This window comes from Mus caroli, unplaced genomic scaffold (assembly GCF_978045245.1).
Source record: "Mus caroli unplaced genomic scaffold, Mus_caroli_1 scaffold_10, whole genome shotgun sequence".
Taxonomy (NCBI): Eukaryota; Metazoa; Chordata; class Mammalia; order Rodentia; family Muridae; genus Mus; species Mus caroli.
Window position 1 is genome coordinate 42,034,466 of NW_028227265.1, and position 144,179 is coordinate 42,178,644.

Genomic DNA, 144,179 nt, shown 5'->3' on the forward strand with positions numbered 1-144,179 from the left:
GGAGCCTTTTTTCACTATCAGAGGAAAGGTAGAAAAGAAGTAAGCATTGTTTATAGAAGTACAGATATAGCAGTTAAGCTGTCAGGCTGTTCTCATAACTTGAGGTCAGGGACACACTGGATAGAAATTTATGCTTGGCCTATATTGACCAGTTATACAAGATAATTTTAGCACATAAAGTTTTTTTCTTAACAATACTTTCATTAGGTGGTGTATCTGTAGTCCAATATAGTCTGAAGTCTATTTTATTAGATATTAAGAGCAGTGCCAGGCTGATGAGATGGCTCAGAAGTTAAGAGCACTGACTGATCTTCCAGAGGTCCTGAGTTCAATTCCCAGCAACCACATGGTTGCTCACAACCATCTGTTTTGGGATCCGATGCCCTCTTCTGGTATGTCTGAAGAAAGCAACAGTGGACTCAGATACATTAAATATATATATATATATATATATATATATATATTTATATATATATATTAAAAAGAGCAGTGCTTTTTTGCTTTCTGGTTCCATTTAATGGGAATACTTTTGTTTATCCTTTTACTCTAAGTGGTGCCTATCTTAAAGCTAAGGTGTTTTTCTTGTAGACAATAGACAGATGGATTTTGTTTCAGTCGACCTGTGTCTTTTGATTGGAGAATTGACATCATTGATATTTAAGGTTATTAATGAAATGTTTGTGTTTATTGTGGTCACTGTTTTGTTGATTTTTGGTATTATTTGTGTTCTTAGTCATACTTTGTGTTTAATAACTATGGCTTTTATGTTCTTTCCACAGCCTCTCAGCTATGCTCATTTTCTTTCTCCAGCTCAATATATTGTATTTTGTTATTTTTCTTTAGGTTTGGTTTATTATAACACTTGTAGACTGTTTTATCATAGAGATTTTTTCCCCTTCAGTTATAGTGGATAGTTTTGCTGGGTATATTAGCATATTAGTCCTTTAATACTTGAAATGCCTTGTTTCAGGCTTTCAAAGTTTCCATTGAGAAACCAGCTGCTATTCTTATGGGTTTTCCTTTGTGTGTGACTTGTGCTTTTCCTCTTGCAGCTTCCAACACATTTTCTTTTTTATGTATACTTAGTGTTTGAAAGATGATAAATATAACATGGGGATTCTTATCTGTCCTTGTCCATTTGGTGCTCCACGTGCTTCTTGTATATGTATGACTGTGTCTTCCCTTAGTTTCTGGAAGTTTTCTTTCTTGTGAAAGATCTGGTCTATGCCCTTGGCTTGGGACGCTTCTCACTCACATGTGCCCACAATTCAAAGGTTTCATCATTTCAGGGTGTCTCAGAATTTCCTGTATGTTCCTTTTCTTGTGTGTTTCAAAACACTTTACATATCTCTTGTTTATTTGGTCTATATGCTCTACTTTATACCTGAGTCCTGACATTTTATTTTATCTTTTGCTTAACTCATTCTTCTTATAACACTTTACTTTGAAAATTATAGTTGAATTATTGGGTTTTCCTACTCCATCTTCTTTCCAGCTTGATTCCTCTTCAATATTTCTAACTCCTTATTGAATTCTGTGTGGTGAAGTGTCTGCCTCTAAGTCAACTCTCCTTCCATTTTTGCATCAAGAATGGGTTGACAACCAGAACATCCCTGGATCCACTGCATTGATGGTTTCTTCTCTTCTTGATGTTACTAAAGCTTGGACACACTCTGCTTTCCCACTGGGAGGAGTGAAGACATGCCAAGGGTAGAATGTAGGTCTTACAATTCTTCATGCATTTTCTTGCTAAATAGGAGTGGGGAGTCCTTTGCATGGAGGGGTTCTTTGGAGAGGCCAATGAGACACTTAGCAAGCTCATAATGGCTGTCCTCTCTCTCTCTCTCTCTCTCTCTCTCTCTCTCTCTCTCTCTCTCTCTCTTGTCTTCCTGCTCCATGAACACAGGAAGGCTAGGTTTCATAGATCTGTTTTCTCATTTGGAAAATGACACTTGTGTTAGTCTTATGTCAATTGTGGTGGTGTTGGGAGGGCTTACAAAGTTGTAGAAGTTCAGGGTCCAGGATTGTGCTGTGACATAGAGTGCTGGTTCTGGATGGGAGAGCTATATCCCAGCATGGATCCTTTGTACCAGTTTCTTTAACATCCTGAGTGTGTTTTCTGTAAACAATAGTTCTAATTGTGAGCACTCCATAAGATATTTGGATAATGAGCTCAGAACTGGTCTAGGTACACAGCAGCTGCTTCATGAGTGGCAGGTGTGAATATAACATAGACAACAGAGGCCTGTGGTGGCTGACAGTGTGTGTGTGTGTGTGTGTGTGTGTGTGTGTGGTTGTGGAGTACAAAGAAAAAATATCAGGCAAGTTCAGGCATATGCCTCCTCCATCTTCTGTTCCAGCCAGTCCTCAGTATCCAAGCTAGAGCTGGGAGAGCCACCAGGATCAACTTTGGAGCAAGAGCTTATTCTTATGTCCATTCACAGCTCCTAGAGGTGAATGGGGGAGACAGTGGAAGGTTCTGGGCTTCTTGATCAAATGAGGGTATTTAGGGTTGGCCATGATGAGCAGTGCTGTTCTGGTTGGGGCAGGTTGCTTGGGAAATCCCGTTATATTTATTGTGACTATAATTCAAATAGAAAAAGACTGGGCACACACAGGTCAGGGCATGCTGCATGCATGGGGTGTGCACTGTGCACCAGCCGCTTCCTGTCGGTGGCCTAGCCTGTCAGGATTTAGCTTGGGGTCTGGTCTTAAGGAGAGCCCTGGTGTGGAGCTTTCATACCAGGTGAGGAGGGAGGGTGGGTGACACACATCCACAGGTGTCATAGCTCTCTGTCAGGGACCTGGTGATAGGGTGTTCGGGAGAGGAGATTAAAGTAGGATTCAGGTCAGGGGAATGGCTTGGGTGTGGCCTGAGGATCTTTGATGTTTTCTGAGCCCTGTCACTCCTACACCAGATACTGAACTCATTTCCCACTAGTATATAGGGTGTTATTACCTCTCGTTACAGCTGAAGAAGTTGAAGACTGAAGAGCTTTGGTTACTGACATAAGTCCTGCATTGCTAGCAGTGGTACCTAGCCCCCCCCCCCCCCCCCCGTTCCCCAGGCAAGTGGCCATTGACCTTCTCTTTTACATACAAAACTACTGAGCCTGGAAAGGAGAGGTCCCACAGAAAGCTGCTTGAAGCTCAAGAATGTAAACAAGAGGGTGCTGCAGAGATGGCTCAGTGGTTAAGGAGACCAGCACCAATGTGATGGCTCACAAACATCTGTAGCAGCTAGGGGATTGTTTTAGGGTTCCCATTGCTGTGAAGAGACACCATGACAAAGATAACTCTTATAAAGGACAGCATTTAATTGGGGCTGGCTACAGTTTCAGAGATTCAGTCCATTATCATCATGGTGGGAAGCATGGCAGCATGCAGGCAGACATGGTGCTAGAGGAGCTGAGAGTTCTACATCTTGATTGGAAGGCAGCCAGGAAGAGTCTGTCATCTGCAGGCAGCCAGGAGGAGGCTCTCTTTCCACACTGGGTATAGCATGAGCATTAAGAGACCTCAAAGTCCACCCCCACAGTGTCACACTTCCTCTAACAAGGCCACACCCACTCCAATAAGGCCACGCCTCAGAATAGTGCCACTTCCCATGGGCCAAACATATTTAAACCACCACAGAGATCCAACTCTCTATTCTGACCTCTGTGGGCACTGCATAAATATGGTGCATAGATATACATGCAGGCAAAACACCCATACACATAAAATAAAAATAAAGAAATCTTTTAAAAAATATTTAATTCAACAAAAGTATCTAAACACAGAGAGTATAAACCAGAGGACCTGTGACTGTGTGGAATGAGGGATCTGAGGCTGGGAGAGAAGGAGAAAGGGAGGCCAGAGCTGCCAAATTACCATAAATAGGAGGGACACCTTCTAAGATGTTCCCAACTGTGGTATTATAGTGAATATCTCAAAATAGCTAGGAGTGAGAAATCTGAATGTCCCACCCTGGAGATAAGTATAAGACATGGATATATTAATTACCCAGGTATACATACTATTGTACAATGTATGTTTGTGTCACAACAACACATGAGACCCATAAATATGTATAATTACATCCATTAGGAATAAAATCTATAAAATTAAAAGAAAATGTTAATGAGCTCCAGGCTTGGCTCTAGCTAGCCAAACTCCTCACAGAGAACTGGTAGTGCCTTCCTCCTGAGTTCACTTGCACTAGCCGAAAGATTCTTTGTGTGTGGTTGGTGAAGCAGGGCAACAACAGTTACTGAGTGCCGGAGCATCAGGTACGAGGTCTGGGAGAACACTTTAGTGACCACTGCAATGTTTGTATATCAAAACTGATTTTTTAAAAATCTATTTTTCTTTTTACTTACTCACTTTACATCCTGCTCACTGCCCTCCTGGTCACCCCTCTCCCACAATCCTTTCTCCATTCCCTCTCCCCGCTCTGAGCCAGTGGGGGCCCCCTGGGTATCCCCTCCCACCCTGGCATTTCACATCTCTCTGAGGCTAGGCACTCCTCTCCCACTGAGGCCAGAGAAGGCAGCCCAGCCAGTAGAACATATCCCACATGCAGGCAACAGCTTCTGGGATAGCCCCTGTCCCAGTTGTTCAGGACCTGCATGAAGACCAAGCTGCACATCTGCTATGTATGAGCAGGGAGGCCTAGGTCCAGCCTGTGTATGCTCTTTGGTTGGTGGTTCCCAGTTAGTTGACTCTGCTGGTCTTCATTTGGAATTCCTACCCCCTTTGGGGCCTGTAATCCTTCCCCCTATTATTCCATAAGAGTCTCCAAACTCCATCCACTGTTTGGCTGTGGGTGTCTGTACCTGTTTGAGTCAGCTGCTGGGTGGAGCCTCTCCGAGGATAATATGCTCCTGTCTGCAAGCATAACAGAGTATCATTAACAGTGTTAGGGATTGGCGCTTGCCTATGTGTTAGGTCTCAAGTTAGGCTCGTTACTGGTTGGCCAATCCCTCAGTCTCTGCTCCCTCCTCTGTGCCTGCATTACTTGTAGACAGGATAAATTTTGGGTTGAAAGTCAAAACTGATTTTTTAAAAGGAGGAAGCTGTGCAGGTTCCCAGAAGGACCCTATACACCCCTTCTGGCAGGGGCTAGAAAGGTACAAGTGTGTGGATTCAGGGACCAGCACACAGACTGGTGTCCTGATTCTACCATATGGCACCAAGCAAACTGTAAAGCAGTACCCAGGAGACTATACTTAGCACTGATGCTGGGACTCAGTTTCCAACAGTGACAGACACTTTACACTGCTAAGGTCCATAACTGTGGAAAGCAGCCACGTGGGTGGCAGGAGATCACCTTTTCCTGTGCCCCAAGCATCTCTGTGCTCACCATACACTCAGCCTGGATCCCAAGCCTATGATGTAGGTGGGCCACTGGAGTGTCTTATGGGGTGTGGCTTGGATGCTGAGTGATCCTCAGAGTACACAGCATTGGGAGGGACTGTGGAGCATGAAGTGGTCCTAAGGTGACTAAGTGTGTCTTGGGTATGGGGTTGGGGATGGGATTGAGGCTGGCCTCTTTCCTTCTCCTGGTTCCAGGTGTCAGAACACTGCCTCTATCATGAAAATGGCCACTCGTGTGTCTGCCTACTAGTGGTAATAATGGGGCTGCCTGATCTTAGACTCAGAGCCTCCCAAACCTTGAGCTGAATAGCCTATCTGTCCTGCTAAGTTGCTGTTTCAGGTAAGTTTTGGTGAAGGTGCAGTACGGCCCTCCATTTTGGTGCTCATGTGCTGTGCCTCAAGGTGCTGAACCTGGGCCATGAGTGGCCCATGAGCCGGAAATCCACCTGCCCCTGTCGGCCTTCTGGTCTCCGTTTCAGGATACTACTGTATCCCACTGAAGGCAGACCCAAGGGACCTCTGGCTGTAGTTGGAGGTATTTTGCTGTTGTCACAGTTTTTCTAGCTGAAACTCCAGGGGCATCCAGGGATAAGGAGGCATAGGACAGCCCAGCAGAAAGAATCAAGCCTAAGATGTCAGTAGTACTGAACTAGACTATCCTGTGCTACGGGATAACAGGAACATCTGCCTGAATGGCTAAATACGATAAGGTGATGGTTGAATTAAGGCCAAACCTATTCCAAAGTGAAGAGGTGAGTGGGCAGAGGCGTTATCAGAGGAAAGCAAAGAGAAAATGGCCATATCACCTGCACCTGTGGTCAGCTGACTCATGCCAGGGAGATAAATGCAGCTCTTCTGAGAGTTTAAAATTTAGAAGCTGGTCTGTTAATTTTGCTTTCCCTCCCGGATCCAGCAATGCCTGGAGTCTTTCACGGACTGGCTAGAACTAGGTCCTTTCCTCTTGTATTTGAGTTGAGCTACTTTGAATACACGGGATGACGTCACGAACCACACCCATACTGTGGACTTCACCAGCCTCTCATCCTTCCACATCCGATGACCCTACTCCAGGATGGCTGTCTTTTCTCCTTCCTGCGGCTGGTGGCTCGTGTTAGGGCTGTAGCTGTGGTAGCAGCCATCTCTGTAGCATCACTACATAAAAGCAACATTGCGTGATGGAAGCTCTCTGTCAGCTGGGACTGGGACTGAGATCAGATGTGGTGTGTGGAACAGCTGCCCGTGCAGGGCTGGCGGTTAATTAAAAGCGCCACGCATTTAGTGATTAACTAATCACAGCATGATGGCAGTCTGTGAGGATGGGCGACTTCTCTGCTGGAGTCGGTGGAGATGTTGCACGTGTCTGCCTGAGGCCACCGGAGGCAGCATGAGGTCTGGGAACCCCCAGTGTGACCGTCTCAAACAAGTTGCCAGCAGAATACCAGCTGTCTCTCTGCCAAATGTACACGCGAGGGTCCAGGTGGGAGAGGATTTGTCCAGGTCTGTAAAGTACTCAGTGGGTGGGGCTTAAGGAGCAGGAGGCGGTCCTCCCACATTTGGAGTGACATGTGGCAGAGGAAGAGCTGCCCCTGGGGACAGGCAGAAACCTGGGATGTGGAGGTGGGAGAAAGGACACAGCTCTCTTCTTTTTCTGGCAGCATGAGACCCAGGCTGTGGGTGACTCATGGGTCTGCTTCAAGTTGTCTAAGTTGGTAGGGTTTTTTAACTTCTCTGCCTGTGTCCTTGGACCTGTAAATTTTAGGTTTCACCCGGTCATTGCAAGGAGACAGCCACATAGTGTCTACGAGCTTGGGACACCTGTAGAAAATATTAACTGTCAGGGGCAGCCGACAAGGCTGGTGACTACCTTCCTTTGAGGCCTCGAAGGTGAGCCATGGCTGTGGCTCTCACTCCCTGTATCCCTTGGATGCGGAAAGCTGAGGACTGACTGATCCTGAGGTGGGTATTACCTTCAGCCAGAGCCCACCTCCTAAAGGCTCCATAGCCTTCCACTATGGCATGACCAGCTAGAGACATGTGCTTGAAATGTGAGCTTCTGGGAAAGGGTGTTTTGGATTCAAACTATAACAGCATATGCTATTTTACCATGGAAGGGGACATTTCAAGGCAGTGAGTATATCCACACTTCTGTACAGCCAGCACTGCCATCCAATGCCAAGACGTTATCTTTCTGAAGTGAAACTCTATCTACAAGCCTTCCATCCATGCTGCTCACCTCTTAAAGGGCCTACCACCTTACAACAGCAATACAGGCTGCCCCCTGCATCTTTAATAAATGGGCCTTCATGGTACACACTCGGGATCCAAACTAAGGCCAGTGGGGTCATCCCTGGTTTTTGTCTTTTGTGGCTGGTTTGTTTCACTTAGTGTAGTGTCTTCAAGGTTCATCTGCGCATTAGAATTTCCTTTCCAGGCCTGAACACAGGCCAGACCACACCTCCTTTCTCCATTCATCCTCTGGTGGGCAGTTCTGTTATCATGACTTGGGGTGTGAAAATGGATGTTTAGCCCCGTTTTCATTAATTCAATGTTCTCAAAATAAGAAATAGTGAAAGTTAAGTCTAATGTTACATCCACTCCAGTAGTGACTCGAGTGACAGGCCTAGAAACCTGGACGCAGTCCCGAGGCGAAAAGGTCACGGAAACTTAGTCTCCTGGAACCGTGGCATCCTGTAAAAGGAATGTTCCAAATCTGTCCTTGCTTTAGTTGGTGAAAGGATCTGTGTGCTTTCCCTCAGTATTGTTTTATTATAAGAGCCTCTAAGGATTGATTTTGACATATAGCTAAGTTAGATTAGCCTCCACCAGTGTTCCGATGTCCTAGGCAGTCCTAGAGCCGACCCTGGGTTTGGATAGCAGAGTCACTCCCATACACAGGAATTTACAATGGCCCAGGGGGAAGGTGGACTATACAATAGACTAGAATTGGAACTATGGCAAGGGCATGAAGACCTTGCCCCTTGCTTCTAAGATTAAGCTGACCTTAGGTGGGGCTGCTTTTGGTCCCAGTTGGTTCCTGTTAGCTTTTAGTATGCATTCTTCTGTTTTGTTGTAAAAAGTAATTTTGCATCAGATAACTTCAATGCACCTTAGAAGGTCTTAATGTATCACTTAACTTCTCTGTTTTCTGTAATATATAAGACTGATGCTCACGTTGACAAATTGCATTCAGATATCACACTCCCTTGTGTCCATGTCTGTTTGTCACCCTTTTCTCGCTGACTCCCTGCCCACCTGTAACTGGAACCCTGATTTCTCCCCGGATTGAGGGGGGCCGACTGAGGCAGTCTACGATGAATAAAATCCACATTTCAAACCAAACTGGGATCAGTATGGACACTGTAAGCTTTATAAGAGCCTGTGTGTTCCATTAGAGTCCCTGCATATGCTGTCATCCCAACCACAGCCTGGCTATTGGCCTGGGATCCTCTCAATACCTCGTAAGGCCCAGGCATATGAATTATGGGGGCAGTTATGTGTCTTCCTTCCCTTGGAGTTAGTTTGCTAAGTGACAAAGCACGAGGCACAAGTTCCGATTCAGCGTGCAACAGTCCACGAGGCTGGTCAGTGGAACCAGAAGCTGCTCCTTTTGTTTTTTTCCCCAATTTTTATTAGATATTTTCTTCATTTACATTTCAAATGCTACCCGAAAGTCCCCTAAACCCTCCCCACACCCTGCTCCCCTACCCACCCACTTCCACTTCTTGGCCCTGGTGTTTCCCCATACTGAGGCATATAAAGTTTGCGAGATCAAGGGGCCTCTCTTCCCAATGATGGCCGACTAGGCCTTCTTCTGATACATATGCAGCTAGAGACACGAGCTCTGGGGGTACTGGTTAGTTCATATTGTTGTTCCACCTATAGGGTTGCAGACCCCTTTAGCTCCTTGGGTACTTTCTCTAGCTCCTTCATTGGGGGCCCTGTGATCCATCCAATAGCTAACTGTGAGCATCCACTTCTGTTTGCCAGGCACGGGCATAGTCTCACAAAAAACAGCGATATCAGGGTCCTTTCAGCAAAATCTTGCTGGCATATGCAATAGTGTCTGCATTTGATGGCTGATTATGGGATGGATCCCTGGGTGGGGCAGTCTCTGGATGGTCCATCCTTTCATCCCAGCTCCAAACTTTGTTTCTGTAACTCCTTCCATGGGTATTTTGTTCTCTATTCTAAGGAGGAATGAAGTATCCATGCATTGGTTTTCCTTTTTAAGCTGCTCTTGATCGCCGCCTGCTGGCCCATCAACTGGGTGAACCCGACTAGAAGAGAAGCGTGACCTCCCACCCAAGCAACAAAATGCAGTCTAGCTCTCACTCTGAGCAAGGGGCCACAAGAGCAGATGTCCATCCGCTGTGGCCAGAGTCTAAGACATTCAAATCCTAGGCGAGTATTCAGGTAAAAAACTCATGATCCTCGAAATGAGTAGCTGGGGGGAAAAGGCAAAAAGAAGCAAGTTAAGACTCAACTTGGCCGCGTGCTTGCTTGTTTGTGTCTATGTGGGAATGTATACACATGTGCCTGTGTGTTCACGTTACCTGTGTGCACCTGCGTGTGCGTGCACGTGTGCATGTGGGTCTGTAGGTGCACACTGGTGCATGAGTGTGTGTGCCTGTGCACTCTTGGTGTAGTCCCGGGACTGGCGACTGTCCCGTGTAGATTTGTTGCTATTCTGCCACTAACCAGCAGATGGCGAGAGTGCAGCGGGAAAGTCAAGGCTGCAGGCGCTTTGCTCTGGGCTGGTGAGGACAGGGGAGATCCAGGACCAGAGAGCACTATGTGCTATAGTGGCCCATGCAGTGTGACCCACACTGCAGGCAGCCCCGAGGAGGACGTTCAGAGCCAGAGCTGCAGGCCTGCTGATTTTCCTGGGAGATGGTCAAGGCTGGTTTCTACAACCTCCTTAACTTTTCCGACTTCCCAAAGACCCTCTGTTCAAGTGCACTTCTCTCAGGAGCTGGGGCTTGCATCTAAGAAAGGTAGACACAGCTCAGTCATAGCCCAGATGCAAGGATGCGGGCAGCTGGATTGGGACAGCTGGCCCTGGTGCTGGACTCTGTTGTGACCTTGGGACTCACCGCTCCTCTTATTGCCATTTCCTCACTCCAAAGGGAGTTGTGCTCCACCACTTGGCTGAACCCAGTCACCAAAGTGTCCAGGGCAATGCTCAGGCTATGTCCCCGAAGGCCTCCAACCATGGCTCTAACTTCCCTTTCCAGAGCCTCATGCACAAATTTCACTCCCTTGTGAGTGTTGACTATGAGACCAATGAGAGGTGATTAGATCTTACGTTCTGAAACTCCTGGGATGCATTTTGGTCCATTGTGTATTGTGACAGGGCCCCTCCCACCTCCTGTGTTGGGTGCAGCTGCTCGGAGGTCCTTGCTAAATGTCCATGTCAGGCTCTGGGACTTCTGTCTTCAGCATGCGAGTGGAAGAAACTTCTAGATCCATCCTCCAGGATGTTCAATGTAGTAGCAGTAAGCAGACTACACTCCCCTACAGTGTTCATGCTAAGTGCCTATGAGATGTGGTTTAGCAGTACCAGGCTAGGAGATCTGAGGCCTGGTCAGAGGAGTTAAGTGCCCACACAACAGGAGTCAAATGCAAGACCCAACCTTGTGACACAAGCAGTAGAGCAGAGCTCTCTCAAGACAGAAGACTGGAGACATGGGTGGATGGGTGGGTGGGTGGGTGGGGGACAGGACTACTTGATACAGCCCTCACCAGAATGGTGGTGCCCTTCATGAAGCTAGAAGGAGGGTGGGTTTGATGCATAGCCCTGGCAGGAAACACAGATTCTGGAGCTGAGGCCTGGACATTGACTCAGGCGACCCAGGAATCCCTGCCGCAGAAGCAGTGTCCCAAGTGTGCTGAGATACCGCTTCATCTACGTTTGCTGGCTGGCAGTGAGGCCTGTGCAGAAAGCAGGCTCCACCTCTCTCCCAGCACCACAAGAGGGATGCCTAAATCTAATAAGTTAATCTAGACTCCTAGAAACAAGATTAAATTTTCAAATAAAGGCAGGCTCCAACAGCTAAGGCATAAATCTTTTATTTAAAAAAGAGGCAAAGTCATTCAAATGCAATCAGCAGTGACAGATGCAGACAGAGGCCGACTCTGATAGAATAGGCACTCGAGAATTGGCTCCCCCTCAGTGGCACATCACAGAGGGTGACCTGAAGGACAGTCTGTGAGTGTTAGCAAACAGTGGGGCCTCTGCATCTGTTTCCATGTTGCTTGTTGGCCCAAGGGGAGACCAACAATGTCTTTAGGAGGATGTGGGAAGATGCTGGGGTAGATGGGAAGGAATCAAGGTTCCATGCCACTTAGCTCAGCTGCCACAAGAGGGCTGGGAAGAAGGGCCAGCACCTCCTGGAGGTTTCCTGACCACCAGCAAAGCCCTATGGGATAGGCAGTTGGCTGTGAGGGAGAAGCCAAGAGCAACCTTTGTCTCAGCCACTGGGCGGGCACTTCCACTTCCCAGACACTGCCCACTCCCCACCTCAGCTGGATTCATCCTCTCTCAAGGAGGAGGACAATGCTTAGAAGGAGCAAGCGCCTTGCTCAAGTCTGCACAGCTCCTGAATGGCAGAGCAGAGACTGAGCCCAAGGCATGCAAGCCCCAGTGCCCTTGTGTCTAGCACTTCTCAGTTCCCAGACACCTGAGATGCCACCAGCTTTGTGAAAAACACTGACACCTCATTTGTTCTAATTCAGGCAAAAAGTCTGGTTTCTGCTAAAATCGGCAACCTTACCTCCTCTGGGAACTCTTAAAAAGCCGTTACCTGACCTCTTCACAGCTGCACAAACCCAGTCGCCGTCATTTGCATATATTCCCCAAGGACACAGTTCCCCATGGGACAATTCATAAATCCACATCTTGGGAAAAGTTTCATAGGATGCTACAAACCAAAGAGGGCTTTGTTAAATAAAACTGCCAACCTCAGTCTGCTTCTTCTAGAGAAGTGGTTCACAACCTGTCAGTTGCAACTTTGGGGTGTGTGTGTGTGTGTGTGTGTGTGTGTGTGTGTGTGTGTGTGTGAGAGACCTTTCACCAAGGTTACCTAAGACCATTGGAAAACACATATATTAACAGCAGCAAAATTACAGTTATTAAGTAGCAACAAAAATAATGTTATGGTTAGGGGTCACCACATGCGGAACTATATGAAAGAATCGCAGCATAAAGGAAACTGAGCAGGAGTAGATCTTGGGCAGAGGAAGGTATGTGTGTGGCAGACTGGAAGGAGTAGAGGAAGGGGAAACTGAGGTCAGGATATAGTAAATGAAAGAATAATAAAAAAAAAGGCTCAGCATTAGGAAGGCTGAGACTCACACATCAGAATATTAAAGGATTGAAGTCCTGCAGAAAAAAAATCCTATCTAGTCCAGCTTCTCCCCAACTCACATGGACATCAAATGCTTTAGTTTCTCTCAGGATATAATGTCACATCAGTCTGTATTATGGTTTGATGTGGTATGTCCTGCTAAGGATTCATGTGCTAGAGAACTGGTCCCAAGTATGGTGATCTTAAGAGGTGATGTGTCCTATAAGAGGTGCAACCTAAAAGGAGGTCACTGGGTTACTGATCTCAGAAGGGACTAAGGTGCTCCTGGCAGGACTGAGTTCTTGTTAAAGGAAGTTGTTTTAAGACTGAGTTTAACCGTTCCCAGCCTGACCTTTGGTTTTGCTGTATGCATGCTCTCCCCACAATGTGCTTCTGCCGTGATGCCATCTGGATATGTGATGAAGCCAGTGGTCTTTGCCAGGTCTGGCACTTCACTGGTGGGTCTTCCCGCCTCTGGGACTGTGAACTGAATCTTGTTCTTTGTAGCCTGCCTTGGTATTTATTTCCTTAAAGGAACAAAAACTGACTGCTATGCTCTGGGTAACAAGGAGTCCACTTGGAGAAATGTTGACAAAGCTATCATGTCAGGTTGACCCAAAGCTTCCTGCTTCGCCAGAATGCAAACTGGTGCATGGACTCCTATCATGAAATACTTGAAGCATCTCTCTGGATGTTAGAGAAGCCATACCTGGTGCTGCTGTCCCACTTCAGGATGAGCCTCCTTGGGTAATTTAATGAAGGCTTTCACACTCACATATATGATGGCCATACCTACAGAATGCTGAACTGATTTCCTGGTCCATTTCAGGTCTGGTAGGCTTTAGGAGTAGTTCTCCCCTAAGGTCTCTGAGGTGTTTGGAGGTATGCTCTAACCTTGCAGGATGGGGTAAGGATTTTGAGAGAAAGACTGCTGGTGGAGTCTATGCAAAGGGGCCAAAGACAATCCTTGCCTTCTAACAGGAATCTGGAGAGTTGTGCTGTCACATGACCAGTGAATGGGTGAAGCACTGAGAGGCTGGTGGGGGGGGGGCACCCTTCTGCTTCTACAGCTTTGCAGAAAGCTTTGAGTCTCGCAGGACTGCAGCCTGCTCAAAGCCATCATGAGGAATGCTGATGTGATAGTGTTAGTCGAGGCTTGCTTGGCACCAGTCTTTTCTATCAGAGAACAGCAGTATGGTGGCTCTCCGGGGAGTTGCCTGTGTCTGTTTTAGCTTGTCTGCATTATACAGGATAGGCCTTTCTAAGGCTGCCATGGCCCAGGCCTGGCCAAGGGCACCATCTTTTTGATTACATGGAATATGGGCCCTAATTAGGACACTTAGTACCAACAGGATATACCATGTGACTTTTATGGTGAGAAAAGAAAAACCTCTTAGGATCACTGATAAAAACACATGCTAGGAGCTGTTGTTGTCAGCTATATTGAGTTGTAGCCTGCCTGAGCACCTTCATGGAGGACATGAATGACAGACAGCCCAGATATTCCTGTGAAGATGTTGAAGTCTGGGTCATGCTGTGATCCAGTCTTACACACATGAGCCAGTGACTTATCTTATTTAAGACTGGTGAGCCCTTTTTATTCCTTGCAATAGAAGGAAATCTAATTTACACATCAAAAATATTCCTGAGGAGGCGCTGGACAGAGACATCTCAATGGTCAAGAGCACTTCTCTTCCAGAGTACCTGGGTACGATGTCCAGTACCCACATGGTGACTCACAACTATCTGTAACTGAAATTCCAGGTGATCCGGAAACCCTCTTCTGACCTCTGGAAGCACCAGAGATGCACATGGGTGCACAGACATGCACATAAAAATAATTTTTTAAAAATCCTCAGGCCTTGGCCCAATGGCTGAACTAGAAACACCAGCAATGACAGGCCTGTCTGTCTTCTGTCTATCTATCTATCTATCTATCTATCTATCTATCTATCTATCTATCTATCTATCTATCTATCTATCTTATCTACCTATCTTCCTATCCATCTATTATGTACCTACCTATCTAAATATCTATGTACCCACCTATCCACCCATCTACCCATCTACCTATCTATCTACCTACCTACCTACCTACCTACCTACCTACCTACCTACCTACCTTCTCTATATGTCTATATGCTGAGGACTGAGTTCTGATCAGAGACAACTGAGCAAAGGTGACATGTGCCTTTCCAAGCTTAGCTTGGGAAAATATTTGAGTGTTTGTTCATGAGTGTCCTCCTCTATTTCGATGTGACAAGTACAGCAACTATAGAAGCCAAGTCAGGAGGTGGCCAGCCACAAGGAGAAAGGCAGCACCATCATTCTTAGAAGCAAGGAGTCCTGCTCGAGGCTACACATGAGAGACATCCACCCATCTGCTAAGCAGGAAACTCCGGGGTTTTGCCTACTACTGGTGTTTCCAGGAGTGGGTTTTGATGGGCTTTATATAACGTTTCCTTTTGTCTACTCATGCACATCTTACACAAATGCTGGGTCACCACCATTTTGGGAATGACACTGCATGTCCTCTGGATGGGAGGACAGAAGATATTCTAAATAGCCCAGTGTGATACAGGCAGAATAAGTTATAGATATGTGTCAACCCCTTTTCAGCCCCCTTTCCTCCCCAGAGACACAGCACCCACTGCCGCTTTCTTTGCTTATCTGGCTCACACAGAAGACAGCAGACACCTGCCTCTGTCCATGGTGCTAAGCCAGCTGTAGTATTGCTTTTATTTGGTTCTTTTGGTGAATCTTTTAATCGTTTCAAACAAAAATTTTGTCATAAAAGGGGAAAAATGCCTTTCTTGTTAGACTTTTGAGACAAGCGTTGATGTGGCTGGGCAGTTTTGTAAGCCCTCCTTCTCTCCTCTTCATCTCCCACTTAGCAAGGGTAAAACTGATGTCACACTCAGGTATCATACTGACTTTACAGGCCAGACTCTTCACTCATGGTAGTTTGAGTGAATTAAGAAAAATAATGCAGACTCTAAGAGATATTGCCCCTTATAATTCTAGCTATGTCAGGCAACCAGGGACTACAGAACCTTCTAAATGTTTCAGAGCAGCTTGAGGCTTGAGAAACTATCACTTTGTCCTTTCTTTCTCCTGCCCAGTGGGTGGTGGCTTGGTGGTTCTCAGCTCTATAGGATAAAGTTTAGCCTTATTGCCATCCACTGGTCCTCATCTTTGTAAACATTTTGTTAAGTAAATACACTGTATTTATTAAGGAGTAACAAATTCAGATCCTTCAGTTTAATTAATAAAATAGAAGTGATTGGGCAATTAAGACAGTATTAAGCCGGGCAGTGGTGGAACACGCCTTTAATCCCAGCACTTGGGAGGCAGAGGCAGGCAGATTTCTGAGTTCGAGCCCAGCCTGGTCTACAGAGTGAGTTCCAGGACAGCCAGGGCTACACATATAAACTCTTGTCTTGGAAAACAAAACAAAACAAAACAAACAAACAAACAGTATTAAGCCTATTAATAGGGAAGTTGGTGCTTTTGTTATTCGGTGTGGCCCCATTGCTGACTAATGTGGGCTCCCTTTGTGTGGTTTTTTTTTTTAATCTTTGCCAAAAATTTTTACATACTCTGATGTTATTCCTGTAAACCCTGGGACAGGAGTTGTTTTGGTTTTTGTTGTTTTAAAGATTTATTTTATTTATGAGTACACTGTTGCTGTCTTCAGACAAGCCTGAAGAAGGTGTCAGATCTCATTACAGATGGTTGTGAGCCACCATGTGGTTGTGGGGATTTGAACTCAGGACTTCTGGAAGAGCAGTCAGTGTTCTTAACCACTGAGCCATCTCTCCAGCCTTTGTGTTGCTGTTGTTGTTGAGGGATTTGCTACTGTGTTGCTTAGGCTGGCCTCAAGCTTACAATGCTCCTTTGGCCTTCCAAGACTCCTGCTACCTAGCTCAGGAGTCATTTCTTTGAATGGATCTTGGGAACTTACCCACTCCGACTCAGCTCTAGGCCTTCACTGTGCAAATGGGGTGGAAGCAAAACTATGGAGACTTTGCTCAGGGATTGGCCCAATCCACATTTACCAGCCAGAACTCACAATCTGCAATCCCTTCACCATGGATGGGGACCTGGAGCAGTAAGAGTCCTTGAGAGTGTGTGTGCGCCTGTGTTTATGTGTATATGCCCATGCATGTGAGACTGCAAGTAGGCTTTTTAATGAAAAAGAAAAACAGTACCACAGAAAAGAGCCCATTAGCATCCTTTCTGTTCATATGCTCACCCCCTGTTGCCCATGATGTGATAAGCTAATTGAAATCCAAGAGTGTCTGCTCAGCAGAAAGCTAGAGGTGGGCAGTTAGTGGGCTAGTCTTAATGATACTGACTTCTTACCGAGAATTACAATGTAACCTCCCTGAGGTTTCATTGAGGCCCACAAAAATCAAGACCCCTTTCTTCCCCAGATCAGTGCTGTTGGGTGGTGTTTATCTTGCCCGGGGTTCCTAAGCCAGTGTGCTTCTTCCCTGCTCTGGGGTTTAGTGGCAGTTGAGTCTGTGCCCTTGGTGTGGTTGAGCCTTGAATGGCCATCTACCATTGCCCCAGGAGAGGGCAAGCTCCTTCCACAGGTTTCTTGGCTCCTTATAGAAAAGCCTTGGTTCTGGATGATGACCACAGGTGACAGTTCAACAGCCATAGATGACTATGCTGGTGAGGTACTATGGTAAAGGCCTAGACTCTTCCTGAGGGCATTCACTCCACACATCCCACCTGCCAGACAGAATGTGGCCACCGTGGGGAGGTGAGGCAGGAGACAAGAAGTGAAAGGAATGTCAAGGCTGCACTACCCATGGGTAGCAGAAGACGTCTGCTTCCTACACTCAGAGTCTCTGCCCACGTCCCAGACCAGAAAAGATGAGCTAATGTTGCCTCATTTCACCAAGGATTTGTTGCAATTTACAGAAGAACACACACACAAATCAATAAAAAAGATAGATGAGGAAGTCAGGGCAAAAATACCTTAAGATCAGGAAGATAAAATGAGGTCAGGCTATCACTGACTAATCCCATAGAGAGTAAGGAATTAGGTTAGCATTGAAGTCTTCCCACTGCAAAGCCCTGGCGGTCATCTGTAGTGGAACTGAGCCTCATAGTAGCCAAAGCATAGGTTAAAAAAAAAAAAAAAGTTTGGCTCTGGCCCTCTGAGGCCATGTGGCAAGTCTTCCAATAAGGGACAGCAGAGAGTACTTTTGTAGGCATGTGAAGGAAAGAGTCTCCACTGGATCTGGTGGGCTTCCTGGAGGGGGCAACACTCCAAAGGGTCCAGGGGAAGAGACAGATGTCGATAGCATTTGGTTTTGGAGGCAGGGCTCTACTCTGTAGCCCAGATGTGAAGGTCACTATGTAGCTTAGCTGGCTTAGAACTCACAGCAATTCTCCTGACTGAGCTTCCGAGGAGCTGGAATTCCACATGGGAGCCACACACATATTTGAAGACAAGGTTTCACACAGAACAAGTGGCTTCGGTGGGGCTCTGCAGAAAAGTCCATGCATGGTAGGGGGGAAGAATCTCACGTGTTATCTGAGGAGTGGCCACATCAAGATGAGACCTGCCTGGAATAATTATCTACTGCTGTCTAACAGGTCCGCTGACAGCACTGTCAGGAAAGACAGCATGAGGGACATCCCGTCTTTTGCTGGGTGTAAGTTCAGGGTGGCAGCAGGGGGTAGCTCTGCCTTAAGAGCCTTCAGATGCCATGGTACTTAGGCTGCTGTCATTCGGAGGGTGAGTGGGGCAGGAGGTTCCCCTTCATCATGGTTCACTCACATAACTGAACCTTTAATGCTGGCTGTCTACAGGTGGGTGGCCTGAGGCTGTCAGCATGTGACTTTGTCCTGCGGTGGCTGCCATGTCCTTATGCCGTGCCAGCTGCTTCCCCCAGTGAATTATCTAGACAGTAGTCGCAGGGTCTCTATGACCAAGCTCTGGAAATCACCCCTGACCACCAGTACCCAGTGAGTTCGACTCCATGTGAGGAGGAGGTCCATGGAAGCTCGGTCAGGGGAAAAGCATACTACAAATGAGCCAGCAGGAGCTAGTACATATGGGATCCTAGTGCTGGGTGAAGTGGGCACCAGCTCTCCATCACTGGTGAGGATGCAGCTCTGAGAAGTTGTGTGAGTGGCCCAAGATCACGCAGCCGACCAGATCTGGATTTGAACTGATGTCTTCAAGTGTCTAGGACCAATTCTCTTGACTGCATCTCCAGACATACAACTCCTCTTGCCCTCTCTGTTCAGAAAATGAAGTTGGAGAGTCCAGCTGGCTGGATGGGCCTTGTCCTGTGTGTGCCCCGCTCTATCCAGGTCTGTAGGCCAGGTGTGGAGGCTTGTCCTAATCTCGAGGTTTGAGGACTCTTGCTTCTTGATTTATGAGCTGAGTGAGGTATGGTGGTTTGAACGAAAGTGCCCACCATAGGTCCATAGGGAGTGACACTATTAGGAGGTGTGGTTTTGTTGAAAGAAGTGTGTCACTGGGGATAGGCTTTCAGGTCTCAGATGCTCAAGCCAGGACCAATCTCTCTCTCTGCTCACCTTGGCTGTTTTTGCTTTGAAACCGTTGCACAAAGGTCTTATGTCATGGGCCACACATAAGTGCTCACAGGTGAATATTGATCTTTCCTGGTGGGAGTCTGGGCCCTGCACCTAGTGTCCTGCCTTATGAAGTGTATCCTGTATAGGCTGAATTAAAGGGATGCCTGTCTGCTGGATTGCTTACCGTTCAGAGGACAACCTGTGTGTTTCTGTCTCTCTAATACCTTGAACAGAGGTGCTGAGAGAGCCTCTGACTAGACTAGAATCTTCTAGAAGTACTGTGCAGACCTTAGGTCTTGTCCTTGGGAGCGTGGGGTTGGGTACTGTGGTAGCCGGTGTTGGAGTTGGCATTCTCAGCCAGGGTCTGGATGGTTGAGAGAGCAAAGGCCACCCTCACCCAGCAGACGTGTTGATGGGAACCAGGAGGACCTGTTTCTCATGCCAGGCATCAGAGGAGAGGCACGATATCATTCTGACACTTGAAAATTGCAAATTTGAAAGGTTCCTTCTCACCTGCCAATGCTGTAGGCTTCTCCCGTATAGACAGATTCCAGACTTTGCCCCAATGCTAGGATTTTTCTGGGCCCCGGAATTAGCCAACAGGGGTGGGGGTCTTTCTAACCCCACCACAGGCCAAGCCCTCAAGTTTCCCTGGCCTAGAGTTTGTATGTCCAGGTCCAATCAGGACATTGCCAGTTACAAGTGGCTTTGTTACCTGAAAAAGAAATGCTGGGCTTGTTGCTTCTTGCCCAGCTGCGTCCAGGGTCCTGTCGTGTCTTAGTATATTCTCCCTGGAGACTCTGTGTGGTGCAGGGTGGGTAAGGAGACCCCAGGAAGCTTAGACTCATTCTTCTGATTTAATCATGAACATTCAACTCCCTTCATCCCAGGCACTCAGTTTTCTTCAAATAGCTCAGGCACATCCCTGACCCAGGATGCTGGCACTGGCTCCTGCGAGTGCCTGGAAATTCTGCCCTTCCCCTCTACAGCGATCCCTCCAGCTCCTCCACCTCTCTTGTGGTGGTTTGGCTCACATTTGCCTTCTCTGTTTAAAGCTGCAATTCTCAGTCTTCTTACATTGCCTCCTTCCTTCTAGTGCAGTCGCTGACTAACCCAGTCTAACCAGTATTTATTCATTACTGCTATTTGAGAGCCCACTGGAATACCTGTTTGGTTCACTGGTAAATCCCAGAGTTCTCCTGCCTAGTCACAGCCCAGTGTGTGAGATGAACCAATGGAGCAGACAGGTACATTTATCCAGCATTCTGACATTGTGCATGTAGCAGTGAAGCTAAAGATCTCTTGAGTGTCTGTGTTCCCCTTTTTGGTAGGAAGGACGTGATCCATTCCATAAGGCTAGCAGAAGACATCGTGACACTCACTAGATCACTAAACCAGGCCCACAAACCCAGAAAGGTGTAAGCGAGCTGAATCTGCCATCAGTAAGAGCTGTGGCCTTGAAAAGGGCCACATCTGTTTTACCACACTATTGTGGCTCTCACTGTGCAGCCTAGAAACATATAATACTCTTCAACTCCACTGTTACTGCTAATACAGGTAACACTTGCAAAATTCATACCCAATAAACAATTTAGAAGTAAAAAAACAGATTAGGAAGAGGTTCTATCTGAGATTCAGGTGGCCTACCTGCCGGGTAGGCAAGCAGGGCAGATGCTCAGAGACAGTCCACACCTCTGCTCTGTCTTGGAAGCAGAAGACAAGCAGTTGCTAAGGATGGCAGTGAAGCGTCTCCCAGATACACTTGTAAGTTGTATTCACTTTATCTTCATTCCCTCTCACTGGGATGTGGGGTTAAGTGGGCAGCTCCCCGCCAACCCACCATGCCCTTGATATTTCTCACTCATATGGCTTGAATAAAGGAAAGTGCAGGCTGACCAGGAGCTGCTGGAGTTTGGAAGCCTCTCTTGGAGGCAGCTGGTGTGTGGAGAAGCAGAACCCAGACTAACAGGAGGAACGGACACACTCAGACATTAGTATCTTTTTATTGACAAAAGTATTTGATCGAAATTGGTCTCAGGGGTAGAATGTCCATCTTCATATTGACTTAAAATATAAGATAATGCAGGGTGGGTATCCTGTTTACGTGCTTTGGACCTCTGCATGCGGCTGTGGATAAATAATCAATATTTTATCACCAAATTATGAACTAAGCTTCAATGTTTTGCAAGAAGAATCTGGCGATGCACAGTGAAACACAATAATGCTTTTGATATGCACAGTGTACTTTTTACATTTCAGTAGAGGCAGGCTCCTCTTGGCTTTCCTGAGCAGGCAGTATCCCCTCTGGTCCTAGGAAGGACAAGATGAAGTGACAGCAGGCCTGAAGGCTGCCTTGGCTTTGCTGTCTGTTTGGATGGTATGCTGGCTACTATTTGTCATCTCAACACAGCTAGAATCAGTTGGGAAGAGACCATCAACTGAAAAAAATGTCCCTCCACAGAATTTGTCTGTGGGACATTTTCTTGACTGATAATTGATGTGGGAGGGTCCATCTCACTTTGGGCAGTGGCACCCATGGGTAAGTGGTCCTAGATGGTATAAGGAAACAGGATGGGCAAGCCACGAGGAACAGGCCAGTAGGTAGTGTTTCCTTGGCTTCTGCTCTAGGTTTCTGCCCTGGCTTTCCCACAGTGGTGGACTTAGAAGCTGTAATGTGAAATAACCTCTTTCCTACCCAAGTGGCTTTTGGTCACAGTATTTCATCACAGCAGTAGAAAGCCAGACGGTTGTACTGACAGACACAGGCACCGCACCCAGGTCCTCGTTGCTTCCTGCCATTGCTTCAGCAATGTTTCTGTGTCCCCTGAAGAACCCTGCAGTCTGACGTTGAGGAGTGGAGGTGAGGGGGACAGCCTGGCTCCAGTGCTCTGCCCCCTCACCCACCCTTGTCCTATCTCTATTCCCTTATTTTTGTCCTCTGGAACACTCCCTTCATATGGCTCATGAAGTCTCATTGCCAGGTCTGCTACTGGGGACAACAACACACTACTCATTCCACAAATATGAGCAGTCTACCTACTGCTCGGCAAGCACAGAGGGGAGAGATGGGGGCGCAGCGGGAACAGAAGTAGATCTGACCGATCTGTGTTCAGCTGGGGGCAGTGAGCTAGGAAACCGCTCCAGAGAGCTCCAGAGCTGATGCTCCAGCTTCTCAGAGAAGGGCCCGGAGAAGGGCAGTTGTTTCTCTGTTCACTGATATATGGTGTGGCTTTGCCTGTGGGTTACAATGCTCTAGATATCACTTTTAGAAGAGACAAAACAGAGGAAGGAGAGACCAGTCTTTCTTTTTCTTCCTTCCTTCCTTCCTTCCTTCCTTCCTTCCTTCCTTCCTTCCTTCCTTTTCTTTCTCCCTTCCTTTTTTTTTTTTTTTTAAGACAGGGTTTCTCTGTGTAGCCCTGGCTGTCCTGGAACTCACTCTGTAGACTACTCTGGCCTTGAACTCAGAGATCCTCCTGCCTCTGCCTCCCAAGTGCTGGGATTAAAGGCATGTGCCACCACTGCGCGTCGAGACCAGTCTTTCTTTTCTTTTTCTCTTTCTTTCTCTCTTTCTTTTTCTTTTTTCTTTTTTTTTTTATTTGATACAGGATTTCTCTGTATAGCCCTGGCTGTCCTGGAACTCACTTTGTAGACCAGGCTGGCCTCGAACTCAGAAATCCGCCTGCCTCTGCCTCCCGAGTGCTGGGATTAAAGGCATGTGCCACCACACCTGGAGACCAGCCTTTCTTATGGCTTTCTCTTTAAATCTGGGATACTATCCCTAGAAATGCTCAACTCTCTAGCAGTTTACCTTTGCCTCATTGGCTTGAGAAAGTACCACATTTCCTCTTGAGGCACTGTGGGGGTGGGGTGGGCACTGCAAGGACCCTTAGTTCTGTGAAGCCTGCCTGGGACCCATGGGTAGGGGTATATCTACCATCTTGTAGGTTTAGGGGTAGCCAAGCTGGTGATATCTTAATGCCACTGGTACTCTGCTAGGAAGGGAAATGGTTGTTGTAGCTGATGGGGAGCTCTGTCCCCTGCACCTCTAACCTCTGGCTACATAGCTTGTCTGTGATTTGATGTGGTCAGCTTCCTGTAACCAGAGGGCAGCCTCTTGTCTGTCCCACTCTGTGTTGCTGTGGGGACACTTATGCTCAGTAAAGATCTGGCGAATAAGGAGATGGTGAAGCTGAGTGAAAGCATGCATGGATCTGTGTACTGTGGTACAGATGCAGAGTAGGCTGGGGTGGGCTGGTCATCCTCTTAGTGTTCTGTGAGGATAGCAGAGGTGAGGACCCTGGTGAGGGCAGCAGCTTGGGATAGAAAACCTCAGCCCCTGTTTGGATCTGATCCTAACCCAGCAAGTTCCTTGCTCTCTTACTGTTTACTCTGGACGCAGCCACTGGACAGCGTTGTGAGCAATAATTATATGAAGGCACCGGGGCTGCATGCCATTAAAGGACAGGTATCGGGCAAACACAAGGCTCTAATGCTAGACACAGAGCCTGCACTCTAAGCCATTTTCAGGGGTATATGGGCCTAACCTGTGTAGGAAGGGGATACAGGTGGAGGATGGGCAGGACCGGAAGCCACATAGGGGAGCCAGGCTCACCTGAGGTAAACACAGCTAGCTAGGTTGGCCCTTGAGGGTGGGGAGCATCATATGAGAAGAGAAAAAGAGCAGCTGGGGACCAGTTGAAGGCAAGCTGCAGAGCCCACACACACCTAGGATGCCAGTAAACATGGTGAATGCCCTGCAACTAGATTCTAGGGGTCTGGGTGGAGCACCAGCCTCGGCAAAAGACACTGTGCCACATACGGCCAGACGAGGGCTTCTGCAGTTGAGACAGGAAGGCAGTTTACACTGCAGCATAGCAGGGTATAAGTCTCACCTGAGGAATACCGAATGGCAGAGAAACACCTGAAAAAATGTTCAACATCCTTAATCATCAGGGAAATGCAAATCAAAACAACCCTGAGATTCCACCTCACACCAGTCAGAATGGCTAAGATCAAAAATTCAGGTGACAGCAGATGCTGGCGAGGATGTGGAGAAAGAGGAACACGCCTCCATTGTTGGTGGGATTGCAAGCTTGTACAACCACTCTGGAAATCAGTCTGGCGGTTCCTCAGAAAATTGGACATAGTACTACCGGAGGATCCAGCAATACCTCTCCTGGGCATATATCCAGAAGATGTCCCAACCGGTAAAAAGGACACATGCTCCACTATGTTCATAGCAGCCCTATTTATAATAGCCAGAAGCTGGAAAGAACCCAGATGTCCCTCAACAGAGGAATGGATACAGAAATTATGGTACATTTACACAATGGAGTACTACTCAGCTATTAAAAAGAATGAATTTATGAAATTCCTAGCCAAATGGATGGACCTGGAGGGCATCATCTTGAGTGAAGTAACACAATCACAAAAGAACTCACACAATATGTATTCATTGATAAGTGGATATTAGCCCAAAACTTAGGATACCCAAGATATAAGATACAATTTGATAAACGCATGAAACTCAAGAAGAATGAAGACCAAAGTGTGGACACTGTGCACCTTCTTAGAATTGGGAACAAAACACCCAGGGAAGGAGTTACAGAGACAAAGTTCGTAGCTGTGATGAAAGGATGGACCATTTAGAGACTGCCGTATCCAGGGATCCATCCCATAATCAGCTTCTAAACGCTGACACCATTGCATACACTAGCAAGATTTTGCTGAAAGGACCCAAATATAGCTGTCTCTTATGAGACGATGCCGGGGCCTAGCAAACACAGGAGTGGATGTTCACAGTCAGCTATTGGATGTATCACAGGGCTCCCAATGGAGAAGCTAGAGAAAGTACCCAAGGAGCTAAAGGGATCTGCAACCCTATTGTTGGAACAACATGATGTACTAACCAGAACCCCGGAGCTCTTGTCTCTAGCTGCATATGTATCGAAAGATGGCCTAGTCGGCCATCAATGGAAAGAGAGGCCCATTGGACTTGCAAACTTTATATGCCCCAATATAGGGGAATGCCAGGGCCAAAAGAATGGGAATGGGTGGGTAGGGAAGTGGGGGGCGCTATGGGGGACTTTTGGGATAGCATTGGAAATGTAATTGAGGAAAATATGTAATAAAAAAAAAAAAAGAGTAAAGTGAGCAGGTCTGGGGGACCTGGGGCTGCAGACTCAGGGGTGGAGGGCAGCTAGGCATTCTGCTATGTCTGGGCTTCAAGGACACTTTGTTTCCCCACTGCTTTTACTGAGCAAATAGGCCAGTTATACCCAGCAAGGAGGATGCATCCCAGGTGTAGTAGAGAGAATGCTCAGGGAATGAAGCAGGAGTAATACAGTTAAGAAAGACCACACCACAATCCATCACACTGGCTTAAATTAAGGGTGACGTCTGCAGAATCCCACGGCAGAGGCCAAGGTGGGTTATCAGCACGTCTAGGTTGCTACCCTTTGAAGCTGGAAAAGTGTTCAGGATTTCGGGAGAAATGGACATTGTGTTTGTATGTGTGCACGCGTGTGCTTGTGTGTGTGCACACATGTGTGCGGTCTAGAACTTAAGCATAGTATTTGGGGCTTAAGTTCTAGACAAACATCCTGTAATGTCATGGTAACTATGTGGACTAGAATTGCCTTTGATGCTCACTGGCAGAGTGACCTTGGTGGATCAGTTATCCTCTCTGGCTCCTACTTTCCTGCCTAGCAGAGGGCAGTACCAACAGTTGCTCTGAAGGCTCCTGTGGGTTTAGATCTATGTGTCTTGTCAGCTTCTAAGCACAATACATGCCAAGGGCTAACAGGAAAGCCCCTTTTAAGCAAAACGCACCTACCTGGGTGATACTGCTGAATCAATATTTGCTTGGAGACATTAGGCTGAGAGTATCTTCATCTTCAGGACATGCTTGGTAACTATGTAGGAGTAAAAGACAAAAAAAAATGTTCAAATGGGTTCGAACAAGCAGCACTTCTTAGAGAGAGGCAGGGGCCTTCTGTAGGTTCCTCTCTTAGAGAGAGGTAGTAAGTAGCCTTTTGTCGTTTTTTCTGGACAGCTAGAGTTTATGTCATCTTGACACAAGGTAGGGTCATCTGGGACCTCCATTTAAAAACCACTCCCATCACACTGGTCTGTAGACAGGCCCAGGGAGCATTTCCTTGAGTCATGACTGATGTGGGAAGGCCCAGTCCACCGTGGGCAGGTGGTCCTGGGTTGTATAAAGAAGCAGGCCAAGGAACTGGAGAGTTGGCTCAGCTGCTGTCCCTGAAGACTCAGGTTCAGTTCCCAGAACCCAGTTGGTATCTCACAACCACCTGCAAGTCCTGCAAGTCGGTTACAGGGAAGCGGCTAATGTTTCCTCATGGCCTCTTTGGACACTGCATGTACATGATGTGCACACATCCATGTTGGGCAAACGCATACACAGAAAATAAAAATAAATCACTTTCAAAAAGGCAAGCAATCAGGCTGAGCAAGCCATGAGGACTAGGCGCATTTTTCCATGGCTTCTGTTTCTGTCCCCACCTTTACTCGGGGATGGAGAGTGACCTGAGCTGTGAGCTCAAACAAATCCTTCCCTTTCCAAGTTTCTTTGTGATTCTGTTGTGGGGTTGATCAGAGCAACAGAAACCAAACTAGATCATACCCCATATCTGTCTTCTTCCTCTTTAAAACCTGAACTCAGTCTATAGTCTGAGAAAATGACAGCTACCTCTCTCTCTCTCTCCCCGTGTGTGTGTGTGTGTGTGTGTGTGTGTGTGTGTGTGTGTTCGAGTGAATGTGCAGTATATATGTATGTGTGTCTGTGTCTGATTTAAGGGTATGTGTTCATGTCAGGTTTATTATTCAACTGCTCTCTACTTTATAAACATGATTTCTCTCTGAGCCTGAAACCCACGGATGTTTGAAGACTGTCAGGACAGGAAGCCCCAGAGATCCTCCTGCCTCCGCCTCCGCCTCCGCCTCTGCCTCTGCCTCCTGAGCCCCAGGACTACAGGTACACAGAGCTGCTGCTTCTTTCCTTCCTTCTCTTTCTCCTCCCCTTCCTCCTCTCTTCTTCAGCTGCTGCTTTTCCTGGGTTCTGGGGATTAAACGCAAGCCCTCATGCTTGTGTGGTATTTTACCAAGTGAGCCACTTCCTCAGGTTTGATGATGGCTGGTCTTGTCTAGCTGACTGTATGAAGAGATGCCCAGGGGACTAGTGGAGCATGACTGCATGTATGAGAGGAATTTCCAGAGATGATTAGAACACCATGTGTCCTAACATGATGCTGTTACCGGGAGGTGGTGGCAAGTAGGAAGTGGGGCCTGGATACAGGAAGCAGGTCACTGGGGGATGGATTCAGGACTATATGTCACCCGAGTCCTTCCTGAATGCCCTCTTTCCAGTTTCTGGCCCACCACTATGCAAACTTCCACTATAGCCCCTCACCATAATGTACTGACGCCCCTGAAACCAGGACCTAAGAGAAATCTGTACTCCTTTAAATTGATTCCTTTAGGTCCTTTGTCACAGTGATAAAAAAGTAACCACTACCAAGAGCAAGGGCAAGGATAAGACTGGTAATGCCAGCCTTCACGTGTCTGGAGCTGGCAGCAGGCTAGGGAGAGGGAAAGGACTAGCTGGAGAAGGACCTCCTCTAACAGGGGCTGGCGGACAGAGAACACATCCAGTCCCCCAGCTCCTCTACAGCTAAGTAGGAAGGTGTCACGTCATGGGCAACTCCCTCCTTTGCTGCAAAGTTAAGACAAGTTGGTCTTGGAAACTTTGTTCTTAAAGTAATAGAGATTATGTCCCTGTGACTTTCCAACATGAGCACATAAGGATACGATGTCAGGGCTGCTTCAGTATCAATGGCCTCCACAGTAGACAGAAGGAAAGTCAATGGGCAGGCACAGCCATACAAGAGCACCCTTGAGGCCACCTCCCATTCTGAGGCCCCTAGGCTAGGAGGCTGTCTTTGTCTCTGACCACCACCACCATCTCCCCATGCACAGTTAAGGACAAAGGGGGCCTTCTTGTTTCATTTCCTTCACCATATCTTTCTCTTCCTCACCTTCTAGACTTCCCCTCTGGTGGTAATGACAAGTAAAAACCAGAGGAAACAAGGAAATAACACTGAAGTGGAGGAGGGCCTTGACAGGACAAGCCTCATGGGAGAAGGGTACTGGAAGCCCACAGTGTACTGTGTTCATGGAAATCCAGATGCTAGCTGATGGATTTTGGAGGCATGTTTGACTTTTGGAGCAGACATGGTCTGTCCTAGCAGACCGTGGTGCCCTTGATCTGTTCTGTACTAACTCTCAGCCTGTGTGTGGTGTGTCACTGCCTACAGACAGCTCCTCGGGGCACTGGGCCTGGAGCCCAAGGTTGTGAGAGGCTAACCCACATGGAACACAAACACGTCCCTCTATTCTTCCCTCCCAGCTTGTGGTGGGATTTCTGCTCCATAGCTATAGCTACCCCAGGTCAGGACAAGCCCTGGAGTGTGGTCCTGTAAGACCCCCGAAGCTGGGTCTCCGCTCAAGTCCTGGGATGAGCTGGCCAGCACCTCAGTGACCCGAGAGAAATCCACACCTGATTCAAACTGCAAGAGGTTTTATTATCAGCTAGCTGAGGACAGAGCAGGGGAGTTCACCCCGAGTGATAGTAGGGGGCTTTTAACAGCTAGCTGAGGAATTGGGAGGAGTTGGGAGGAGAGTTGGGAGGAATTGGGAAGAGTTGGGAGGAGTTGGGAAGAGAGTTCTTCTTTTCCAGTTGTCCTTGGTGAAATTTACAGGGCAGGAGTGGGGAGTGAGTTCTTTCTGAATTTTTATCTCTGTGTCCTCGGCACAGGAAGGCAGGCATCTCTGGTTGTAAAGTATAGAAACAAAAAGGCTTTTTGTTGGCTATAGAGAATAAAGAGCTTCTTTCTGGCTGTATTTTTAGAGATCAGGGAAAACAAGCTTGGGGAACATCCAGGGGCTTTACCTTCCAGGGAGAAATGCTCTAAGTCGGGGTCCCACAGTCCCAGTTCTCCTCATGGCTGCTCCATCCTCCCTTATGGATTTGTTCCAGAGTTCTGGAGAAGATGGAGCTGTGACATCCGCAAGTAGTTTGGGACACACACAAAGCTTCATGGAATGTTGCAATGAGCCCAGACCACAGCACGTGAAGGAACGCTGCAGTGTGCCCAGACCATGGCACGTGAAACCTGGAAGCTCTGAAGCTCCCCTGCAGGTGAACTTGTGATTGGGCTGCGCAGGCTTAGCTTCTGACTCAGGAGGGACCAGGAAGCCAAGTGTGTGCAGAAACATAAAGTCCACGGCGACCTGTCCCTGCTTTGTGTCATTTCTGCAGGGCGGGGATCAAGAAGTCAACAAAGGGATGGGATGTTTGCTTGGGCCTGGGTCCATCTTGTCCACTGAAGTCCACTAAGGGTCCTTGCCCTTTGCTGATACTGGGATTGGTGGGGTATGTGTCCCAGGTGACATCCCTTGTTATCTATTTCAGCCATTTACCTAGAATACATCAGCACTTCCCAGCCTTATTACACATGAGATTCACCCCAGAGTTCTTTCAAAAGTACGCATATGCTCAGCCTCATCTTCATCCCACTTTCTGCCCAAGCATCTTCGGTACAAGCATGTTTTAAGCTCCTGTGTGACTGCACCATACAGACAGTTGTATATTCAGAACTGTACCTCATAGGGAGGAGCATGGCCTTGAGAGCCACCAACTGGCAGGTCATTCTCAGGAGTCACAAGTACTGAGGTTGTCTTCCTGTGACCCTAGCTTGATGGCTGCTTCCACTCCCGACAAAGGGCTGCAATATACACATGGCATTCCTTCTATGGCCCTCCTGGGTCATCTTTCTATTTGATAAAATGCTGTGTTCTTAAATAACTACGTCTGAGGTTTCTCTAAAACTATGGTTCCTGCCACTTGATAATTGTAGCTTTCAAGGTGACCAGTGGGATGAAAAGCTGGCAATCCAGCACCGCTCCCCTTGATGTCACAGGTGACACCGTGAATTCAAAAGATGGAAGCACTGGCTGAGGAGGGCTATACCTCCTGTGTATGGAACTTCTTAGCACATGCTAGCTTGCTTCTGTGAAGAACATATTGGGCTGCAGACAGTGCTCACAAACATCACAGCTTATCACTATGCTAGACTATCACAGAGGCCCACAGTCATCTTCATTTTCAAAACTCATGGCCAACTGAAGAACATAAATTTAGCTATCACCTACCCACACCTTGGGCCTATTTGCTTCCATAATTAGGAAAGGTTATGTCTTAATAAAAATTCTTTATTTGATGAAGTGTCCAACATTCAATACTTGGCTTAAAAAAAGCCATGGCCACTCAACTTAGCCCCATAGAAGGAAAATAATTGTTTGATGAATGCTATGTGCAATTTAAAAATCAGTTCTTTGGAGGTAGACAATAGGGAAGTGGGCCACTTATCTGCTGTGTGACTAGCCTTGGTGCACTACAAACCCTGCTTTCTGTGTACAGTTACACACCAAGGAAACACGCCACCATTGCTGGGCTCATGCCTGCCATCAGCGGCAATTCTTTGGTTGGTTTGTGGTCTTGGTCTTCTGCAGCCATTCTTCCAACAGGTCTGTGGGTCTCAACCTGGCTGTTCATAGGCAGAGCTTAGAACTTAAAACATTCTGGACAGATGTGAAATCCCTGTCCCAGAGATCCTGACTCAGCTGACCTGAGATGGGACCTTGGTTCCAATGATTCTAACATAAGGGTGGGGACAGGAACAACTCCCAAAGACTGCCAGCTCTTGCCAGCAGCTGAGCAGCATGGCTTCCTCCATTTGGCTTCTCTGGCACCTGCTATGGGGACAGGAACAAGACAGACTCATGAGTCCACTGTGAGTTATATGCACAAAGTACTTGGAATCTTGTATCATCCCACCCCAGCGCCTCCTTCGCCAAACTGCCCAGATGCTCTGCACAAAGCAAGTCCTAGACTGTCAAGCCCATACAGCAGTGTTGCTCAATTGCAGTGCCTCATCTGGGTTGGTCTCATCTTGTAAAGACAGTGCTACGGCACTTTAGTCAGTTGAAGCAAGTCAATGTGTTGAGAAGACCTCATATAGGGTTTAGAAATGTATGCCAATAGATTGTACTGGGTGAAGCCAAAAGCACAAATATTAATGCCACCTGGTCACCACCTGGTCAGAATGATATCCATTTCTTCTATGTGGGTCCCTGGAAAACATCTAAATAGCTCTCTGTACACAACAGCAGAGCTCCCAGCCTTCCTCTCCAGATCCTTCACTGATCCGGTCCAGCTTCCTTAGGCCCTCCACGGGGCAGGTATGCTGTAGGCATGTGGACACCAAGCTGACCTTGAGCAACACATGCTGGGGTTCACAGCATTCAGAACACAGTGCAGACGATCCTGAGAACCGAGTTAGCAGATAGCATGTTATCGAGGCTGTAACAGATATGCCAAGCAGAGCAAAGCAAAGCAATGCTGAGATCCCTGGAGGCAGGGGCTCTCTGAGAAGGTGTCTGGGGCACTGAGGACTGCATTTCAAAGGATCACAGACAGCAGAGATTCGGGGTAAGGTCAGATGACCTGAGGTGAGACGAAAGCTGGGAAAGGGTAGTGTGTCCCGGAAGCAGAGGCCAGTCTCGTCTCATCTCATCTGTGTGCCCTGGTTGAGTGTGAAGGATGTGGTTACTTAGAATGGCGAATGAGGCCATGTGTTTCCTTAAACCAAAAAACTATGACAGAAGGGTCTACACAAGAGAAGTGACAGGGTGGGCTTTTTGGTCCTGGGAAGTCATCCCATTGGGTTGAGTTTCACCTAAGCCCATAATTAACTAAAACCAAACCAAACCCTCATACATCAATTTATGTAGGGGTTACATCCCAATAAACCAAGTTAGGGATATCTTAGGAATGCCTTTAATCCTCTTAACCTATAGGACTCCTGGCTCACATCTTAACGACAGAGAGCTTTCCTTAGCCTAATGCTGGGCCGAGATCTCCAACACAAAGCCTATTTTTTTAATTAATTTTTTATTAGGTATTTTCCCCATTTACATTTCCAATGCTATCCAAAAAGGCCCCAATACACTCCCCCCACCACTCCCCTACCCACCCACTCCCACATTTTGGCCCTGGCATTCCCCTGTACTGGGGCACACAAAGTTTGCAAGCCCCATGGGCCTCTCTTTCCAGTGATGACCTACTAGGCCATCTTTTGATACATATGCAGCTAGAGTCAAGAGCTCTGGGGTACTGGTTAGTTCATAATATTCCACCTATAGGGTTGCAGTTCCCTTTAGCTCCTTGGGTACTTTCTCTAGCTCCTCCATTAAGTGCTGAATATCTTATAGGATTTGTGGAGTGCTTGTATCTAAAATGCTTCGAACATGCACTTGCCCTCATGAATACGTGGCTGACTGTGGGCCGCTGCTACTGCCTAGCATCATGAGGGAGGGCGGGGCCATCCACCAGCTGGAGAAAAGATTAATCCAAAGGACTTTCTACCACATGCTTCCCTCCCTCACCTGTGTGAAATCTGACATCCCGAGTAAAACCATCCGTCATCAGGTGCTATCTACAAAGGAATTCTCTTTCTTCTTCAGTGGTGGGTGGAGACTGGGGTGCTGGACCCAAAGCTTTGCATCCTTAGATCTCCATTCTAACTTCCCTTCAGATGTTGACAGCTTCTCCCAAGCTGTCACTTATGCACCTGCAGCCTCCTGCTGGGTTTTGTGGCTGTATACTAAGGGGATCACACTATACAGCCATCTGCCCTGAACACACTGGAATGTCATCCTGAGGTCACAGAAGGCCTCTGCAATGCTTTCTGCTGTGTCCACCACAGTCTAAGGCACATGGAGTGTGCTCATCCATTATTTGTTGAGTAAAATTGGAATGAACAGCATTTGGTTCTGTTGCATTCTTCTGGGCGCTGAGGACTGAATGGATCCCCAGTGTTCCTGGGCTCTCGTTCCCAAGCATGCTCATGTCCTTTCTAATCTTCCTGCCTTAATCACTTTAAATGGGCTGACAAGCACAATTGACCAATTAATAGTGCTTCTGCTCTTGTTACATCATTTGTAATCCATGGTGCTCTTTCTGTTTGCAATGGCCTCTCAATTTTTCATGACTCAAAATGGAGGACGTGCATCATGAATACAGATAGCAAATTGATTAAATGTAACGCACACCCTGCTGCTTGCTGGGTTTATGCCTGTTATTAATGACAGAAATCCAACAAATGATCATGAAAACCCAGATAACATACAACCTCAAATGCAGGATTTTGGAGCAGTAGGGCCCTAAATTTTCCTAATTACAGAGTAAAAGCAGACATTAATTTCTCAGACGGCAACCTCTGTAAACAAGAACATGGCCGTGGCTTCTTTGTCTGAGTGCTTGTGGCTGAGCACAGACTGCCAAGCAGCCCAAAGACAGTGTGAGTCTCAAAAGCAAAAACAAGCCACTTCAAGGAACTGCCTTACAAGCAAAGGCTAAAGGACACTTGTGTGGAATCAAACGTATTGTCTTCTACGAGGATTGTATTTTTCCCTGGTGCTAATCTGCTCTGATCTAGTCACATCCTCTGCTGGTGTACTGTTCTGTGTGTGAGCATAAAGTCCAACAATGGAGGAGAAAGGAGGGGACCTGGCTGGATGTGTATAGGGCCTTGGACGCCAAGGGACAAGGTGGTATCCTGAAACAGGTTGCAAGGAGTACCCTTATTTCTTAAGGTAATTTAAAGTAAACTTACTTGATTTACCTATTAGTGGGAGCTGTGGGGAGGCAAGGGTTTTCTCAGCCTGAGACTTGTGTTAGCCTGAATGGTAGAGACTTGTGTTAGCCTGAATGGTAGAGATGGCTCGGCATGGTGGCTCCCCCACTTGTAATCTCAGCACTCGGGTGGTTTGGGAAAAGAGGACTTCCATGAGCTTGAAATCTATCTGAGCTCTATACTGACTTCCAGACCCATCTGGACTACAGAGCAAGTCCCTGTCTCAAGAAACTAAACCAGACCCACCGAGTACTCACGTGCCCACCCACCCAGAGGAGATAAAGTCGGTAGAGGTAAACACTGGGGCCTATCCATGCTCAGAAAGCATACACTCACAGTGCTGAGCACACCAGGCCAAGCTCCTCTCCTCTCCTCCTCGAACACAAACTGGGTATCCCGAATTGCAGGAGGACGAGTCAGGGAGGGATCAGGTAGCTGTGACTCAAGGCCACTCCCACTGAGGGCTGCATATTAATAGGTATGTACTCATGATGAGCTTAGCTCCGTTCCAATTTTAGTATATGTGCTGCCGAAGTGAGCACATAAGCTTAGCTCTGAATGTTTGTCTAGGAGTTTGGCAAAAATGTGTCTTGGCAACTTAGGGTCCACAGTGAATTTGGCAAAACCAAACTTAGACTTTTGTTGTGGGAAGTGTACAGTCTTAGGATGGAAGCCCGAAAAGAGATCTAGAACGGAGCACTTTGAAGTGAGTGGTTGGTTGAGGGTGGCAGGTACTGGGGAAACTCAGGGAGAAGAGACAGGGACAGGTGGTGGCTGCTGCCGGATCACAGAGGGAACACTGGCCAACCTCAAACCACATGTTCCAGAATTGCTGAATACAAACTTTCCTGGCAGTGGCTGGGGAGGGCTGCCTCCAGAAATACGATTCAGGGGCTTCTATCCACTCTACAGACAAAATGGATTCCAGAAGCCTATAAGACAAAACACGGTGGATGTGGGTGAAGTGTCAACTAAGATGGCTCCTAGAGTTACCCAAGGACGTGGAATCCCCTCTGTCCACACAAGCCCACCCCATTTCACACCTCTGAAGCCTTCACTGTGCTCAGGACAAATGTCTGACCGATGTATGTGGCATATTGGACATGCTACTGAGTACGATTTGGAGGAAGCTGGGACTACTGGATGCTCCTCCCTAAATTTCCGCTCTTTGGAGATAGCAAGACAGATTTCTTGTGAAAATTTAGGAAATATGCATGCTCTCCTCCCCCACTGTCATATGTCTATGTGAGAGAATAAAGAATTCACAGCTAGATCTAAAAACAGAGCCAAATTAGGAAGAGAAATACATTTACAGACCACAGCATAAGAGAAAGCAGCATACCGAGACAGGAAGGAAGGGATGAGAATTTAATTTATTATAATTAAAAACAAAACAACACCCAAACTCTTGGTACCTTTAAGCATCTCCCCCAGGTGAAGCAGATGTGCACATGCCTGGATAGAAGCGTCCTAATGTCAGATGGCATCTGACTGTCAGCTCGGACACATTCTATCCTGGGATTCACCTTCTAAAGCCAAAGAATTCCCCAGTGTCCCTACCTCTTTTGATATTTCAATTGTAAAATATTTTTCTTAATGCTTAAAATAAAAAACCACAAGCTGGTATTACTTCGGGCTAAGTACAAGTTGTTTTTGTATGCATGAACTCACTTAACAAGCCCGTGGGAAGGTCTTGGTGTCCCTGTTCACACAAGAGGGAGCTGAGGCAGAGAGGGGTTGAGTACTCGCCTGGTGCCACTAGAAAAGTGGAGCTGGGTTTGAGCCCGGGTGACCAGATCCTACCAGCTGTGTCCCGCATGCTGTGGTCCAGGAAATTTGTCTGGGGATGAGGGAGTGAAGAAAGCACAGGCGCACAGGCACAGAGACAAGCTGGGATCAGGTGGGCCAAGCTCTGCTGGAGCAGCACCAACTATACAGCAGACAGGTGTGCAGCACAGTGGGCGGGGTTAGCTAGTCTCAGTTGGACAGGCTCAGGATGCAGTCACTCAGGAGGAGGATGCTATGGTTGAGAGCTTTTGCACATACTGCCGACATTCGAACTCAGACCAGAGGAAGGGTTTCTCTGAGCCTCACCCTAGGGACAGCTTTGTCTGCTCCCATGGGTCTGAGGCAACAGGCCCTTGATATGGCTGCACTCATGTCAGTAGCACACCCTCACTCAAGGCTTCCTCAGGCCCCATACACATTTTATATCTCTGCATCATCTTTCTTCCCTGTGTCCTATTACTTGACTCGATAATCAAATGTTTTGAAAAGCATAAATCCTGCCATAATTGGTTGAACGTGTCTTCATTGATTTGGTCATTGGTCAACCAGGACAACACAGGAATAACATCCTAAAACAAGAGCCTATTCAAGTAGCAGAGACACCAACATCCACAGCATGCCCAGACTGTCCTAGCAAGGCTGTAGAAATCTCATCTTACATCTATCTTAAAGACATCTGGTCTTGTAATCCAGGGAAGGTCACAGTGGGCTCCAGGAGACTGAATTTGACTCTCTGTGCAAGCCTGCTCAGTGGCTGGACTCCATACTGGGTAGTGTACACCATGCAAATGGCACTGCCTCCTCCCCAGCTTTCACTGGCATTTACTAGATAAAAGAATGCATGTGATTGTAGATGCGAGGACTGCTTAGAAAGCACTCGCACACTTGCTTACATTCACATTTATTATAGTGTGATCCGGAGCCTAAAAAAGAATTGACATTTTACAGCAAGCAAGCTTATCAACTCAAACCGGAGAAACCTCTCATTCTCCTAACCATCTCCCCAGGAGGGATGAGAGAAGGAAGCCTCCGGCCTCCACAGCGATGCTGAAAGCCTAGGGTTTGCTTTTCCATGGTATTTCTATTACCACCTAAGTGTGGCTGTAGCAGAGCACATATGCACAGAAATGCTCTTTGCTAAATTTAAAAGAAACATTCTTTTCCCACTTACCACAGCTAAGCACTTATGAAAGATAATGTCTGGAGAGCCAGCGAAACCCACCACTCAACACGGATAAAAGACCCTCTCTGTTTTGCTAAACACTAGAGAACCGGTGGGGTCTGAGCACAGCAGCAGCTGTTGGTGACATGGTAGGGCACATCTTAAGAGCAGCATCCCTGCCTGCGCCCATCACACTCTAGAGAGATCCAGCAACGCTAAGGCAGGCACTCAAGAACCCCGTTGTCTTGTCTTGTCTTGTTTTCCCCACATGCTCAGTAATAGCAGCAGCTTTGGCAGTGTCAGGCCTCAATCAGTCAGGAAGATTTGTTTAGAAATTGTGACCGGTCACAATGTACCTCTACTTAATCTTCACTTTTACAACAAGTCATTTTTATTACTCAGGCTGCTGTTTGGTGGAGTGTGGCCTGCCCAACTGAAACCACTTCCTCAGACACCCACAGAGCCACTATCATGGATGCCTGCAGGGCACTGATAACCCAGAGTGGGAGGTGGGGTGAGCTCATCTTTGACACTCTTTTGACGGTTGCCACATCTGGTGTGGCCCAGGCCTGGTCTGTATTGACAGTTAGTCTAATGGTAATGGGGAGATTTTGATTTTAGACTCATGTACCTCATTTCCTTGTGAGGTGGACAAACCCGTGTAGATATAAGATTAGGTTGTGACAATGTGCACAGAAGTCTCCCACGGACAGCATTATCTAGCCCAAGATGACTGTGGTACTTAGTGTTTCTATTGCTGTGATAAAATACCGCAATCAAATGCAACTCTTGGGGGAAAGGGGTTTATTTTAGTTTTCATGTCCTAATTACAGTCTACCTTGAAGAAAAGCAAGAAAGGTAGGAAGGTGGAGACAGGAACCAAAGCAGAAAACAGAGAGACTCCGCTTACTGTCTTCCTTCCCATGGCTTGCTTAGCTTGCTTTCTTATAATAGCTTGCTTTCTTACACAACTGTGAACAACATGCTTAGGGGTGACACACTGTTCCTTGGGCCCGCCTACATCAATTTTCCATCAATAAAATGCATCAAAGGCCCACACGCCAGTTTGTTAGGGATGCTATCTCCACGGAGGTTCTCTCTCCCCAGATGATTCCAACTTACCAACGTATCAAGATGACATAAATTAGCCAGGAGAATGACTAAATTAAACAGTAAGTTAACATAAATTTCAAAAGCCCATTAGCCAAGTCACAGCTACAAAACACTCCGATTAAACCTTTTCAATGGCTTATAGTCTTAATAACAGAACCATGGCATGTGACGATGGTAACAACCCAGGCAGATGATGCTAAAGGGAAGAATTTCCAAACACTAATAAAACAGACTGAAAAATGGAACAGAAATGGTAAATCAGGAGTCGGTCCCTAACAACTTGGGAATATTCTATATGCCACAGATGTTTGTGAAGCTGGAACACTACAGAACACAGGGTACTGAGTTAGGAAGGGCTAGAATAAGGTTGCAAGCGTCGCTAACGGTGTGGAAGTGTCCCAGCAAACAGCTCCGACACAAGATGGCTGTGGCTTTGCAAGCTCTCTAGCAGCCCTGTGGGCTGGGAAGAGCACAGTTTGGAGGCAGAATTTAAAGCTGAATGGAGAAAAACTGTAGATTTTGTCTGAAATGAGATTCTAGTACCGGTGTAGACATTAGGTGATGGTGACCCAGGGAGATCAGCATGGGGGCGGTATCACGGCTGCTGTCCTGAGGGCCAGGAGGCAGCCAGGAAGGCTTCTCTTTCCTCACTACTCAACTGCTTTCCAAAATCATAGTGTGCTAACACTGTCATTAACAATAGATAGTAATATAATAATGCTTATAGAAGGGGTCTTTCCTCCTTAGAAAGGGTAGACTGGATAAAATGCTGACGGATGGAACAAACCTTATTTTTATTTTGTCTGATGGCTTTCTGAGCTCACACCGATGCTCACTGCACTCACCATGGTGTTTCATAACAGTCAGTTTTATCATCTTAACGGCTCGAGGAGACACTGTGATGACAGCACTTTGTAGATAGAACACCTGAGGCCTGGCGAGCTGGGTTTTTTTGCCTAAGACCACACGGCTAGCAGGAGCAGAGCTGCACTCCCAGTGACCAGGCTCCATGGATCCTGAATCCACTGTGTGATACTGCCTTTCAAGCAAGGGGTGGGGCATGGTCTGACTTTTTTACTCTAATTTCTCAGGTTCTGAACATTCGAAAGATTAAGTCAACATATGAAACAGTTCTAATGCTCTGGGAAAGGAAAAACAGTGAGAAAACTCAGCCTTAAAATGCACCTAATGTCTTCATAAATTATACATTGGACCTTAAGAGAATTATACATTGTACAATATATGTATATACACTGACCCTTAAGGTCCAATGTATAAAATTATATATATATATATATATGTATGTACATATATATGTATATATGTGTACATATGTATACATGTATATATGTATACATATATATAATTACACATTGGACCTTATGTGTCCTTTTGAGAATTAAATTGCCCAAAAATGAAACAAAAAGATAGACAGCTGGAGAGACATTTTTTTACATAATTCCATGATAATTTCACACTGAGATCAGATTAGAAGAGGACTAGGACACATCACCAAGGATAAATTCCCCCAAGTGACATTCAGACTAATCCTAACAGAATGAGGCATGACAGCATTCGTGTGAAGTGCTCCCTGCCACAGCAGCAGGGCAGGTGCTAATGTTAACAGCTCCCAAAGAGCTGCAGCCTGAAAGAGAGATGTCCTGTAGGGTAAACTGCCTTTCCCTGTGAACACATCAAGAAACACTTTCACCTGTAGTCTTGATTCCCAATAAAGCAGCACCCCTCACCCACTCACTCGGCAAATATCTCCAGCGCTCCAGTGAGCCTCCAATTAACAAGATGCACTTTCTACTCCACAAGAAGTCCACTTAGAGGATATGAGTTTGGATAACCAATTACAGTCGTGAGCTAAACATTACCAGTGCTTCCATGAGCAGTGGTGTCTTTAAGAAATGGGCAAGAGTCTTCAGCACCTGCTTAAAAAAAACAAAACACCATGCGAAGTGAGGAAAGGAGAAGAGAGTATGCACAGGAGGAGAAATGAATCAAATGGACCAAATCATCGCAGTGAGCACCCAAAGGCATGCTCAGAATGTTAAGAACACATATGCACGCGCACACACTTCAAAAGACCCCAACTGAATCAATAGGGATGAAGACTATAACATCATATTATATATTATATACATATATACATTCACATACATATTACACAAACACACACACATATTACACACACACACACACAAACACTGGAGATTAGAGAGGGAAGCATCAGTGAACATGAACATGTAGACTGCCTATAGAAAACATTAGCCATGAAACACAAGCGAGAAGGATTTCATAAGTCAGAGAGCAGCATAGGCTCTGAGGGAACTCCCTAAGGTTTAAAAATGAGGATCCTCAAATTCCAATTGTAACCAAATAATAAAACCACAGATTGATGAATTGCAATGGATACACAGCAAGTTCCAGCAGGGTATGCTATTGCCAATCTGTACGGTAAACATAATGCTGCTTTCCAGGCAGAAATAACAGCCACGAGAAGACAGTGGCCCGTCTTCTCCCCACCCCTTACAGCACACAACAGATACCAAGTAGCTGTAGCTTACTGAAGGGGATTAAAAAAAAAACACCCAAACAAGTTAGGTGTGCAATTTTATATCACTGCAATTTCTGAGCCATAGAAATACAAAGAGGATCTTGAATCCCACACCTCCCCAGAAACAATCGAGTCACTTACAGTGGGCAGAGGACTGCAGTGGCCTCAGACAGATGTCTCCATTGGAAAACCATAGTGAAGAAGAAGAAACGGAAGGGGTGATGGCATTGTATAAGCTCCCACCTGACCCAGGGGAAATGTTTCTAGACATTTAGAGGTAGAAAACTACGAAGTAAAAGTGTGAGCATTTTATTTTACATATAAATCAATAAAAACCAGCAGGTCTGCACATAGACTGGGTTACAACTGCCTGCCTTTGGGAGTGTAACCAGGGGAGAAGATTGGCCTGTGTATAAGCCAATAACTAAAAACCTACTTACACGACCTGTCTGAAGGAACTCCAAAAATGTCCTCCTAATGCCATGAGATGGTCAATGAGCTGCGCACATGTGTCCTGCTGTGACACCTCAGCACAGGGCAGAGGGCGGTGGAGTGAGCTGACCACAGACTGGAGTCTCTGGAAGCATAAGCTAATGTCAGCCTTCCTTCCTCACCACAGGATGATTGATGGGAAGCTGACTAGGGAAGCTACGCCCTGATGTCAGAATTTGCCAGTCAGTGGGATATGCACGCACTTACTCCAAAACCACAGATTTGGGATTCCACAGATGTTCCAGCCACTGTCTATGCCGTGTGCTCCCAAGTGTGGGAGAGTGCATTCCCAGACTGGCTTTTGACCCTGCAGCTGAGTCTGTCAGGAAGCAGGGGATTCCTCTTGCCGTTCTCTCAGGAACTCCTCTGTTATATAACATTACCCTTTGTTACTCTGCGTGCCTCTGAAACAAGATCCCTGCCTCAGAGTATCTCATACCCTGTGTGCACTCTGTCCACTGTGTATTTATATATGACAATAAATAGCTTTCTGCAGTGACTGTAATAAGGGTTGAACTTTTTCAGTTCATTTATGATTAGAAGTAGGTAATTTAATGACATGGGTGGGGGCTGTCATTAGGGCAGGCCTTGCTAAGGTAATTTCCAAACCCCATGTGAGGACATGTCTACCTACAGGCCGATCTTTACTCCCCCCTACTGTGCAGGTCCCAGCAGGACAGTGAACCCAAGAGGAGGTTGGTCTCACTCCAGTCTTCAAGCTGGACACCAGAGCATTTTCTGGCTGAGCCACTGAACTTGCTCGTGGTTTTTAATAATCACCCAATTAAATGCAACTGTTGAGATATATCCCAATTTAAAGTGCACAATAAAAACCTGGAATACAGCCCTGGGAGTGTGGAACAGTTTCTGAAAAGCAGGCAGCAAGGAAATTGCTGAGCTAGGTTTTTCCTTCCCAATTACACACACACACACACACACACACACACACACACACACACACACACACACACAAAGACTCCTCCTGTGTATAATGAATGCATGCATCATTTCCACACACCCTTCCTACAGACTTCCAGCCTGCAACTCAGACACAGGTATGAGAGGAGTTTGACACTTCTGGTGGCTTGAATATGAAATGTCCTCTTGAGATTTATATGCTGAACACTTGGTCTCCAGATACTGGTGGTGTTTGAGAAAATTCTGGAAATGTTAGGAGATGGATCTAACAGGAGGAAATAGGCCACTGGGGGGGAGGGCACCTTTGAAGGTACCTGATCCACACCTTCCTCAGTCACGGGCCACTCTCCTCTGCATGCTCCTGTGGACACCATATACTGCCTCACTACAGGCCCAGAACCAAAGGAGCCAAGGACTGTGCATTGAATCCATGCAAATCAGGAGGAAAGGAACCCTCCCACCTTTCAGTTGTTTATATGTCAGCACAGGGAAAGTCTAACACAATGCCCGACTGTTCTGCCACTGGGCTGAGAAAATGGGTGCTGGTGACAGATGCATCCCATATCTGCAGGAAGTGCTTCCAGCACCCATCACTGCAGTCGCAGCTCCAAGCTTCAAATGAGCACAGCCATTTGGAGGCATCACCCACGTAGGATCATCCTGCCATATGGGTTCATAAGGCAGTTTGGGTAAAAGAATAAGAACGGGAAGAGACAGCCAAGGTCAAGATCAATGGGGACAAGAGATAGCATAAATGAATCTAAAACATGAGATGTGATATGGGAAGAGATTAGGACATGCCCAGCTGACATGGGATCATAATGCAGGGTACACACCCCCCACAAATACTAACACCCCACATTCTACCACACACCCCACATATACTACACCACTACACCACACACACACACACACACCCCACATATGCTATACCACACACACACCATTCACACACATATACACACACACTCTCACACATACACTCACTCTGCATAACTTCCATGGATAAGTAGGATAAACATCCCAACACCAAATGGGCAAAGTGTTTGAGTGGGTACATCATAGGTAGGAAATATCAATAGCTGATGAAGATGAAAAGTGGCTCGGTCTCTTCAGTAATAAGAGACTTATACACGGGAGCAAATCATGCTGCCTGGCAACTATGGAAGGCAGCGACATTTCAGTGTCCAAATAATATTAAGAGTTGGTAAGGATGCAGGGAAACAGGTGGGAATATAGACAGAAACCTCCATTTTGGAGCGGTTTGCTGTCGACATCACTTTCTTATATGGTGAGCTCTGCATATTCTAGGACCCAGCAATCCCACCGGCAGGCGCACAGCTAGAGAAATCACAGATGTCAGAGGTTTCTAACAGCAGAAAACCGGGAGAGCCAGTGGCCTGGGGTGGGAGAAGAGCTCTGCAAACTGCAGCCCAGGCATGCCGTGAGAATGAATGGGAACCAAGTGGATCTGGTAGATTAATGATCATGGGAAGGATGAAAAAGGCTGGTTGCAGAAAGACACACAGACAGTACTGGTAGAGGGGACAGGACCTTTAAAGAACAGTTCTATCTAGCTGCCCAGTGCTATTGCCTTCACACTGTGCTTGGATGTATGGAAGTGTCTAAGAGGGTGCAGACACTGATCGGGAAGGGGAAGGAATGACCGAGGAGATAGAATAGCGATCTGTCTTGGGAGGAGTCTAAGTGATTAAGTTCTCTGTAATGCTTTAGTTATTTTTCAGGGCTTTGGTATTTATGCATTATTGAGTAATTTAAACCACACACCAGAAAGTCGAAGGGAACCGCGGGAACACTCTAAGAAGGGCAGAAAGAGAGGAAAGAGGTGCCCAGAGATGCAGGGTCTATCACCTCACTGAATTCCTAACAACAATGACTGTCCCAAAATCATCTTTGGAAGGCTGCTGGCATGGAACACCCCCTGCCCCTCCTAGTCCTAGGCAACTCTGTAGGGCTCACAGGTATCCTCTGCCTCTGGGGTCGGGGAGGGGGTGTGCTCTCCTCTCTCCACAGGAGAAGGTTGAGCTCCAACTCACAGGACTCAGGCTGCAGTCTAGGAATCGCAGTGGGAGGGAGCTCACAGGAGGATACACAGTGGGTAAATGACTCTTTATCAGCTCCTGATTAAATGGTTACATCCACGTTAGCAGCCAAAATAAAGTCCCCAAATGTAGTCTCAGGGTAATCATATTGCAAAACAATACAAAATGGCAATAACTCTGCTTTCTTAAGGCGGAGGTCTGAAACCTACAGTTTTCACCGGGAGCTCCAACTTGCTATAACGCACAGCCGTTAGAGAGCAGATTTCCTTCCTAAATGTTTTGAAATCCACGTCCTTTTTAATTGCCCAGAATTCATGTCACTTGTGTGAAAAAGCTATAAACATACACAATCATAAAAACACACTTAGACATCCTGCACAAAATCAATGGCGTATTATTGTAGTTTATTATTCCTTGTGGAGTTCATACTGGTCTTCCTCCTTTGATATTTATTTATAAGGAAGAAGCGAAAGAGCATAAATGTCACACTTGGGACAATACTAACGCTAGAGCTGAGCGGAATACAGACAGCAGCCGCCTTAATTTAGGAAAGTGGAGCGGTCTCTGCGAAGCAACCTCCCATAATGGAGGACAAAGCTGAAGGTCATGGTATTATTCATTTAAAAAGACACTGGTAAGGGTGAGAATTGAGGTTCTTAAGATCTGGAGTACAGTTTTCTTGCTTAAGTGACTAGTTCCTTCATGCCTGGTATGGCAAGGCAGCAGGGGTGGGGGTGGGGATAATAAATACTGTAAGAAAGAAGACAGTCCCTGCTCCTGGGTTTTGTGGTTTTTCTACCCTCAGGGAAGGTCTTCTTAACTTTACTGCTCTTATAGAAAATTAACTGTAACCTTCTCTTTAACAAAAAGGTCTCATGACAACCAAGTGTTGTCAGAGCAGAGTGAATCCCTCTGGGGAAGCAGCCTGCACACCAACACACTTACAGCTGAGGTTCTCTCAGTTCAAAGATGGCAAGTGAACACCATACACAGCCTGGCACAGGCAGAGAACACAGAAGCAGCCAGCCTCAACAGCAGGCCCCACTCTGCCTCCTTCCCGGGTCCCTTTTCATGCTAGGCCTGCAAGTTTATCGTCTGGCAGGCCAGGAGAATACTGTGGTGATGGGAAACCATGAGTGGTTATCTCATAGGCAATGATTTCAGCTGAGCCACCAGTGAGCAGGAGAGGAGCTGAAGGAAGGACTGTGCTTGCTCTAGGGTGATGGCCGAGACGAGGAGAATGTGGTTTGGGTCCTTTTGTATGCATGCTGATCATTGTTCTAACGCAGCTGTGATGCTCAGAGTAATTTTGGGGAGACTCCATTCTCACAGTTCTCCTTTTGATGTTAACCGCACTCCAACTTGAATGGTGGTTTCTTCCTCAGAGCTGAAGAAATAGAAGCAGAAGTTGGGAGGAGGGTTCCCTGACTCTGACATTTGGCTTCTCACCCTGAGTCCCGTGCCTGACTGAGCTGGCAGCAGGGAAGCCTCCTATAAGGCTCCAGGGTACCCTTCAGCCAGGAACTGTGCAAAACAAATGACAAGATGTTTGCTAACAGCAGTGGGGCCCCTTTCTCTATCAGAATGATTACCACACCAAGGAAGATCATAGCTGTTAGTGAGGTTGTAGGAAAAGAAACCTTTGCCCAGTGCTAGACTATGAATGTGAATCAGGACAGCCATTGTGGAAAATAACACTGAACAATCCCCCAACACAGCTGCTTTCCTAAGGAATGGAAATCAGTATATTGAAGAGATATTTGCTACCTATGTCCACTACAGCATTGATCACAAGAGTCAAGATATGGAAGCAACCTGTATCCATCAACGAGCGAATGAAGAAAATGTACACACAGACGGTAGACTAGACACAGCCTTTAAAGGGAGGAAATCCTGTCATGTGTGGCAGGGTGGATGAACCTAGAGGATAGCGTGTTAAGTGAGATAAACAAGGCGCAGAAAAGCAAGTACTGTCTCATCTTGTTCACGTGAAACTGAAAAATAGCAAGCTCAGGAGTAGACCAGAAGGGCGGGATCCAGAGTCAGAGCAGAGGGGAAACAAAGTATAGAGCAAAAGCTACATGCTTTCAGCAAGGTGGAATGCGTTTGTGCATAGTGAGAATGGAAATGCTAAGGCAGAGTGTATTTAAAAGCCAATAAACAAACAAACAAAAAAGCTGATAAAAAGTAGATATAAAATAGTTTTAATCCATAAAAAATAAACACAGGAGGTAATACATTTGTTACTGTGATTTAATTATCAGCAATTCAGAAAATATTGTCACATTTTATCACAAATATACTAAGATATACAATTATTAGCTGTCAGTTAACAACAAAAAGATGGCGGGGGGGCTTCCCCTTCTCTGAGAAGGAGAGGGTGAAGAGGAGGGGGAGGAGTTTGTAAGGGTAGAGCTGGGAAGAGAGGAGGGAGGAGAGGCTGAGATTGGGATGTAAAATGAATAAACAAACAAACAAACAAATATATGGGAAAAGAAAGGAAGAAAAAAATAGCCGCCAACCTGATGCTAACTACTGCCTGGGGTTACACAGAGCGCTTGTCGATTAGTGGGAGAGATGAAGCCAAACACATCTTACTCAGCCAGCTATACAACACAGTCACATGTGTGAAGGACTTTATTTTGAGATCACACACACACTCTCTCTCTCTGTGCATGTACACACACACACACACACACACACACACACCACCTCACAGATATCTTCCCAGGGTTTTCCTTCATTTTCCATTTACTGTGTTGGAAAGCACTGAGCTTGGGTGGCTGGAAGAGTGCAATGGGTCTCTCTGGGAAGACAGCTACACCCAGCAGTGCTGTGTCCCCTCAATCACTGACAGCACAGAAGGGCAATCAGTGATGGTGGCTGAACCTTAACTAAAGCCACCTTCCAGAGGGCACCAAGCTTGTTCTCACGTATGAGACTCTGAAGCCACCAGATGGGCGAACACCGTGATCTCTGTGGTGTGTTGCTTCCATACTGGGGTGCTGCTTAGGGTGCTCTGATGAGGCAGAGTTCCTTTACCTGCCGGAGCAGCCCCAGGAGGTCTGCATGGTTACAGTAGGTAGCCCATCTTACAGATAAGGAAACCAACCAGTAAGTTAAAGTGGCTTGCATGTTCCCATGGGGCAGGCAGGAGATCTGGGGTTCAAGGTTGGTGAAGTGACTCTAGTTTGCTGTAATTGCAGACTGAAGAGAGATGGTATTTAAAATACTTTTAAAGATATGAAATTCATTCTTAGTGTAATTATAGATATCAGATCCCAATAACTTATATTAAAAATCCTCCAAGAAGCAGCACCATGAACAAACAACTGCAAAGAGCAAGAGGCAAATCAACTCCTGCTTTAAAATCGATTATAAAGCTTTACCGCCATCAACGTTTTATTATTCGATATCACAAAATCATTACCTCTACAGCACGGCATTTCACGATGACATAAAAATGAACTTTGTTCCTTAAGGAAAATGCTATAAATATGCACAAGGGAAGTTTTTATTCTTTTAGAAATAGTAGTCAACCGATATATCAGGACACCACAAGTCAGTCCTATCTCTTCTAGAAGATTCCACAAGACTTGTAATCAATTCAACAAGAATTGAGAGACGTCTCAGAAGCCACCATGAAATTCTAAACCTTCATCAAGACAAAATAAACCACAAAAAGGTTAAAAGTCTGCTGCAAATGGGGTGGGGGGTAAACATTTGCCATAGAGTTGGCGAACAAGAGTGCTGACTGGATTATATTGAACCCCACAAATCAATCACACAGACCACTCAGCACACAAAGGAGCAGTGAGGCATCCAAGAATTTCACCAAATCTGAAAGCTCAGGTGTCCTGCTGCTCAATAAGGAGCAATGAACCTCACTAGGAACCCTGGCGACACAAACGGAAATCACAGCCACCTATCTCAGCTCGGCCACTGTTAGTTGGCCAGTGGGAGCCGATGTTGATGGAAGGCAGGATGAAGGCTGGTACTGGGAGTACCCAGCTTCACAGACGATGATCACATCCTGTACCCTCAAGTTATCTTTTCTGAGGAGCATCCAAATAGATGCACTGGAGTATACAGTCCCTCGTCACAATTAGAAGTATGAGAAACTGGGCACACCCTAAAAATATTCATCAGCCAAGGAGTGGTTAATTAAACATGGTATATTATGTAAAACTGATGTTTCGTGACTTATGTATCAACATGTATGGAGCTCAGAAGTAACGAGTGGTAACATTATAAAAATAGTGTTGACATTCATACACACAGTAAAGATATCATTTAATTATTCATCTATCTATCTATCTATCTATCTATCTATCTATCTATCTATCTATCTATCTGAGACTGGTCTCCCTTAGCCCAGGTTGGTCCTGAACTTGTAAGCAGCTAAGGATGATTTATAAACTTCCAACATTCCTACCTCTACTTTGCAAGCTGGCTTTGCAGAATTGCACCTTCAAGCCCCACTCACTGTCTGTTTCTAAGCAAATGCACACGTACTCGTAAGAATCATTTAGAAAATGCTAGGCGTGTACACATCAAGTTCCCAATGCTGCCTGCTTCTTGAGAATAAGGAAGAGGTTGTATTCAGAGGGACACACAGGGGCAGTTGCTTAATAATGTGTTTTTAAAAAGAAAACATGTATTCATTATCACTTGTATAATTTAAAATATATATACATAGAAAAAACCATATTTTCTATATATATCAGATAATATGCCAGTGATTAATTCTAGGTATTGAGAATTTGTCTCTCATATATATATATATTTCTAAATTTAAAAAATGTAGCTTTAAAATCAATAGAAATGTATGTAACTGGTAATTTCCAGCCAAGCCTGCAATGCCACGCTCTAACTCTAGAGATTATCTTCAAACAATTTCTATTTTACACAATTATGCTCTTTAAAAAGGACAAATTGAAGCCAGAACATTGTGTGCCTTCATTTCTTCTGACAAAAAGGAGCAAACGTATGTGGGCAGCTGTCTTCTGGTGTATTGTTGTTGTTAGAGATTAGAGAAGTCCAATCCGAGTCATGGATGACACTGCTGGAGGGTCTGAGCCATTTCTTGGAATCCTGGAAACAGGTTGTCCCTTCGGGCTTACAGGACAACTGTGTGACGCCTTGAATGGCACTTTGCCACTCTGCTAGTCCTGTTTACAAAGCTCTGCGGTCCAACACAGCATCAGTGTGCTCTTGTTTAAATGTAAAGTGGTTAAGACTAGATGCAATTAAAGTGGGATTGAAGGCAACCAGCTATATGTCAAGTGCTCAGTCGCCACTGGTAGAGGGTACTAAGTTGGATACCACACACATGGGGTAAACCCATCGTCTTCCTAGTCATGCAGAGCACTGACTCAAGACCTGGGTCCACGAACTCCACTGAGACTCTGGCTCCAGCTGTGTCACTTATGAAATATTTCCACAGGCAATTAAAAATAAACTGTTTATGCTTTGTTGGTTTATTTCTATAACGGGGACATCATGCCACCCTTGCTGGGTTGTTGCATTGATATGATTTAATGAGTTCCTGTAGAGCTCATATTAACACAGAGAACAACTATGCCATGAGCCATTACTATTACCTTTGTGTTGTCAGACTGATATCAGCATTATTACTTCCAGAGCCACCAGACATGGGAGAGGAAGAAGCCATGCTCTGGTGAATGGGAAGAGAGACTTGTTCTCCTGAAATCATGCACTCAGCGAGGCTCTAGATGATTATGTGACACTGGCTCATGATTCAGTAATTTTTTCAGTTGAAGTTCACAAAGTCTTCATTCGTTCACTCAATACCTAAGGAGCACCTATTCTGTGCAGGCTGTGGGGACAAGAGTGGTAAGGGTCCATACCTTTACGGAAGTCCCCTCTTAGTGGGGAACATCAGTGTACCTAGAGTAAGTTTCCCAGAGCATGCTGGGAGGTACGGAGACTAAGGCAACAGGTGGATGAAACATTAGACATAGGAAAGGGAAGGTTCTGCGACAAGGTGCCAATGAGCCAGGACTTGAGGGAGGTGAGTGGGAGCTGAGAATTATTAGAAGGAATTCTGCTCATGGTAGGCAGTATGAAGGCCCTGAGGTGAGCAGATAGGAAACCATGGGCTAGAATACAGTGAGGAGGAAGAAAGTTTGAGAGGGCTTAGAGATAAGGGAGTGAGGAACAAGAGGGGAGAGACCCATGTGGTGGAAAGGGCATGGGCCCTCACTTTAAGAGATGGGATCTTGTGGGGCCTTTTGAGGGGAGGGGTGACATGGCAGTGGTAGTAGCTATGGAGCTGAGAACACGCTAATGGGGTCAAGGGCAGGTGGCAGGCAGGCCAGGAGGCATTACCCAGGGGACAGTGTGTGTGTGAGAGCACACCCCAGGGGAGGTGCGAGAAATCAACAGGCTTCATTTTATTACATTCATTTGTTTTGGTTTTTGAGCCAGGTCTCTCTATGTAGCCCAGGCTGGCCTGGAACTCTTGATCCTCCTGGCTCTGCCTTCTGAGTGCTGGGATTACAAGCACCAGTGACACTACACTCCTAGTGTGTACCACCATAACGGCACAAGAAGAAAAAGAATAGATTATACTTTAAGATGATTTTTTTTTCATGCAAAAAGAGAATGGGGAGATGTCAGACCTCAGCTATATAGATTTCTTGCTTTATAGATTTGACTTGGCAATCATGTTGACACTTTTGTATTTATGAAGAATTACAAAGTTGAGAAAAAGAATTACTAAAAATGCAAAGGAAAATGAAAGGACTGGACCTCACTGTGTAAACGGTCGGTGGTCTGGCTACAGACAGTCTGCTGTAGGGGATGCCTGACAAACAAAGGAGAAGGCAAACAGATCACTAGGCTCACTGCTGACCACATCTGGATGCGATTAACCGGAGGCTCTGAGCAGTGCCAAGGACAGCCAGCTGGGACTGCCTTGGCAGGACTTGGACCCAGGGTTTCCCTTATAGGAGAGGATGTAAGGTCTGTGAAGCCAGGTAAAAACACCACAATCCCTAACGCCAGTTAGACGCAGAATGGATTCATTTTTCTCTTAAAAAAACACCACTAGCCGGGCGTGGTGGTGCACGCCTTTAATCCCAGCACTCAGGAGGCAGAGGCAGGTGGATTTCTGAGTTCGAGGCCAGCCTGGTCTACAAAGTGAGTTCCAGGACAGCCAGGGCTATACAGAGAAACCCTGTCTCGAAAAAACAAAACACAAAAACAAAAACAAAAAAAACCCACCACTATACATTTTCTATCTTTGTTCACTGTAAATAATAACCAGTCCCTTTCTACCAAGACTGCGATCACTAAAATTCCCACTAAAGGCTGTGAGGGAGGTCTGGGGCTGGAGAGGGGGCTCAGCAGTTAAGTACTCCTGCTGTTATTATAGAGGGCCAGTGTTCTATTCCCAGCACCCATGTCAGGCAGCTCACAGCCACCTGAAACCCTAGCTCCAGGGGATCCAATGTCCTCATCTGGCCTCCAAATGTGATGTTTGAGGCAGAATATGTTCACAGTGAACCTTGCCATAGAGAGAGGACTTTTGTATGGTGAAAGGGTCTCATGGATCCCAGGCTGGCCTTCAACTTGATATACAGCCTCGGATGACCTGAACCTAGGGTTCTCCTGGCTCCTTCGCATGGGCATGTGGCACAGTCCCCCAGGGATTTATGTGGTCCTGAAGATGAAACCCAGGGCCTACACATGCTAAGCAAGCACTCCACCAACTGTCTACATCTTCAGTAAGGCAGCTTTCAGAGAGAATTATGGTCCTGGAAAATGCACTCAAGTTGATGTGTTTCGACTTCCAATAGGCAGAGACACAATTTAAACAGAAATAAATGCTGCCAATGCATAAAAATATTAAAACATAGTACTGGTAAGACTAATAATAAAATAAAAGCAAGTATGTTCATTCATTCCTTCATCACTTTTGAACTGTACCAGAGAACAACTCATTACTTTGAAACCACTTTGTAAAGGGAAATAAAAAGCACAGACTTGTCCTCTGCCATGTGACTTTACCTGACTGAACACTATAGTTAGAGAAAACTCACAAGGGCATATGACCATTTTTACAACTCCTAATAAATAAGTGACCGTATTACATGAAAATAGAGACTGTAAGACATCGCAAACTGTTCTTGTTTACTGTTGGTTATTGCTTTATTGAGGCAGGGTCTTGTCTGCAGCCCAGGTTGGTCTCAAACTTGCCATTCTGCCTCAGGCTCCTGTGTGTTGGGCTGGCAGGCACTCGCAGGTCCATATGAGCTGTGAGATGGTAGAACCTTTAAGAAACCTTTCCCAAAGCAACAACATAATTTGAGTTTCCGGCAGAGACCATTCAGAGGGAACTGAGACCCGTGGGTGCACCAGAAAACCTCTATACTTTCCCAGTAGCAGCACTGTCACCACTGATGAGAAACCAAACTGGGAAGGGCCGGGGGGGGGGAGATTTAGGAAATCCTGTAATTAATATACAGGCCAACCGAGATTCTAACCCAAACCAAGAACAACAAATAATGGGGAATAGAAATCCGGAGGATAGAAAGAAACACTGACTCAGAGTCTCAGGATGCTGAGTCATGCTTTCCCAAAGGATGCTTAAGGAGTGATGGCAAGATGATTGTTTCTGCTTTCTGGGTTTCTGAGGTTGCGCCCAGGGCCTCTTGCTTGCTAGGTGAATACCCACAACTGAGCTAATCTCTAGTTCTTGACTATTTTCCTTTTTGAGACAGGGTCTTGCTAAGCTGCTAAGTTACAAGTTGGGTGATTTTGAAATTTCTCTATAGCCCAAGTAAATCTTGAACTTGCATCCTCCTGCCTCAGCTTTTTGGGCAGCTGGAATTATAGGTCTGTGCTATGATGCCTGTTAGTTTATTATTAGTAGTAGTGCTATTAGAATTGATATTATTTAATTATTGGTTATTTTTCTAGAAAGCTAAACACTAGAATATTTACAAATGAATGATAAAATGGGGGCAGGGTGTACAATGGGGAAAGGACCATGCATATTTGAATTAGCCACTGGGAAAAGCAGACTGAGGTATGTAAATGGAAGCTGGGCATTTGAGGGAGGCTGAGCAAGGGCATACACCTGACAGAAATTCACATTTATGTATAAATTGTACTAACAGGTAGGATTCAGCAAATTTCACAACAAAACAGAAAGAAGAAACAATCCAACATAGTGTGATGGCTAATCTTCAGTGTCAGATGGACTGAACTCAGCAAAACCATAAAAATATCCCTGTGGGTGTCTGTGAGGATGTTTCCAGAAAGGTTTAACTGAGCAGGGCAGACCCACCCTCAACAACACTATTCCATAGTCTTGAGTCCCAGACAGAAGGGAGAAAGCATGGCCACTAGGGTTCTTCTCTATGATTCTTGACGTTGGATGCAATGTGACCAGCTGCCTCAGGGTGCTGCCACTACAACTCCCCTTGGTGATAAATTGTACCTTCAAACCTAAGCCAGATAATAGTTTTCCTTAAATTGCCTTCGTCAGATATTTAGTCAGAGCAGGGAGAAAAGTCATTAACACAGGCAGTAAATGCAGAAGCACTAGAATACATTTAAGAGCAGCTCAAACTGCCTTTTAACTAATTCTGACCCTGCATTTAAAACAAATATTTATCATGTGATATTTGTTAAGTGCTGACAGAATGGTGACTATAACAGTTCTAAATATAACGGGTCTGGTTCCTGCCCTCATGAGTCTCACAGTCCGGTAGGGAAGACAGACATTAGGCAAGCTCGACACAAACAAAGGTTCAGGTGCCAACTATGGCAGTCCTGAGGAGAGGCGTAAGACAGAGTGATCCACAGACAAGCCCTTGGGGAAAGCTCACTGAGAACAGTGGGCAGAGGCTTTTACTAAGTGAGGAGGGTTGGAAGAACTCACACTTTCTCATAGTGAGGAGGAAGGTTAGGCTCACGTAAGTAAGGAGAGCTAAGGGCTCAGCCCGATAGAACACACAGGGTTAGGATCTTGTAAGGCTAAGGACTCAGCCAGTGCTTACCTGCATCTTCAAAGAACAATTTTGTTGCTTGCCTGCAGTGAGCCTTCTGAGCCTGATGGTCCAGAGCCCACTTCTCTACCACACAGGGATCCATGATTAGGCCACAAGGAGGGGCAGCAACATCATGTGAAGAGACTAACATGGCCCAAGCTGGCCCTACTGCAGGGTGAAGCACAGGAGTAGCCTCTGAGGTTTGGCAAACCCATGTGGGACTCTTCATACGCCCGGGATGGTACTGGAAACCTGTGACTCTTATGTTTGGGTTAAGTACCAATCATACTCTTTTCTTGAACTCCCCCTTCTAACAAAAATAAACAGGCAACTGATGTCTTCAAAGCTATGACAGAAGCCACAGAAGGAATTCTAAGTATTCAGCACCAGTAGATTCTTTCATCCAAATGTTTCCTAATATAATAAACCAAATTCCTACATTGGCAGGAGAGCCGCATGCGTATAATTAACACGTAAGGGGATGGAAGCTGCTCGGGAATAAGGTCCGTGGAGGTGGCTGCCATCGGACAGAGCCCAGACCTGTACTTTGCAATGTTTGTTTTCAGTGAGTCACAGCCTCTGTTTCACCAGCTGCTGGCCTGGAAGACTCTGCAAGAGCAGCAGAGTTCAAACTGTCTTAATCTGGGTGTGGTGGTTGTGCTAGTTAAGTGGGGGGCTGAGGTGGGAGATAGGAAGGTGGTGAATTCTAGGCCAGCCTGGACAGCACAGTGAGATGCTCTCTCTCTCTCTCTCTCTCTCTCTCTCTCTCTCTATATATATATATATATATATATATATATATATATACACACACACACACATATATATGCATATATATATGTGTGTGTGTGTGTGTGCAGCAGATAGTCAAGGTGGCACACACCTGAAATGCCAGCACTCAAGGGTCTTACAAAAGAATAGCAAGTTGAAGGACAGCTTGTGGTACATAGCAAGACCCTGTCTCACACACACACACACACACACACACACACACACACACACACACACACACATGGAGAGGGAGAGGGAGAGGGGAAAGAGAACACCTCAGACCCACAAGGACACAGCATCACAACACGTGATCACATGGATTGCATCTTTTTCTACTGCACTGCAAATGTTGTTGTGAGGCAGGGCTGGAAGAGGGCACACTCCTCCTCTTTGCACTTGTTTTTATCACCTGCTGTTTTAAAATAAGAATTATATTAATGTCATTTTTAAGTAGGAAAATCAAAAGCTCTTTTATCTAGATTTCTCATGTGATACTCAATTCTACTAGTTTATGGGACTATAGCTGGTGTCCATTCTCTGTGAAGAACACATTATGCCTCTGAAGAAGATGGTGAACCAGGCCCAAGCATTCTTCACTGGACTCGGAGTTACAGTCGCTGAGTCCTTCGTGGGCCTTATAACTTCTGTTAGTGACACGGGGCTTACTGCAATGGCTGTCCTTATATCTACCACTTTAGAAGGCTAGACACTAATACAGAGCAGTGGGCTGACAACAAGAGACCACATGGGTAGGACCAGATGGAGAAGGGATTTCTGCAACAAGGTTTAACAAGATTCCTGACATCGTGTCTGCACAGGCCACACAGTTCACTCTTGTCTCACAATCCTGGGAAAGAAAACATAGGCCTGGCTGACCTTTGCTCACCTTTAATCGTGCAGGCTGCTGAGGTACACAATAGAACGTTCTAAGTTTCAAACACGGGGTAAGAATAGTACACCCTTAAAATGCAGCACCAGAACACTTGAAGAATGCTGTCTTGAGGTCTGGGGTACTCAAAGTGCAAAGTGACACTCTGAGAGGAGACACTGGACAAAAGAAAAGAACAGTGCCTGTGGTACCCCAGCAAGACTCAAGGGCAGCATGTCTGTCTTGCATTTGTTTCTCCTGGTAGCTTTCCCTGGTCAGTATGCTTGGTATTTCAGTGTGGGTCAGTAAGGCAGCAAGCATGGGCTCACTGGCCTCCAGGAGGGGCGGGGTCCTCAGCAGGGTCAGAGGAAATGGAGGGGGATCGAGCATATCCACTTCCCTTGTCCTTACTCCAGGGGGATGACTGGGGACCGTGTCCCTTCCACACCCCTGCATCCCATGTCCAGATCAGGGAGCCAGGATGTCCTCCTGTCTCTTGAGGCTTGTGGTTAGAGGCTCTATAGTGGTCACTCTGAAGTGGTGCCTGTCCCTTATGGTCTTCCATGGCCTGCCCCATCCTTTGCTAATGTTACCTTTATTTAGGATTAATTTGAATGTGATAAAGATTTCCAGCCTTTATGAGTATTGATGGGAAGTGGAGACTAGCAATCACACAGAAGCCAGAGGCTCACTCTCCCAGCTTTATTGCAGCTTGGGCTTAGATGTGATCCAGGCTCAGCCATCAGATGGCCTGAGTCTTGGCATAATTTTAGGCAGACAAGGATCCCATGTTGAGTGGGGTTTGCTGACAACACGGTAGCAAAGGAAAGCATCCAGAGGGAGTGACAGAGTCAAGAGTCAGGCTCATGAGTGAGTGGCAGAATCAGACCCAGAAGTGGGCAAAGTTGGTCCTCTAAAAAGATTTCTTGCCTGGCTCCTTCTTCTTTGATATCAAAGCCTCTTTCCTTTTCCAGCTCAAATAAGCCATAGCTGTTATACAGCTCGAAGCTAAGAGCAATGGATAAAGACTGAGCTCAGAGTCCAATATCCCAAATCACTGCAGTTAAAACAAGTCCATTGTTTGAGCCTCTCTTGTACCTTCAGTCACTGCACTAAGTGCTACAAAGCTATGCAGGATGATAAATCAAAAGCTAAAACCGACAGGATGAACATCCTGATGGCTCCTGGCATTTGGTTTTCAGGCACAAGTATGTCCTGTAGGAATAGCTTGGGATGTTTCAGATCTGGGGAAGGCACAGATAAGAAATGTTGATGGGACTGTGCCAGTATATCACAAGAATGATGGTGGCTTTGGAGAGACAGGAAAGTGGAGGGCCTTGGGAGGCAGGGAGAATGTGCCAAGGGTACTGTCCATTAAGTTCAGAGAACAAACTTTGAGGGGCCTAGCAAACACAGGAGTGGATGTTCACAGTCAGTTATTGGATGTTATCACAGGGCTCCCAATGGAGAAGCTAGAGAAAGTACCCAAGGAGCTAAAGGGATCTGCAACCCTATTGTTGGAACAACATGATGTACTAACCAGAACCCCGGAGCTCTTGTCTCTAGCTGCATATGTATCGAAAGATGACCTAGTCGGCCATCAATGGAAAGAGAGGCCCGTTGGACTTGCAAACTTTATATGCCCCAATATAGGGGAATGCCAGGGCCAAAAGAATGGGAATGGGTGGGTAGGGAAGTGGGGGGCGCTATGGGGGACTTTTGGGATAGCATTGGAAATGTAATTGAGGAAAATATGTAATAAAAATATTAAAAATTAAAAAAAAAACTTTGAAGTACAGGTGAGAAGCCTGCTGGGTTTTCTGAAGGGCTATAGTCACAATAGAGGCTTCAGGAATGAGATGCAACATCCAGGTCTGAGATGGGGGTGAGGGTGGAACCATGTTGATGGTAAACCCTGGTCCCAGGGTTCTCTGAAGGTCCAGCATGAAGTGTGGGTGGAACAATGTCAGAAACACATATAAAGAATAGCCCAGCAGTTTGGATAGGAGGGAAAAGGGCGATGACTTCAGGGATACCCTGGTCCTGTCTAATAACAGGCACTCATTTGTTGAAGTTGGTGTTTGTCTCTGACCATTGCTCCACCCAGAATCAAGGATTAAGTCTCTTTAAACCATGCCTGTTATTCACAGGCCACTTTATGTGCAAGGGTTTATTACAGCCTGAAACTACATGGCCACCTAGCATGTTCCTAGGTAGGCAGCTAGGAATGATGGCGCATGGGCTCTTTAAATGATCTCCACACAAATCTTTATCTGGGAAGGTCTCACTGTGACCTGGTTGGGCTTATTTACCCTACCCACACTTGGCCTCCCCAGAGACTCAGGTTCCTGTCTCTGGATCTCACTAGCCTTTCCCTCAGTCTGCCTTTGACTAGCTCTGTCCTATTCATGGCCTTGACTTTTTCTGCCAAGCTTCATTCTCCTCTCTTCCTGATGACGAACATCGGCCCTGCTATAACTCCAGCTCTCAATACTCAATTCTGCGAGATGTGCCCAACCATGGCTTCCCGGTGCATTCTTCTCATGTGAAATTGTAAACTGCAGGAACACACGTGGCTCAGTCTGTGAGAATGTAAGCCTGACTCAGAGAGACTTTGCCTTGGTTGTAGTAGTGAAGTTCTTCTAGTTCGCTTTTTGTGGCATAGCTGATGACATTTTAAACCTGGATTCACAAAGTGCTACCACTTAGCAAAAGGAAGCCCTTAGACTTTACCAGCAAATGACTTTAGGACATTCTCAGCACAAAGGCTAAGACCATGCAGCAAACAGCCTGTGGTGCTACTCATTTCTGAAAACAAAATGACTGGTTGCTTTATAGACATTTTCTGGAAACTAAGTAACAACAGTTTTGTTCCTCCACAACGAGGTAAGTGAGATGAAGTAAGTCCCTTACTTTTGCTTCAGTCTGCTACTGATTGATTGATTGATTGATTGATTGATTGATTGAGATAGTTTCTTACTACATATGCACAGGCTGGCCTCAAACTCTTCTTGCCTTAGACTCTGAAGCTGTGAGATGCTGGGATAACAGGCATGCACTACCACATACTTAATGGCTTATGTTTACTTCATTCTTCAGTAATCATCTATAAAGTTAGTGTAAGTCTTTGCTAGACCATGAGCTACAAGGGCAGAATCAGGTTCAACTCCACACCACGCAGCATAGTGCAAGCTATATGACTGGTTCAAATCAAAGCCACTTGCATCAGTCAATGACCTGCGGCAAGTGCAGTCACAAAGGCGGGGCGTTTCTGAGCTTCCTGATAAGACAAGGGAAACCGTCTCATCACTGGAGGGAGAGCTGATGACTACTGACACGTGTAGCAGGCATTTCTCATTCACAGAGCAACTGTACCTATGGAGAGCAGCACACTCATCAAACCAACACTGTCTTGGAGATTGTTTTGAAGTCATAACCATGCTACATGAGCAATAAATTATGAAGACTGCATGTATGAATCAAGCCTACTGTTGTAAATTTCATGACAAAGTTAATCTGGTGCATACTTAATGGCATGCGTAATCATTATTAGACAGCATTGTAATCAGCATTAATAATAAGTGGTTCATACCACTGAGTGCAGGACTCCTGTGTTTAGCCAAATGAACTGTTTGGCAGTTTTTTTTACCCTCTTCTTAGCTGCTCGTTGTTCCCTGCTACAACAAAGCCTGAGATAATGAGCTGCTCAGGAGACACAAATAATCTAATTCTTCCCAACGTGTTGCACAGATACCCATACTGAGGATGGTCTCCCAACAACAGGATCTCTGCTCTGCTCACACCACCTCCACCCTGGGAGACAGTCCATGGGAGCCGTCCACAGCCTTCAGCCCTTGCTACTCCACAGGCTCCTGCAATGACTGTCTCTCTCTAGATTTCACCTGAAAGACATTTATGAAAGCAAAGGAAGCTTGGATGACTCACTGTAAGCGCTAGAACTGAAAGGAGATAACCATTACCAAAGGCTGGGAGCTTGTGGTTAACAGCCTCATGCAGCCTGCATCTCAGACTCCCAGGGAGCCTGAAGGCTGCCTGCCTTCCAAACTCCTCCAAGACAGCCATCTTCTGCTCAATGTCTCTCTTGTTCACCAGCATCTCATGGCATCATCTCTCAAATGGACTGTGCTCTTGGATCCTTGCTTCTTTTGGTATCTGGGGATCAACATAAGCTAGGTGTTGACGGTACCTTACAGATGAACTGAAGGTCTCAGAGGTTTCCTGGGCATTTCTCAGACATTTACTAGGCTACAGTTTGAATCTGAGGTCTTCCACAGGCATGTGTTTGTTGCCTGGTTCTAGCTGATGTCACTATTGGGAGGTGGGAGGCAGGGTTTAGAAGAAGTAGGTCACTAGGGGTCCATCTTTGTCTCTGCCTCTCTCTGCCTTTTGTCCTCCATGATGTGGTTGCTCTGCTGTGCTTTCAGTGTGTGGTGGACTGAAATCTTTGAAACCAGGAGATAAACAAATGTTTTCCCCTTTTAAGTTATTTATGTCAGACATTTTGTTCCAACTGAGAAAGTTAATATATATCTTACAGGTGCTTCCTGCTCCACATGCATGGTACATGTGAACACCACACACACACACACACACACACACACACACACACACACAATGAGCCTAAGTGAGAGTGCTAGCCAGTCATATCTGGGTTCTCTGGGTACCAGGCGGTTGCAGACAGCAGAAGGGGTATACTTTAAGCCTGTATCTGTTCCTGGGGACAGCTGGGTCACCATGCTGCAGGACACAGGAAAAATCCAAGATGTGATCACTACAAAGATGAAAAATATTCTCAGAAAAAACTGGCAAGAAGAGGAGGGCAGGAATCCACCTGACTTAAGCAGAGAGGGAGGGAGAGCACAGGCTGAGAGTCCGATGCTGAGCAAAGGCTGCTGTGGATGCCAGGTAAGCATCAGCTGCAGTGCAAGCGTTTACAGGCAATGGGTCTCCAGTGGTCCGATGTTCAGGCCAACGACTCCTAGCTCCTTCTTCCTGTCTAAGGAGCCAGGATAGTCCAGAGACCTTCACTCTGCAATCGGAAGAAAGGAGTGAAGCACAGATAGCCTTGGGAAAGTCACGAAAGCACATTCAACCTAAAGTGTAAATGACTCACAGGTCCTCTTCTATTTTTATGGTGGGGAGGTGCTTTAGAACACAAGGTACTAATGAACCAAAGGGGCTGGAAAGCATGTGCTTGTACAGTCAGAGAAGGGAAGCTAACAGTGACCAAGACAAAGCCTTTGTTCTCCACCTTGCCAGATCTCCCTATTGTAATGGGGATGGGAAGAAAGACAGGCCACATGTGGAGGAGGTACACTCTCACCCCTTCTGCAGTGGTGCATGGTAGAGAGAAGACAATGATCAATGAGATCCACAGAGTGCTCACTCTAAAGCAGAGACAGAACTGTAGCTCACATAGTTAGATACTCCAGGCCACAAGAAAAGAGTGGTGGTAGCGATCAGGGATGAAGGACCCCTTTATGGTGACTGTCAAGACCACAGATGACCCCAGCGCACTGATCACTAGCCTTCAACTTTGGTTGTGTCTCTGGAAGCCTTTAGTGTTTAGCTTTGTCATTTGCAACAGAGATAATATAAGCCATCTCTTTGCATTGTGAAGTAGGTGGGGGAAGGAGACATGTGGACACAGCTGGGCTTGTGTGTTGTGACTAGCCATGAACACAGTCTCTAGAATTGGAACATGCTGGAATGTCTACTCAACACATCCCATGGGATGTAAGACATTTTATTTGTTTTTCATTTCCTCTCCTGCAAAATGAGATAAATGTACCTAGCTCATGAGATTATTCCTACGATTAATTGAAGCAACGCACATAGAGAATTAAGCATGGTATTTATTGTATTAGCTACCAAAAGCTGTATGCAAAATATAGAGCATTGTATGGGTATTCAGCACACTGAAGATAACCTCTGCTGGCTGCAGGAGTCTGGAGCCCTTTTGGCAGTTGTAGTCCAATTTTATCAATGTAAACATGGCTGCTTCTTTTTGCTCATGTAGAGAGTACTTAACCTGATTAGGACCCCTTGCTTAGTGAAGGGTGAGCTGCACAAGGCCTAACATCTAGGTGCAACTCTCAATTATTTGGTTCTAATGGCACCTAAATCACCAGATTCCAGATTGTGTCAGTTGACAAAGGGTTTTTTTTGTTTTGTTTTGTTTTTAAATATATCATAAAGAAGCTAAAATTGGTGTGCTAGCTGCAGAACAGATACACACTTTCAAGGTATATTAAAACTAAGAGTCTCTATAGTGTTGTGTCTGTTGGTACAGAATTCAGAGAATTCTGTAGGGCAAAAATACACTGAATGAGAGAAATGTATCCAGCATTATGTTAGGTTTCATTTTCATATCATGTGGTTTAAGTATACAAAGACACCTTTGTCATTTTCTTCTCCTCACACTATTGGCTCACTACCTAGTGGACAGACACATCAAGAGTAAAAATGTAAACTAGAAATTACACAGACATGGAAGTGATGGCAGTAACCATTGCTTAAAAGTATCCTCTCAGAACTTAAAGCCCTCAAGTGCAAGGGCTGGAGTTCAGATCTCCAGAACCCATGTAAATGCCAGGTGGACGTGGATGTGATGGCTCACCTGTAAGTCCAGCTCCCAGAAGACAGAGGTGGGCTCCCCAGAGCAAGCTGACTAGTCAGACCAGCCACCCTGGTGAGCTCTGGCTTCAAGTGAGATTCTGCCTCAATGAATAAGATGGCAAACAATGAAGGAAGATTTGCAATGTCAACCTTGGGTCTCCACAAACATGTCCACACACATGCAAAGACCCGTACACACACACACACACACACACACACACACACACACACACGGGAAAAGTATCCCTACTATGGTTCTTCAAAGCTATCGTGCCCGCTGCCAACACATGAAAATGGGACAGATGTATTTTGTCTGCTTTGATGGCCATGCTGGTGATCAAACCCCAAGGCCTTCTGCATGCTAGACCAGAGCACTACCACTGAGCTACATCTCAGCTCTTGTGTTCTTGAGATAGCATCTGTGTAGCTCAAGCTGGCCTTAAACTTGTCATCCTCCTGCCTCAGTCTTCCAAGTCCTGGGACTGTGGGCATAAATCAACATACCTAGCTAGCAGATGCATTTTCAAAACAAAACAAGATAAGCAAAACACACCTAAAGCCATCCTGTAAGTATCTTGTGTATCATTCACGTCTATGTGTAATGCCAATGGTCACAGTATACTTTTTTAAGATTCCAATTTTGCACACTGCACAAGGGGAACTCCCATTCTTAAAATGCCTTTAGGAAGTTCAGGTTGGAATTTATAAAACACAGTTCTCTGCGGGAGGGCAAGTCAAGTCCACCACTTTGTTGTGAAGAAAAGATACTGAAAGGCAAAGGCACAAAAGCAGTAATGGCGGACGAAGAGGCACAATGGAGAGCTTTCTGCTAAGCTATAGGAAAACAAAACAAAACAAGAAACGGGCAAAAGTATATACACACACACACACATATATACATATATATATATATATATGCATGTATGTATCATCACTAGGCACTACCATCTATAGCCTGGTATAAAGCACAGAGATTTCCTGTGTGTGAACACCAGAACTACAAGGAAAACAAATGCCCTCTCATTAAGTGGTGGCCAGATTAAAGCTCCTGGATTCATTCTTCGAGCAGGAAGAGATTAAAGCTGAGATATTAAGTAGTAGTGCAGGATTAGTAACACATCCCCCCTGCCCCTGCAACCAAAATGGCAAACGGCAAAAGGGTCAGCTAACTGCTTTTAGTTTATTCCTCTGGCTTCCTCTTTTTTCTAAGCAACCCTGTAAGTGTGTGTGTATGTGTGTAGGGGGTGGCAGACGGTAACTTCAACTGCTACACTATAGTATTGCCACATTCATTCATTTATATAGGGCCTCTCACTAGCCTGGAACTTTCCAAGTATTCTAGTTTGGCTGGCCAGCAAGTCCCAGGGACCCAACTGTCTCCACTTCCTCCATGTGTACCACCAAGCCTGTTGGTTCTCTCCTCTTTCTTTTCCTCTTCCCCTTCTCCTCTTCCTCCTCTTCTTCTTTTAAAATCTTTAGCCTGTGATTTGGGGATGGAACTCAGCTCCTTATGCTGAAAAATGAGCAATCTGCCAACTGAGCAGCTCCCCAGCTCCCTGCCAGCAACAATCCCTAAGATTAGAAATACAGTTGTTATGTTGCAGCTGTAGAAATGAATGGAAGGTATGGGCAAACCAATAATCCCAATCTCTCTCTCTCTCTCTCTCTCTCTCTCTCTCTCTCTCTCTCTCTCTCTCTCTCTCTCTCTCTCTCTCATCTCTCATCTCTCATCTCTCATCTCTCATCTCTCATACCATTTAGGAACAAATGAGAAGAAAACAGAGGGATTTATAATCTTTAAGAATTTTCAGATTAGACCGAGTATAGTGGCACATACTCTAATCCCAGCGCTCGGGAGGCAGAGGTAGGTGGATCTCTGTGAGTTCAAGAACATCCTGTTCTACACAAGGAATCCTGGGACAGCCAGAGCTACGTAAGTGAGACCCCAAAACAACAACAACAACAAAAAAAGAATTTCAAATTAAGCAACGCTGCTTACAAGAAAAGGGTATATCATGTTTAATGGTAAATCAGAGCCAGCCAGGACTTAAGCCTGAGCCAGGGCCACTGTCTTGAGGGACAATGCTGTACTGCAATCTGAAAGACTAGGGCAAGTGCAACCTCTGCCATATCAACTTTACACACCCAGACTCTGGCATCAAAAAGCACTCTCAGTTAATTCTATAAATTATTAATTCTATTCAGGCAAACATGGACCTGTGCTGGCTCTGAAGGTGTCTCTTCAGTGTGTTAACAGTTTATGGATAAGATGGTCTTTCCAGTGGAATTAACCTGATGCTTTTCTTAAAACATGTAACCTTGAGTCCATCCCCCCCCACCCCACACACACACAAATTGCTTTGGTTTGAGCAGTGCTCATAAATAAGGTTATCCTAGTTTCTCAGACGTTAAACACCATCCACAAGAGAACTGCTTTTCACAGAGATGTGTTTGTGATGGGAAGAACGGATTTCTGCGTCTAACTGTGACTTCCATGAGTATCCTCAGGTGTGGTTTGCCAGGCTGAAAACCATGAGGAAATGCCCGGGTAGCACCAGCGGGCACTTCCATGAGTATCCCCAGGTGTGGTTTGCCAGGCTGAAAGCCATGAGGAAATGCCCGGGTAGCACCAGCGGGCACTTCCATGAGTATCCCCAGGTGTGGTTTGCCAGGCTGAAAACCATGAGGAAATGCCCGGGTAGCACCAGCGGGCATTATGTGAATACTAATATATTAAAAGGAAACCCTATAACTTAGGCATCTAAGAAAACAGTATGAAGACACACTTGCTGTGTGGAGTGGACAGACACCAGAATTACAAAAGAGGTTAAAGGACACAATCTTAGCCTAGGACAATGATCATAGTGCTGCTATCTACTCTACCAGCATTTTTTCAGAAATAGCTGACAGAAATCCTGTGCTTCCTTTAAATGTACCATGATCCTGGTTAGTATCAAGTAGACTTTTTAATGAGCAGTGATTTGGAAATTGTCTCAGCAACATAGGGCAATTTGATATAATAGAGATAATTCTTCAGGCAATGGCCATATCATGGAGTTTCAAAGGCTTCTCATCTCTGTGGACAACACCAAGCCTGTTTTCATTTGGAATGGGGTGGGAATAATCAAACTGATTTCAGGCCTACCTATTTATGTTCTAGAAAAAAAAGGGTGGTTCCATTTAGCAACGAAAGAGAAAACCAAGGTAGGGCCAGTTCTTGTCACTACTAAACCTCCTCTGTTTTTTTAGCTCCATCCTTTAGGTCTGAAATGAATCTCTCTGAAGCAATGTTAGACTTTTGCCAAGTGACTAGGATATAAACATCCTTTTGGTTGCTCAGCAAGACATATGCTCAAAAGAAAACTGGGCTCAAAACAGGCACGTGAGTTTCTATAGAGCAAGGGAGAACACTCCACGGGGCTCCATCTTCAGAGTCTTGTCTGAGGTCTTTGTTCTCCTCCGTGATGATGGCAATGTGCAGATTTCGTGATCCCATACACTAATGAACTGCTATAAATTTGGTTTGGAGATTCCAGAGACTGTACCAGGCTTCTGGGCACTGCTGAGGGTGCACCCTATATTCCAGCCTCACCTTTCACAAGGTATACTCTGCACTGTGGGCAATTTCCATGGGAGGACATTCTATTTAAAGAACGACTCTTCCAGCATAATCCAAAAAGCCATTTATGGAGAAACAGGAGACACAGTGAGCTCTATGTTTATGTCCAAGCTTCCCTGCCACACTCATGGGGTGAGGGGGTGAAGCTAAGAGGGTCCCTCTATACAAAGGGAGAAGAAGATCACGCAGTACCACAGCTATGGGACATGGACAGTCACATACACACGTAATGAGCATGAGGTCTCACAGGGATGCTGAGAGGTCAGAGGCAGGTTCTCTGACTGAATGTAGTCAGAGACGAGGAAAGCCGAACCAGTGCAGCCATCTCCATGTGTCCTGTTCCTGACCTTAAACGTAGGTATCATCTTCCCTTCTCAGAGCACATTTTAAATAGGTTTTTTTTTTAAGTAATGTTTAAAGGCCACATTAAATTTATTAAAATGATATTTGCCACAGACAAAAGCCCAGGAAACCACTCTAAAAGGCAGAATGTACAAGAGCAACATTCCCAGCTACCTCCATCTTTAATTTGCAGGCAGCAGAGCCACAATCCTTGAAACTTAAAAATAGAAACGACAACATAAAATTTATAATGCTGATTTTCCAATTAAATCCCTAGTTAGAAATGGCAAAAAAAAATTAAATGTCATCTACAAAACAGACAAATCTTGGCTTGTAAAGTATCTCTTTAAGGATGCTTCGGCTGAAAACAAATGTATGGCTGTCATAATTGTGTTGCAGGCTAGATTAGGTGGTCAGTCTGACTTGCAAGATGAGGACCCATTCACTATTTGTGCAGGGACATCACAAGGAGAAAACATGGCTGTAACAAAATCAGATATTTCCTCATGCTCTAGGTTTGTTCACTGACAAATGTTCAGTCCTCCCAGTAAATTAGATGTTATGTGGAAGGTAGTCAATACACATTTCTTGAATAAATTCAGAAAAAAAAAAAGGATTTGGAGTTTGCAAAACTGTCAGTTATATACACATTGTTACTAAGTACACAGGTAGTCTTTGTTTTAAATTTGAAGGTCAAAGACTTTATATTAATACTAAAGGAAGACATTGTCTGAACGTTCATATGCCAAGAGTGAACTCAACTCATCTGGCTTTGGGAGGTATGCAGCAAGCACGGGGCAGTGGAGATGAACCTGGGTTACTAGGTGTTGGGGGACCTCTAGCCTAGCCAACACCATGAACTCTCTCATTCCATCTTCAAAGACAAGCTCTTAGGGTAGACACTTGTTACTTCTCGAAGAGAGGTGACAACTGATCAGATGCCAGTCTAGCAAGCGCAGGAAAGAGACTCCATTCTCTCACACTCTGCTCCTGGAATCACTACAGAGAAGCCATGTGTGGTGCACTCTGAGGATTTACACTCCAGAGCCATCTGTAAAATGCAGGCAGATGACTCGGTAAGAATTAAGGGGCCCAAAAGTTTAGATCTTACCTGAAAAGGCTACAGAAACCTTATCTCAACACATCCCTAACATCCTGAATAGGCATCATTTCATACTGGCACCAGTTTCATAGTAACTGAGTAGATGAGACAAACATTCGGGAAATCTTCTAATATGGCATGAAAATCAGATAAACTGTGATACATCCACGCTTATTTACAGAGTCATTACAAGAGAATATTAGGAGCTCAGCCAGCTTGTTCTCCTTGCCTGCGAGTGCTAGCTCTGAGTAGTGACGTCACTGAATTTGTTCTGGCTTTTGCTACTGCATGTAGATAGCTTATTTGTCAAAGGTTACTTTTTAATTGCTTTGCACTCTCTGTTTTGGCAAGAAGCTCAAGCGATGTAAGCAGCAGTTATAAAACACACAGTTAAGTTAAATGGCTGAAGAAAAGAATTCGCTCATAAATATCTAAATATTGATATATATGATATTGTGGCTTGCTTCAAAGCTCTTACTTTAAAAATCTAAATCATCACCTATTTTTATGTAATGACAATAAAATCCTATTTGTTTAAAGTAGGCCCAGATAAAACTTTACAAGCTTAAAAACTGACAGCAAGAATTGTCATGCTTTCCCAACAATAACAATATTTGGTAAAGTCTTCATATTTCAAATTCTCAAGAGAGCTTTATGACTTCCCACGACATTAATACCTGTCTGTGTGGTGGGGACACACAAGCTTTATTATTGGATTCAACATTGGCTAATACTTAAATTATTCCTAATATTTTTACTTTAATATTCTTAAAAACTACATAATCTTAATTTGTTATTTTGAAGTGTCTAGCTTTGGTATGTCATGCAGCTGACCTAAACTTGCAGTAAGTAAGCATTTAATCCATACCCACTGAAAAAAATAACTGTACAACTAATGGTCCTACATTAAGAATGAAGTATATTAAATGTATTGGTTGTCAGGACACAACATTTTATATACTGATGCAAATTTGTGAGATCCCAGGAAGAAAGGAACGAAACGTAGGTGAAATGGATTTTTACCAATCAGGTGTTGGCAGGCTTAGAACTCATTAGCAGATGTTGAGAACCCACAGACTGACAGACCTCCTGGCCTAGGGCAGAAGATGAAAGAGTGTTCCCAGAGCACACTAGCACTCAGGAGAGGAGACAGGGCTCCTGGGTAGGGGCTGATTATTAAAGGGAGACAGCACAGCCAGGATCTTCCAGGGTCATTTCCCCGACTCCCCCTGGCTGCACTAGAAGAGTAGAGGCAGGTCCCTCAGCTTCTTTCCCACCCACCTATGACCTCTTGCTGCTGTCTTTCATTGGGCAGAACCAACTGAAAAGTCATGAGGCTGGCTGCCAGGGCAAGAGCAAGGGAAGGAAGGCTGGCTCAGTGGAGGGGGTACACACATGGGGAGCTCATTGGCTTCTGCATCTGTCACTCAGGCCTTGCATGAGGTGGAAGGACTATGCATGTGCCCCTGACTTAATCTGGAAATATTCCTTTCTAAACAGAGTTTTAAAAACATAGTCTCTATTCTCATGTTTCTGCATTCTCCATCTTTAAAGGTCTACTCAGGTTTTATTTCTTTCATTTCTCTTTTGAGGGATGGAAGGTTCAACAATCTCTCTGGTTAGCAGCCATCTCAAAGACCTATTGGAGAGCTTTCTGAGCCATGGAAAGTCTTCATATAACTGTAAATGAATACACAGTGAAGGAATGTGCCAAAGTCCCCAGCTAATAAGACGAGATAGCTCTTCCAAAACTGTAATCCAGCCACCCACAATGGCAATACCAAACAGCTCTTTCACACATTAAATCTGAAATATACACTCAAATCATCTGTTTGAAGTTCTCTCATTTACTAATTATGTGTGTGCAGGGTATGTATAGGGTTCATCTACCTTCTGATCATAGTAAAGGTAAATATGCAGAAAGAGGAGCCCGTGCCACACTTTTCAAGAAGCCTGCTTAGCAGAGTCTTCTCACTGGAGGTAAAAGTGAGAAACGATGCACACTGCTGCCTGCAGCACCGAGGCCTGATTTCACAAACTGCTGGCACTCCCTAGACGCCTGCTCAGTTGGCTAAACCTTGGTTTGTCTCCATAATCAACTACGAAGAACAGCTCATCATTATTTCTTTGGGGGGAGGGGGAAAGCATCTGGTGTTTTAGGTTTCATTCATATATGTGTATTTTTTCTTTCTTTCCAGAGGAGGTCTGTAGGATCACATTATATCTTTCCCTGTGACCTTAAAGGAAATCTCATTTATTTGAAGAAAAATTTCATATGAAATTCCTACCTTCACATGCTACAGAATACTTAAGGCATCATTCTGAAAACTGTGTTGCATTTTTTAAATTAAGAAAACAGTGTTTCTTTCAGAACCCGGACTAAGGAAATGTAGAACCTGATATTAACATGAGAGTCAAGAGCAAATTACAAGTATTCTTTTTTAATAAAAAATTAATAACAAGATAAAAAAATGTTACAAACCTGGTCTTTACCAAACAGAAGACTTGGTGTCTAGTTACAAAGTTAATTTTGAAGCCTAATCCTTGGTCAGGAAAAGAACAATGTTGCATCTAATTTGTGTCTGAACAGGCAACAGGAAGAAAGCTGAAAAGACTCTTCGGAGTAATTTAGGAACAGACCAATGGAGGATATCTACCTCTCAGGAGCTGATTTGAAATGACCTTTAGTACCCTAGATGTCCACTCTTCTGAATAAAGAACCTTCCCCTTTACTTTAAGAAGAAATGAACCAGACTCCAGGGATCAGCACTGACTGGCTCTTTGAGCCAATGCTACAGAGATGAAATCCTGTTTGGTGTAGCGAATGTATTTTGATATAACAAAGGGAATGAATCCTGTGAGAGAATACTGCCTTTCCTGGACCTGCCGCTCATTCCCAGGCTGTTCTCCCTGGGGCAAAGGCAAGGCCGCCAGGCTGGTTGCCGGGAACACGACAGCTGGGGAGGCTGGTGTTCACTCCTCTCAAAGCTCACGGAGGATGGCAATTCTGAGCACAGCCCAGGAAACTGCCTTTGAGTTCACCAAAAGAAGAGGCCATACTTAAAGCCGATACTAAGGATAACTAAAGTTCAAATTCATTATGGGTAATCTGTAGTTCACTAAATCTTTTTACCTTGTTGATTGATTGACAAGCATTACCAAAGCAGCTTTTTAGTCCCTTAACAGTGTTTTAGTAACAGAAGGTCGAAACAAGTTAAGCCCATGGCTGTTCATTCCAGAAATGATTCTTTTTATTGCTCCAAGTCAGTATTTCATTTGTTCTTATCACTTGATGAATGTTAAGGAATTCAAGGTATCTATCCACCCTTCTGGAATAATAAAAATCAAAAAGATTAAAAACTGATTCCAACAGTTTTTTAAAAGATAGAATGTGACAATGACTTATTGTTATTTATTTGGTTTTACCATGTGAGGTGCATTTTAGCTCTAAAGCTAGAAATCTCCAAAAATCATCATGGACAACTGGCATGTGACTCAAACTGTCTCGTGTAAGAATAATTCTGAGATTTGAGCTGCAAGTATTGACAAAGGGGGCCTGTTTCTTACAAGGACAAAGGTAACAGTGCCTTCTAAAGATTGGTATCATATAAAAACAGTCTGAATACGAAGCCTGAAGTTGAAAAGAGAGCCTAGTGTCCTAGTGACAGGTCCAGTTGCTGTACCTTAAACGGCAAGACAACTGTAGGCATTTTGCAATGACCAAGTAAACATTTTATGGCAGTTTGAACTGGTGGTATCACCTGCCCCTAGAAGAATCCTTAGTCTAAAAAGAGTAATGGAGTTTGAGATTTGTAATGACTTTCTTGTCTCAATTAGATGGTATCCATTAGTTATCACAATTCAGGAAAGCATGGACGTATAAGCATTACATTGGCATTCATTTATTGTTTTAAACATGGTACACAGGAAAGGGGTGAGGGAGCTAGGGGCATAATGGGACTTGAAATCATGGAGAGAAGTGGAAGCCTTCACAGACACTCATCAAAATGAAGGCATAAAGAGGGTAAGGCAAAGGCTGGAAGCGATTCAATGATTTGGGAATAGTACACCACCGGGCTCCTGCGAGTGACCCAGGCTAGCGATCTGAGCCAAAGTACAACTGTCTGAAAATGGTTCAAGCGGGACACAGGGATGGAAACTGGTTCCATGTGGGAGGTTCTGCCACCGAGGGAATTTAAGTGGACTCGCTGGGACAGGAAAAGAAGGGCCAGAGTTTCAAAAACAGGGTAGAAAACAAAGGATGTGTTAGTTAATCACATCTGCAGAATGTCCATGCAAAGAAGGCCTTGCAGGCCGAGAAGAAAAGCTATAAACCAGAGAGGAGGGATTTGCTATCAGAAGCCGAGGAATTCCTGCCATCAGGTTGACAGTCCAGCAGTGGGCACTGCTCACCAAAACCTCATCAGAGGACAGGATGAACAGGCTGGCGACCACCTGGGTGGAGGCAATCTTCCCTAGACATGTCCTCTATGAAAAGAGAATTCCCCCTTTGCCCCACCCCTAAGTCTCGTTCTCAGTTGCACCTCCCCCCCCCCCCCCCCCCCCGGCCACCTGTCTTGTTGCACCTGACCAAGCATCACTCAGCAGGTGCTAGGGGACATCAGAGTGGCTGACAATGTCACTAGTGGCTAGGATACTGTGAGGCTAGGTTAGGGCTCAGTGGGTGTTTTCCAGGCCTTTCAGGGTTAAAGCTGTAGCTTCATTATCCAGTTCTCAACGCTTATTTCATGCCAGAGCATGAGTATGGGAACATCAGGTGCAACTACAGCTGGTTTCTGGGGATTTCTCAATATAGGAGCTGTGAGCCGCTGCTTGCTCTTGCTCTAGCTCCTGCGGCACTCACAGGCAGGCTTCAGAAGAGAGGCAGATGTCTGCTATTGGGTTTCCTCCGGTAGTTCTTTAAATTGCTACTAAAAAACCACCTCTCAGAAACAGAAGAGGCTGGGGTGGGGTGGGGGTGGGGCGGCTAGGTGAGGCTGTCTTCAGATTCGGAGGCCCACCAGGGAAAAGCTGCCTGCCTTACTCCGGAGGCCACCTCGGCACCGATAGCCCATGGCCTGCATCGCTGCATAGAGCATAAAGCGAGGCTCCCGCGGCGGGTGGCCTCTGATGAGCTCCAGCACATCGACCCTGTCCGCTTGGTCTGGATTCCAGGCAAGCGACCTCGGCCTACCTGTCTGCGTTACTGCCGCTAGGTGCGGGACCAGCCCACCCCCGCAGCTCTTCTCCTCATCTCCTACTGGGCGTGGATGTAGTTTCACTTTTTCGAATTCGTGTGTGGTTTAAACCTACCGTGGACAAGTGCACGAGGTAGGCGGGTAGAGCGCATAGCTCCTACCGGCGCGGGCGCAGAAGCAAAACACCATCCCAAGAACCAAGGAGGAAACTGCCGGCGCTTGCGATGTCCGGATGCGAGGATCGCCTGGCCGGTCTGCACACCTACCCTCGCGCGAAAGAGTCCACGCGTGACTCCCGGTCGTTTGGATGTCTTCCCCTGAAGCCCCCGGTGTCCACTCCATTTCCCGCGACACGTGCGCCCCGAGCCCCACGCAGGCCCCGCCCCGCACGTACGTGCCCTTTACCAGCCCGCCGCTGTCGCTGCCCCGCGCGCTCGTGTCCACGGGGGGGCGCTCCTGCCCGCCCCCCACATCCACGCCGCGCCCCTCGGTCGGCGCGATGCTGCACTCCCGACCCGCCGCGCGCCGCCTCCTACCTGAAAGCCCACGAACCGGGCATGCGAGGTGGTCGAGCCAGCTGTGTTGGCCAAGTAGAAGGCTCGGGCGAGTGGCTGCGGAGGACTGTCCGGGAGCGCGCGCGCGCTCCCTCGTCTGACTCCCGGCCGGAGCCCAACCCCGCTGCCCCGCGCCTCCCGCCTCGCCGCTCCTAATAACAACGGCGCCCTAGGTCAGGTGGCCGCGCGCGGACAGGGCAACCATTGGCTCGGCGGGGAGCGCGGTGCGTCGCGATTGGCTGGAGGGTGGGGCTTCGGCAGAGGAGGGGCGGGGCCGCTCAGAGAGGCTGGCTGGGAGGGGCGGGGGCGGGGCCAGGCTTGATCCGCGCCTTTGTGCCCGGCGCGCGCTCTCCGCCCGCTCCGGCTGCAGCGCCCGCTGCATCAATAATTCAGAGCGGCGGCGGCGGCAGCAGCGGCGAGTGCGGACAGGAGGCGGCGGCAACAGCGGGGACCAGGCAGCAGAGGCTATGCATCCAAGTGCGGCTGGGCGGCCGCGGCACCCCTGAGGCCCGGGCGGGGCTTCGGGTACACGGCACGCGGGGACATTTGTTCTGGAGTGCGAGGGAGAGGCGTAGTGGCCCGGGAGGCGTCGGCAGAGCTGCGCACAGAGCTGAGGAGGGGGCTTCGGAGCAGGGCTGGGGAGGGGGGCGGCTGGCGCTGGCAGCCCCCGGGGTGGGGGGCGGGGTGGGCGCCGGAGGCGCGATGCTGGGCGTCGTGGAGCTGCTGCTGTTGGGAACTGCGTGGCTGGCAGGCCCAGCCCGCGGGCAGAATGAGACAGAGCCCATCGTACTGGAGGGCAAGTGCCTGGTGGTGTGTGACTCCAACCCCACGTCTGACCCTACGGGCACTGCTCTGGGCATCTCTGTGCGCTCCGGCAGCGCCAAGGTGGCTTTCTCTGCCATCAGGAGCACCAACCATGAGCCGTCCGAGATGAGTAATCGCACCATGATCATCTACTTCGACCAGGTGAGTTCCCCGTTCTTTTGCAGCATCCAGAATGGATTGGTGAGGGGGTGACAGGGAGAGCTTGGAAGGCGGATGTGGGATATACTCTCCAGGGACTCTGCAGAAGCGCGAGGCCACGCTCGGGCGGACTCCGGTCTACCCCTTTTCGTTCCTGTCTTCTTGTAGGTACTAGTGAACATCGGGAACAACTTTGACTCAGAACGCAGCACTTTCATCGCCCCGCGCAAAGGCATCTACAGTTTTAACTTCCACGTGGTGAAAGTCTACAACAGACAGACCATCCAGGTCAGCTGCCACCTGGGGGGCTAGGGTCGCAGTAGAGGGGGTCCCTGGCAGTGGGTTCTGTGGAAGCAAGCGTCAGACATCAGTGACATAAGCTCCCACTGCTCCGGGAACGTGGTAGCAGGGCCTCATACATTGTTCTTTGGTTTGCACTGCCCCTTAAGCTGTCCAAGGTTCCTGAGAGCATCCGCAGAGACAGTTTCCTGCCTTCTCGTTCTGAACCTTTTTGTAAAGATCCCTGGGTTTTCCCTTAGGGACTTTAGGGACTTCTCATAAGGACTGTTAGCTTCACAGACAGCTAAGGCCTCTGTAAGGTCTCCTCCACGCTCGCCTTTTCGCTTTCTAGGCTCAACAATCAGGCTCCAGCCCAAAGCCTTTCTGCCTGCTTTTTCCTTTTTCCTTTTTTTTTTCTCTTCCCCCACCGCGGACAGAATCTCGTTCCCTAACCCCACATCCTTCCTTTGCAGACTTGTTTTTAAACTTGAATCTCTTAGGGTGAACAGAGAAAAGGGGTCGAGGTGGGGATGGGAGAGGTGGTGCTACTCCCTCCCGGGCCAGCCACGTCAGAGCCAGCACCCACCCGCTAGCCAAGTCCCCAAAGATGTCTGCGTTTCGTTAGAGCACCCGCAGAGGCCGAAAACGCGACTGGGGACAGGGCGCCTGGCCCTAGGCCGACGCTGGCACTGCAAGGGCACAAACAGGCGATGGCGGGCGCGGCAGGATCTGGGGCAAGAATTGAGAGGGTGACTTGGGAACGAAGCTCTAGTGCAGTTTTGCGGATCTCGGAAGTGCGGACAGCCACTCCTGGCTGCTTCTAATCTGTCCTGACCACAGACCTCGGGAGAGGCCCGGGGTGAAGGTATTTGTTTAGTAATTCAGGGCGCGCCTGGAGCAGAGTTGCTCCTGGCAAGCTGGCGAGAGGCCAAAGGTCTCAGGACTCTACAGCCACCTGCGGGTTCACTAAATTGGATCGTGTCCAACCGGGATTCGCTTGGCCCGCTCGTTTGAGAAACAGGAAGGAGCCTGACCGCCCGTTCTGGAGAAGCAGACCCTTCCACTACCTAGATACGGCGTGGGTCCCTGTTAGAGCCTCCACACTGAGCAGCCAAGCCCCCCTTCGCCCCGCACACCTCGTGCCCCATCAGGCCTTCGTGGCTGCCAGCCAAGCGCCCAGGTTGGCTCACCGCCGCCGCTTGGGTACTCTTAGATGGCGCTTCTGATATAGGTCGTTTTCTTTCTTAGGTGAGCCTCATGTTGAACGGGTGGCCGGTGATTTCAGCCTTCGCCGGTGACCAAGACGTGACACGCGAGGCCGCCAGCAACGGCGTCCTCATCCAGATGGAGAAAGGCGACCGAGCATACCTCAAGCTGGAGCGGGGGAACTTGATGGGGGGCTGGAAGTACTCAACCTTCTCTGGATTCCTCGTGTTTCCCCTCTGACTGGCACGTTTCGGGAATGGAGGCAGGAGAGAGGCAGGAGGGGAGTGAGAAAGAGGCCGAAAATTACCAGGGCGAGGAAGCGGCGCCACCGGAAACTTCCTACGTGTTCCTAGCTACACTGGGCACCAAGGTGCGCGCCGCCGGCGGTCCAACTTCGTCCGCTCCCTTACTAAGAGAAGTAAATTTCGCTTAGCTCTGCACACTCCCGTTTCCAAAATTAATCTCGCCTTCCCCAAGCCAGTCGCAGTAATCGAGGAAGAGACTTGCCTTGTCATTATGGTTCCTTACCCATGTCCATGTCCCTAACAATTAACGAAGTAATGTGAAATGTTTTCCCCCACCCCGACCCGACCCCCCTCTGAACCCTGCCACTTACTGAAACTTAGTATGCCCCTCTGCCCCAGTTTGAAGAGGGGGGTCAGATTGGTTTTTTTTTTGTTTGTTTCTGTTTCCGAATGGGGCAGGTAGTTTTAATAACAGATTTTGCTCTTCAAACACCGCGCCAGTTAAGCTGGAGAGAATTCGTCCTCCCTTGTTAGCGAAGGAAAGACTCACCTTCGTGGTGACTGGTTTAACTATACATAAATATGTATATGTATCATTTGTACACGAAGAACTCTTCCAGGTGGACGCTGGCTGTATTCCGTATTTCTGTCCTGTTCGGAGTGATCGTGAAATCTAAGGCTGCTTGGTGTTTGTTCTCTGATGCTTGTCAATGCCCCGTGTTCTGTGGCTCCACCAACCGCCAAGGAGGTTCTTCGGGACGCTTCTTCTTCCTCTGTAACATATGTGTGAATAGCCAAATTTTAATTTTGCTTTAATCCAATAAAGTCAAAGTGGGACTTTTATTTTTCTGAAACAGCTTTCTAAACTTCGCCTTTTCCGGGTTGCGAGGTTGAGGCGGGCGGAGAAGCAAGAGACTTGGAAGCTGCAAGGAGAGGCCAGGGCACCAGGCCTTCTTCGCAGAGCCATTTCTGCGCTATCTCCCGCAGCAGGCTCGCTTTGCCTTTCCTGTGTCCCCTGCTTTGGTGGAACGTGAGATATAAGACCTAAATCCTGCTAGGCGTGACTGAGGGCCTGGAAGCAGTTTCTTGCTCACCCTCAATTCCAAATGCATCAGGAATTATTCTTAATCCTAGTACCCGTACCCGCCTGCCCCGCGTGACTGTCTTCACGCCTTCTTTCCTTGGATGTCTCCAGCTCTATCCGCTCCGCGGCGCCCGAAGCACCTGACACTTTGTACCAGCGCCTCTGAACCCGAGGTCCACCCGCCAAACAACCCGGGCGGCCGGACTCGCGATTGCGCTCATTCGCAGGACTTTCAAGGGGTTCTTCCAGAAGTTTTGATTGTACCGAAACATAATGTGCAAAGCAAAATTGAAATAAACGACTTCGTTTTAAGTCTGGAACGCTGACCCTGTGTTGAACGCGGGTGACGCAACGCCAGAAGCGGGAGGAAGCGGAGGGTCCAGGACCAAGATACGCAGCCCCGGTGGGCGCTGGTGGTCCTGAGCCCTTCTCCAGGGTTTTCTTGGGCTGAGGTTCAGTTTCGAGTTTAAGTGGTTTTTGAGTGATGGGTGGGGGAAGCAGGGCTTAACAGGACCGCGGGCAAAATTTCTGGCATTTCTGTCTTCTGCCCCCACCCCCATCCCCGGCTCTTTCTCAGCTTAAAGTGCTTCTGGCAGCCGCGCCCTTCCCAGGGCTAGGGGCCCAGGGGACTGTATGGGGACAAAAGAGGGGCTTCTGAAGTGAGATGCAGTCGAATGTCAGTCTCTTCCAGCCCCACCGTTCCCTTCTCTTTTCAGTCTCACCAGGAGAGGGGCCTTATGGGAAATTTAATAAAAAAGTCAATTCTTTTCCTTTTCCTTTTTCTTTTCTTTTTTTTTTTTCCTTTTCTTTTTGATAAGAGCTTTGTCTTCGGTCTTTATTCTGGGAAAGACAGGTCAAGGACAAGAGAGTCTTTGCTCGGGAACTACCTTGATCAACAACTCAGCTGCCTGAGCCTGCCATTCTAAGTGTAGCTCCACTGTCCAAGGCTTACAGCCGGTGCAGTCAAGGCTAAGTGCCTGCTACTAATGCAAATGTTCCCAGAACACCTTGGAGCTCAGAGGACTTTCTGAATGCTGTCCATTCCTTTTCCTAAGTGCAGAACCATCCCAGGTCTAGTGACCAGGGGCTCTGGTCCTGGGGAACCACCAAGCTGGGTTCCACCTGGGTGACTTGGGCAAGTCTCCCTGCCCTCAGGCTACCCCTCTGTCTAAAGGCAGGAAGGAATCTAAACATCTCTAAGAGTCCCTCCTGTTCTGGGGACCCAGCCATTCTGGAAACAGGGGCATACAGGTTCCATTGCACGACACACTGACTGGATCGAGGGCAGGGGTTGTGGGTTCCCACTGGGCCCAGATCAGAATCCCAACAAGGGAAGAAATGCCAGTGAGTCCAGAGAAAGAAGAGGAAATGTTCTTCCACGCTCTGCATGGCCCCTGGTAGGACTGGATCCCTGCTTCTGAAGATGCCATTGAAACCCATTTTCACCTGGGTCCCCACCTCTTCCTCTGCCTGTTGGCCTTTTCCTGTGCCTCCTGTGTCATCTCTCTGTGTACCTACATATGCCACCCCAGCGTCCCCACCTCTTCCTCTGCCTGTTAGCCTTTTCCTGTGCCTCCTGTGTCATCTCTCTGTGTACCTACATATGCCACCCCAGCGTCCCCACCTCTTCCTCTGCCCGTTAGCCTTTTCCTGTGCCTCCTGTGTCATCTCTCTGTGTACCTACATATGCCACCCCAGCGTCCCCACCTCTTCCTCTGCCTGTTGGCCTTTTCCTGTGCCTCCTGTGTCATCTCTCTGTGTACCTACATTTGCCACCCCAGCCTTGAAGTGAAGCTACACTTTCCTTTTCTTTCTTTCTTTCTTTCTTTTTTTTTTCCTTTCAAAATCACACTGGACAGTGGACCCAAGTTCAGCTAGAAGGCCACCTCTCCTTGGGAGCTGTCCCAATCCACAGAGCAGCTAATGCTCTCCCTAGGAGGCCTTCTGCCTGTTAGCTCCTTGCCTTCCAGGGAGGGTCCAATCTGGTGCTGGCAGGGAAGGAGTCATTTGGGGCTGAGCTTGGCTCCCTTTTTTGCTTTGGGTTTCACATAGAATGGCCACCCACATTTACCCCATGCTCCTGGCCTGTGACAACTGGACTTCTTCTTCTTCTTCTTCTTCTTCTTCTTCTTCTTCTTCTTCTTCTTCTTCTTCTTCTTCTCTCTCTCTCTCTCTCTCTCTCTCTCTCTCTCTCTCTCTCTCTCTCTCTCTCTCTCTCTCTCTCTCTCTCTGTGTGTGTGTGTGTGTGAAGATGGAGCCTGAATATTCCTTCCGTCAGAGGCAGGTGAACTGACCTATGCCTGAAAATTGGGCCACAAGATGGGGTCACAAGAGACACCAAATGGCAAGTTGGAGATGGATCAAGAAGAAAAGCCCTGGAGAGCTGCAGTTCCCTGGGGACTTCCTTCCTGTCCCAGCTAGAGGCTTGGGGAGTAGGGGGGAGGGTGGGTGGGGTGATTTAAAAAACCCTACACCTTACTTTGGTTCTCTTTAAGGCTTTGAAGCCTCTGATCCCTGGCAGATCAGGGCCTTACCTCCTGCTTTCATCTAAAATAAGTGGCTTCAGATCCCAACCTCTAAGGGTTCCAGGACCACCCCAAAGTTTGCTTCACTCTGGTTCTGAATAAACTCCCCACCCTACCCCCACCCCCTGATCACCTTGGGCACCTCCTCCTCACCTGCCTGGATCATATGCAGTTCCTCGTTCTACAGAGGACAGCAGACTTGTCATCCTATTCCCTGCCTACCTCTGAGGAGTGTGGAGTCTTACCTAGCCCTACCACTGCCCACCTGCCTCTGCCTCTCCAAGGGCAGAGGTTAAAGGGTTATTCCCTGTGGCAAGAAAGGCCTGTAGCAAGAAGCACAGTGATGTGATGAGGGGAACCCAGGGATGCTTCATAAACTACATCATGCCTAGCAGTCCTGTGGGTCAGTAGGCAAGGGGGCTACTCATCCAAGTTCCCTGGAGCCACCAGGAGCTTGCAGCACTGGGGAAGCCCACAGGGGACCGTACCCAAGCACTGGCAGCAAGCAGAGCTGTGCGCTGTTGAGGATCCTAACGAGAACATAATTACCCAGGTGTAGAGAGAGCCTCACTGGCCTCTAATTACTGTCTTAATGGAGGTAGGAGAGGGGAGGGGCAGGCACTGGTGGAGAGGGGGTGGGCTAGGGTCCTGGGGTCCCTGGGACCTAGGTGGAGGCTCCTCCCCCTCTGACTGTGATTTTTACACTGTCCTCAGCACCAGTTTGAGTCTTACTCACCTCAGCTCCAGAATGCTGAGTGGGCTACCGTTTCTGGTAGTTGGTCTAACTTCTCTATTTGTGCCTGAGTATAAGTCTTCCCTTCCCATCATTCAGCCAGTTTCCTCTCAATAGGCGTGTGCAGTCCATTTACAGTGATGTCAAACAGCGAAGGCCAGGACTCACCAGGACTGTGGGGAAGGAGTAGCCAGTGGGACCACCCAGGTACACCTTCTCTTCTGCTTTAGAATTAATACCGCAGGGAAAATATTTCCCAGAGACTTGAGTTCTTTGCACAGGGATCATCATATAATACAACTCTCTCTTGAGCCTCAGTTTCTCCTATTTCAAGTGAGGACAATGATAGTCTTCACTATGGTCAAAGATATCCCATGCTCAGCAAGTACCAGGTATTGTGGATTCAGGACCTAATCCTGGGGGGGGGGGGCATCACCAGCGCTGGGCCCAGCCCTCACCCCAGATAGCTTTCTTCATTCTTGTTGCTTATATAATTTGCATTTTCAATGTTGTTGAATATTTTCTGTCTTCAGGCCTGTGTGCTCCTTATTAGACCCCTAACACTGTTCCCTGCTGGCATGTGTCTGTATGCCTTTGTAGATGATTCCTTTCAAAGCAGTGTCTTCATCTTCCTCTCCTTCCTTGACTCTGTGGCCACACCTTACCAGGTGTCTAGCCAGTGTCCTGTGCTGATGTCATGATCTAAAGAAAATTGTTCCTGACACAACTGCAGGGCATGAGCACAGCCAATGAAAATGTTCTTTGGAGGGCTTTCTGGAGCCTCGGTTCCTCCTCCTCCTATGTCCCCAGCAGGACCACTGATATGGAAGTACCCTCCTGACCTAATACAGCTGGGAAGAGCTTCCTGGCCCCGCCCCCACTCACTCTCATCTTCCCATTTCAACAGAAGATGAGTCTATCCCCAGGATGTCCCAGTTGTGACCCTAGGATGGCAACACCCAGGGACAATATGGAAGAGGCTAAGAAAAGATTCATGGGATGGTGTTTGCTAGGTCTTGTCTCCCAGAAGGCGCTTTGCTTTGCATGATTGACACTGGCTGAGAAGTCCGTGGACACATCCCAAAGCCTACGGATGTCATCTTCCTGAGGATACAGTGATGGGTTTGTGGGAAGACATTTCTTGATATGATCTTTGAGGACTTTCTGGAGGCTTTGGAGGCTCCTAAGCATCTTTTCTTAGCCTCTTCCTTATTAACCCTGCCTCTTGCTATCCTAGGGTCACAACTGGGACGTCCTGCGGATAGACACATACTCTAGTGGAATGGGAAGGTGAGAGTGAGTGGGGGCGGGGCCAGGAAGGCCTTTGAGGCTCCAAACTGACCTCAGGATTCTGCCTCAGCTCCAGTTCATCCGCACAGTTTTTCCTAACTGCAACCCAGCAAACTGACCCTTTTATTCTCCATCTGACCTCTTAGTCGGATTATGCCTACCCACGGCATTGAATAAAAAGCGTGTCTCGTGAATGAACAGAAGAGTAGTGACGGGTCCACTGGCTGTGGGGCTCGCTGGATCGTAAGAGTCTGGAGTGCTGACTCAGTACTAGGCTCCTCCCCTAAATCCTCACTGTCTCTTTGGACACTTGTGTTAGGGTGGATTGCACTGTATCTGTTGTCTATAGTTGACTTACAATTCATCTTCCCCTGCTGTTTGCCCAAACACATGCCCAACATGCTATGAGCACCGTTGTGGGCAGGCGACAGGCTGCATGTTTCTTATAGGACAAGAACAACTTTGTCTTCACTCTGGCATCAGATACCATGAGTCAGGATAAGCAAGATGGCTCACTAGCGAACGTGCTTGTCACACAAACATGGCGACTTGAGTTCGTTCCTGAACCTTATAGAAGAAGGCTGACTTCCTGAATAGGAATATAGTATGTGGCACACACTGATAATAAATACAATTTTAAAATCTTTTTGAAGATACCATGGATTAGTCAATCGACTGTTTCAGGGATCCGGGATTAAACTACTTTGTTTATAGTGAAGTGTGGGTACTGAAACACCTACTAGTTACGGAGAGCCGACAGTGCCAAGGGGCTGATGGAGCTTAGTAGGTTTCCAGGTATAAAGAATAGCCTTGGCCAATGAAGGGGCTGATAACTCCACTCATGATCATCTCTGGGATTTCGTTCTAATTAACAGAGAATGGACTCTGTGTTCCAAAGCCTGCTTTAGCCTGCCCATCAGGTAAAACACTCAGTGCCCTTTCTTCCATGGTCAGAAATTACTGCAAGCATTCAAAGAGGAAAGAGGGAATCACTAACCAAAGAGAGGCAACTGGGCATTCCTTCCTCCTCATTTGAAAGGAAGCTGTGTGCGCTGCTCAGATCATGCAGTAAAGACTCTCCCTTGTATTCTGAGAGGCTCAGAAATAAATTCCCCGCTGTATACTTTGCTGAGCGTTCAGATGAGTTTATAATGACCAAGTGGGCCCAAATATAGTGTGAAGATGCCGCAGCTCACAGCCCTCGATGCTGCTGACTGCTTCTGCCCAGCTTGGGCTTCAGCAGTGCTTCCAGTCCTCTTCCTCTCTGCTGAGAGACAGGGCATGCTCTCAATGCCAACAAGTCGAAGGATGCCTATCTGTGTGGCTTCTGAGGGTCGGGTACTTTTCCTTCCTTCTCTGGGCTCCTGAGGCTTCCTAGGTAGAAGACTGCTCTGGAGGTTCACTGGTACCCAGGCCTATGGGGGAGGGGTGGGAGAAGCTCTGAGTGACTTGTGTAAGGAACACACAGAGAGAGAGAGAGCCCTGAAAGAGTGTGTGTTATTGATGTGAGTGTGGCCATGGCAAGGACCTCAATACCTCACACCCATGGGAGTGGCAAAGCCTTCCCCCAATTCCAGGACAAATGTTGACAAAGTTCCCAGAAAGCCTGCACTGCAGCCTCCTCCTCCTTTTCCTCCTCCTCCTTTTCCTCCTTCTCCTCTTCCTCCTCCTCTTCCTCCTCCTCGTCTTCCTCCACCTCCTTGATGAGACTGCTCTCCTGCAGGGACCTCCTATGGAGACAATTTAAGGACTCTCAGTGCTGTGTGTTATAAACTCATTGAGTTTCCAGGTTGCATAGCAGGTGTTCATCTGATTGAGCACAACCCCTCCAATCCCAGCTTTTCTGTACACATACCCCCCTTTTTATTTATACCCATGTTGCCACAGTCAAATTCCCAATCCCAAGATGTGCAAGACCAGAAACAGACCCAAACTGTCTCCTGTACCACTGTGAGTGGCTGTGAGGTTCTGTGAGGTTGGGATGCTTCTGGCTGCCTTCCTCCACAGCCTCAGCATGGCCCCTGCTTCTGCCCTAAGAAGCATAAGAAGCAGGGCCTGCACTGAGAACAAACTCAATCAGTGAGCTCCAAATTCAGGGAGAGACCCTGTCTCAAAAAATACAATGGAGAGCATTTGAGATAGCCACCCAACATTGACCTCTGCGTGTACACACACACACACACACACACACACACACACACTCACAGACACACTCACACACACTCATACACAAATACACACATTCACACACGTGTGCACACACACTCACAACACACACATACTTAGACACACTAATATACTTACACATATGTGCATGCACATACACACTCACACATATACACTCACACATATACACTCACACACATACACACTCACACACGCTCAAACATATGTGCATGAACACACAGTCATACACTCACAAATATACACACATGCTCATACACACATCACACATGTGTGCACACGCACTCACATACACACTCACATACATACACATTCCCACAGACACACTCCCACACACTCCTACACGTACATTCACACATATGTGCACACATATACACTCATGCTCTTTGATGATGAAATGAATGTACTCCCTCCATTAGCTTTTCCCTTCACTGACTGCCGTGACCCAGAAGCACCTCCACTGCCTTTACACAGGGAGAGATTTAGAGACTGGCAGGGTACTTCTTTAGAGTCAATGAAAGACTGAGAATTTTGCCGCGACTTCTTGGGGAGATTTGAACAGTAACAACGGAAGGGCTGGAGTGTCTGCAGCTCTCTTGAGCACCAAGGAATGGAGACTGTCACATGTGCCTGCGGAAGACAGCAACCAGATGCCCCGATTGAGTTACACGATGACCTCTGCCTCTCACGCATTCTTTCTGGCCTTGTAATTCCACAGTAAATTGTCTTCTCAACAAAGAAAAGAAATCCCAGCTGATCCTAATTTGATTTATGTATGGGTACTATCTGTGTGGCTTGGTGCCGTTGCTACTACATAGGGCTTGTTAGAGCTGGGAATTTTCAGTCCCCAGCCTGTATTTGAGGAACGAGAATTGGTATCTCAGAAAAATCTGCAAAGGCTCTGGGTCCACAAATTAGCACTCCTGGGCTTGTGCTCCTCTGAGGAAACAATGCATGCTTTTGGTGACGTCACTATGCCAGGGCCCTGACAAAGACTGTGTTGGGAGCCACAGTGAGAGCTGTACACAGGTGCCCATCTCACAATTAACCTGGCTCCCCAGCAACACAGAGAAATGCCTTCCGTTCGCTGGTATGTGACCATCACAGTGGGAAGGTGGCTGAGAGAAGACACTGGGTCCATGAGGCAGGAAGCATCTCAAACAATGTGACAAAGGTTACAGCATTCAGTGAAATACAGGCCTTTGCTTTTGAGCTTCTACAGAAATGTTAGTTTCCATATTTATGGGCGTTATCTCACTGATACTAAGTAGAATTAGATTTCTTGTTCTACACATTGTATATGTGTTTGTGCATGTGCGTGTGTGTGTGTGCGCGCGCGGCGCACGAGTAAGGGTTTGTGTATACATGTACAGTTGTGTGTGTGCATGTGTATGTGTGTGTATGTGTAAGGGTGTATGTGCATATGTAAATGTATGTATGTGCATGTGTAAGTATATGTTCACATGCGGGTATGTGTACACGTGGACAGTTGTGTGTGTGTATGGGTGTGCATGTATAAGGGTGTATGTGCATGTGTAAGTATATGTGTGTGCATGTGTAAGTGTGTATTCACATGCAGGTGTGTGTATTCATGTACAGGTGTGTGTGTATACATGTACAGGTATGTGTATGCATGTGTAAGTATATGTGTGTACATGTATAAGGGTGTGTGTACACATGCAGGTGTGTATACATATACAGTGTGTGTAAGGGTATATCGTATGTGTGTATACACATGAAGGTGTGTGTGTATACATGTACAGGTATATGTGTGCATGTGTAAGTGTATGTGTGTATACATGTACAGGTGTGTGTGTGTGTGTGTGTGAGAAAGAGAGGGGGGGCATGGGGGAGTTACCTTTTTTGCCTAGCAACATAAGTATCATTTTCTTGGGGTCGGGACTCTTGAATCAGCTTGATTCTTTCTTGCTTATAACCAACATCCTATCCATCAGCCAACCCTGAAAACATCACCGTCAAACTAACCCAACCACTTGGGTAAGAGCAGAAACACCCTGGTTCTGTCTTGTTCTCTCATATCCTGCATTTTTCCTCTCTTGGATGGCAAGGCATGGTCCCACTAAAAGGCAAATCAGGCCTTGCCAGTGTTCAGCCTCAGAACCTCGGCCTGTTCAGAATCCATGTGAATTAGGTATCTTGTCCCTTTGTCATCTGTCCCTTGCAGCTTCTTCACAGCCCTTGAGAAGTGCACCTGCTAGTCCCTGACTTTGAAGTCTGATCCTGTGAGTCTGGGCGAGAGGCTTCTGTGACATCATTGGTTCTAGAGGGATTGGCTGCCCAGACCTGTTTTATAAACATCTGTCAGTTGCTAGTACCTGACTTGAGCTGGGTGGGGGTGGGGGTGGGGGTGGGGGTGGGGTGGGGGGGCATGGGGCAGCATGGATTGAGTCAGCGGCTCTATGCACGTGCTTGCTATCCAGGACTAAGTGGAAACCAGAGAATGGGCCCCTTCCCATAACGAAACATGATTACACACAGGCTGTTACGGTGTCATCTGGAAGGGATCATCTGAGATGTGCAATTAGCTCCCGTTTCACAGGAGAGAGGCGTCTTGTCCATGTAGCCAGCAGGCTCACCTCACACAGGATGCTGGGGAGGCGGCTCTTCCTGCAGTCGTACTGACAGCCTACTGCCTTGCTCCATGTTCCTGTCTGGCTTTCCTGAGGTAATGAAGGCAGCTTCACAAGGGCTCTTGTACCAGCTGTGCCTGCTGGAGAGCCTGCCCACTACACTCCTGTCAGTCTAGCCTGTCACTTCACACTGTCAGTTCCACATCTGCTGTCCCTTCTTGCCCTCAGCCTGCTTGTCTCCTCGAGTATGACTCTGCAGCTCCTACTGTATGTCCCCCACTTTCTGGGCTGTGCATCTCAGACTTCTGACATGTCCTGGGTCCACTGGATCCATTCTCACCATCTCTGGTGTTGTCACCATGACACCCACCACACCCTCTTTTCGTTAGGTTGTTAGCTTAATTTCCAAGTCTAGGGAGCCTGTCAAGGGGACATGAGAGGTCCCAGTTTTCTGATTTGAGCCTCATCCAGGTGTTCTAGAAGGGCTCTGGTTGAAAGCAACAGGAAATGGCTACTTCAAGGAGAATGGAAATCGTTCCATGCACCCTTGGGTAACTCAAAAAAGCAAAGGATGACGACTTAAGGAAAAAAAAAAAAAACCACTTAGTACTGAGTTGGAGGATCCAGGGACAGGAAATGGTGATAGTATCCTTGGGCGTCACCTTTGAGGTGCAGCAAAGAGAGTCCTTAAAGTCACAAAGATGACATTCTACACTCCCTGGGGAGAGGATTTCATTCCAAGCTCTCCTTGTCTGGGGGCAGGATGGGGATGGGGGTGGGCAGCACTGGGTTTCCCCACTGTTTCCCCATGATAAGACAGCAGTCAAAGGAGCTCCTTTGGGAAGCTTCCTCAGGGAAGTGATTCTGGAAACATGGGCCTCTCTGGGTATAGCCTGGCCAGGGATTCTGCTTGGTGCTTCTCTGGAAGCTTCCAGCAAGGGTTGCGCTTCATAGCTTGGTCTGGGACTCAGTCTTCTCATCTGAAAATGGGAACAATCAGCAAGGCTGTGGTGAAGCTTACTAATAGACAGAGACACACTCACTCAAATGAATGCCAATGGCTAGTAGCAAGACAAACAGTAGAGGGAGGGCAAAAAGAAGAGAGGGAAGAAAGGAGAGATAGAAGGAGGACTTATATACTCTCAAGGTATTGTTACAAGCCCCCTCCCCACTTCCTATTTTCCCTGTGGTTCCTTACCCTCTCCACTTGTGGATGTGTAGCCTCAAGAAGGGACCTCAGGGATTTCCTGGCTGATAAGCCTCTCACCCAGTGCAGACTCACAGAATCAGAATGGAGGGACACCAGGCAAGTGTCCTATTAACAGTGTGGGCTTTGGAGGCAGCTATCCTAATTCTGACACAGTTTTATGATCTGGGTTCATGGTAGGGTAGTACTGAACTGTACAGGAAGCAGAGAAACAAAAACTTGCTTCTGATGTGTTGGCTTATATTTTTCAGAACCTACTTTAATAAGGGTTCTTAACTGATTCAACCTCCCTTATAGTCCACTGACCAAAGGTCATGGGGAAAAACAGCTCATAGGACAAGGGGGATTTGGACCTGTCTAGAAGTAGTTCCTTGGGGTGACTCCAATCTTCGTTGTCTGCAGTCCAGTCCACCAGCAAAACATAAAACACGAATCAGCAGTAGTGACTCAATCCAGAAGAAACCCCAAAGCTCCGCCAATCAGCAGGAGTCTGTCAAAGTGGCCAGAAGCAGTGGGAACCTCACCAGAAGTTCTCTGGTGCATTTCTCTCTATGAAGTCACAACAAGCAAAGATCAGAGAAGAAGGCAAGGCGAACCAAGGCCAGAGCATCGTCCACTGTCTGTTGGGTTGTACTTACACTGTTTCCAAACATCCTGTGTCCTCTCAAGTGTCACCTCCAGCAAGATGTCATGTGCCCTTTCACCAGGCAGCTGCCAAAAAAAAAAAAAAAAAACCAGCATGTGTCCGTTTTCAGCATCTTCTCACGTGTCTTCAGCAAAATATCCTCACACATGCCTCCCCTAAGACTGTTTCCAGAAAAACATCACATGACACACCAGACATTTCTACTTCTCAGGTTGACAGGAAGCACTGGTATCTATGTAAAAACCCATGAGCTCCTGCTCTAAGTCACATGCTGTTCCAGGGGCTGGTTTACAGTGTGGCAGGCTAGCCCCCCTTGACCTGGCCTGGGCTCATGGGTATCCCTTATGCTGGCATCACTACAGAGCTGCACAACTCCTGGTAGGCAAAGTAGAAGGGGCTAGAAGGATGGCTCATCATCTAAGACAGCGATTTTCAACCTGTGGATCATGACTCCTAAACTCATCAAAAAACACGGATATTTACATCATGTTTCACAACAGTAGCAAAATTAGTTACGCAGTAGGAATGAAAATACTTCTATGGTTGGGGGTCACCACAACATGAGGAACTGTGTTAAAGGGTCACAGCATTAGGAAAAGGTTGAGAATCACTGATTTAAGAGCTCTTGCGAAGGCCCTGGGTTCAGTTCCCAGCACCCACATTATGGTTCAGAATCACCTGTAACTCCAGCTCCAGAGAACAAAAACCTCAGCCTTCTACTGGGCAATGCACATGAACTCATGAAAGCAGGCACACACACATATAAAATAGACACATACGTCTAAAGACAGTTGCAGAAGACATGGTCTCTGTTTTCAGGGAACCTTGGTTCTAAAGGGAATAGATCTTTCAATTACAGATCGGCTCCCCAGGGTTGGTTAGTTGGGGTGCATTCCAGCCAGAAGGAAGTATATCCAAACTCCTAAGACTGGGAAACACCATGTTGGAACTCTGAAAGACTGAGAAAGGAGAGATATTCTGACCCACAGTGGAGGCTGGTCGGGGAGAGGGTTTGACCTTCATTCTAAGAGTGCTGGGCTCTGGGAGAGGGGTGAAAGCAGGAGACCCTGGGTTGTTTTTATATAGAGCTGGTGCCATGCTAGCTGCTGAGGAGAGAAAGGCCTGGAAAGCAGGCATGGGAATATGCAGAAGGGACAAGACTGTGACAGCAACAGTGGCCTGAGGGACACAGACAGGAGTGCTAAGGCAGTGAGCAGTGGTGAGGCCGGGGCATGGAAGATGCAGCTGATTCTTTGGGCAGAGTGAAGAATGAAGTCAGGAGAACGAGGGAGAGGCATGGAAGTGTGGGGTCTGATTTCCCCATGAGTTCTGGTTTCTAAGGGGGAAGATGGTAAGGAGGCAAAGGAAAGGGTGGAGGGTACCCCATGTCTCCATCAGCTTGGTGTTTAATGGACATGCAGGGCCAGAGGATGGATCTGAGCTGGAGGATTAGGTTGGGGCCACAGCAGTGGTATGGTAGGTCTTGAAGCCATGAGTAGAAACAAACTTGTGGAGAAACATGATACGTGTGAGGGGAATCTCTGGGTGAATGTGATCCTACTGTGGCAGAGATTCAGAAGGCTTTGTGTGTGTGTGTGATGTGTGTGTATGCATGTGTCTGAGTGTGCGTGTGGTATGTGTGCCTGTGTGTATGTACGTGTTTCAGTGTGTGTGTATGTACGTGTTTCAGTGTGTGTGTGTGTATGTGTGTCTGAGTATGTGTGTGTGTGTGTGTGTACGTGTCTGAGTGTGTGTGTGATGTCTGTGCCTGTGTGTATGTACGTATCCTAGTGTGTGTATGTGTGTCTGAGTATGTGTGTGTGATGTGTGTGTGTATGAGTGTGTGTGGTGCATGCTTGTGTGTATTTTATTTGATCCTTTTGTCATCTAATAAAGGTTGGACTTCAGAAGAGGCAACACAGCACAGGCAGAAGGAGAGAGAGAGCAGAGGGTATGAGGCCCAGAAGGGGGTCTGCTCACCTACACCAAAACACACAAACAATTCAAGCCTGACACTTTGATTGAACTTAATCTCTCCTTTTCTAATGCCTTCCTGGGAAGAATTATGAGCTCAGTTTCCCTTGACAGCACCAGGGGAAGGACAGTATTGGCAATGGCATAAAGTGGAGAAGAGAGACAGGGGATGTGAGAGATGGAACATTCATCCTGAGCTGAGTCCTGGAGCACCCTTCAGACGGAGACAGAGAGAAGCCAAGGGCTTTAAAAATAGAACTGCTTATCTGCTTTGGGGGACAGCAATCCAGAGGAAAACTCAGGCTCCTGATTCTAGCCAAGCACTGGATCCCCAGGGATGCAGAAAGAGTCCCAGTCCCTGGGTAGTGGGCAAGGCCAGGCACGGCCAGGACTCTGAAGACAGAGAGAGAGGCCAATGCATAAGAGACAGACATGTTTCCTTACTGAGACAGCAGTGTGGATGGGGATGGTAATAGTTGGGATAGGCTATGCTGGGGTTACTGGCAACACTTGCATGTAATTGTACTTCCCTTTTAATTCAGTGTGGGAGGGATGGGGCTGAGAGAGGCTCAGGTGCTAGTGTAATCAGCACAGGTAAAAGGCAGTGCTGTGGTAGATCGAGGGAATGAAAGTCCCATGAGACCTTGGTAGAGGCAGGAGACTTCCCAACAGCCTTTCATTTTCAGGAAAGTTTTAGCTTTGCAGAAAAATTGAAAAGACATCACAGACTCCTCAAGTGCCCCTTAAAGGCAGAGAAGGGCTGAAGGTTTTAGAAGGACCTCTGTCCATGATAGTGGGGAAGGCGTGACCCCACAGGTGTTTCTGTCCGTGGTGGCTTCAGCATGAGGCAAAAGCTCCTCACAGGGTGGGTCAGAAAACAGAGCTTGCAAAGCTGGAATCAGGAGCCAGGCATTTTCCAAAGTACTTCTCCTAAGGATCTACTTTCATAGCTTTCAAAATAGTGCCACAATCTGGGTGCCCAGGAATCAAAACAGGAGGCAGTGGGGGAAGTCCAGATCCTGACTTAATCACATCTTACACTGGTGTGGTGTATTCATCATGATTAACGAGCTGGCTTTCTTTAGCCTTAGCCTGATGTCCATTTCTCTCTCATTGTGCCACCCAGGACACCATAGTGTATTTGACCATCATGTTTCTCTGGGCTCCTTGGAAGTGCAACATTTCTCAGACCTTTCCTTGTTTTGATAGTCTTGATACTTTTGAGAACCGACATGTCTTCTTGTAGGATGTCCCTTGGGGATCTGTCCAGTATGTCCTCATTACTGGATTGTAGGATGTCCCTTGGGGGATTTGTCCAGTATGTCCTCATTACTGGATTGGGGTTAGTGACTAGGGTCGGGAGACATCAGAAGTTAAAATGTCGTCTCGTCACATCGTTGTAAAGCTATATCTCAGTTTATCACTGTTGCTACCAATCCTTATCGGCAGAACGGAGTGTTTACCGGGCTTCCCATGATGAGCCATCTTCACTTCCCTGCTACCAATGTCTGTTTGTCTGTCAGAGCATCACATGCAGCCTGTCTGCAAGGAGTGAGTGGCAGTCTTCCCTCCATGAGTGTTGATGGCATCAGTGATGGAAGCTTCTTTTGTGTGTGCGAGAGCTGCCTCTCCTCTTTGTTCAATTGTCTTTGTATGGATTTGTGGATATGGTTTTATATACTGTGTTAAAATGTTTCCAGCCTAGTCTCTGAGGCCTTTTCAATTGGCAGTCGTGTTTACTTGACACCTCACTCTCAATGGGTTTGTATTTTTAGAGCTATTTAACCTTGGACACATCAAGATACCACAGCCTAGTACTAAGTATTTTCCAAGCCAGTCATTTCTCTACAGAGAACTGGTTCTTTTCATTGAATAATGACATTGGAAACTGCTATGACGACCCTAGAGGGAAGCTGAGTCTTTAGGCCATTGGGGGTGTACCCTCAGAAGGGGCTGTGGAGGGTCCAAACACCTCTCTGCTTTCAGACTTGAGGTGTGTCTGCTACTCATCACTGCCTCCCACTGTCCACCAGATGCTCTGCCAGCTGCCTCAGGGCCTTTATCAGATGCAGTGAATCTCCAAAACTGAATTGAACAAACCTCTTCTAGTTTAATTTCAGGTATTTTGTTGTGGTAATAAAAAGCTAACACAAAAACCAAGTGTCATTGATTATGGGATATCTTAGCTGGCAGAATAAGTGTTTATAAACCACACACACACACACACACACACACACACACACACACACACACCAGTAAATATACATAGGTATCTCTACCTGCATTAAGCTGAAAATGATAACTCCAACTTGAATCCAGTATCGCGGGGACTGTTCCAGCCTCTGCTCTTGTCAGTAAATTTTCACTCTAACAATAAGAAAACTGGCTTTGACTGTGTATCACCTATTTACCTAGGTTCAACTATAGCACATGTAGTGGTTTCGGAGCTGTGCCCATGTAGGGACTAGCTTTATCAGCCCAGGTGCTGATGTTCCATTTCCAGTTACTCAGTTCTGTGTCTTTTCTTCCCACCCCTCCACCAAGGTTAGACCTGACATTCATAGCATACTTTAGAGTCTCTGAGAGTCATGGTGAGTGTTCAGGATTTTCCTATCCCCTAATATAAAAATTTGCATATTTTAAAGGTTGCTGTTTATGCTGAAACCTCCTGTGAGTTTTTAAAATTATATAATTCCACTCATCCACCATAACCATGCCACACATAAAAATTTGATTGTCCTAAAACTATCTTACACTTTACATATTCATCCCCACTTTCCTGATCCTCCAGCATTCACTGGCCTCTCTACACCATGCCTAGAATGTTATATGATTGAACTTGTGTGGCACGTAGCATTCTCAGATTGGCTTCTCAGGCAGTCTGCGTTGGCTCTCCTGCATCCTCTCTCACGTACCACAGCTCACTTATTTTCATTAGCACACGTTGGAGGTACCTGTTGGGGTATATTGTAAAGGTGTGTCTCTGTAGACTCAATTGTTCATTTCTGTATTGGCAAAGAGCTGAGTGCTGGCCAGATTCTGGTATTGTTCCTATGGCCCAACACCAGGTTTACTTTTTTTGTAAACATTCACCTTCTTTACTTGCTGATTGGCTCAATAAAGATCTGAAGGCCAATGGCTAGGCAGGAAGTGGAGGGCAGAATTTCAAACATAAAAAGGAAAGGATCTCCCTGGGAGAAGAAACCAGAAGCAGGAGATTCGCCAGTGCGGCACAGAGGTGGACAGACGTGAACAGGTGCTGAGAGGTAAAGACCCAGCCGCATAGCTAGACTAGTTGGGTTAACTAAGATTGAGTTAGCCAGGAGGTAGCCCAAGCTAAAGGCTTAAGCTATAATAAAACTTAATAAGTCTCTGTGTCATTATTTAATGTCTGGCAGGTCCAGAGAGTCCCACTATATTTAGCACCTAATGTGGGGCACCACATGTTGGCATACCCTTTAGCTATTTTATTGGGTTCTATTATCTACTACCCTTTCAACCCCTGTTCCACCCTAATCCCTTCCACCGCTCTCCAACACTAGCTGAGAGAAAGGTTAGAGGGGGAAGGGGATGTAGACCTCTATAGACGACTTCCTGATGACTAGGGGCATCAAGTTTCAAGGGACAAGTCCAATCTCTATTGTCAGGAGGATAACTCCAACCAGCAATCCAACAAATGCAACAAACCAGAAATCCAGAAATGCAGCAATAGCAAATGCAGCAGCAAGGGAGCAGCTGCCACCACAGGCCCTCTCAGGGCTCTCACATTTATACCCTCTCAAGAGTCCACAGAATTCCAAACATGAACTATATGTAGCTGGCAAAAAAACAAAAAACAAAAAAAACCCATGCCCTTTTGCTAGAACACGAGGCAATCATAGCTACTCTGGACAAACTGAAGCAGCCTCATATCCCACATCTGGGATTAAAACAAAAAACATATTCACAAAACATAACAGGTTTTTAAAGACACCAAAATTGCCATTACAGATACCAACTTTATTTCCTCCAGCTATTGCAGGCTTTGCTGATTGCTTAAAGTAGGGGCAATTGAGGTGATACCAGAAGCACTTGCATGCAGCTCTTGTGTGGACGTAAACTTTCAGATTGGAGGCTGGGGATATGACTCAGTATGTAAAGTACTTGCCTTGTAAGCACAAGGACCTGAGCTCAGCCTCCAGAACCTACATGAGAAAAAGCCAGGCATGGTGTCACACATTGTACTCTTAGCACTGGGGACAAAGACTCGAGGAGATCCCCGGTGCTCAGCAGCCAGCCAGCCTGACCCACTTAGTGGGCTCTAGGTCATCAAGTGGCTGTCTTAAAATAGATGGGCAGTGTGTTTGAGCCTGTTGTCTGGACTCCTCATGCACACATAAGAACACGTAAACACAAGCACGCACACATGCATATAATAAAGGCTTTCAGATGAATTGGGAAATTCCCCAAAGCATGAGTGTTTGATCCTAGTGAAGCTTTGTGTCATCATTAAAAAAACAAATAAGCAAACCCCCAGCTATGTATGAATGTGTCTGTTGCTCTGCATCGTCACCAACATTTAGTGCTTTGGGGGTTTGGGATTTTAACTGCTTTAATATATAGTGATATCTCATTTTTTAAAAAATTCAGTAACTTACAAATTTCAATGAGCACTGAGTATCTTTTATCATTTAAAAGTTTTTTTTTCTTTAGTGAGGTATCTGTTTGAATCCAGAAAACAGATTTTTTATTTGTGTGTGTGTTTTACTGTTGAGTTCTTAATGGTCTTTGTATACTTGGGATACAAGTCCTTTATTAGATATATATGCTTTGAGAATATTTTTCTGCTAGCCTGTAGCTTATCCTTTCACTCTGTAACACAACACTCATTTATTTGCACAGCAGAAATCTTAACTTTTAATAAAGCCCAACTTGGTTTTTCTTTCACAGACTGAGCTCCTGATACTACGACATCTCATAGCCTGTTGCCAGGCCAGTGGCCACCTGTCCTTGCTCACATTTCTGACTCTGCACTTGACAGGTAGGTCCATTTGAACACAGCTAGGACAAGATGAACTCTGTGTGAGAACGGATTTTTTCTTCCCATGCTGCGCATAGATGCGTTTTTCACCACAGTGGTTTAGTTTTTCTGCGTGCAGATAACACATATATTTTGTTGGATTTATATCTAAGTATTTGCCATTTTAGTGTGGTTATAAATGGTGGTTTTTATCTTCACATGCTGCTGAAATGAAGAAAAAAATTCATACTTATATTTTATATGTGTATGACTTTTATTTTGTTAATTTGTTGTGAATTTCACATCATACACCTAATCTCATTCACCTCCCCATACCCCCATAACCCCTCCACCCTTGCAAACTCCCCCCCCCAAAGAAAACAAAATCTAAAAATAAAACAACAGTAACAAAAGCTGCGGTGTGTCACTGAGTGTAACACAGTATAGTCCTTTGCTCAAACAACTTCTCTTGCAAATATTCATTGCATTGGTCTGGTTTGAGGCCTCTGGCTTCTGCTATACCATCAATACTGGATCCCCACTGGGGTTCTTCTCAGATATCCTTCTGTTGCCCTGTGTCATGGAGATCCTAAAGCTTTGATTCTTCAGGATTGGTCCCTTCACTCACTCCAGCAGTTCATAGATGGGGTAGATGTTGGGGCAGGACAACTCAGAGTGCTGCATCTGGTCCTGGGTGGTTGCTTTGTTGTTTAGCAATCCAGATCTCCTGCACTCTCACCACCAGGGCCAGCTTTCCAGCATAGCCTTGGCTAGGGGCTGGGCCAGCAGAGTATCGAGGGAGGGGTGGGGCCGGCTCTCCTATTTTTGTGCCCTTGGGGCTATTCTCCCGTGCTGCCCAGGCAAGAGAGGCCAGCTTTCGCAGATGCTACAGCTGGTGAGGAGCGGGGCGAGCTCTGCACAGCCCTCAGACATCAAGATGGACCCTGGAGGCAGTCCAGACATCTGCAAGGCCTTCAGTGATAACATGGGTCAAGGACTTTGCCGCAGATTCCTGCTGCTTCAGGGCCAAAGACCCAGACATGGCCCTAAGGGGCAGCACTGGCTAGGACCTAGGCATGGCCTCAGATGGCAGCAGGAGCTACTCACCTCTGACTGTTCGTCCCCCCTCACATCTCCAGTTCCTCCTCTCTCCATGGTGCACAAACCGTCCCCCCTTCTCTCTCAATTCTCAACCTTACTTGCTCATCATAGTGGCGTCCACCTGCACGCCACCATGCGGCGAGGTGGGTGTACTTCTGAGCATCTTCCGTGTGCGTGCCCACCAACCATCGAGGCATGGCCGCTGGCGTGTCTCTGGGTTTCTTCCGCATGCTCCTGCTGCTGCGAGGAGTGGAAATTTTTGTATAAATATTAACTTTGTAACTTGCAGCTTTGCTGTAATCACTCGTAAGTTCCAGGATTTATTGTGTTGATTCTCTGGAATTTTCAACATAGGCGATAACATCATCTACAAACGAAGACTATTTTATTTCTTTCCCATCTATCTACTCTGTCTTTTCCTTTCTCCTTACTGCTCGAGCAGGACTCGTGGAGTGCCCTTTGCCCATGTCAGGGAGGGGAGTATCCAGTTTCTTACTTCTCTGTGTAGTGTTAGTGTGGGGTTTCTGTAGATGTCTTTAATCAAGTTGAGAAAATGCCCTTTTATTCCTAGTTTACTGAGTCTTTTAATTCTTTTAACCCGTTGTTGTTTTTCATTGTTTTAATGGCCCTTGGATTCTGAGCCATCCACTCATACCTGAGTAAACCCACTGCCTGGGTCATAGTGTTTTTTTGTTTTTGTTTTTTTTTCCCCATAAGGATCTTTTTGTCTGTGCCGGGAAGAGATCTTGGCTTCGAGTCTTTCTTCTTTGAACACCTCTGTCTGGTTTTAGTAATACTCTTATGGCAAGGATTAGAAGTGGCCCCTTGCTTCTGTTTTCTGGAAAGGACTGTAGAGAACCAGTCTAATTTATCCCTCAAGCCTTTGGTAAAATTCACCAATGTTTTTACCTGGACCCACTGCTTTCTTTGGGGGGCAGGCTCTTGCTCAATCAAGAGCTTAGGCTGACCTTGACATCCTGGCCCTCCTGGTCCTGCTTCTCCAGTAGTTGGATTGCTAGCCTGGCTTCTAGTATGCCCAGCTTCTTCCTGGAAGATGATTATTTATGGTTCTAATTTCTTTAATAGATAGTAACTGCTTCAGTTTTGGTAATATCCATGCCTTACAAGAAATGAGTTTATCTCATCTAAATTATCAAAGGGTGGTTATGGTTATTCTTAGATCTTTGTGGATCATAATTTTTAAAACTAGATTGTTTGTTGTTTGTTTTGTTTTATTTCTTTCCTCCTCCCACCCCCCTGAGACAGGGTTTCCCTGTGTAGCCCTGGCTGTCCTAGCTCTGTAGACTGAGCTGGACTGGAACTCACAGAGATCCACCTGCCTCTGCTTTCCAAATGCTGGGATTAAAGGCACATGGCACCAGGGCTTGGCTCCTTTGTGGGTTCTTTTCATAGCCACAGAATCAGCAGTGAGGGTTCCTGTTTTATTTCTGATGGAGTAATTTGTGTCTTCACCTCACCCCACCCTTTGTTAGTTGTCCTTGTTTACCATTCATTACATCACTGTCTATAAGACTGCGTATAGATCTTTTACCTTTTAGATTAAGCTTATTTCCAAGTTTATTCTTTACTTTCCTTTCTTTTTTCCAAGTTTTTTTGTATGTGTGTGTGTGTGTGTGTGAGTGTGTGGTGTGTGTGTGTGTGTGTGTGTGTGTGTGTGTGTGTGTGTGTGTGTGAGTGTGACAGGGTTTCTCTGTGTAGATAGTTCTGGGTGTCTCAGAACTCACTTTGTAGACCAGGCTGGCTTCAAACTCTATAATCTGCCTCACACTGCCTTTCAAGTGCTGGGATTAAAGGCATGTACAGCAGTGCCCAGCTCTTTTATTATTTTTAATTCCATTAGAAAGAGGATTTCTTTCTTTTTCTATTTTTCAAATAGTTTGCTAATGTGGAGAAACACATCTTGGTTTTTTGTGTATCGACTCTGTGTCCTACAATTTTACTAAATTCATTTATTATGATTTTTGTGTGGTCTTTAGCATCCTCAGTATAAGGATTACTTCTCTGCTGCAGTGAGCAATGTTCCCTCTTCCCATGTGCTCTGGACGTCCTTTATCTCTTTTGCTTGCCTACTTGCTCTGGCTAAGACATCCGGCACTATGGTGCATAGACTTTGTCCCTAATCTCAGAGAAATGTTTGGCTTTTTCCAAGGAGTGTGCTATTTGAGGTGGGCTTATAATATATGGCCCTTATTACATTGGAACATATTTTTTATCCTATGTGCAGAGAAAATTAATGAAGAAAAGCTGTTGAATTTTGCCAAAATGGTTGTTCTGCATGGAATCGGAATAATCACATGGGTTTCTGCCTTTATTCTGCACACATATTATTGATTTGCATGTTGAATAATTCTTGTGTATCTGGGTTAAACCCCATTTGCTTGTGATTCATAATTATTTGAATGTGATGTTGCATTAGGCTTGTTAGTGCCATTGGGGATCTGCATCTCTGTCCATCAATCAAGAGAACTGGTCTGTGAGTTTCTTTCCTTATAGCATCTTTGCATTTAATATTGGTCTGTTTGTTTGCTTTTTGAAGAATTTTTACTTATATTTTTGCTGTAAAATTATTTCTAGTTGAGAAATAATCATTGCATATATGTGTGGGATATAATTAGTATTTCAATACATAAATGATGTATCATGATAAATCAATAATTAACCTACCTATCCTCTCAGGTATTTATCATTTGTAGCAGGGACACTTAAAATCCTTTCAGTGAACTGTTTGAGTGTACAGTACATTTTTATTATTATACATGACTTACATAGAAAGGGGGTTTATTTTGAAACATGTCATTTAGTATGTTTACATCATTCATATTTCATGTATTTTTTGATAACTAACTTGTTTGTAATTTTCTTTCTTTGTTTCTTTATTTCTTTGTATCTTCCTTTCCTTCTTCCCTTCCCTTCCCTTTACCTTTCCTTGCCTTGCCTTGTCTTTTCTTGTCTTTTCATTTCTTGGAGACAGAGTCTCACCATGAAGTCCAGGCTGTCCTCAAACTCACAAAGACCGTTTGCCTCTGCCAGCGCTGGCATCAAAGGCCGTGGCTACCTGGCTGTGATTTTGTTTTTTGTTTGTTGTACTTAGCTCTACACATTCCTTCTGTTTTTCTGGTTTTGGCCAAGAATGACACCCTGTTCCATCTTCTTCCACTCTTTGTATACTAGATGTGAAATATTTCATGGTGATGTATGGCTAAAGTCTTCGCACTTGGGAGACCAAGGCAGGATGATTGTGAGTTTGAGGCTATTCTGGGAAAGCATAATGAGAACCTGCAACAGCAAAAAGAAAAACACATTTTTGAAAAACCATTGTCCCGGAGCTTGCTGCATACCTTTGCAGAAAATCTAATTGTATTCTCAAATAACACTGATTCTTCACCAAGTACAGGTGTCTTACAGCGGGGTATTCTCAGTGCCCACATCTCCTATGGTATTGTTTTTGTTTGTTCCATATGCTGTTAGCATCCATCTTATATGCTATGGGTCTGTGTGCCACACCCCAGAGTTGCTTGATGCTCTTGTTGCCTTGAGCAAGCATCTACTTATAGGAAAAATAATCCTGGAACAATGAGAGCCATTATCTCACCTTTACCTTTTCCTTTGATCACAAAAACCAGAGTTTCTGACCTACATTCTTTCCCTATCCCTGTAGACCTGTTTTTAATAGTTTCATATGGGGAAATCTACTGACTAAGAGTCCCTTCAGCTTTAATCCAAGGAAGCCTTTCTTTTTCCTTGTCTGGGAGGATGCTTTGCTAGCTGAGGGGTTCTCAGCTGGTACGCCTCTCCATGCTTCTCTTTCCCCCATCTCTCCTGTTGCTCTCCCAGCTTCTGACACAACCTGCTGTGATTTTCATCCTTCTTCCTTGTCTTGGGCTAGTGTCCAGTGTCTGCCCTGCTTGGTGGCCCCGGAACTTCTGTGTCCTCATTCCTATCATGAATTTTGAAATTTTCTTGACCATTATCACATCAGGTGTTTTTCTGCATAATACGCTTTCTTCTTGTTGGATATCAATTTTTTTTGAAAATTAGCCCATAGTTCTGGAATATTCTATTCTTTTTACATTTTTGTGTTTAATTCTCCGTGTTTTACATTGACATTTCCTCGAGTTTACTGACTTCTGACTTAGGTCCAGTGTGCTGATGAACCTGACCCGGGGTCTTGGTTTCTATTAAGGTTTTGACTTTTAGCTTGTTTTTGGTTTCCTCGGAGATCAGATGAGATAGGGTGCGTGCATTCTGTCCCCATTCCCCATCTGTTTTTTGTTTTTTGTTTTCACATTGTCTACTTTTCCTATTGGAAGTATTAACATAGTCATTGTTTTCACTTATTTTAGATGTCTTGTGACTTTTTCTTTTTTAAATTGAAAACTGAATACAATGTATTTGACGAGAGGATCTTGGGTGTGTAGGCCTTACTTAAGAGGGTGTATCTGAATCCAGCTAAAAGTTGGTCTGCATTTAAGGTTAGATGTAGCGCAGGTGTTATCATGTGACCTGCATGTGTCCTGAAAACTTGCCTATGAATGAGTGACTGGGATTGGATGGACTGTGCTTGCAGGGAGATGCACTGGCCAGATGTTCTGGAGGCTTCTTTTTTTTTTTTAAATTAGGTATTTTCTTCATTTACATTTCCAATGCTACCCCAGAAGTCCCCCAAACCCTCCCCCTCCCACTTTTTGGCCCTGGCGTTCCCCTGTACTGAGGCATATAAAGTTTGCAAGACCAATGGGCCTCTCTTTCCACTGATGGCCGACTAGGTCATCTTCTGATTCATATGCAGCTAGAGACACGAGCTCTGGGGGGTACTGGTTAGTTCATATTGTTGTTCCACCTATAGGGTTGCAGACCCCTTTAGCTTCTTGGGTACTTTCTCTAGCTCCTCCATTGGGGCCCTGTGATCCATCCAATAGCTGACTGTGAGCATCCACTTCTGTGTTTGCTAGGCATAGCCTTGAAAGAGACAGCTATATCAGGGTCTTTCAGCAAAATCTTGCTAGTGTGTGCAATGGTGTCAGCGTTTGGGGGCTGATTATGGGATGGATCCCCAGGTATGGCAGTCTCTAAATGATCCATCCATTCGTCTCAGCTCCAATCTTTGTCTCTGTAACTCCTTCCATGGGTGATTGTTCCCAATTCTAAGAAGGAGCAAAGTGTCCACACTTTTGTCTTCATTCTTCTTGAGTTTCATGTGTTTTGCAAATTGTATTTTGTATCTTAGGTATTCTAAGTTTCTGGGCTAATATCCACTTATCAGTGAGTACATATCATGTGAGTTCTTTTGTGATTGGCTTACCTCACTCAGGATGATGCCCTCCAGGTCCATCCATTTGCCTAGGAATTTCATAAATTCATTCTTTTTAATAGCTGAGTAGTACTCCATTGTATAAATGTACCACATTTTCTGTATCCATTCCTCTGTTGAGGGGCATCTGGGTTCTTTCCAGTTTCTGGCTATTACAAATAAGGCTGCTATGAACATAGTGGAGCATGTGTCCTTCTTACCGGTTGGAACATCTTCTAGATATATGCCCAGGAGAGGTATTACGGGATCCTCTGGTAGTACTATGTCCAATTTTCTGAGGAACCACCAGACTGATTTCCAGAGTGGCTGTACAAGCTTGCAATTCCACCAACAATGGAGGAGTGTTCCTCTTTCTCTACATCCTCACCAGCATCTGTTGTCACCTGAAAAGGGTTCTCTGGAGCTGGTCTATGTACGAAAGCAGTTGGTGGTGGGTGTGGCCATGCAGTCATTTAGGAAGAGGAAGCTGATCTTGATACTCGTGGTAGGTTCTATTTTTAGGTAAAGGTCAATCATTTGGCCAGCATCAGTACTTGGAACAGAAGGTCTTGCCATTGCCATTAGTTTGAGCATTGATGTCCTTCACATGGTGGTGGTCAACAGTACACATTAACTCAGGAGTTTATGGGTTCTCCATCCCAGTATGGCTTCAAAGTATATATACTCTAATATACTTGCTTTTGTCTTTCATCATTGGGTTTTCTTACACTTTTCTTTCTAAATAGGGTTTGAGGCTTGCAGCACTTTCTACCATAACCATCTACTGGGAGCCACATTCTTTTGGGGAGCGGGAATAGACCGTAGCTTGTGATTAAATCCCGATGCTTTGGTGGGCCTGCCATCTGAGCTATGACCTTCCCAAGTGTTTCTTGCCTTTCTTCACAGTCCATTAGGTGAGATGGAGAGGCTGGAGGGGTTGCAGGTGAGTAATTGGTCTCTGGCTCTGTGAAGCAAGTCTTTTCACTAGAGAGCAAGCCTTGGTCATGGAGAATGCACTGGGCATATTTCAGAACGGTTGCTTGTCCTCCTTCTTTGCCAGAGCATGAGGGAATGTTGGTTTACTTTTAGCTTTTTACCATGAGAAGCTGGTAGAATTTCAGGAGCTAAAACTTGAGACCGTTACCTGGAGGCTGGTGTCCCCTCAATCCGCAACTCAGCCATTTTAATGTCTTGCCATTATGCACCGGGTAATGTGTTCCAGGAAAGGTGACCTGGACTGTGGCTTCCCTGTTCTCTAGTGGAAAACCGGGTTCAAGAAAAGCCATTGGGACTTAGTTTCCCCCACATTATCATTATAGGACAAGAGAGAGAGAGCTCTCAGATTTTTAAAATAGTATCATATCTCTGGATATAGAAGGCCAAGAGGAACACTATGAATGGGGTCCGGAAGGACAAGCATGGTTCTTCCAATAGAAAAAGTCCCTTCACCACACTCTTTGGCTACCCCCATTCTGAGACTGCTCTAGGCTGCAGGCAATCTCACCTTGTCTAGGCTTCCATCTTCTTTAGTGTCTTTATCTTGGGATGCATCCAGAAACTCATCTAGACTGGCCTTTGCCTAGTAATGTCTGGGTTTTGTTCCTCTGGGAAAATCACTCAGGAATCCACTTTTAAGAGGAAGTCATGAGAGATTGATACCGACTGTGTCCTGATCGTTCACTCAGTCGGCCACTGTTCACGTCTCCTTTGGAGGCAGCTTTCAACCTTTCACTGGGAAGCACCCTCACATCCCCGACCCCATCAATCTATAGGCTTCAGAGAAGCCAATTCCCTTTCTCTCTCCAGGCATGTGACTACAGTGCAGCCAATCAGAATCTTGATTCTCTTGGCGCTAGTGATGGGCTCAGTGATTCCATGGAAGCCGGTTTGATTTGCGAGAAACTGTTCTGGAGCTGCTAGAGGGGATGGCTTTTGACAAGCATCACCGTTCCACTTCCTGCGGAGCCTCAGAAGGCTTCTACCTGTCCACCTTACGATCATGGACTCCTTTTGTTTCAGGAATCCTATTTTAATTAAAAAAATGTAAGTAATGAGTCTCATTGTGGCATTTTCAAACACAGGTATCCCTATTCTTTGTTATTAGTAAACGTCTACCCTCTCCAATGCCCCTTTCAAACCTTTGGCTGTTCCTTTTCTTCCTCATGTCTCATGTTTCCCTTATGATCTCTTCCTCCTCTCTCATAATCCCCTGTCTAGTTTTACCTACAGACACACAGACACACACACACACACACACACTTCACACATTTTAAAATCTAAGCTCTGCATAGCGAAAAGGACTCCTACTTGGTTTTAGCCATATGGACTGAGTTTACTGCCAACCTGAGCAAAACCAAAACGTGTGGTCAAGAAGCTTCATCACGCCAGAGCACGGTGCCGTAACGAAAGAGGTGGGTGACGCTTTCATCGAAAGCGTTCTAGACCGTATGAAGGGAGCGAGAACTTGTAATGCGTGTCTCACCAAATATGTGCCCACACCCTTAGGCTCTCTCTCTCTCGACTCATCTTATCTGCTCTTTCCTCAAAGTTTACTGGGTATTGTTCCCAGTATAGCTGTTCTTTGGCTTACTATGGGGATTATCCTGATAAATTCTCAGCAACTTGAAATCTATTCCCTTAAAAATACACTGAGAGGGGCTAACCACCCAACACTCTTGGTGAGCCACAGCACAGCGTGGGTTGTGTGCTTCACTTCTTGACTGTGTAGCTGCAAAATTTGCTACCACTGCCTAACATCCTGGGACAATATACTCCAGGCTACTATCCTGGGGAAAAGAGGATCATTTGAAGTATGAAATCTATCAAATGTATATCAGCTCTGCAGCATCATACACTAGAGCAATCCTAAACGGGGCTGAGGGATGTTGTTCAGATGGTAGGATACTTGCTTGGTGATATGTAAAATGTACATAAATATATTTTATTTATAAATATAGTATATTATATGTTATATATAGATAAAATTTTCTTGAAGTTGAGCTTTATCTGAGCCTTTGTATACTTTGTATCTGCGGACACCTACCTTTATTTAACACGGCAGATAAACCTGTTGATTTTACACAGCCTAGAGTAACCATGAAAAAGAGCCTCATTTAAATCCTTGTCTTTGTTAGGTTATTATCTGTGGACACGCCTATGAAGGTTTGCATTAAGTAATGTGGGAGGGCTTTTCTGGGCTGTATAAGAAAGCTAGCTGAGCCTGGGCCAAAGAGCCAGCAGTGGCATTTTTCTTTGCTTGCTGCTTCAGGTTCTGGCTTGAGTTTCTGCCCTGACTTCCTTCAATGATGAACTGTGGTCCAGAAGTATAAGCCAAATAAGTCCTTCCTTCCCCAGGTTGCTTCTTGTTATAGTGTGTATCACAGCAACAGAACGGCAACTAGAAAAGCTTGCTTCTAGCTATCCTGAGACACATACAATCCAGGGCATGGAATCTGGTGAAGCAGTGTGCTGTCGTGCATGTGTGTGTGTGTGTGTGTGTGTGTGTGTGTGCTATAGCAGCCACAGAGACAGTGGGAGGGGGATGCCGCAGGATAATATAATGACTTTAGAAATTCCACAGGCAGCTTGGCAATCATTCAGCCCAGGGGTTGGCAAGCTGCAGGCTAAATGCAGCCTACCACTTACCTTTTTAAATAGGTGCAAAAAATGCTCAAACAACCCTTATACTTCACAACTGGCAGGAATTATGCATGAAAATTATACTTCAGTATTTGTAAATAAAACTTCATTGAAACCAGTGAACAGATTGTATGATTAATCTCACTGAATAATGGCAGAGTTAGCTAGTGGTGAGAAAGACTAGATAGCTCACCTAGCCAAAAACCATCTATTACTGAGTCTCCTTCAGAAAGGGAATATTGTCAGCTGTTGGTGAACTAAGTAAAGCATAGAACTGATCATTAAAATGGATAAATCTCAATAAGCCAACGTTGAACAGTAAAGCCAATTTCAAAGGTAGTGTTTATGTCAGACTAAAATGCGACCCTGAGATTGCCCATGACAGGTATAGCGTGACACAGTAACACTGCCAAGGGATGCCACCAGGGACAGAGACAACACACAGCAGCTCTCCGTGGCTGCTGCCTCTGGGATGGAGTGTGGAGCCTGAAATCCTACAAAGCACATTCCTGTGAGACTTTATGCCTTGAAAAGAAAAGAAGAAAAGTGTTGAAACTAATAAAGCAGACTATCTGCCTAACAGAACATCTGTTAAAGACAAGGGTACACAGATACAAGTGTTCATTTTGGCACTTTTTTTGTTTGCATACTTGAAATAATTTTTTACAGGCCAAGAAAAATTTACTAAGAGCAAATTAACAACAATGTTTAGTAAATATAGTGGGTTCTCCAAAAAGATATATTCAAGTCTTAATCTCTAATAGCTAGGATGGGACCTTATTTCAAAATAGGACCTTGGTGTCATAATTGAGTAAAGAGTCATCATGGTAGTGTAGGATTTATAGTTGGCCCTCAACTCATTCTCTGGCACTGCAAAGTGTGGAGACAACACAAAGGCACATAAGAAGGGACATGGGGTTTGTGGGTTTTTTCTCTAAAAATTGGAATCATACCCTAAATGACAATATGCAGCTATAAACAATACATCACACTCAGTACATAGAGTGTGTTGGATTTGTAAGTCAATATGACTGGGTCTTAGGGTTGCTGCCATGGCAGTGAAATACCATGACCAAAAGGTAAGCTGTGGAGGCTAAAGGATTTAATTAGCTTACACTTCCACTATACTGCTCACCATCAAAGGAAGTCAGGACAGGAACTCAAACAAGGCAGGACCCTGAAGGGAGGAGTTGCTGCAGGAACCATGGAGGGATGTTGCTTACTGGCTTGTTTTTCCTGGCTTGTTCAGCCTGCTTTCTTATAGAACCCAGGACCACCAGCCCAGGGACATCACCCACAATAGGATGGGTCAGCACTCATTAATCACTAATTAAGAAAACGTTTTACAGGTTTGCCCAGCCCGATCTTACGGAGGCATTTTCTCAATCTTTTCCACCCTGTAGATGATTATCGTTTGTAGCAAGTGGACATAAATCTATCCAGGACAACAGGTGTCCCTGAAAGAAGTGACATGGAGATAATGCAGAAGAGGCAGGGTGACACTCCCACAAGGCAGGAAATGCCAGGAGCCACCAGAACTGGGGGAGGCAAAGTGAGCCTCTTGCTGGGAGCATCCAGGAGGAACACAGTTGTGCTGCAATGTTGATTTCAGTCTTCTGAACCCCAGGATCGTGAGGTGAAGGCTTCAGTTCGTGTCACTCAGATGGCAGGGTTTGCTGTATTGGGTTGTGATGGTTAAACTCAATGGATGGTTATATCAGTTACTTTCTCACTGTTGTGACGGAATACCTGGCAGGAATCAACTTGAGGGAGGACGAGTTTATTCTGGCTTACTGTGTTCCAGGGGGTCATTCCATAGTGGTGGGGAATGGTGGACAGCTGCAGGAGATCATTTGCTCACATTACATTTACAATCAGTAACAGCAAACTGAAAGTGGGCATGTACTGTGACACCTCTATGCCTACCCTGACTTTCTCCAGTGAGGCTCCACACATTAAAGGTTCTACAACTTTTCCAACCAGCCCTACTAGGAAAGACCACTGTTCAAGCACACGATGGAGAGATGGGCACTTCATATCGAACCACAGTGAGGTCTGGAAACTCCAAGGCAACACAGTCTTGGGTGGTAAGGGTATGTTTGTTTTTAAATATTAACCTGACTTATGAATTGTGGCATTTGTTGGCAGGAATAAGCAACAAGCTGGTGACAGATTGGCTACATGGAGCCACTTCCATCATAGAACAGGCAGTGTTTGGTCTTTACGGGAAACCAGACTTATTCTGCTAACAGATTTGACTTTCTGACATGTAATGTTTCTGCCCAAACTATCATCCATGGACTTACAGTGTGATAGCCTCCATTTTGGTATTCTATACAACGTGCTCTCTAATCAAAGAACCCACTTCACAAGTAAAAATGTGGTAGTTGGTTCAAGTTCGTGAAATTCACCGGTCACCGGTCATACTATATACCCCCCTCCCACCACCACCATTCTGAGGCATATGGCTTGATAGAATACTGCACCCTTTAAAGACACAGTTTCAGCACCTTGGTGGCAGTTGCCTAGAGTTGGGGATGTTTTCCAGAAGGTTGTGTGCGCTCTGAGATGGGGTCTAATACATGGTATATTTTTCCATAGCCAGGTGTTTTGTCACTTTAGCTATGAATATGTACATACATGTCTACTCACCAAGACTGGGCACTGATGATGGGCCAAAGAAACAAGTTCCCTAAGTCTACCTAAGGGAACCAGTGTATGAATTGGAGTTACTTACAAGAGCATGGGAGTTGGGTTGCTTTGAAAGCAGGATGAGAGCCGGGCGTGGTGGCGCACGCCTTTAATCCCAGCACTCGGGAGGCAGAGGCAGGCGGATTTCTGAGTTCGAGGCCAGCCTGGTCTACAAAGTGAGTTCCAGGACGGCCAGGGCTACACAGAGAAACCCTGTCTCGAAAAACCAAAAAAAAAAAAAAAAAAAAAAAGAAAGCAGGATGACTCAAAGGCAATGGAGGTGGGAAGAGTAGTCTGGAGTCTAAGACATCCGTAGGACATCTCTTAGTGTTATCCTGTTCTGTGGCTAACATCAAGGGAAACTATATCATCTGCAAATAGGATGATAAATAGTCTAGGCCCTTCAAGAATGAAGGTAGGGTCCCATCAGATGATGGATCAAGCCCTGCTGATCTGTTTGCTGAGAGTGGCAAGAATATGGGATGGATAGAAGGTTGTTATAAATGGCAGCTATGGCCACGTGGCCAGCTCCAGGGAGCCAAAGGCTTGTAATTGTCATGAGTGTTTCTACCTATTTTGTTACAATTCTTTTTGTGCATATATTGAGCATATATCTGTGCCTTCCTTTAAAAAAAACAGTTCTTTTTTTTTAAAGGTTTATTTGTTTATTTTATGTATACGAGTACATTGTGGCTGTCTTCAGACACACCAGAAGAGGGCATTGAATCCCATTTCAGATTGTTGTGAGCCACCATGTGGTTGCTGGGAATTGGACTCAGGACCTTAGGAAGAAGGATCAGTGGTCTTAACCACTTAGCCATCTCTCTAGCCCATATCTGTGTTTTCTTTCCTTTCACTTTACCATGTAATATAACACCTATTGAGTTAGCATCAGTTCTTCAGTGTTACCACACTTAAGTTATGGTACATTAAAAGAATAAACATTCCTCAAGGACTCTGGCACCTATGCTGGGAGGAAGAATAGGTATGTTCTTTTTCTGTTTGTTGGATAGTTCTATCATGGCAGGTAGAATTATGACCTTGTTTCTATCTTTATTTAGAAATTAAGCACAACATATAGAGATGTGATCAGGTATGAGGCTGACAAGAGATGGACATGTGCTGGTTAATTCTGATTGTCAGCTTGATGGGTGGGATCTAGAATAACCCATGAGAGATGCACATTAAGTATGTCTGTAAGGGTGTTTCCAGAGAGGCTTAACTGGGGGAGAAGACCCACTGTCAAAGTGGGAAGAACTTTCAGTGGATGGTCTTGATATAGAGAGGTCTGAGGAAAAAGACCTTCACTTATTAAGCAAGGTTGCCTACTGTTTCTGCTGTGATCCTTTGCTGCCAGGGCCAAGGCCACCAGCCTCCAGCTTCTTTGGCCTGCACACCAATATGGACTCAACACAAGTGACCTTCCAGAGAGCTTCCAGGTCTCTAGTGCCTGATTGGAGTGCTGTAAATCTTAACCCTTGTACCTCATCAGACTGATTTTGCTGCAATGTGAATTTCTATTACTGCCCAAGTATGTTCTGGGCTCAAACCAGTGAACCTCCTACAACAAAGAATGATACCAGGTGTCTTATTCTGTCTTAGCCAGCTTCAGTTGCCGTTGTCACTGAAGACTGGGCAGCTCAAGCAAGAGACAGTAAGCCTCAGAGTTAGGAGGTTGAAAGTCTGGACCAAGGCATCTACAGACTTGGTTGCAGCTGAGGCTTTTCCCTTGGTTTGTAGATGTCTACCTGTTTGCTGTGTCCTCACATGATCTTCCTTTTGTGCGTGCATAGCCCATGTTTCATTATCATTATTATGAGAGTATCAGTCACAAAGGCTATTAGGGTTAATATTTCTGTGATGAAACACCATGACCAAAAGCAACTTGGGGAGGAAAGGGCTTATTTGGCTTACACATCTTGAATTACACTCCATTGAAGGAAGCCAAGGCAGGAGCTCAAATCAGATGGCAAGCTGGAGGAAGGAGATGATGCAGAGGCCATGGAGGAGTGCTGCTTACTAGTGTGTTCCTCATGTCTTGCTCAGCTTGGTTTCTTATAGAACCCAGGACCACCAGCCCAGTGCATCGTCCACAATGGGCTGGGTCCTCCCTTATCAATCATGAATTAAGAAAATGCTCTGCAGACTTGCCTTTAGCCTGATCTTAAGGAAACATTTTCTCAACTGAGGTTCTTTCCTCTCAGACGACTTTGACTCGTGTCAGGCTGACATAAAACCAACAAGGACACAGACTTAGGGCCCCACCCTTAATACGTCATTTAGTCTTAATTATATTTCCAAAAGCTGTTCTCCAAATTCAATTACACTGGGAATTAAGACTTCAACATGGGGATGGGGTAACCATCTTTCAGCTCTTCATGGCAGTGGGTTGGGACTGCCTGGGAGGAGGGGAATGGAAAGCTCTAGGGCTACAATGCTGCTCTGCAGACATCTCTGTGCCAGCTCCTGTGCCCGCCTCATGGGGCATGATCCATCCCCAGCAGACATAACAGCCTAGAGATGAGTGCAGGTAGGAATAACCTTTCTTAGGCATGCTGCTATCACAGGCCTCTTCATTCCTCTTAGGTCTGTTCACTCCTGGCATCTTCTAAGCAGATAACCTCTCCCAGCCTGTCTCCCTTTCCCTGAAGATGCCCCTGTGTGCTTAGCTGATGGGACTTGCAGTTGCCTATGCCATGGCTTTCCTTGACTGTCCCTGGAAAAACCATCCCAGTCCACAGGGAGATAACGATATATAACTCTCCCAGGGCACAGTGCAGGAACCACATGGACAAGGGCACATTGGTGGAACTCGAGGTTTGGGGAATAGCTGGTCCAAGGACCCATTCTGCCAATCTTCTCACAGTGTAGAGGATATTGCTCCAACAGACAGATTTGGGAAGGAGTGTCCTTGGAGCTGTGGAACATAGTTTCATAGAAGACTATCCCATTAAAGACCTGACACTGACCCTCGTGTGTTATACAACCTTGTACAACTGCCCCCTTTTACCTCAGTTTCCCTACTTGTGCAATAAAAAGGATGATTCCCCATGGATGCTGAGATAAATGTCATTATCAGGCAGAAAAGTGTTTTAGACAGAAAGTGCCATAAAATAAATTCAAGGTGTTATTATTTTAAGGTACAAGATCAGAACTTATAAAACCAGGCATAAAAATGTCCTCTTGGATATATTTTCATTTTGTAGAAAATTAATGGCTACATCTTGGGCTTGGATTTTCCATAGAGTTAGTCCCGGGTTGCTGGCATTGGAAGATCCCTCAGAGACACATATTTCTACCCGAGTCTGTGGTCCCGAGAGGGAAAGGACTTGTTTGGTTACAAAGCAAACTAGGCTGGGTAGACCTTGTATTTTCCTCCCCCATTCTAGTCTTCCAGCTTGTGGGAATGATAGGGTAGATGGCTTTAGTTTGAGAGACAAGTCTGGGTTACTCCTGGGGCTTGAGACCTGCCTCAGCCTTTGGGCCTGAGCTCTCTGTGCCTCTTACACCTCAGAGGAAAGTCTTCCTGGAACAGCTGACCTCAGCTCTTCAGCGCTACTGGCTGGCTGTGACTGGAAACTGCTGCTGGCCCCCACCACTGGATGGATCCTGTACAGTGAGGCTTGGTTTGCTCTGAGTGCAGGGGTAATTGCAATATATTGAGGTTTGGTATTGTAATAAAAATAGGGGCCATTACAGCTACCATTTATGTCATTAGTATTTAGTGGCGGTGTGCTGCAGCTTTTTTACTGCTCATAAAACTGTCGCTGCTTGCAGATATGTCAGGGTGCTGATATAAATTTAAAGGGTTGGAAATCCATAAGTCATAAAAACTAGATAGTAAATAGCAACAGAACAGGATGGACAAGAACTGTTGCATTAGGCATGCAAATGCTTATGGATTTGCATGTCTAGTGCTCTATTCGCATAATGAGAAGCACATTTACATTACAGATCAACTTGATTAACTGGGTCCTTGTAAATAAAGTCCACTCAGCCTAAATAGGGGGTGTTTGGGTCTCTGAGAAGGGATTGTTATAAGACCCAAAGGGCAAGCAGAGTAATTTTTCGTTTTTCTCCCCTCTGAAGGGTGTTGATTTAGTAGAGAAATCTCCAGAATCACAGGCAACATCCAGATGGGAATGGATTTGGATGGGAATGGATTTGATAGAACAGTAATGGCTACCACGCACCAAGTTCTCCCTATAAACATTTAAACACATTAGCCCCTTTACTCCTTGCATAGCTTTGCTGTTTTTCACCAGATGGGAAGCTAAGATACAGAGACAACAAGAGAACTTACCAAAGTCCAACCATTAAAGAGTGGGAGGGTCTGGGAGTGACCAGGTGATCTGTTTCCAAATTTCAAACTGTTTCCATGACTTCCATGACTGTCAACACTTAGTACGTGTGTGCAGAAGCAATTTTTCTTAAGCATCTTCTACATGCCAGGCTAAGGATGGATATATATATATATATATATATATATATATATATATATGTAAAGTAAGATTAGCAAATTCTTTCTTTTTTTTGAAAGCTGGCATCTAGATAAGAAATTAAGAAGAAGACAAACATTCCTACATTGTATTCAGAATGGCAATCCCTAGGGAAGGTGAGTGAAAAAAAGGCTACTTGAAGAAGAGGCCCTTAAACTGAGAGTCACAGGATGTATGAGACTACCTGTTTAGGGAACAGCGGGCACAAAGCCATGGTACTGGGGTACCTTCCAAAAGATGTTGTCTTTCCACACGGGAGCATGGGGTACACAGGAATATAAGGTAGAGGGCAAGTGGCTGTTCCCGAGAATCTTAGCACATGGGAAGACTGGAAAGGTCAATTTATCATCTGTTCCTTCACCCTTCTCCAAATAGACAAGGCAATAGGATTAGCATCTCAAATGTCAGCCTGGACCAGTCCTCTTTCCGATGCCCCCTTGCTTCTTCAGCCATTTCATAGATTCTTAAATTTCCAAGGCCACAGAGACTGGCCCTTTAATAGTGTAGAAGTTCTGCCATACCAGCCATTACCTGCTGGGTTTCTTGCTTCCACCCCAGGCAGAAGGAGAGTATAAACACTCACTAGCGACACCCAGCTAGATGAGACGTCTACAGAGTATCCAGAGTTCCAGAGTGCATACTTCAGTGTGTATCTGTTTCATGGATGTTTCCTTTGGTAATAGCATCTATTAATAAATGTACTACTCACCCCGTTGTGTGTGTGTGTGTGTGTGTGTGCACATGCACATATGTGTGTATCTATGTGGAAGCCAAAGGTTGATATCGGGTGTCTCCCTCCCTTGCTCTTCACTTTAGTGTTTTAGACACTGTCTCTCATAGAACCTGGATCTCATTGATTTGCTACTCTGGCTGGCCATTGAGCTCCAGAAACCCTACCTGACTCTACCTGACTCTAGTACTGGTGTTACAGTTGTGCATTGTTGCTCCTAGCTTTATACATAGGTGTTGGGGTTTCAAACACAGGCCCTCATGCTTGACAACAAACAGTTAACCTACTGAGCCATATCCCCATCCCTTGGGGCACACTTGAATGGAAGCCTCTTGTACGTGTTTTGTATGGTGGTAGGCTATGTGTGGGAGATGCTGGGGGATTCTTGGTTGCTGATATTCTCTGCACCACTCTAGGGAGCATAGGTGGGCATGGTTCTAATGGCAGGTTTGCATCCCTTCTCTAACATCCCAGACAGCATATTCCATGAAGCACACTTACCAGGGATCCCAGCACCCTGCCCAGCTTCTCCACTGCTTGGAAGTTACTGGCTCCTTTCTTGACAGTGATGCTTGGGCCTTCACTGAGCATCTAGAAGTTGTTGTGTAGTCCATAACAGGTGCCATGTGAGGACATTGGGCCCATGGCTTCCGTGAGAGGTGACATGAAGGCACATAGAAACCAGAAACAATGGATGTCTTGAAATCAGTAGATAGTCACAGAGATATGGTAGCAATTTCATAGGTAGAGCTCGGTTGCACATAAGGGAGAAGGCGTGCCCTTTGTTCCTCGTGAATTCTAGCCACTGTCCATCTGAGATCTTTCTGGTATGATTGTCAGTGCAGTTGGGATGAACTTTGCCATCCTCTTGGCCTAGCTTGGTCCGTAGAGAGAATCTCTTATGTACTGTGTCTAAGCATCACCTGTCAATAAAAAGCTGTTGGTTTATTAGCTTAGGCAGGGAATAGGAGGTAGGAGTTCCAGTAGGGAGAGAGGATTCTGGGATAGTCAGGCGTAGCAAGAAAGCCACCCAAACTCCGAGGAAGCTGAGAAGAGGCAACCAGCCAGGTGGCACTCAAAGACTTGAATAAATAGGTTAATTAAGTTATGAGCTACTTAGTGAACAAGTCCAAACTTAAGGACTAGGCACCTATTCATGTATAGTTAAGTCTCAGAGTCACTTTTTTCAAGAGCTGGGGTGTGAGTGGAAAAGCCCATTTACACTGGTCAGTTAAAAATTACTTGAAAACTCCTTTCTGGGAAAGCTGGGTTTTGGGCCAAGAGCTCTAAGAAGCAGAGAGAACTCCTGCCCACCATCTGGGGACAACAGAGCCCTATGACTGCCAGCTTGCTTCCATGGAGTCTCTGACAGGTGGACTTTCTTCCCTGTGACAGGACACTATGTCCCTGTTTTGCCTTTCCTCTTCTCCACTCTGGCCATTGACAATGCTTCTAGAATTGACTTGAAAACTACATTTTTAGTATGGAGATGTTTTCCTGGATTCTCCAGTTTTAAACATGCTGAACATGTGCTCTAGTTCATAAGAAGGCCACTGCTTAGTGACATTTTATTAGTGTACATATATTGTGTCTATTGGTCTCTTGTTGGGTGTACATTAGTCTTTATGCACAAATCTCTGTAGAAACACAGAGCTCTATGAGTGTATCAGTGTGCAGATTTGTGTAGGTATGAGTGGGCACAGGTATCTATGTTCACCAATTCCATTGCTATGCACAGTCATACATACTTGTGTGTGCTGGTGCATCAGTGCATGCACACATCTGGAAATACCAGGAGTGTTAAGCCGGTGTGTGTTATAATGTAAGAGCTGATGCTATAGTTTTCTTGTCGGACTTACAGAGCTTCTAAGAAAAAACGTCCCCACAGGAGGTGGCAGCTTGAGTACAGCTGGGCTGTAATCCCCTTATGTTACCCCAGGGCATTGTCCCAGGCATTTGCCCTGGCCCTGTGATTTGAATGATGAAATGATCTTCAGGAAGCCATGGGGTTGCTGGGGGCTGTAGCTGGAGGAAGTAAGTTCCAGGTCTTTTTTTCTCGGAAGTTCCTTCTGTCCACCAACTTTAACCCAGGAACTCAGAATGAAGGGGAGACTGCTGCAAGTCCCCACTGAGCCAAGTTTCATGCATGTGAACTCAAGATTCTCTCCATAGCTCCAGGGGGATCACCAGTCCCGATTTCTAGATGAAAGCATGAAGACAGTACTTTTAAGCAGCTCGCCAGCATTGGCTTCAAATGCAAGTCTTCTGTACATCAAGTTTTGGGAAGAGCCACATAGCCTGGAGAGTTCTTATTCCCAGTGACTAGAGGTAAGTCTTAGCCAGAGGGCTGGCTCAGAGAAGGCTAGCCCAGCAAAGGCTAGCCAAGGGAAGGTTTGGGCTCCACCATTCTCCTCTTACACTGTCATTCTTCTCTTTGCTCCAAAGGGGTCTACAACAATTCATCTGTCAGCACGCAGAGCTCCCTAAAAGGGTCACTGCTGTGGTTGGAACTTGCTCACCAGCGGTATATCAGCCCTCAGTTTAGCTTCAGAATTACATTTGATGTTGACATGCTTTCTGCTTCCTGTAGTGTTTCCATACTCAGCAGATTAATCAGCGCTGAGTGAGTGTATCTGCTAATGAGCTTGAGCACTGCATTTTCCTGGGGCAGAGTACAGGAGCTGAACGTGCACTCTAAGTCCATAAAAGCCAACCTCTCCAGAGACACTGAAGGAATGGGCTGTCTCATATCTACATACATAGCTACACATCATACACTACCAAGATGGTGTATTGGCCTTAAACTCAAGTTATGGGCTTCCAGATTTAGTATTAGTTGGTAGGATGAGAAGAATACTAAATCTGGAAGCCCATAACTACAGTTAAATGATATTTTATTTATCCACAGTTAAATGATATTATTATTATTATTATTATTATTATTATTATTATTATTATTTGGCAGTTCTGGGTATTGAACTCAGAACTTCATATACAGTAGGCAAGTATTCTACCACTGAGCTATTCTCCAAGCCTGTTTTACACTTAATTTCAAAGAAATATAAGACCGTTGAGTAGCTCAGGTATCGTGGCTACCATCTGTGAAGAAGGCTTGGCTTTACTTTGGGTCTCTGTGAGCATAGGCAATTTTCTTGGTGTTAGGCAAGGAGTCAATCAGATTGGGCTCAACAGACCCATTTCGTTTCTCTCTCTTGGAGATTTTCTGGTTTTATATTTTGAATATAACCTTATTGTAATAAACTCACAAATGAAACATCACACAGCTACACTAAGGCAGCCACTCAGACATTTGCCCTGTCCCAAATTCTGTACATCTCAGTGAAGTTCTGTGCAGTTCTGAAGCCGCGGGGCTTCACTTTGGGTTTTATATGTTCACCATCAATTACATTTTTATGCACTTATCTATAACAGACAGGAAAGAAATTAGGACAGAATACAAACTAGAGAAAATTTGCTTTCTTCCTCTTTCATGACACAAGAATTGTTTCTGCTTGCATTCCGAATGTCCTTCCTCATAGCCTCATGCTATTCTCTCTTGGTCTTCTTTCTAGATATTATACTTACAGATATTTACATGTAAACGTGTATGCATTATAGGCTAGAAAACACATATAAGGAAGAATATGTGGGGTTTTTCTCTCTCTCTGACCTTACTTAATATTACACATTCTAAGTCAATCCATTTTTCTAAAAAAAAAAAGTATCTTAATTTTTTAGACCCTAATAATATTCCATTTTATATCTGTGTCAAATCTTCATTAACTATTCATCTGTTGATAGATATCCAGGTTTGTTCCATTTCCTTGTAACCATCAATGGAGCAACAGTAAGCATAGATATGCAAGTGTCTCTATGGTAAGCAATGGAATTCTTTGGGTATTTAGACAGGAGAGGAATAGCTGGGTCATATGATAGTTCTATTTTACATTTAAAAAAAAAGAGAGACTTTCTGAGTACATAAGAAAACCCTCAATATGAGATGTAACCTCTTGCATAAATCCAAGAGGATCCAGGGTGTCAGTCACGCAAGAACCAATAGGTTCTTTCAAAGGTAAGATAAAGAAAACGAAGAGAAAGGATAACTTGATTGCAGCATTTGGGCTAAATATTTGGTATCATTCCTTAACTAGGCAACTGTATCCGGAGGGCAAGTCTGAGATATGGGAAAGATGAAACGCAGGTAAGGTTTAGCCAGCACCTGTAGGCTGAGCTCTTAGTGCTTCCCACTGCCCACCCAGAGTCCAATAGCGACAGTCTTCAACACGTTTTCAGCAAACCTGGCTTTGACATTACCTGGTTAGGGGTAGCCTGGGTTCATTTCATTGTTGGATCCCCTTAAAATTCATGGCTGAATTAGCAAGCATCCACAGACCTAATCTCAGGGATGGGGAACTGGGGGGGTTCTTGCAACACAGCCTTTCCTAATGAGGTCCCCACATTCCTATCAGGCTTTAAAGGGCTCAAGGACACCAGATGGCTCACTGCACAACCGTTCCCAAGGTTTTCCCATCTTCCAGAAACTCACGAGCTGCTTAAAATGAATTTCCAAATGTGTGGTTAGGCTCGATTTACGTCTGGGTTGCTGCATATTAAATGCTGATTATTAAAAGCATTTGCATGGTGCTTTACAGCGATAGATTATGTATCTGTTACCTAAGTCTCAGTGAAGGCTTTATTAATTCATTATTATTTTATCAACATACAATAAACTGTTCTATTAAATCTAAATTAGACAGATATTTGGGGAGGGATCATCTGAAAGGACCTCAGCCGAGACTATCCCCAGGGAAGGACTTAATGAAGTTTCACACAGATAATAACCCTTAGTTCATAAATAAACCATGGGTCTTTAAAGACCCGCAAAATACTAAAACAAGACATTGAGGCTCTGTAAGGGAGGTGTGCAAAAGCTCTCATGGTATGGCCTCATATAGCTCACCCCATGCCCCCATCTGTAAACAATATTTATGGGCTATCCAAGAATATGTGGCTTCTTCCGGATGAACTCTGACCTTATCCCCAAATGCCTAAGGAAATGAACAGACAAGCAGCCTTGCAAAAAAATCTTTCCCTCTTGTCAGATAATTCACTTTTGACTTATGGGTGTTCTAGTGGAGATGAGTCTGGAAGAGAGAGATTCTACTGAGGTGTGAGAGATCCTGTTGGCAAGTTTTATTTTTGATGGCTAATCCTGTCAGTGTGACTGGTTTGACAGATGTCTCAGAGATTAGTAGAACACACCCCTGGGTGTGTCTGTGAGGGTGTTTCCATGTGAGACAGCATTTGAGGGGAGGATTTACCCTGTGACTCACCCTGAATGTGGACAACACTGTCCAGCAGGCTGGAGGCTGATAGAATAAAGGGGAGGACAAAGCCCGAGGGTTGGACATTCTAAGCAAGAGTGCCAGTGGCTGCTTCTGTCGTCTGTGGACGTCAGCTACTTCTGACCCCTACATGGACTCAATACCAGTGGCTATCCTGGGAGCTTCTAGGCTCTTGGCTTCAGGCCAGGATGTGCCATTGGCCCCAGTTTTTTTCCTGATCTTTCCAGATTCTTGGACTGAGTAGTTATTAGACTCTAGTATGCAGGTGGTCATCATTGGACTGCCTAGATGCCAATTAAGATAGTCCAAAAGCTCCCACTTATAATTATGTATATATGTACACACACACACACACACACACACACACACACACACACACACACACAGAGCTTCATCATGTGTGAGATCCAGTGCCAAATGAAATGCAAGGCCTCTCTAAGTGCAAAGTTCAGTGGGATTATATAGGTTGGGGAAACTATCCACTAGGAGATGGAGTGTGGTATTCTGAACAGGTATTTTGGGAAGAAGAGTAAGGCTTTGAGGAAAAGTCTGAAAAGGTCATAGAGCTATGCTAATGGGACAGGCTGTTCAGGGCAGAGGGTACTGACCTGCTGTCTCATGCTCATTGGTGGGTAGGCCAAGTAAGGATGGTATTGGGTAGGTTTTTGCCCATGGCTGAGATCTGTGCTCCAAAGCTGCCCAGTTTGGGGCTCCACTGAGAGTCATCACTGGCTTTTCTTCTTTTCTTTTCAGCTTGAGACCCTGGTGAATATGACTGCAAGGGAGTTGAACTTTTCTTAACTTGGCTTCCCACGAAAGAAGAGGCTGAGACATCAAGTTGAGTGTAAATGGTTTAATTATGGGTGACCACATATGCAGAATGAGGAAGCAGAAAAAGCTGAGAGAAAGAAAAACATTGGCCAAACCAACAGGAGAGGAACCTGGGGTTCCTCTGAGAAACTTGCAAACTCCATCATAGGCCTGTTGCCCAGAGGCTCAGCACTATCCCCCAGAGGATAAACAGGGGACACCCTTGTAAGAATTGTCTGGGTACACTTCGGCCTTCACCAGCTACTGGGTGAAGAGCAATGCACACTTGATATGATGTTTGAACGGAAGGAGAAGGAGATGGAGACATGCTGAAACACCTATGACATGAGATGCTGGTTGTCCCTGAGGTGCCCCATAGCTGCAGTAGAACTAAGTGAACCTATGGCATATGACACTGGACACCAAAATATTTGTAATGGATGGACAGAGAAGCATGTAGAACTTTTCATGGTCTCATCAACACAGGACTTGGTCTGTAGGAACACAAAGATGGTTGGAGATGTTTGGGAGAAGTAGTGGGCTGTTTCCAGTTCTGGCTGGGTGAGGGGGAGGAATATGTCCTAGATTAGGACAACCTAAAATGTAAGAGCAAAAAGTCACCTTGGAGGCTGCACAGGCTTTTGTAACATCTTTCTCTCCCTGTCACACGCTTGGAAGTCTACTCCTGATTTTTCTGTGTGGGGATGCCATTTTAATGGTACCTTCAATGGGAATGACAGCTTAGGCACATGAATTTCTGGCATCATGGGTGGAGGAAGAGAGGCACATGGCTCTGGAGGTCAAATGAGCATCTGTCTTAAGTGTTTGAGCTTTGGGGAGGATCAGCTCTGGCTTCAAGCTCTGCCACTTGTCAGTTATGGGATCTTGGGTAGCTCATCTAGACAGACAGAGATGAACTGAGCAGCCACCGAGCATCGTTTCTGATGGGGGCCTACAGAGCAGCCATGAAACCTCCAGGCTAGAGAAGGAGACCGATGATGAAGGAAGGGAAACAGAAGAAGGAAATAAGTTGTGACTTGGGCATTAAAGGTGGCTCATGTGGAGAGATCATGAGTGAGACCAGAATAAAACACGAGGCTGGGGTAGCAAGTGGTGGCTTCTGCGGTTGGGGGAAAGAAAGAAAGCTACTGTGGGAAGGGTGGGGTTGGGTCAAGTCCAGGAGCAGAAGCACCATGGACCAAGACTATGGACAATGAATGCTGACCAGTCATGGCAAGGGTGGGGAAGAGCTATGAGATGCCAAGAGCACAAGAGCAGGGTGTGCTGGTTAGCAGGACCCAACAAAAGGAGAGGCTTCTGAGCTTACATTAACAAGAAGGGAAATGGCCAAAGCATTTTGAAAGTAGAGAATGTGATCAGATGTATTGACACTATAAAGTGATTACCTTGGAAGATGTGTAAGAAAAGTCACGGGAAGATGATGGCCCTAAGAGCATTCTGTGGGAGCTGAGGGTGTACTTAGGTGGCAGAGCACCTTTTTACTGTATTTCAGGTGACCCTGCTAATGGATAACAGGGTTGGGGAGAGATAGGTGGGCTTATATATATCTGGGAAGTAGAGTAATGTAGTCTGGGCGGTCAGCTGGACATTGAGGTGGAGAGAAAGGGAGAAGGGTGGCATCCTAGAGAGACAGATGCCATTTCTTGAGACAGGTTAAAAGTGAGGTAAAGAGCGGGGTCGGGGGAGGTGCGTACCAGTGGAGATGAAACAGGTGGATGTGGGCTTGAGAGATGTATGCAGTGCACAGCAGGAGATGGCACGTAAACAGTAGCTGGAGTCCAATCTTGGGAGCTTCTGGCATAGAGGTGGTGCTGGAAAGCATGGAAGCATAGCCTGTTAGAGGAGACAAGGTCTAGCTGCAGTCAGTTGAGTCACATAGGCCTATCCTCTTCACTCTGTCCTTTCCTCTCCTTTCACCATAGGAGCTGGAGGATGGGCCCCTTCGAGGTTTGCTTGAAACTCAGTGAGAGCCTGGCCTCACAGGATAGTTACTGTGCAGTTTCTGTTCAGCCCCAACACCAGGCTCATTGCTTCCCAAGTCCCCATTTTTGCGAAACATGATGCACTGGGCTGTGCCCAAGGACTGTCAAAAGCAAGATGGGCGTGATCCTTTGCCGTTGAGTCATTCTTAAGAAAGGCCACACTGATTCATCTTCCCTTCAGTGCGTGGAGCTGAAGAGGAGAGGCAGGCCTTGGTGTCAGGAACTGAGAGGCCCACACAGAAAGCGACCGTAAGCCCACCATTTGATGCTGTGATGACAAAAGGCCTTGGTTGCTAGGAAGGAGACATTGGAGAGGCCACACATAGGCTGTTTGCCAGGAAGGATTAAATGTATATTGAAATATAAATCATTGGAGGCCTTTTAAGGACTGCCACCTGGAGTATGGAAATCACATTTATCCTCCAGTAGAAAATGGCAGCAGGCATCAATTGTTAAGGGACACAGCCTGAATGGCAGGTCTGGTACCAGGCTTTGTTCTGTATGTTACGCTTTTGTTGTACAATAACAGTTCTGCACAGTGTCTGCAAATCAAGTGTTCAACACACACACACACACACACACACACACACACACACACACCAGTTGTTTATTTATATATAGCTTAGAGTTTCCTTTGACCTCTGAGAGAGGATTTAGAGCCACACACTGCTATTGCCAAGCACCCTAGAATGTTTCTACAACATCAGTTTGACTATAGCATTCCCTTAGAAGCCTTTGCCCTGTACCCTAAATCCAGGAGTTCAGTTTTTAACCCCCAGTGGAGTGCTATTTAGAGAGAAGGGCTTAATGTACAATGGAGACAATTGTCCTGCTGGTGTGGGGTGTAACCTGTCAAGGTGTAATTAGTGGTCTTTAAGATCAGAGGTAGACATTGACATTAGCATACAGAGGAGAGGCCACATTGTAGATGTGGCAAGAAAGGAGTCTTTGTGCTACCAAGGGAAGCCCTCAGTAGGCATAGAATCGGCTGACACCTTGACCTGGGGCTTCCAGCCTCCCAAACCTTGAGGATAAGTTCCTATTGTTTAAGCCACACTGTCTATAGTATTTTGTTATGGAGCTGAGTAAAGTGTGTAAGTCCCCACTCAATGTTCAGTGCACCTTCAGGACCTTGGGAACATAGGTGCAAATCTCAGATCAATGCTAGGGAATGGGAATGAAGCACCAGGAGGGTAAATGGAATTAAGGTATGGTCTGCAATCTCCTCTTTCTAGTCCTTTAATTTGTTTCCATGGTGTTTATGGTGTCAAATATCCAGTTGCCTATCTAAGGAAACTTGGGTGTTACCATTTGACTTACTCAGCATTTATCCAATTCACTTACATACCCAAGGAGCTAAAGGGGTCTGCAACCCTCTAGGAGGATCAACAATATGAACTAACCAGTACCCCCCAGAGCTATGTATCTAGTTGCATATGTAGCAGAGGATGGCCATCAATGGGAGAGGCTCTGGTCTTGCGAAGATCATATGTCCTAGTATGGGGGAATGTCAAGGCCAGGCAGTGGGAGTGGCTGGCTTGGGGAGCAGGGCGGGGGTGGGGTGGGGTATAGGGGACTTTTGGGATAGCATTTGAAATGTAAATGAAGAAAATATCTAGTAAAAAGAAAAAAGAATATTGTTTTTAATTTTAGTATGAATTAGTCATCTCTAAATCACTCAACTGTTGTTGAACACCTACTGTGTGTAGGGTGTCCAAGAAAAAAACTGTGATCACTTTCAGGCCCTCTGCAGCATCTTAGTGGCATTGAGTATGCATTCCCATGTTTGCCCTGGAGTCCTGCATCATGTGCACACTAGAGTGCTCTCTGCTCTTCTCCTGGCATCTGGTCCCACTTCAGCCTCTGGGGATCCTGTGACCCTCTGTGTTTATTTCATGTTACACAAATTTAGTAGTCTGAAACAATGGAGATTTATTCCCTTCAAGGTTAGCCAAGGCTCAGCCTTGGCTTCTCCAAGTTAAAATGAAAGAATCATCAGCCCGAGCTCCTCCCTGGAGGTTCCAGTGGAAACTGTTTCTGCATCTTCCTGGTCCTGTATGTTACTTTCTCTCTTTAGCTCCAAGACTGATTATCCTTATCACCACCACAATCAGATCACATTCTGATTTCTCTCTATTCACAGCACCTTGGGACTGCCAGGGAAGGGTCTCAGCTTCTAAGAGTTTGTGTTTAGATGCGGTCCTTGTGGATAATCTCCCCTTTTCAAAGGGCTCCATGTGAATCACATCCATATGGTCTCTTTTGTCATGTGAAGAAATGCAGATGCCAGGGCTGGTATCTGTGACTTTTTTTTGCTGGGTAGCCCCGCCTGTCACTGTCCCTCACTGGTTCCTAAGCGGGACCAGGACCGGCACCTGATGGAATCAGAGCATCTGTCACTGGGCTTTGGCATGAGTGCAGGCGAACTTTATGTCCTAAGCTAAGAACAGCAATAATCGCGATCTCAGTTTCAGTGCAGTGGATGGGGGCTCTCCAGTCAATCAGATTAGAGTCCAATCAGTCCATTTTAATCACTCCTCTGGAGAGAAGTAAAACCCTGTGTTGAGGAATACGCAGCAATTTTATTGATGACAAGTTTAATTGTTTCATTTTTTCTTTCCTTACCATCTACAACACAGCTGACTTTTCATCAGTGGGAGCTGAAGTTCTAATGAAGTAAAGTCCACTTTTCTGCAGTTCACAACTAGCTGGAAATAATTGGGCTGAGACTCCCATCCAGACTCTGCAGAGCCGCTGGCATCTTCCTGAAAACTGGCCTTAATTGCTTTGCTGATGTTGTTAAGTAGTCCTGAGGGGTTGGAAGGAGTAATGCTGCCCACATATGCTGGGGAAACAATACCCCAAAATGTCTTCAAAGGGTCCTCAAAGTCTGTCCAGCAGTGGGGAAGGCAAAATAAAATGGAGCACGTTTTCTGCTGGCAGGGCCTTGAAGGAGCATGGGGAACCGTAACATAAACACTGTGGTTGGAGCCGGGCGGCACCAACATCAACATCATCAATGATGCCTTCTCATCCTTTGAAAGCTGAGTGAGATCAAGAGCAGATGTCAGTGTGCTGACGCTTGTGCGCCCATGCCTACCTCTGAGGGGCAGTTTTAAGGAGTGTCAAGTCTTTAGGGGCAGGTGGCTGGCTCTCATCTTCAACAAGAAGTCATGATGGTAGACCTGAAAGATTTGAATACACGCGTTTCAGCCCTGAGAGGATGCTGAGACTGGCCAGTGGGTTTGGAAGAGTCTAGAAGGCTTAGAAGGAACAGAGATTTCATCTTTATTTTCTCCTATACCCATGCAGTGTTTGCATCATGTCTTGGGGATAAGGTTTATATTGGCACTCAGTGGCAATCAGCAGTAACTGGCTGGGGCTTACTTGCTTATTGTACAGATACTTGGACAAAGTACTTCAAGAGTGTTCTGTTATTCCTCATAAGATCCAATAAATTAACTGCTATTATTATCCCTCATTACACCTAAAGAAAACAAGTCAATAAGCAGGAGAATTCTTGCTGCCAAGACAATCCAGCATCGAGCATGCTGGAGGTGTGGGTGGTCAGGCAAGCCTCTGAGAGAAGGGGTGAGATCTGAATCATTTTCAGGAGCCAATCAGGCAGGTGTCTTAGGGGAAAGGTAGCAAATGATATTAGGACATTGAGGCAGGAGGGGGCTCAGCTTGAGCAAGAAGCAGGACAGTGAGGCTGCACATGGTAAATTAAAGGAGCCATGCAGGACTTTATGGAGGTTGGAATCTAAGCCCTGATGTGGTGTGCTGCTGTTAGTAGGTGGGGTCTTTAGGAGGTGATAAGGCCTTGAAGGTGGCCTTGTAAAGGATACCTGAGGAGTACTGTCTCCTCTTCTAACAGGAGAGAATGTCTACAGTGACCATTTATAAGGAACAAGTCCCACCATACAGTAACCTTAGACGTCACAGGCCCTGGAACTAATTGTAAGACATAAATTTCTATTGTAGCTACCTGGTCTATGTCATCATTTTACAACAGCAGAAGCAGACCAAGGGAAGACTTAGGGAGAGAGGGAGAGAAAGGCCTTTCTGTAGGATAGGAAGGAGGAGGCTGGAGAGCTTGGACGGCCCTCTCATCGCAACAGGATCCACCCCGGGCTCTAAATGATAACCTTGGATTTACTTTCATAAATGACTTTTGGGGAGGGGTGAGTTAAGAAGTGAATTTAGAAACTGGAAGCTAGACTAGGAGGTTCCCACTGTAGACATACTGGAATCTCAGTAAACAGTGATGACTGCCATTCAGAAAGGAGCTAGACCCTGTGGAGAGACACAGTTAAATTTATAAGTAGGAAGAAATGTCTTGGCCAGTCATGTGAGGAGTACAGTGGGACTTTTGAGAGCCAGTGCTCCTGGATTGTCATGCTCTTTAGTGTGGAGAGGAGGACAGGCAAGCCTGTGAGACAGTGATGGTGAGCCTGCGGACATGGGCACTGCAGCATGCTGACGGGAGCCACAGCCAAGAGGGGCCTTGAACGAATGAGCCTGGAGACCAGTATGTCCTCAGAGCCTTATCCTGGGTTTGCTCAAAGCAGCATCCTAACCTGTGTGGACATCCTGCTCATACTGCATTGCTGATCTCGCTGAGTGAGAAAGAAGAGAGCTCTGTGAAGGTCGAGTGAGACAGGAATGTGTTTTATATGTTTGTGGTATGAAGGCACATGCATCTGTCCACGCATGGTTACCCAAGGATCAGACGGAGAAGATTCTCTCACCACATCCCAAGCCACAGAAATAGCTTTTTGAGACATTTCTGCTCATTGTGTATTAAGAGGAAAATTAAAATACAACAAAAAACACTGTAGGTGGAAGAAAAAAAAAGTCACAGAAAGAATGACAATCTCCTGGCATTGGTTTCAAGGCCGAAAAACAGTAAAGAATGGCAGTGTGGAGAGATTCTTCTCGTAAAACTGTGTGTCAGAAAGTGCGCTTCATTTAAGCAAATCAATATCTTTAATTTTGTCCTGTAGCTCTGGATTTAGAGCTGGATTTCCAGGGAAACGAAGAAAGAGTCAAGCCTCATAACTCTGCACAGTGTCCATGAAAAGGAAGGGAAAAAAAAGAGCAGAAAGGACAAAATGCCCCTTTTAGAGACAATTTGACATTCTGTTGCTTCTTGGAAGAGATCATTGGGTATGGAAAAAAAATAAAAGAAGAGGATTCTCGAGGGTGATTATAACCATTGTGAGTGGTGACATCTGAGAAAGAACATGACGAAGAGGCAGGGAACGGGGAGACGTGGATGCTTGTGTGCAGGTAGGGGTGGGTGGGTGGACACCAGGCAGGAAGCACAGGGCAAGCAAAGGCTCCCAGCCTTGTGTAGGCTGGATTTGTTGGGAGAGGAGTTGAGTGTGGCTGATGTGGTGGGTCGAAGAGTGGAGGGTGAGGTTAGAGGTGAGGGTGCCTGGGCTCACAGGGCTTTGCGGATCACTTCAAGGACGTTCGTTTCCATTCTGAATGAGATTGGAAGCCCTCAGAGGATTCCGAGCTCACTTTGTCCATGAGCACCTCTCTGATCCGTGGTGAGAGAACCTGGAGGAAGCAAGGCAAGAAGAATTAGAGGGGTCATTGCAATTCCTGGCAGAGGTTCTGAGAACTGGAGGGACTCCAAAAGGATTGGAAACCCAATAGGTTGGGTGTAGACCTCAAGAGAAATAATAGATTTATTGATGATTCCAAATTTAAAGTTGTTAAAGAATAGAGTAGCCACTGGTGATGATGCAAGAGAGTGAGGTGTGGGTAGCGGTGCAGAATGCAGTAAGTGTGAGCTGTCTTATACATTCAGAAGATGCTGTAAAGGCAGTTAGATGTGGGTCTGAGCTCAGCATGGATGTCCAGGAGGAGATCCAGATCTTGGAGACATCAACATCAGGATAATGAACAGTATGGGATCAGATGAAGGCACAGGGGCACACATTAAAGAGGCTCTAGCTTTGGAGCTTTGTGGCAGTGATTATGGCAAGTTAGGCAGTGGAATATGAGAGAACAAACGATTGGAGGGAACTGTTGTTCAGAGCTTTCTTACTGCAGTTTACATTTCTATGGGTATCTCAAGTGTTTTTCAGGGCACTAAAACTAGGGCTCTATCTATCTATCATCTATCTATCTATCTATCTATCTATCTATCTATCTATCTATCTATCATCTGTTCATCTATCATCCATCCATCCAAAATGCCTCTCCTGCATGACATGAAAGACTGCTTAGAATCGTACAAAAAATTCACAAATGTACTGTAAGTTACTCAAGTACACATCTGATTTCCTTAGCCCCAGTTTCCCTATTAGACAAAGACGGGATGACCCTATGAGATAAAGAGGATACCTCTCCTATAATATCCTGTGATCTCCAAGGACCTTCTTCATGTTACTCATCTGATGGGAAGGCTTGCTCTTTGCCTCCTGCAGCCTTATGTACTCCTGAGTACACAGGGAAGGCACGCTTACAAAACCCTTGTCTCTGGGTCTCAGATTCGTCTTTCTCCAAGTCTTTGAGCTTCCCTTTGCTCCGAGGATGACTTTGCCTCCCTGACGTAGTGACATTCAGATGCTGGAAGGATGCTGAGCAGGCAGTTTGGGGATCAGAGTGTCACATTGTCCGGGGGTGGGGGTGGGGTTGGAGTGTGAGCGGTTCTCGCTGGGACCACTTGCGAATGGATGCTTGCCAGTTGGCCCAGCTCTGCTTGTGATATTATTATTTTAGGGACAAGAAAAAGCCAGCAGGCTTAAAAAAAATATGGATCTCAGAAGTCTTCTTTGTCATCAGTCAAGTTACGACAGCTCTTATCCATATGCATGATGTGACATCAAGTTGCCTTTTAGTTTGACCTCCTAGGTGTCTCCTTTGAAAGAAATAATCTGAATCGCTCACAAATATAGATCAAAGACCCTTTTACCTACTCTGTCTCAAATATCTGACTAGGCTTTAAGGTTTAGACCTTGGAATTGGGGGTCATTCTTGGAACACCCATCTTTCCAGCTTCACCCCATCGAAGGATCTACATATTTATACATTATCTGTCCCCTGTCCCTCAAGTCATATTACTCATTGTTTGGTAAAATCCTTAAAATAAATGACCACACCCAGAACCTGGGTAGAAAAATCTTAGCCCTGGGTCACCTTGGGGGCTGTAGCTGCTGGTAATGGGTTAGAATTTGGCATGGGCCAGGAAAAGCATGCCTAAGTGTTGGCTGTTGGCTCCCAGGCAGAACCTGGGCCTCTGGCCATGAGCATCTTTATTTATGATCTTCCTTTCAACCTCCCTCGGGCAAGGCAGTTGTCATAATAGAGTAGGTACAATTTATTTTGGTCTTGGCAAAGGAATGTCCCCCTCTCCCAAGCTTTCGTCTTCTTTCTCTCTCTTCCTCTGACATTATTTGTTAAATGATCTGAAGTAATTTTTAATACCTTTACATTACACAGAAGCAAAGTTGTGCTGGGTTATAAATGATTAAATATCTTCTAGTCATCCACCTGCACAGTCTGTAACAAATTATCCCAAAAGGAGATTAATTCCTTTATGATTTCGAATATGAAGCTGACAAGAGCATGCCTTGGAGCCTCCAGAACTTCAGGGTTGCACTAAAATCCTCTCAGAGATCTGCAAAATGTTGGTTTTTATTTGACTCTCTCCTTCAAAGATCATTTAGCAGGGATGTAATGTGGGTCCTCCTGGGATGCTGGCCCTGTGTATGGCACTATGGGGCTGGGTGCTCAGGAAGATGCACATAAGAGGCCTGAGAGAAATGCAGGTTGTCAGGTCCTCCCAGACCCACTGAGTCATAGTGTCTATGAGTGGAGCCTAACAACAGGCAGCTATTATAACTTAAATTCTAAAGACATTTTAATTAGCATACATATATATTAATCACACAAAATAATGTGTCTCAAAGTGAGATTTTCATGTGTTTACAGTGCACTCCACTCATCTCCACCTTCATATTACCTGTCCTGTTTTTACTGCCTGCTGGTCAGATCCTTTCTTCTTTCTCTTCTACTTTCATGTCTTCAGAAATAAAATCTAGATTCCACTGTAAGACAACATGTAATTTTTATCTTTCTGAATCTGGCTTATTCTGGTTAATGTGATGACCTCTAGCTCTATCAATTTCCTGCAAATGACATGTTTTTGTTCCATATGGCTAAGCAAAAGTCCGCATTGTCTTTATTTAAAGAATAGCCATTGTGAAAGAACTCCCCAGGCATTTCTGATGCAGCCACCCTACAGGACAGATTTTAGAATCTGTGCTGTGGACAATGTTGGAGAGGCTGGCCTTTTGCTCAAGGGCCGAACAGTCCAAACAGTTCTGGGATTTACTAGGATGCTTCCTCTCATCTTGACACCTGTTAGATAGAGCCATGCTCCCTGCAGCTTCAAAGGTTAGACCATTCAGACCCCTGAAGAAAAAAAGCAAGTCCAGCCTCTCCCTCATGCACACAAAGCGAAATATTTGGTTCTACCCAGTACCAGGTTTCTTGGCATGTAGTCTGTGCCAGGCTAAGTCAACCGGTATGGAACATGTCTGTGGCCAGGAAAACCAAGAGAAGTCAGAAAGACCCTTTGGTTCAGAGGATCTCTTTGTAGTCACTCTTTCTCCTGTAGACCCTTCATCATGCTGACCATGGTGGCAATATTTTACTGTATTATTTTTAGTACAGAACCTCTGTGGGTTTTTGAAGGCCAGCCACCCCTTCTCTGTTGAAGTCCCCAACAAATTATCTCTGATATTATGCTCTGTCCCACCTGATTGCTCTTCTACTTTTAAGACCTAACCAGAGCCCTCTCCACTCTGTGGTCAAGAGGCCCCATCTCTTAATAAAATTCATCCTAAAGGGTGATCAATCTCTGCTTCCTTCTCCACAAGACAGCCCACCATGCTGACTGGCATTTAATTTATAACGATATCCATATCTGGATTTGGAGAAGAATATGCTTATTTTTTACTGAGTTGTAAAACTGTATTTTGAAAGCACAGCATTATAAACAGGTCTCCAACAGCTTTGGAAATAAAAACAACAAATAAGACCTCATGAAATGAAAAGGCTTTGGCTCAGCAATGGATTCTGTCAACAGAAGAGGCAGCCCATAGAATGGGGAAAGTGTTGGCCAACTTTGTAACTGACAGAGGATTGATATCTAGAATATACAAAGAACTGAATAAAGCAAACAAAATGAAAACAGCCCAGTTAAAAATGGTCTTTTGGGGCTGGCAAGCTGGCTCAGTAGCTGGAGGTGTTTGCAAAACCAAGCCTGATGATCTGAGTTCTAGCCCTGCAACCCACATAGGAGAAGGAAAGAACTGACTTCTGCAAGTTGTCCTCTAACTTTCATATGTGTGCCATGACATCATGTGCCTATACACAGACACACATCATAAACAAATTGAAAATATTAAAAACAGACTCAGTCAGCATTTGTATTCTCGCACAAAATGCCATGACTAAGAAGCAAGTTGGAGAGAACAAGGTTTATTCAGTTTACAGGTCCACATTGCTGTTTGGCACCAAAGAAAGTCAGGGCAGGAACTTGGAGACAGGAGCTGATGGCCATGGATTCTGCTGCTTATTGGCTTGCTCCCCCTGGCTTGTTCAGCTTGATGTCTTATGGAACCCCGGTCTGCCAGCCCAGGGATAGCACTACCCACAAGGGACTCTCTCCTTGATCACTAATTGAGAAAATGCCTTACAGCTGGATCTCATGGAGGCATTTCCTCAACTGAAGCTCCTTTCTCTGTGATAACTCCAGCCTGTGTCAAGTTGACACACAAAATCAGCCAGTACAGGGACTCAGCAAAGAGTTCTCAAAAGAAGAAATGCAATGGCTAAAATAAATACTTTAGAATCTATTCCACATCGTTAATCACAAGGGAAATATAAATTAATGCTACTCTGGGATTCTGTCTCACCTAATGGCTAGTATTAAGGAAACAAAAGATAAGAAATTGGTAAGCAAGGAGATAGGGATAGAACAGCGTAAACTGTACAGCAACAATGAAAACCACAGTGTGAAATTCTCAATAGATAGAGACAGAACCACTGTATGATCCATCTGGTCCAGAGCACTTGCCCCAAAGATTTCATACATTCAACACCTTCATTGCAGCTCTATTCATAATAACTAGGAAATGGAGTCAGCCTAGATGTCTATCAACTGGTAGTAAAAATGTGGCCCACAATACGATTCTATTTATCACTAGAGAAGAATAAAATTATGGGGCTGGATAGGTGGCTGAACAACTCAGAGTGCATATCAACCTCATAGAAGAAGTGGGTTGAGTGTCCAGCACCAACATTAGGTGGTTCAAAACTACGTGCAACTACAGGTCCAGGGGACCCAGTGCTCTCTGTCCTCTGTGGACACTTCTATTCACATGTGCATGCCCACACACAGAGACACACATATACACATAATTAAAATAAAAAAATAGAGGTAAAAATTTGCAATAAAATGGATGGAACTGGAAAATTGTATGCTTAGGTAATGTAGACCCACAAAGAGAAACACAGAACGTCCTTTCTTACATGTGGATTCTAGCCTTGGATTTTCTAGATGTATGTGTTTAAGTTGAATGGAGTGCTTCTAGAGGCCAGTGAGCAAGAATAAGGCTATGAAACACGACAGCGTGGGAGCAGGAGAAGGTCCTTGCTGAAAAGAGAACATGTCACACATGGTGTGAGACTAGTCGGGGAGAATAGTTTAAGATGGGGTAGGGATAGACTTGGGTGACCTTCTGAGGACACTGAAAAAGAACTAAGCTGTTATTTGAGTAGAACCGGGGAATCTTAATCTAAGCATAGGCACACCTTGTCATCCCAGCTGGTGGAATGAAGTCTGGTCTAATGACCTCAGTCTGTTCCATCTAGCACTGGATCACATAGCTTTACTGTTCAAGGCCAGTGATCTTTCCAACTTATGCCATGTGCCAATGGGTCAGGCCATTTGTGCTGAGACCTACTCCACTGTTTGGCTTTGAATGAGTCTTTCTCCCTCTCTAGGTTTTACTTTTCCCATCAGTGTGGGAAGGGGCCTGGATGACCTCTAAAATCTTTTCTGAATCCAACTCTCTAGGAAAATATGAGCCCACTTTCCTGCCCTTGCAAGGGCACGCTAATGCCTACAGAGGACCAGGAGACTTTCAGTCCTCATCCTGAAGATCAATTTCTGTTACTTGAGGACTGAGGGAAAGATACTGCAAGTGCTTTGGCTGAAAAGATAGAATTCCAACTCTGTGCTGTTATTTTAGATTACCTACATCCTTTTATCAAAAGTGGGTGTAAGGAGCAAAAAGTTGGGGTGACATTGTATCTACTCATGACTACCCACAGTAACAGAGGGGAAACATTGTTGTAATGTATCTACTCACGACTATCCACAGTAATGGAGAAAGCAGGGTCTTTTACAAGCAAAGCTTTGCTGAGTGCCTGTTATTTAGCAAGCTCCATGCTAACTCAATTAACTTATAACCCCCCAAATTGGAATGCTCTGGCAATTTTGTGCATTACAGTCTTGCTTTCCTCATTAAGTCAAATAGATAAGTGGTAGGAACCAGCAAGCGTTCCTTGAGCTACCCAGACTGATGAGAAAGGGTAGCTAGTAATAAGGAGATTAAAGATGAACCATCAGACATGTTTTTCAGGGTCTTCTCTATGAGCCATGCTCAGCATCCAGCTAATATCTTTGGTCCACGACATTACAGTATAAGAAACCAGAGCCCAGCTGCTTCTTGTCTTAAGCCTACACACTTCACACTTGTGACTCATCTCACAGGCCATAGTGTTTGCCTAGTCTCTGATCCAGCTGTGCTTCATGCTAGTCACAAATGCTCATGGATGCTCTGTGTACTAAGCAGTTCTTTTTCTGACATTGTCACAGTGTTGATGGAAACACCAGGATTTTACCCACATCTTTCAGAAAGGGAGTTTGGAAATCCCTTAGTTTACTAAGCCATGTGTCCCAGACTGTAAAACAAATAGGAGGTAAGAAGATGATGGAAACTTTGGCCTCTCCTGGTATTGGCCTCTCTCTTCCACTGCGACCCCTTAGTTGAGATGGTGAAGATGTGACATCTCAAGTTTATACTAAGCCTGGCTGACCAGCTTGACACAGGTGGATCAGGACTATCTCAGCAACTGTCAGCTCAATGAACAATGCTTTAGATATTGTGTGCTTGATGGGGAGTTATTGGTAATCTTTTTTTGGAAGTCAGCTTCCAGAGATTATATGAAATAGTATACGCACATAGGGGCTTTCTTTCCAGAACATTTCTATATAAACTTAAGGATTCGAAGCAAAAGCAAATTAAGAAAATGCCTCCTTAGAGTTGTCTGGTTATATCCACAGAGACACAGACACCTCAAATCTGTGAGGTTTTGCTTGCTCTGCATTTGCCACCAAAATGAATATGAGACCAACTGCACCCCAGCAGCTTGAAAGACGCACCTCGGCTTGATTTTGCATTCAAGACAAACAGTGTCTCCTTTGTTTGCATTTAAAATAGGAACAGTCTATCAATAACCCCAGTCTAACCTCACTCAGCATCTGCAGAGGAACCAGAGAGGGGGAGGCGGGCATAACTGAGTATGTGACATCAGCTCCCAATAAAGGACAAGGGTAAAACATGGCTTCACCCTTGTGAGGAGTTTGTAGGAGAATGCTGTTGTGAAGGAGGATGCAGGGCTTCGTTGGATGCTGTAAGTTCATGACGCAGACCAACAACACAAAGGATAGACTTGAAGTCATGGTAACAGCTGAAGGGCTGAGGTGTGTCACCTGCATGGGTCTGGCTACACAGTGTCTCTATGCCCTGTGACAGCAGTGTTAGGAAGAAGAAAGGGAGGCTGAGGTTCCCTCCCAGCTTGTGGAAGTGGGTCCAGAGAGGGGAAAGAGCCTGTTCACAGTCACCCAGTCTGTTGATGGGGTAGGGGATTGGCAGCAGACTCTGAATCAGAGCTGAAGTGCCTGGAAATGCTTGCCTTGCTTAGGCTCTGATTTACATTCATTTCCTACCAATGCTCAATCTCCCTAATTTCTAACTTTCTTGATGAAACTTGATTAAGTAGAATGGGGTCTTGAAAGTCTTAGGCCAAGTGCACTGGTTCACACTTGCGATCATAGCCCTTGGGAGGCCAAGACAGGAGGATTTTAGTCTAAAACCAGTCTGGTTACATAAGGAGATCCTGTGAAAACAAACAACTTGCATACATACAAACATATGTACATCATACATACATACATACATACATACATACATACATACATATATGCATGCATCGAGAGGCTTAGATTGTGGCCTAGGTTTGTCCCCCATGTGAGCTCAGGAAAGATTTAACTTCTCTGACTTCAGCATTTTCACCATTGAAGGAGCGATGGTAGCATGAGCCTGGGTAAAATATGATGTGTTACCTGTACAGTAGGTGGCCACTCAGAGCCCCGGCTCTATACTGTAATGATTGTTTTGGATGGTTTCATCCAAAGGGAGTGACCTGAAGATGAGATTGTAATCACAGTGAAGGTAATTTGGGGTCTGAATTAGTGGAATGCTAATGCTGTATCCTGTAGGAAGTTCTTTTCTGCTGCCCAGTTGAGATTGGCACAGTAGAAAAGACTGCTGTGGCACCCACTGCATTTTTTTTGAGACCCAAAGATAGAGAGGGGAGTCTGATATGGTTTGAATATGTCCTGAAGGAGCTCTCTGCTGTAGGGCTGATTTGTATGGCAGTGTTGAGAGTTTTTGTGGAACCATTAGGGGATGGGGTCTAGTAACAGGTCTATGGGTCATATGGGTCATTGGACGAGAGAGTATAATTCTTGGAGGAACATGGTTAGTTCCGTGATAGAGGTAGAGAGCTTGGCCCCTCCCAAATCATTGGCTCCCTAGTTCAGCATGTACGCATCCTGTTTTAAGTTTACTTCTGCCATGGTGATGCCAGTACCATTTGATCTGTTGCTTTGTACCAATCCAGTTGCAGAAACAACCTAAGAGAGGGGATTTATTTTGGCCTACCACTCCAGAAGGCCTGGTTCATGGTGAGTTGGCCTCATGTTCTTGAGTAAGCCATCACAGTAGCAGGAACATGTGCTGGAAGACAGCTGTTGACTTCATGACTGATGACGAATCAGAGAGAAAGGTATTTAGAAAGGGTCAGGGCAGGGTGTAGCCCCAAATCCCCAGTGAATTACTTCCTCTAACATGTGACTGTCTGGAGAGACATTTAGAATATCCTTTTGGAGCAAGAAAATTTGGCTCTGGTTCTGGGCTGGCTGGGTTCATACACAGAGTTTGAGTTCCTTGCTGTTTGTAAGGCTGCTAGAGCGTCAAATGAAACAAGAGATGTCAAAGTTGCAGGGCACACGGTGGAATGCTGAGACTGTCTGTGACTGCTCTTAGGTATTCCTTTTTCTATACACACTGGGCACTTCTATCAGCTAAGGAATGGCACAGAGCAGATTCAGAGTGACCTGAATATGGGAAAAGGAGGAAATGTTTATTTACAAACTTTAGTTGTTCAAGGGCAGTGTCCTCTTCCTCTTCATCTCTCAGCTGTTTCTGTCACTTGGACTCCTCCCACAAGGAGGCTTGGCAGCCTTGGTTATGTGTTATACCAGGTTGACATCTGTTTGGATTACAGCAGATGTCTTTTCCAATTATTCAAGCAAAAGTCTCATGATAGAATCTTATTGAACCAGTGATAGTTACATATCTTTTCTTAACCCATCCCTGTCTTGTGTGCAGAACAAAGGGACATATTATCTGATTAGAAGTGGGTGATGTTTGCCTCTTTGGAGTAGATTAGGGTCACTTGTTTCTGTATCATAACTTCACATTCTAAGTTGGGTGTGTGTATAGTTAACTTCTTAAAAACTAAATATCTACCTCGTTTTTAAGGTTTTTAAATTTTGTTTTGTTTTGTGTTTTTGGTTTTTTTGTTTGTTTTGTTTTTTGAGACAGGGTTTCTCTGTGTAGCCCTGGCTGTCCTGGAACTCAGTCTGTAGACCAGGATGGCCTCAAATTCAGAGAACCACCTGCTTGTGCCTCCCTAGTGCTGGGATTAAAGGCATGCACCACCACTGCTTAGCTTAATTTTTTAGTTACTAATAAGCTAAGATTGTCCAAAACATTAGTCTTATTGACTAGATAATCAAGCAGAAAACAAAAAACCAACAGCTAATAAAAGTCCCCTCACAGGCTGGCTTCTGTTCAAATGGAATCAGCGCTCATGCTGAGAATGAAGACTTTTCTTGCTCTTCATTTAAATAGCTCTCTTTATATCTCTTTGATCTTTGACTTGCTTAGCCTTTTCCTCCTGCAGGGCTCTTGGATAAGGACAGGAACAGTTGAACAGTTGCTAAGGCAGGTACTGTTCATTTTTTACCAGAGTCTAGGACATCCATGGGTGATCATGTATGGTCGACCAAGGAGACTTTGAAGGCATAGCCTGGAGCTTCTTGTTCTCTGCAGGAAAATCCAAGAGGAAAGAAAATTGAAAGCCTAGATTATTATAAAAAATAATTTTGAATGTGAAGGTGTGTAAAAGTCTCAGCTTATCTATCTTGCCAAAATTGAAACCGTGTGTTTAGGAAAAGCACACAAGGGTATGTGACCGGACAGTCAAAGAGACTAGAGGCAAGACATGTGCTACAAACCACCTGGCAGACATGCTGCCAACTTGGGCTAAAGGAGGTAGAGGGGATGAGACGAGACGATCTGGACGTCTGATTCTACAAATCAGGAAAACCACATCTCATTGATCTACTGTCTCCAAGTTACAACCTTCTTCTCATTTCTGTCTTCTTCAGGGGAGGAGAATTTCCCAGCATGCTCTGGTACAGCGATTGGTCCAGGATTGCCTTGGTGACTAGCAGATTGCTGTCACCCTCCTCTGCTTTGCTCTCAGGACAACAAGGAAGCTAGCTAGTGCCCTATGGAGAAAGGATGCTTTAATACAGACGGACAGGTTGTGCCATGCATATGCCACTGTCTTCTTCAAGCTACCACCATCTTTTACCCTGATGACTCACACCTTGTCTCCCGCATACCCCAATCTATTAGCAGCCAGCATGGCTGTTCACAATGCAAATCACACCACACCATACTTCTGCCTAATAGATGTCTCCTCACCAGCCTAGCATGACCACCTCTGTGAAGCTCACTCACAGGAACTCCCTGTTACATCTTTGGCATTTTCTCCACATGGCTTTCTGAACCATGAATCTACTCCAGTCCCACCAGCTTTTGTGGTTATTTTTTTTCAAATAAGCCAAGCTTTCTCCTGTCTTTCTCTTGCCCTTTTGGTTTCCTTTGTTCAGGAAAAGGGCAAAGGAAATTTCTCCTTTTTACCTCCCACCTCTCAAAATGAGGTATAAGTTAGAACTTCGTCTCCACAGATAAGGCTTCCTGGATCATTAGACATTGTTCATCTTATTTTGATGTCAGGGAAAGAAAAGTTCTGAAAGATTAACAATTTATTTGAGTCCCTAGAACCAGAGTGCAGAAGATTGGAAATGAGAATGCATTACAGTGCCTTCAACACTGAGCCTTCTTTACCGGAATGCATTGAATAGAAATATAAACACCAGTTTCTCTCACCCTGGGAAAGGTGAGCATTACTTAAGCCTTTCCTCTTATCTATCTCTCTCACTAGGGAAGACCCCCCACTCCAAGCCACATCAGTAGGATGCTCTTCGTATTCTTTCTCCATCTATCTCGGTTTGATTATTATGTGATGAGCGCCTGGCTCTTGAAAGATTACAGCTCAGCTTGGGTGAGCAAGAGCAAGAGGCAGAGCTTGGAGGAGCATCCTGAGTGCTAGCCAGACATCAAAACAGCCTCTGAGAAGGGGGCAGCTAGAGCCATTCTTTCTTGGATATAAAGCAGATACAGCCACCCACTCTGACAGTGGCATATGCACCACAAGACCTGCTGGTCTGTTTGAAAACATCCTTTCTCCATGGGGCACTAGCTGGTTTCCTTGTTGTCCTGAGAGCAAAGCAGAGGAGGGTGACAGCAATCTGCTAGTCACCGAGGCACGCCTGGACCAATCGCTGCACCAGAGCATGCTGGGAAATTCTCCTTCCCTTCCTTCTGCCTCTCCTGTCTAGCTTCTTCTACAGCAGACCATCTGTTCGTGTTTCATTCTGTGCTGCATTAAAAAGGTATGACCAAAAGCAACTTGGCAGACAACAGAGTTTATTTGGCTTTTACTTCCCGGTCATACTTCATCTCTGAGTGACGTCAGGGCAGGGACTCAGGGTAGGAGCCTGGAGGCAGGAGCCATGGAGGGGTTCTGCTTGCACTCTGACTCACTTCCAGGTTCAAGCTTAGCTCGATTTCTTCTTACTTTTAATTTTTAAATAACTTTTTGAAAACTTTATACATATGCACTGTGTCTATATCACCCTCTCCCCCTTCTCTCCAACTCTTCCCATCCCCCCTAAATGCATGGTGTCTTTTAAAATTGTTATTGTTATGTGTATGTATACAACATGCAACATATATACCATATATACATGTATACATCTATACATGTAAAAATAACACACACACACACACAGACAGACACACACACACACAGACACACCCTACTGAGTTTATTTGATGTGTTTGTATGTACATCTGTCCAGGATTGGCCATTTGGAATTAGACAACCCAGGTGGGAGCTCATCACTGAAGAAAACTAATTTTCTCTCTCCCAGCAGGCATGGGCCGCCTGAGGGTCTTCATCTAGGGGCAGAGCCATATGAAATTTCCACTGTCTATGCTGGCATGTCAACTAATGTCATTATGCCAGGCTTTCTCAGGCTACCAAATCGTCAAGATTTCACAGGTGCATTTTCCTCATTATGCCTTGGGAAACCTATTTAGCGATAGACGTTGTGGGCTTCTGGTTCTTCTAACCTTTCCACCTGAGCTTCCATGAGTTCTCCTGGCCTTTAGAGGTTGTAGTACAGATGCATTAGTATGGGTTGAGCAGCCCACAGTCCCCTACTCTCTTCATTTTCTCCAGTTGTGAAACTGAAATATTCTCCATCTGTTGCAAAAAGAATCTTCTTTGATGAGGAGTCATTTTATAACCACTTATCTATGGGTATAAAACAAGTATTTAGAATACAGCTAAAAATGATATGGTTAAGGGAGATGGACGCAGTAGGTTCTCCTCTTGGGTCTATGAGTGCTCCATCTATGGGTATTTGGTATAGTTTTGCTATACTAGGCATGAATTCTCTCCCACTGAATGGGACTTAAGTCCAATTCGATAGCTGTCTGTTATCTGTTATCCCCAAAGCACCACTATTCTACCGTTGTGCATATTTTGAAAGTGCAAGCATGGTTATAGTTCATGGGCTTTACACTTCGGTAGGACTCCTGATGGCTCTCCTCTTTGAAAGCTTACACAGTAACTTTCTGATACCATGAGAACAAGTTCTTAGGGAGGAGGCTTCCACGCCAGTTCCAGGCAGTTTCCTCCAAGTCTTGTGTCTTGAAGTGTGTGGTGTTTTTACTAACAAGGCCTGGCCTTCCAGTTCTGGGAGGCAACCAAGAGCACTTGTGATCGTTCATATTTCTCGGGTGAACTCTTTGTATTCCTCTGACCAAAAATTTGGTGTGAGGTTTCCCATGCTAAGCACTAGGACTTTTGTTAGTTTATGGCTCTTTGTGGGGGCGCATCATCACCTCATATGCTTTAACTCCATTAAAAGGAGTACAGAAACATATGCACATACATGTATATGCATACATATCATATATATAATGTATATGTTTATGAAATAATATGTTGCCCTATGACTTTCTGAAACATTCTTAGCGCTGTCTACCCCTCCCCTCCTTTTGCCCTGTATTATCCTTCTTCCCTGCTTCCCTTAGCTAGCTTTCTTATACAACCCAAGACCATCTGCCTAGGGATGGTACCACCCACAGTGGGCTGGTTCCTCTCCTATTAAGTAATGATAAGATGCTTCCTCACAGACAAGGCAATTACTTAACTGAGACTCTTTCACGTGACCCTAATCTGTATCAAGTTGACAACTGATGCTAACTGCGACACCAACTGAATCCCATCTACTTTAAGAAGAGGCCCCGTGTGAGGTTGACTATGGGTTCTCACTTATTTTCTCACTCTTCTCCAGTTCTACTGGCTTCATCCTTTGCTTCATACACTCCACTGCTCCCCAGTGCTGGAGGCTGGCAGAGTCTTGCACATACAGCAGTAGATGAACTGGCAACGTTGTTGGGATTTGTGGGAGAATGTACAAATAACAAGCAACATCTTGCCCTGGAGAGCCCTTGATCCTGGATACGGAAATCACACTGAGGGGCTTACCAGCTTTGATGTTCTTTGGCTCAGGGAGAATGAGGTGCAGGAGCATCACCCTGTGTTTCACCCACATCCTTGTTCTCCTCCACATTCCTATCACGAGCCACTTGTCTAAAATAACTTAGCAGCTAGAAATGATGGAATTGTTCAATATCATAGATTCTGAGGCCAACGACCACAGCAATCATCTTGCACAGCAGCTGCTCATTGCTGTCCTCAGTGATCAGAAGAATAAACAGGGCTTCCAAGCACAAGATAGGCAAAATCAACATCTCGAAAAGCATCTCCAATATTGCTGTGGCCAGGCCTGCCCTGCCTGGCCACCCTGGGAGAACTTGAGAGCCACGGCCCCAGGGCTAAGGCTATGAAGTATCCCTAATATATCTGATGCCAGGTTGAGTTCACCCATTCACCAATGCCCCCGCCATTCACTTAGTCCTTTTCTCATTTGTTCTGTTCTCTTTTTATTCTTGCAGGGTCTGATATAGGATTGCCACTGTGGTAGGCTCTAGTGATGAGCAAAACCCAGATTTCCTAAATGTTTTTATAGGACACACGAATGGGTGGGTGACACAATGTGATGGTCCCTTCTCCACTTAAAACTGAATGTAACACTCTTGCAGGACTTTGATAGCTTCCAATGGCATGTAGGATAATCTCCAAAATCTGTCCCCAGCTCAACACCCCACTCTCAGCTCTATAACCTGGACATTTGTAACCCTTGCTTGCTACAACTTTGCACACATGTCCCCCCTGCTCCCCAGAACCGTCTTTTCTGCATATTGTAACCTGGCTGATCCTTACATATCCTTTAGGATTTAGAAGTATGTAATTTCTTCAGGGACAGCCTTCACTGACTTGCTTAACCGGATGACATGGCCTGTCCTTCACCATTCTGTGTCATACATAGAATGTGCTGCTTTTAACTGTTCCTTGCTCCTCCAGCAAGGCTCCAAGCTCTCAACAACCTTATTCTATTCACTTCTGCATCTCAGCGCAGTGCATGGGACATGGAAAGCATCCCACATGCATTTGATAAATGGGTAAGTCCCTTTCCTGGATCCTTGTACCACCAGCTTCTGGTGTTATTTCTCCACTATTCTCTGGGTATTATCAGCCAACTCCATGTTTCCCACATTTATAGCTAAACCCCCAAACACCAACTTGCTCCCTTTTATCACCTGCCCCTTGTTGGATAAGAATCATGCCACCACATCAATACTTTTATTTTTGAGATTAATAGGATTATAACATGTCTCCCTTTCTATACCTCCCTACAAATTCTCCCATATATCCCTCCTCACTATATGCTCTCCTTCAAATTCGTGGCCCCTTCTTAAATTAATTCTTATCACATGCATATTTGTATATCTTTATACATATATATTCCTAAATACAACCTGCTCAGCCCATAAAATATTTTTGTATGAAGGTTTTCAGGGCTGACCATTTGACACTGAACAACCAGTTTGTATGTTCTTCCCAAGAGAACACCACCTCCTCTACTCCCAGCACTCCTTAGTTGCCTTTAGTTCTTTGTGTATGGTTGAGACCATTTTTTAGTCATTTTATTCTTCTTTTAAAAACTTTCTTTTCAAGGGACAAATGTTTTTTATTGAGTCATTTGTCTTTATTCTGTGTATGTATGTATGTATGTTTGTATATTTGAGACAGGATTTCTTTATGCAGAAATACCCTGAAACGCACCCTGTAGACCAGGATGGCTTTAAACTCACAGAAATCCACCTGCTTCTGTCTCCTGAGTGATTAAAGGCTGTGTCACCACTGCCCAGCCTTATATTCTTGCTATGAATCCTCTGTTATATGTATAGCTGGTGTGTATTTCTTTCATACTGTAGACTTCCTCTTCACCTTGTTGACTGCTTTTCAGCTGTGCAGAAACTTTTTCATGTTATGAAGTCTCATGGCCAATTGTTGGTCTAAATTCTTGGACAAATAGGGTCCTAATCAGCAAGTCTTTTCCTACCTATGTCATGAAGGGCACTTCCTGCCTACGTTGTCTTCTAGCAGCTTGAGTGTTTCAGGTTCCACATTTATACTTTTGATCCATTTGGAGTTAATTTTTGTGCAAAGTGACACATATTTTTTTGACATATAAATTTTGACATATAAATTTTTATGACACACACACACACACACACACACACACACATATATATATATATATAATAAAAATTTTATTTTTCTGCATGCAGACATCCAGTTTTTCCAGGACTACTTATAGATAATGCTTTCTTTTCTTCAGCTTATGCTCTTGGCATCTTTGTCCAATATGAAATGGCTAAAGTTACATTTACCCATGTTTCCGTCTTCAGTTTTGTCCTATTGGTTTACATGACTGTTATTGTACCAGTTCCATATTTATTTTATATTTTACTATGGTTCAATAACATATATTAAGATCTGGAATAGTAATCTCTACAGCATTTTTTTTCTATTTGTAGTTCTATTCTATTTGTAGTTCCATATGAATTTTAGGATATTTTTCTATTTCTGTGAAGAACAAAGTAGGGATTTTGATTGGGGTTGCACTGAATTTGTGAATAGCTCTTGGTAAAATGGTTATTTTCACATTAATTTTATCAATCCAGCAGCATGGGATGACTTTCCATTTTCTAGTGTCTTATCTTTCATCAGAGTTTAAAGTTTTCATTGTAGAGGTCCTTCACTCCCTGGGTTAGGTTTATTTCTTGGTATTTTATTCTCTCTGAGGGTATTGTGAATGGGAGTATGTCCATGATCGTCTCTGTATGTTTGCTGTTTGTGAACAGAAAACCTATTGATTTGCACAAGTTGATTCTGTGTCCTGCCACATTGCTGAATTTGTTCATCATTTCTAGTGGTTTTCTGGTATATTTTTTTGGGATTTCTAATGTGTAATTTCATGTCATTCGCAAATAGGTTGGACTTCTACTTGTGTCTTGAGTTTCTCACATATGGTTTTTATTATGATGAAGTATGTTCCTTCTAGTCCTACTGTCCTGGTTTGAATATGCTTGGCCCAGAGATTGGCACTATTTGGAGGTGTGGCCTTGTTGGAGTAGATGTTTCACTGTGGGCATGGGCTTTAAGACCCTCATCCTAGTTGCCTGGAATTGAGTTTTCCACTAGCAGCCTTCATATGAAGATGTAGAACTCTCAGCTCCTCCTGCACCATGCCTGCCTAGAGGCTGCCATGTTCCCACCTTGCTGATAATGGACTGAACCTCTGAACCTGTAAGCTAGCCCTAATTAAATGTTGTCCTTTATAAGAGTTGCCTTGGTCATGATGTCTGTTCACAGCAGTAGTAAACCCTAAGACACTTACATTCTCTAGATCTTTTATTTTGAAGACATGCTGGATTTTGACAAAGGTTGATTGTGCCTATTAAGATGGTCATGTGATTTTTGACTTTAAGTCTATTTATTACTACTACTACTATTATTATTATTAATTATTATTATTATTTAGCTTGTCTATTTTGAGCCATCCCTGCATTATTTCAGGGATAAAG

At 45.6% G+C, this 144,179-nt stretch overlaps 1 protein-coding gene and 1 long non-coding RNA gene across 5 annotated transcripts; one reads left to right on the plus strand and one right to left on the minus strand.

The window, feature by feature from the left end:
* Positions 1–21,255: 21,255 nt before the first annotated feature.
* LOC110300937 (uncharacterized) lies at positions 21,256–73,423 on the minus strand. 4 transcript variants are annotated; one of them, XR_015048619.1, is made up of 4 exons: positions 73,242–73,423; positions 29,239–31,103; positions 26,104–26,182; positions 21,262–21,395 (listed from the first exon to the last, which is right to left on the minus strand). It is a non-coding gene; the product is annotated as an uncharacterized LOC110300937 (long non-coding RNA). The 4 variants fall into 4 exon arrangements; XR_015048617.1 differs by lacking the exon at positions 73,242–73,423 and adding an exon at positions 72,821–73,072; XR_015048618.1 differs by lacking the exon at positions 29,239–31,103 and having other exon boundaries at positions 21,256–21,395; positions 73,242–73,421.
* Positions 73,424–73,946: 523 nt separating this feature from the next.
* On the plus strand, positions 73,947–77,356 carry Cbln1 (cerebellin 1 precursor). Its single transcript, XM_021170732.2, has 3 exons — positions 73,947–74,225; positions 74,391–74,510; positions 75,750–77,356. Exons 1-3 carry the CDS (start codon positions 73,962–73,964, stop codon positions 75,945–75,947), a joined length of 582 nt encoding a protein of 193 aa, XP_021026391.1. The 5' UTR covers positions 73,947–73,961; the 3' UTR covers positions 75,948–77,356.
* Positions 77,357–144,179: the final 66,823 nt, after the last annotated feature.

Excerpts from the sequence above, each read along its gene's own strand:
- Cbln1 (XM_021170732.2), top strand. The coding sequence starts at position 73,962 with ATGCTGGGCGTCGTGGAGCTGCTGCTGTTGGGAACTGCGTGGCTGGCA. Across the intron at positions 74,226-74,390 it reads TGATCATCTACTTCGACCAG|GTACTAGTGAACATCGGGAA; the intron begins GTGAGTTCCCCG and ends GTCTTCTTGTAG. Across the intron at positions 74,511-75,749 it reads ACAACAGACAGACCATCCAG|GTGAGCCTCATGTTGAACGG; the intron begins GTCAGCTGCCAC and ends TTTCTTTCTTAG.